The sequence below is a fragment of the Sabethes cyaneus genome, chromosome 2 (genome assembly GCF_943734655.1).
Source record: "Sabethes cyaneus chromosome 2, idSabCyanKW18_F2, whole genome shotgun sequence".
NCBI classification, from domain to species: domain Eukaryota; kingdom Metazoa; phylum Arthropoda; class Insecta; order Diptera; family Culicidae; genus Sabethes; species Sabethes cyaneus.
In genome coordinates, this window is record NC_071354.1 from 31843284 (window position 1) to 31987462 (window position 144179).

Below are 144179 nucleotides of genomic sequence, written 5' to 3' on the forward strand. Positions count from 1 at the left end.
GAAGTGGGACATCAAATTTATACTAGTTATCGGATAAAAGTTTTGATTCGGGTAATGTATTCCAATCCATCGATTCACGGTGCTAGGCTTTGTCCAAATCTAGTTTGCGCTAAGAATGACTAAACGATGTCAAACTGATGGCCAACAGTATAATCTCGGTACAATCGACCCCGCAGAACAGTATGAAAAAAAAAACGCCAACCGAAACTGGCACCGTATTATCAATCAGATTGGTATGTTCTGCTACTCTGATGTGAATCAGCAGTAGAGCGAACGGCAGACCAAAAATTTCTGTGCGTTTCTAACCAAACACGGTCGCATCTCGATGGCGGGTGTTGCATCCGAAAACTGAAGCCATCCACGCGGTGACCATATGCAGTCACTACGCTTGTTGCTGATTTTGACAAAGGCCTTAATTAAACTGAGATGCTCCTATAACCAATAGTTTAAACGTTGTTCATGTCATCTCTTGCCTTTATCAGATTATGCTAACTAAAGAACGTCTTTCTCAAAATCCAGAAACCGGAAAATGAGCTGTAAACTCAGAACATGTTTTAGGTCGCGATTGCCAAGCCATTTCCTGACTTTGCAACTTTTGACTTTTTGACACACTATCACATGAACGTGAAGGTAAACAAAAAGTTTTCCGTGACATTTCAAGACACACTATGGTTTCTTTTTATAATTCGTGTTGTCTAGACACCGCTTGACACAACCATGCACAACTATAGTTTGTCTATATAAGGTTGCCCAAATGTTTATTTTTTGTTCAAAATTTCACAAAATTAAAAAAAAAGGTTTTTAACGGCAATAGCCTAAAAATATAAAATTGAATATCAAAATATGTGTTCCTAACCCTAACCTCATCGATTCAAGCTAAAAACGACATAGGGCTTTAGGACCCAATTAGAAATGAAAAAGACAAAAAATTATTAACAATATTCAAATACGATTTATTCTAATGGGTTACCATCATTGTAAAACTTTTTTACTGCCAATTTATTCCGGCTAATATTCCTTTCCAGTACAAAATTTTATTTTTGTAGTACATGAAATATATTGTTTACTTGACGGTCAGATAGATTTACGTATATTTAGTTCAGTCAATTTAGTGTGTAAAACACTTGTAAACATGCGCCTAACGTAGAAAGTTTCCAGTTTTGGTTAGTTTCATTAATTTGATAAATTAGCTCTAGGCAGTTAGGCTATTGATAAACTGAACCCATAACACATACAACGTTTATTATTTTCTAATTTTGCAAGTTCATAAAATCGTTTATTAGCAAGAATAAGATTTCGTTTGAATATAATCATTTTGACAATCAATTACAGCGAACGGAAGTAGGTGTTATCTAAAGCTATCGAGTTTGCTTTTACAACAAACAAATCGACAGCCGGTTTAACTGTTGAGTCCTAAGAACTGAAAAATTAACATTTTCGACATGTTTCCAATCAATATTCGGCAATAATCATTAGGATTTTGGTAAGATTACCATTTCTAACTAATGGTTTAGCACTGTTATAACGAACAGAACAGAACAATTCACCGTTCAATCAAAGTTACCTTCATCAACGTGTTTGTTTGCCCAGCAACGTCGCGACGCTGCTTCATTACGATGATACGGTGAACATGGTAGCTTGTGGATCATTTGTGTCTAGTTTAAAAGTAGCTTTATTGTGTGAAAACAAGTGCTATTAGTGATCTGTTGCAGTGATCTGACGGCAATTTTAGTGATATTAACCAAGGATGGTTCGATCAATTTGACTCAATTTTGATTCATTTGACAGTACCGTCTCAGCTGAGCAAAATTTGACAATGTGATGTATGGGACATTTGTAGAACTAGTTTTTACCTACATTTTTACTGAATCAAGTTTTGCTGTATCTTTTGTATTTACGGTGCTACAATGCTAGTACCTCTTTATTAACTAAATGAATGTTCATTTAGTCACTAAAGAGTTACTAGCATTCTAGCGCCGTAACTACAAAAGATACAGCAAAACTTTATTCAGCAAAATTGTAGATCATAACTTGTTCTATAAATGTGTCATACATATCTCTGTCAAATTTTGTTCGGCTGAAACGGTACTCTCAAATGAATCAAAATTAAGTCAAAGTGATCGAACCATCCCTGATATTAACAGATAAGTAAAAGTTTCTTTGCATACTTTTGATTTATTCTGTTTATCAACGGTTTAATTCTAAACCAGCGCCGTACATAGTGCCTATGAAAGTAGACGCTACGGCCGGCGGCTGCTTGAAATTTCATTGTTGTGTTTTTTTCATTGTTCACTGCCTTGAGTATCTGCCGTTGCTGCTGGACGAGTCCAGCCGGCGTGCGTGTGTATGCAAGTCGGGATGGATTGTGCAGCATGTGGTAATGTAATTCGGGCCAGCGACGATCCAGTTGTTTGCGTAGGTAAATGCAAATCTGTATTTTGCAGAGTTTGTACGCCCCTAACAAAAATTGCTGCGAAAATCGTAAATGATAATGAAAATGTTGTCTTTAAGTGTGCATCATGTTTATCAGCCCAAGATAACGGTGGCAAAAATGACGCTGTCTGTAGTGAGCTGACTGAGATGATAGGTAAATTATCATCTGTCTCTCAGTCGCTTGCACACAGCCAAAGCGAAATTGAAAGCCAGATAAATAGTGCAATTTCTAATGGTATCGATAGTATTTTGAAATCTATCAGTGAATCTCTTCGTGAGAGTATGGTAAACATTGAAGCCAGTGTTGCCAAAAAGCTGGATGATTTCAAAAAAACTATTATTGATAACATGAGTCGGGATATTAGTGTAGCCGCAATGAGTAGGAAAAGAACGCGAAATGAGCGAACGGTTCACTCTGAATCGGACTCAAATCCCAGTAAGAAAATTTTAATTATTCGTGATAAGCCGATTATTGACAATTATAGATCTGATGACGAGGTTTTTTCTAGTAATAATAAAACTTACGCGAGTGTGTTAGCGAGTTCATCCGGGAATACGGTAAATAAAGTCCAGCAAAAAGAGAAGCGTAAGGCTCGACCAGTCATTGTAATTAAACCGGTTGAGTCTTCTCAATCTAATGAAGATACTAGATCTTTTTTAAAAAGAACATTAGATCCAAAAAAACACAAAATTAGTAACTTTAGAAACGGGAAAAATGGTTCGATTATTGCTGAGTGTGCAATAGGGGATGACATTGAAGTCGTGAAAAATGACATTCAAAGCAATCTGGGTGAACAATTTAACGCTGTTATTCCTACAATTGCTAAACCGAAGGTTAAAATTGTAGGAATGAGTGATCAGTATTCCCCCGATGTTTTCGTTGACTTGCTTAAGAGTCAAAACGAGAACATCGGCATTAATGAAGTAAAAATAATTGCGCAATATGAAAATCCACGCTTCAAATATAATGTAGTAATTGAAGTTGACAAAGACACTTATAAAAGTTTGATGAATGCTGGTAAAGTAGGCATCGGGTGGGATAAGTGTCCTGTTAAAGAGGCCGTTAATGTTTTGCGTTGCTTTAAATGTGGAGAATTTGGCCACAAAAGCACGGAGTGTGTTAATACTGAAACATGTTCTAAGTGTAGTGGAAATCATAAAACATCCGATTGCTCTTCAACTGAATTTAATTGCGTCAATTGTATAAAATCAAATAAAGAACTTAATATGAATTTGGACGTAAAACATCCAGCATCTAGCTCACAGTGTCCGGTTTATCGGAGACTGTATGAAAAAAGAAAGAGCAACATATTGTCAAGTAAATAGCAACAAAAGGAATTGCAATGCGATGGGAAATTAGAAATAGTCTATCTGAATATTGCTGGTTTATCTACAAATTATGTTGCTTTGCGACATCTTGTAGAAATAAAACGTCCAATGTTGGTAGCACTAGCTGAAACTCATATAGTGGACGCTAATGCCTTTAACCAATATAGTATACCGGGTTATAAAGTTGCTTTTTGCCTTTCGCATTCCAGGCATACTGGTGGTGTTGCTATTTACGCCAGGGAATCAATTAAATTCAACATTCGTACAAACGAATCTGTTGAGAATAATTGGTTTCTAGGGATTTCAGTTGAAAGAGGCATGACGATTGGAAATTATGGAATAATATATCATTCCCCTAGCTCAAGTGACCAGCGCTTTTTAGAAATTTTAGACAACTGGTGGGATAATTTTATAGACTTAAATAAACTAAATATTATTGCTGGTGATTTTAATATTGATTGGCTTAGTGGACAAAATTCGAATCAATTAAAGCAGTTAGCAGATTTTTACAACTTTAGACAAACAGTTTGCCAATTTACAAGAATTTCCAGACACAGTCGAACGTTAATTGATCACGTGTTTTCGAACTTTGACATGGTACATTCTGTTACAGAGGCCGATTACAAAATTTCAGATCATGAGACAATTTTTATTTTGATCAAGAATGACCAAACCCGTGATGATAAAGTAAAGATAAAGTGCTGGAATAGATATTCGAAGCAGGCAGTGTCTCAGCTTGTTTCGAGAAGCTTGGATTTTCTTCCAATAACTGGTGATGTGGACCACAAGGCAGCTGTTCTTACCAACACGCTGAAAGAGTGTACCAATAAGCTTGTTATTGAAAAATATGTGGAACTACATAATACGAACAACTGGTACTCTTTAGATCTGACACGTTTGAAACGGGAAAGAGATAAAAAGTACAAGAAGTTTCGTAGAAGTAATAGTAGTGATGATTGGAGTAGATACACAGTCGCGCGTAACGTATATTCACGAGCCTTGAAAAAGGCTCGATGTGATTATATACAACGGAAGATTAATCACCATCAAAACAACAGCAAAGAGTTATGGAAAATTTTAAAACAGTTAATAAAATGTAAAGATAACTCCCCGCGCTCCATAACTTTCAATGGCACTGAAGAACAATCGAGTCGAGTAATAGCGAATAAATTTAACAGTTATTTCGTTGATAGTGTTCAGCTGATCAATCAAAGTATTGATTTGGTCAGTGAACCTCACGAAATAATACAGCCGATTTCTAATATCAGATTTGATGGATTTCGCCCTATTACTTTTGCAGAGTTGAAGGATATTTGTTTTTCTTTAGAGAAATCGGCTGGTATCGACAATGTCAACGCAAAAGTAATACAAGATTGCTTTCATGTCATCGGACGCGACTTGCTGGATCTTGTTAATGAATCGTTGCAAACTGGGCACGTGCCTAAAGTTTGGAAAGAATCGCTTGTGATTCCTATTCCCAAAGTTAATGGAACGGATAAAGCCGAAGAGTACCGTCCTATTAACATATTGCACACATTAGAGAAAATCCTAGAACTTGTTGTCAAAGGCCAGCTAATGAATTATTTAAACAGTCATCATTTGTTAATTCCAGAGCAATCAGGGTATCGAGAGGGACACTCTTGCGAAACTGCATTAAATCTGGTACTAGCAAAATGGAAAGAAAAAATCGAAGCTAAAGAAACTATTCTTGCTGTATTTTTGGATCTAAAACGCGCGTTTGAGACAATCTCCAGGCCCTTATTGTTACAAACCTTGAAGCGATTTGGTATTGGAGGGCTAGCATATAAATGGTTTGAAAGCTATTTATGTGATAGAACTCAGAAGACTCGCTTTGATAATTTTAATTCTGAGTCCATAGCTAATACACTTGGTGTACCGCAAGGGAGTGTATTAGGGCCGCTTTTGTTCATAATTTATATAAATGACATGAAACGAGTTTTACGGTTCTGCGACATGAATTTATTTGCTGACGACACTGTTTTATTCATTGCGGCTAAGGATCCCAATGAAATTGTAACACTTCTGAACCAAGATTTACATTATCTTTCGGATTGGTTAAAGTTTAAACAGCTTAAACTCAACATTACCAAGACAAAATATATGATTATTTCAGCCAACTCCAGACCAGACGTAAACGTTGTAATTGATGGTGAGGCAATTGATCGCGTAAATGAACTAAAGTATCTTGGAGTAATCATTGATGACAAGTTAAATTTTAAGTCTCACATCGATAATGTCATCAAGAAAATGGCGAAAAAGTACGGTGTTTTGTGCCGCTTAAAAAATGAATTGACAATTAGTAGTAAAATTCTTTTATATAAGTCAATCATTTCACCGCATATAGATTTTTGTTCATCCATCTTGTTCCTTGCAAACGAAACACAAATATTGAAGTTGCAGCGTTTACAAAATAAAGTTATGCGATTAATTTTAAGATGTAATAGATACACTTCCTCACGTATTATGCTGGACGCATTGCAATGGCTTTCTGTGAAGCAAAGAGTTTATTTTTTGACAATGGTGTTTCTTTATAAAATTCTTAATGGAATGCTGCCTCGATATTTGTGTGATCGAATTGAAAGGGGAAGTGATTTGCATACGTACAACACTAGAAACGCGGAAGATGCGAGAACACCAAATTTTTTGTTTGGAAGATCACAGAACTCTCTGTTGTACAAAGGAATTAACTTTTTTAATTCGATGCCGCGACAAATAAAACGTGCAGCAACAATGGCAGAATTCAAAAGGCTATGTATTTTACACATTAAAGCTACTTTATAGACGTAATTTGATTTATTTTTTGTATTGATTCAAGAAGATTGTATATTTTTTTTAATTTTTGTATATTTTTTGGATATATTAAGTTATCATGTTCACTGATGATGATGGATTTAAAATTGTTATTAATTTAAAAAGTATAGAGAAGACTACACATGTTTGAGCCACGCGCGCGAGAACAGACATAGATAATCTTGAAATTGAATGATCAGGTTAAAGTCCTGAACAAAGGGTTCAGAGCAGCAGCTGGACAGGCTTGGGTTCGCTTGTGGACTTTGGAACTCGTATACCATCGCTTACGGCGGTACCGAGTACCAAAAGACTGCAGGATCTCCCTCGTAGTTCTAGATCGTTATCTAGAACCAATTCTGACCAGCTGTAGCTCAAAATATTAGGTTCGATTCCTAATCAAGTCCAGATAATTTTCGGGTTGGAAACGTTTTGGACTAGCCTTGGACATTTTTTGAAATTTTGATATTCACTTGAAAGTTTGATATGTCTGTATTAGAAGCCAGTTCGCTATTTGTTTTTATCACCTGGCTACATTGTTATATCATAAATATCTTAATTAGATAAATCGTCCCGCTCAAACCGTTGTAGGGGTATGAGGTGGGACCATCATCATCATCATCATCATATTAAATGCGGGTCGGCTGATTTGCACCGATAATAATCAAAGCAATCTAAAATATTGTCTATACAATGGATGGCGGGAAAAGTAAAATATCGGTTTTGTACTATTTTCCTGCTTTTCGCGTGAAATTTTATGACTTTTTTTTACGTATTAACCTGACGCAGACTAAAACATAACAACTGAAAAAAGAACCATGCAATTCCGTTAAGCCGTTCTTGAGTTTATCCCTTACAAACAAACAAACCAACTTGGTTTTATTATATAGATGTCTGTTGATCATAGAATAATCTGTGCGTGCGGCAACACTGACAGACGCAGCTGCATTGTTGCTAGATTATTTGTTTCAGATGGCGACTCTCTAAGGCTCTCTAATCAGAGTAAACACGACAACGACGCGACACGACTTCGCTCTCATGTTGCTAAATGCACAGTCCTGCTTCGGGCGAAAAAGGGCTGCGCGTATAACTACAGCAGGAAATATCGCGTCGCGCCGCATGTCGCTTGCACTCTGGTAGTACCCTTATGCATGCCCCATAAAAAGTGTGACAGATACCCGCTTAGGCGCGTCCGGCAGAAATCGAACAAAAATCTGGCAGCGAAAAACTTTTTCTGCCAGACATTCTGCCGGATTTCTGGCCGCCGTCACCCGTGAAAACTAGCAGAAATGCCACATCCGATTCGGGCAGAAACTTCGCCTCGGTTTTTCTGCCGGATTTCTGTTCGATTTCTGCCAGAGCTTTCGAATAAAAACCGGTTTTGTACCAATAAAGCTTTCCCTCCTTTTTTGGAGGGTAGCAGCACGAAGCGTGCAATAAACAGGTTAACAATTAAATTATACCTGCTTTGTCATGTTCCATATTATTCTCTTACATTTTGCCCGAAACTGCAAAACTGATGAACCGCTTTTCTCCTGCCTCATTTGTCACATTTGACATAAAGAGAATCGGGCGAAAAATGAAGACTGGTTCTGTTCGATTTCTGCCATACATCCGAAATTTTCGTAAGCGGGTAGCATTTTACGCGTCTACCGACGAAATAAGGTGCTTAAGACATCAACCTACTAATCAACCTACATCGTCGGGTTTCGTAGGTAGATTCATTTCGTCACCCAACTTATTGGCGAATTTAATCTGTTTTCGTATGGTATCAATTAAATCGGTCAAAGTGTCGGTACGAGGGTGACCACGTTAAACAAATGGGCGTCTCGAACCAAAGTCACTCGAAACTAGAATCGCAATGTCACCCCCAGGTTGCAAGTATTACTTTGCCAATTAAGTGGACCGATCAATCATCCAACGGGATCAGTTTTCGTCATCCGGGCCGTTACCCGATTTATTGGGGAATTTAATACTGAGGGAAATAAATAGAGGTCAGTAGATATAGGAAAATAAATAAACCTACTGTGGGGGTTGAATGCCCCGGATACAGAATATCGCTTATCACAGCATCAGAAGATGCCTCGCGCAATATACCATCTCGGCAGCGACACATTGTGCGACCGATGCAACGAACTGTCTAAACAGTTCGGTTTCGCGAAATGGATCACAACCTTAAAAAGCTATTCAAATTTAACATAGATAGAAACTTTTTTTGCACTTTTAAATGCCAATTTGCGCAACGCTGTCAATTCTATTTTTAGAACGAGAAATAGTTTTGCAATCTACTTTTCCAGTCGCTTAATCAACGCTTCATCAACCTTTATGCAGCCAAAAAAATCTATTTTTAAATTTAAAAAAATGGAATGCGTTATTTTTATTTCACCGTCAAACGCGATATTTTTAGTTTCAAATAACTTTAATTCGCACAAGTAAGCTAGCTAATTCTAAATGCATGTCTTTTTTCCGGGAATTGAACCCGCCATCTTTTGATCCATAAGCACTCACTGTATGATCCGCCACATTTGCATCTGCAGAACAGACAGTGAGAATATCTTTACACCTGAAGGCTAGCCCGTCTAGCGTGAAACAGTCGATAATGTCGATAACTGACAAACTTTTGCTGTCAGCCGAATTGCGACATTCTATGATCTGACAGTATGTGTGCTGTGAGCCGAAAAAAACTTGGTAGAAGTTTGTAAAGCCACTTTAACACCCTTAAGCAGACTTAAAGTAGTTTGAAAGCTGTGAGCCTAATGAAAGCTTCCCCTCTACATTTTAACACCTTTAAGCAGCCGTAAAACGGTTTGATTTTTATGGCTTTTTAGAAGCAGATTGTTTAGCAGAAAAATCCGCTATTAAGCTTTTTTATCAGCTTTTGGGAGAGAACTGGTTTGAAAAACTTAAAGTAGCTTAAACATCGCTTATTTAAACACCATTTGAGTGCTTACTTTATGTAGCTTTGATCGCCCTTAACCAACCCGTAAACAGCCATTGCTCTTGCAATTCAGCTACCGTTGTTACTCAGGCAAGTATGAAAATTACATGTGTTTATTTAGGGTAACCAACCTATATTGGACCCAATCAGCGGTTGTACATAATTTGGACACTTTTATTTGATTTTGCTGTAAGCACAGACAAACAGACATAACTCTTGGAAGTAAAATCAACAAAAATATCGTACCTCACATTTAGCCTGAATACTAGCACCATCTATGATCGACATTCCCAAATATCAAATAGCAACAGGAGTATCCCTCGAAGTAGCAAGCCCCTCCTTTCTTCAAAAAGCGCCACTTTGACCAAAACAGAGACATTCTAAACTAAGCCCAAATTTGAAATGACTGTTTAATCGGTACTAAGAATGAAAAACGAGTGTAATGTCTGTTTATCTGTGCTGTGTGCAAGTGTCCAAATTATGTACGGCTGCTGATGGAGTCCAAAATACGTTGGTTACCCCACACTGAAACAAGAATCATGGTAATTGTTACCATAATAGAGGGTAAAATTAAGAGGACACACCAGTGAATTTTTGCAGAAAAGATTTCTGTTTAGCTTAAGCAGTGTTCTGGTCAAAATTACCATGCGTTACTTTCGGCGTTACCCCGATACATAACAAAAATAACAGAATCGTAGTCAAAATTACTAGACATGACCATGAAAGGTGGTAAAATTATCTGAGAACATATTACTTGTACAAGAATCATGGTAAATTTGAATAGGTTTTTTATGGTACTTACAAAAAGCATGCGTTTTCTGCAAAATTGTGCGAGATACCATGGTTTTTGTTTCAGAGTATTGCGCTCTTCACACTCAATTGGACTGCACAGTTATTAAGTGCAACCTTCAAAACTGTGATGAAAAGTGTGCTACTGATAATATCGCTAGTAATCTTATATCGATAATACCATCAAACTTTATCGTCATGGAAGAATTTCGAAAATTGGAGGGTTTAAAGTGAAATCTTCTTCTTGGTTTGTTATTATTTTAACATTTTTGTTCTATTTCTTACGTATTTTTGCTTATATTGCCATATTATCGTTATTAATTATTAACGATAACAAAACTTTATTAATAATCGTTATAGATTTTGACCGACATTTCCCATCATTACATTTGATTTAGCAGTGGCGCCAGTACCAGTTGTAGGGAAAGCAAATAGTATTTAATTTTTCATTTATTTCATATATGCTGCATATTTATTCAAGTTATGAATTATGCGTGGAATTATGTATTTAGAAACTATTTTTATATTATTCTTTGCGTCGATAACAACTCTACGTAAGCACTAGAATTTAAATAGAAATCAACCAAGATTCATGGTTTTTTCCCACGAAATTTTGGCAACTTTTCTCACCTACAAAATGTGTGACTGGACAAGTGTGTTCAAAATCCAACTTTCAATGCAAAGAGCAATAATATCTCGCTGATGTGCGACAAACTTTACTCTACAAAGCGACTTTTCCTGCTAGGGGTGCAGAAAGTTGAACCAACGAGCAGAACCCGCACGCACAGCGCCATCCAGTCGGACTCGTAGCGGAGCCCCTACACGCGTCACTTTCAGTTCAGCGGATGCGAAATAAACAAAAAAAAATCGTCCGATCTGATTTGCTGGCTGTCAATTTACTATTCGACACTCAACTCAACAGCGACCAGCGACCGAGCGTTGTGCTGTGCAATTCGTTCGCAAATGAATAGAAAATTCGCCCGTGGATAAACGCGCTGCTCTTTTGTTCCGGAATCTTTCCGTACAAAGGCTAATCCGACAGTAGTAATTTATCGCTGATTGCGATTGTGGAAAATTGTTGAATTTTGTTACGTGATACAAAAAATTGAATAAAGGAATTTATAGTTTCCAACAAATCGTAGGTGAATCATAGATTAAGTGGTGCTCCTGTGCTCGTGGTTGTGCTCGGGAAGCAAAAAGCAGGAAGCGCGTACATTTTGTGGCTTGCCTCAGAGCTTCTCCGATTGATGTTATGAATAGTTTCATTCGATAAGTGTGTACGTATAGTGCAACAACGCAGAGTATTCAAAGTGTGTTAACAAAAAATAGAAAAGAATAGGCAAATATTAGTTTTAATATCGCGCAATAACTAGGAAGAAGCCCTTTCGTTGCGCAAAACAGGAAACCGGAAGCAAAAACGCAATGTATTTCTACAAAAACAAGCTGCTGGTGCCGGCGCAGCTGAAAAAGCTGGGCGAGCACAAGTATTCCTGCACCAACGTTAGCATGCTGGACCCGTTCCTGCAGCCCTGGTGGTGCTGGCTGGTCGCCAGGGTCCCGCTCTGGCTTGCCCCGAATCTAATCACAATCGTCGGTCTGGTTGTCAACATCATTACCACCCTTATTCTAATCTAGTAAGTATTAGCCTGCCCGTTTTTTCAGTGCGTATCGTGAAAAGATGGAGAAAATAGACGATTTTTTTGGTCATGATACAATACGTAATGGACCACCTGATGCCCGATGAAATGTGGGCTACTGTCGAGATGGAAAATTTTGTTCAAGCGCACAGAGATGGACAATAATGATTGATGTACGTAATTACATAACTCGCGAAAGTACATAACTGAGAGTATATTTTTATGTGTGCAATTTTCTTGGGCTGGCACACACGGCTGCTCGCTCGCTTCGCTCGGAGCCAGAGTGGCTGCTGCCCTCTAGGTGCGGTTCATGCACTGAACTTACGGAGCAGCGGTTTCACGCACCACCGTGCAGACATGGTTTGGTATACATTGTTTGTCTCGTCGTTGCTGTTGGCCGGCATGGCGGCGAGTGCCTCCTGGCTGGTTTTGTTTTGTGTTATCATGACGGCTGAAGCTCCCCTATGTAAATGGTAAATAGAGAACATTGCTTCGCCGCTGAACCTATTTTTACCGCATGCGGTAACAAAGTTACAAGTTGGCACAAAGTGGATGTCTGTGGCACCAAGCTCGGTTAACTTAACAGGTGAAAGACTAGTATCGATCACTATTGGAATTTAGTTATCAAATGCAGCATGCGTGATCGCGTGCACGACTTGGTTTCTATTCACTCTGAGTGAGGTCTGAATAAGCCGTCTCAATACTACACGCAATAGTAATAATATGTTTTGCTAACATTGTAACTGATCATCCTCATCAAGGCATTGTTGCAAGTAGGACGAAAGACAGAAGCTACGTAATTTTACTCTTTCACAACACATGCTGCAGTACGATTATTCTCTTTATTATTGAACTCGTTGGACCACATTGTGTTGCTAGTCTATATAAGCATGAGTCAGAGACCATAGAAAGTGGTCCTTCTTTCTTGCTGTGTCATCGATGGTACAAAGTGTTTTCTCAAATTGGGCAGTACAATGTTTAATTTTGTTTGCGAATATCCTTACTCCACGAACTTCTAGTGGTTAAGTGGTTAATTTAATCAAAAGATTAGATTTCACAAGTGCGTACATTGAAATTCGCAAACACGGAAAGAGAGCGCTGATCATGCATGCTTTCAAGTGTGTATCACAGAAGGCGTAGGCGTAAGCAAGTTCATATAAAACGTGACAGAAAATATGTTCATATATTCATCGTTGCTCAGCAACCGTTGATCTCACTCATTATTTTTTCCATGTCGAAAAAAGTAAAAGGTATTTTTGCAAAAAGTTACCAGGTAGGTACCTACGGGAGATTGGTAATTTAAAAAAAAATGTTCATTGGACAGTGAAAATGATAAAATTCTTTGAAAATTATGCGAATTACATGTTGTGGAAGGAGTGATTTGAAAGCAGAATAAATTTCTTATCAAAAGATCGAAGGTTTCAATCGCTGCGCGGATACTGAATTGCTTCGTAGGCTCTTGCGGTCGTGGGTGTCGTATACTATTTGAGTTCAAGCTGAATCAGCAGATGGCGAAACAATACGCTCGTCTCATGGCCATGATGGGCCGTGGCGAGCAGCCCCGAGTTCATCATCGAATCGTTGGCGTCCAATTACCGTTAGTTTTGCTACAACCACGAGAATGGCTGTGTGCTCGACCGACGGCTCTAGAAATACGAAGCCCTTTTCATGAAGTACAGCACTAAACTGGACAATCCAGCTAAGGTTCATCTCCTACTACTAAGCCTCAGCGTTTCGCCATGCCGACGCATACCCAAGAATTTTCAGTCGAGGATACCGTGAAGAAGTTGAAGCAGCTGTTCGGAATAAGGACCACCTTGTTCAGCACTGTTGGGACCAAACGGTACCGGTGTTTTCAACTTTTGAAGCGCACTGAGGAGAACTACGTAATGTATGCAATGGCAGTGAACAAGCAATGTGAGGATTTCGGGTTGAACCATATCACAGCTGATCAATCAATTCAAATCTCTCCATATCTTCAAATCAATCCATATCTTCATCTATGGGCTGCGTTCATCTGAAGAAGCTGACGTCCGGACCAGACAGTTTGCCAAGCTGAAATCTGAAGGAGAAGGTGAATGCAAATTGGTAACCTTCATCAACGTTTGCAGAATCTGAAACATGCAGTGCCCTTATAGAATAGAAATTGTCGACAACCGCATTAGTCTGTTCCATTAAGCAGAAGAAACAGGTATCGAATCCAGCTGTTGCACAGTCAAAGGATAGCAAGCAGTGCTGACAATGCGGTGGCATACACTACGTTCGTGAACGTCCATAACTGTAAATCCTATAACAAAGTTGGTACAAAAAAGGTTACTACAATTGTAACTCTGTAAAGCCCAACAATTGAGGAAACAAAAACAGGAAGAAGAAGTCCACTGTGGTCGCCGTTTTTACAGTCAATCAGGGGAGCACCGACCGCCGAAGTTCCTGAATGGCGTCATCGATGGAGTTGCAAAATTCGGTTGCAGTTCGATACAGCATCCGACAAAACCGTCATTTCAAGACTGTCCTGGGAGAGCTGCAACCAGCCCCCAATCAAGACAAAATGGCATCTGGCAAACCTTTGCATCTTATCGGAGAACTGATCTGCTCCATCACTGTGGAAGGAGTCATCAAAGAGCTATCCAGAGCCACACATCTAGACCTCAATTTATTCGGTGTAGAGCTGGATTGAACAGCCGGAGTTGCCCAGGAATATGCGCGGCAGCTGGAAGCAGCGCTACCAACGGAAGAGCAACTTGGCGCAGCAACTGTTGAAGATGGTTGGAAAGGCATTAAGACCGCCATCGGTAGTACTGCTCTAGCGGCACTAGGTACAATGAATCCGATCCGAAAAAGCGATTGGTTCGACGGCGAATGCAAGCAATTAGTGCAGGAGAAGAATGCAGCTCGTGCGAGAATTACTCAACACCGTACGAGGGCGAATGTGGATCGATATAAACAAGCATGGAACAGGTAAAACTCGGTCTTCCGGAGGAAACAGCGCCAACAGGAAGATCGAGATCGCGAGGCGATGGAAGAACTATACCGTGCTAACGATAAACGGAGGTTCTACGAGAAGTTAAGCCGTTTGCGCAAAGGCTATGTGCCGCAGGCCGATATGTGTCGAGACTCAGACGGTAATCTCACGAACGAATGTTGAAGCAGTATTATGACGAGCACCTTAACAGCGATGTAGCTGAACATGGAGGTGACGATATGGCAATAGATCTTGGAGCACGTGCAGAAGACGGCAGAATACTAGCCCCTGACCTCCAGGAGGTAGCAGAAGAGACCGGTCGGCTGAAGAACAATAAAGCGGCTGGGGCTGATCAGCTACCCAGTGAGCTGCTGAAATACGGTGGTGACGCACTGGCTAGAGCGCTGCACTGGGTCATTGTCAAGATTTGGAAGGAGGAGCTACTACCGGAGGAGTGGACGGAAGGCATCGTGTGTCCGATCTACAAAAAGGGTGACAAGTTGAATTGTTGCAATTACCGCGCAATCACACTTTTGAACGCCGCCTGCAAGGTACTCTCCCAACTTTTATGTCGTCGATTATCACCATTTGCAAAGGAGTTCGTGGGGCAATATCAAGCGGAATTCATGGGTGCATGTGCCACCACGGACCAGATTTTCGTGCTTCGGCAAGTGTTGCAGAAATGTCGCGAATACAACGTGCCCACGCATCATTTATTCATCGACTTCAAATCGGCGTACGACACGATCGATCGAGATCAGCTATGGCAGATTATACACTACTACGGATTTCCGGATAAACTAACGCGATTGGTCAAGGCGATGATGAATCGAGTAATGTGTGTTGTTCAAGTATCAGGGGCAGTCTCGAGTCCCTTTGAATCTCGAAGAGGATTACGGCAAGGTGAAGGCTTTCATGTTTGTTGTTCAACATCGCTTTGGAGGGTGTGATAAGAAGAGCGGGTATAGACACGAGTGGCACGATATTCACGAAGTCCGTCCAGTTTCTTGGTTTCGCTGACGACGTTGACATCATTACACGTACCTTTGAGAGGATGGCGGAAACGTACATCGGACTGAAAGCTGCAGCCAAACGGATTGGACTTGTCATTAATGTATCGAAAACAAAATACATGAAAGGAACAGGTTCTAGAGAAGTGAATGCTGACCTCCCTCCCCGGATTCATTTAGACGGTGATGAAAACGAGGTGGTAGAAGAGTTCGCGTATCTGGACTCACTGGTTACCGGAGACAACGACACCAGCAGAGAAATACAAAGACGCATTATGGTAGGAAATCGTGCCTACTTTGGACTCCGTAGGATGCTGTGATCGAACAAAATTCGCCACCGCACGAAGTTAACAATCTACAAGACGCTGATTAGACCGGTAGTCCTTTACGGCCATGAGACATGGACTATGCTCGTGGAGGACCAACGCGCCCTTAGTGTTTTCGAACAGAAGGTGTTGCGCACCATCTACGGCAGAGTGCAGATGGAAGACGGAACGTGGAGGAGGCGAATGAACCATGAATTGCATGAGCTGATTAGGGAACCACCCATCGCTCACACCGCAAAAATCGGTCGCCTGCGATGGGCTGGGCAAGTCGCGAGGATGTCGGACGACTGCCCGGTTAAAAAAGTTCTCAATAACGATCCGACTGGAACGAGACGGCGGGGCGCGCAGCGACCAAGATGGATCGATCAAGTGGAAGGCGACCTGCGGGCCCTACGTAGGCTACGTGGCTGGCGAATTGCGGCCATGGACCGAGTGGAATGGAGACGACTTCTTCGTACAGCAGAGGAAACCACGGCCTGGAGCTGATTAAGTAAGTAAGTAAGTGGATTGAACTCTTCGAGCTGAGGTTGCAACCTTTCTCAGCGTCCAGCAACCAGGTTCGTTCAATTTCCATTCAACCTCCGATTGAGCAGTACAAGGCGGCGTTTCCGAATGTGTTCAAAAAGTCATTCGGGCTTTGCAAAAAGACGATAGTCAAGCCGTTTCTCAAGCAACACGCACGTTCCATGTTCAAGCTAAAGCGTCTAGTACCGTTCACATCTGTAGCGATGCACTATGGGCAAAAACGAGAGAAAAAACGGAGGCAATTAAGATATGACCTGCAGGCTGATAAAATATACGTGATCCTAAGTAAAATTTTCCGGAGAATCGCGTGGTGCCGACCCCTTTCCTGTTTTTCATCGGGAAGTGCTCATTTTCCCCTATTTTTAATATTTTTCAACATTATTGGACTGTTCCAAGAAACAAAAGTTAAAAACCTAATAATTTTGTGTAAAAAAGTCCGCAGAATCGAATAGCGCTTATCTCATTTAGTTTAGAGCACATTTTTTGGTTGAGCTCCCGTTATCAAACCGACCATACCAAACGGGAATTCAACCAAAAAAATTAATGTGCTCTAAAATAAATGAGATAAATCCTATTCGATTCTGCGGAATTTTTTACACGAATTTAGTAGATTTTTCTCGAAACCTTGCTTGGAATAATCCAATAAGGGTGAAAAATGTTAAAAATAGAGGAAAATGTGCAAAATGGGGCGCTTCCCAATGACAAACAGGAAAGGGGTGGGCACCACGTGATTCTCCAGAAAATTTTACATAAGATCACCTATATTTTATAAGCCTGCAGGCCGTATCTTAGTTGCGTCCATTTTTTCTTTCGTTTTTGCCCATAGTGCGATGGTCAATGCTGAAATTGATCGAATGGACCGTCACAGCTATCGATTTTTCTCAATGGGCCGCTCCTACCGTTAATGTGAAGAAGGCAAAAGAAAAAATTCGTATCTGTGCCGACTATTTCACTACCTGTTATCGGTTCCGGATGACATCTTCATCAAGCTCATCGAATCTTCAAGTTGAAGTAGACGACGAATCGAAGCAGCTGCTAACAATTATTATTTCCAAGAATTGGGAGGTGAAGAGGCTTCCGCAGGAATGGATCGAAGGAGTAGTTTGTCCTATCTTGATCGGCTCGATTGCTGTACCTATCGCGGCATAACGCTGGTGAATGCCGCTTACAAGCTACTCTCCCAGATACTGTTATGCCGACTGTCACCGATAGCACAAGATTTCGTAGGGAATTACCAGGTGGGCTCCATGGAGGCTCGCGCAATTGCGGATCAATCTTTTACCATCCGACAGATCTGGCAGAAATGTTGGGAGTACAACGTGCCCATGCATCACGCCTTTATTGATTTCAAAGCAGCATACACTGTTCAGCGCAACTTGATACCATACTAGCCAAAGCAGCATACGAACCAGCTATGGCAGATAATGCACGAACACGGTTTGTCGGATACACTGACGCGGCTGATCAGAGCTACACTAGATTGATTGCTTGATTGTTCCTTGCGCATCTTCGGGACACTCTCGAGTCTCTTCGAGACGTGGTGAGGTATGATAAAAGGTGACGGCTTATCCTGCATGCTATTCAACATCGCTCTTGAGGGTGTGACCCGACGGCGGCCGCCGAAACGAGAGGCACAATTTTCACCAATGGTAGCCAATTCCTAGGCTTTGCAGATGAATTGATACCATAGCTAGGGACTTTGCGACGGCGGAGGCAATCTACGCCAAACTGAAAGCGGAATCTAGGAGGATTGACCTAAACATAAATGCATCGAAGACCAAATACATGAACGGAAGAGTCTCAAAGGAAACTAACGGGCCTACTTTGCCTTGTGCCTAACGCTACGATCAAGATGTACAAAATCCTTATTAGATCGGGTTATGAACTTGATGCCATGACGTTGCTCACAGAGGACATACGCGCGATTGTCGTATTCGTATGGAAAGTGCTGCGGACGATGTTTGGCGCAATACAGACTGAAAGCGGAGTGTGGCGGAGGCGTATGAATCACGAGCTACAGCTTTTTTCCCTTTTCATTACTTGTTGGCATTCCCCGTCCAATCAATCATTTCGTGCACCCGAGGTTTCTTCACCTAGGACCGCAGTTGCGGCCCCGTCGAGGGCCGAGCGTTTCTTGCTCCATCCGTCTTCGAGAATGGAAGCATTTAGTCCCACAGAGGAAGATGGAGGCCCACCCAGTTAGCTCCAGGGTACGATGCTGGTCTAACAAGCCAGTCGTCGTAGGTTTGAATCTCGACAGAGCGGAGGAAGATGAAGCTCCATCCACAACGCGCTCGTAGTCCTCGGCAACTTGTGAGTTGCCAAGTTGCCGAATGTTCAACTGAGGAGGGCGGCTTTGTCGCGAAGTATATACCGTCAATAGGTTTGAGCGCACATGTACTGCCACTAGGAAATGATCAGAGGCAATATAGGCACCTCGGCAATATAGGCACCACCTATAGGCAATATAGGGAGCGTGCGTTGGTGAAAGTGCTTCTGATTACCAGGTCTCGCGAAGCTGTATGATGATGCATCGCTGGTCGTTATCATTCGTGTCGCCGTTCAAGCGATGAGGCCCAATTACCAGTCTATACATCGCTGTTCTGCCGATCTGGCTGTTCACATCCCCGATGTCGATCTTGATGTCCTGTGGAATAGCTATCGTATGTTGATTATTTGTTTATTTGTTTGATTAGAATTCAACCAACAAAAATGTCTTATCTTATTGAATATCTGAGTCATGTTCATAAAAATTTTACACTATTTAATTTTTGTGCAAACTTATACGACGGTTCGTTGAACTCAAAAAGGCTTTCAACGGTGTAAAAAGTTCGAATGCAGGAAGTTGTTGGTTCGTAAGATCCAAAGGTGGTCCGGTGGAATCGCGGCTGCAGTAATCCGGTCGATCGGAGAGAACGTTGCGACGCACGAAAGTTTAAGACAGACAGGATTGTCGGTGAATCCGTCTCGCCATTTAATATCTTCACCACACACGCTGCTTGCTGAGCCTTCCTACGATGCTCGAGTGTCTGGAGACGCAGAAGACATCTATCGGGGTACGGCGGTAGATTTGCTGGATCACGCCAAAGTAAATCTCTCAACGCAAGCCTCACAAAACGTTTTTGAACTTGTTCAATGCGTAGATTCCATGCCAGCTGGTAGGGACACCATACCAAGCAAGCATTTTCAATTAGTGGACGTACTAAGGAACAATATAGTGCCTTCAGACAGTGAGGATCATTGAAATCACAAGCAATTTTAGCGAAGAAACCTAATTGTCGAGAAGCTTTTGCTATTGCAGTGGTGCGATGCAAGTTGAAGGTGAGTTTGGCGTCAAGCAGTACCCTAAGGTCGATAACTTCATCAACTCTAGTGCGTACATGCTCATTTATTTGATAGTTGTGGGCGATTGGACTGGCGATGCGGTGGAAAGTCATTACTTGACATTTCGGGATGCTGATCACAAGCCAGTTTTTCCTGCACCAATCTACAAACAAATCTAAAAGCCTCTTCAGCCGGGCACAGTCATCTATAGAACGAATCACCGAATATAATTTCAGATCATCTGCATACATCAGTTTACATCCCACTCCAAGCAGTGTCGCAATAACGTTGAAAAACAACACAAACAAGAGAGGTCCCATGTTGCTGCCTTGAGGGACACCCGAGCAGTTGGTAAACTGGGAAGAGATACAGGAGTCGAGCTGTACACGAAGAATTCTGCCGCACAAATAGAAACTGAGCCATTTCGTAAAATTCCAAGATGCGCCAAGCCGTGAAATTTTCTGCAGCAGTATTTTATGGTCAATACGATCGAACGCGGCTTTCAGATCAGTATAAATCACGTCAATCTGTGATTTTTGTTCCATGTAGGTTATACAGGTGGACGTGAAATCCATTAGGTTCGTGCTTACGGATCGATCAGGCATAAATCCGTGTTGGTCGGAAGAGATATAGCATTTTGTTCAAGTGAGGATGAAATTATTCACTACTATTTCAAACAGCTTGGATGCAGCAGAAAGGCTAGTAATACCACGATAGTTCCAAACATTCCGACGATCGCCACACAGGAAATATGAATGACTCCTTCCAGATATCCGAAAATTTTCCATGCTCGAATCATTTATTGAAGATAAGGCACATAGGCTCCACTAGCGCCACTGCACGACGGGTGAAAACTGCAGCTGGAATACCATCAGGTCCAGGACTGCACGAACATTTGAGTTTTTTAGTAGCTGACAAAATCATAACTGGAGTTATCTCGAACGTACTTATGTCTACTAAATCAACAGGAACACCAGCAGAAGCGATGACAGCCTTAGAATCAGATGCGGATTTGTCAGCAAAAACGGAAACGAAAAACTTCGCATACAGGTCGCATTATTCCTTAGTGGTTTCAGCTTTGGCTGTCATATCTTAGGTGTATTGCCGAGACACCACATTTGTTATTCCAGTCGCCAGCTCCGGATCAGACGATGTCGTGAGCCGCTCCTAACCTGAAGTACAACCGCTGACACTAGTGCCTCCTTCCCTGCCGGTATACGATTTTAGTTTCCACCGGCGCTGGTTACTCGATCTTCGCTAAGGTTGTTCGTATTCCGTCTGGTACAATGAGGATGTAGGAGTAGGAGTTGCTGGATAAGAGGCTGAGTACCACTATGGGGCTATGTTATACATCATCTAGCCGTTCACCAACCAACATTGGTCCGTTGATTATTTAGGAGCTGATAGAGTTTCCTTTAAAATTTCAAGAGATTCGGCAACAACCAGTTTTCAAGTATTAACAGAAGTAGTGGAATGTTCTTCCACAAAAATGTACTCGACTGCTTTGAATTTGAAATGGTAAAATTTTTTCTCCTGTAATTCTTTCCATGTTTTTGTTATTTCTCAAAGAACTATCGAAGAAATAATTATATCATTTGCCATTCTTTTTACCAAGAGTTTCATTTCGGATGTTCTACAAAGATAACGAAAGAGATGCTTGACGGTGCTGCAATGCTGCGTTCCTGGGTTTGAATTGTATCAGCAGAGTTGGTTTACGGCGTAGAGAATGTCTGATGGGGTAGCAAAGCCAAGCAAAGCCTAGGTGCTACATTTCGTTATCGAAACTTGACCTTCTGTTTTCATACGGCAGACTTCGCAGCCAGCTGTTAGAGTACAGGACAATTGCAGGGCGAGTTGCTTCGACCCTATTGACTCTAACAGCCTCTCCCAACCGAGATTCGAACACACGACGACTGGCTCATTAGGCCAGCATCATACCTCGACGCCAACTGGGATGCGATGGGGAGGGTCAGGTGGGGTACACTGAACTACATACAACAAGCTGCCTGTTGCATCCTGGTACGAAATATTGACCATCTGGTTCGTTTCTCCGAGGACTTTTAGTTCGGCTGATCCGTATGCCCAAGCAGCTTCTTTGCTTTGCCCAAGTCATTCATGTAAAAATCATCATTCAGGAACCCCTTGGCACGCTCGCTCCAATCGTTATCATTATTTGAAAATATAAGGAATTATGCTTTCGACTGCTTCGCCGCAACATCACTGGCCCATACGGATATGAAACTTGGCGCGGTGGAAGCACGGCCATATCGGTCACGGTATCTGTCGAACTGCTGCTAACGTTGCTCCGAGCTTTCTCGGAATCGTCATCCTCGCAGTCACTTTCAGGAATCGAATAATCTTGCAGAAATGTCGAGAGTGCAACGTGCCCACGCATCACATTTTTATTGATTTCAAATCAGCATTCGATACAGTCGATCGAATTATGGCAGATAATGTACGAACACGGTTTTCCGGCTAAACTGATGCGATTGGTTAGAGCTGCATTGGATCGAGTGATGTATTTCGTGCGCATTTCCTGGTCTTCAGGTCAAATAATCGGTAACCGTTTACGTCTTCATCGAGTTCAACTAGAACGCAATCTTTAGATTTTGCATCCCATTTGCGTCGTTTTGGTTTTGGTGTACCATTGCTTGCATTCCGAAGATCTTAACATGCAACAAGTCTGGTTGCTTTACGCTCCAAAGCTCATCCGGTATGACATCATGTTCACAAGTTGGTAAGCGATTCAAAAGATAGAATGCAATCGACACAACTTCTGCCCAGAAAGACTTTTGTTTTTGAGATTTCGGTAGCCGCATCGGACGAAGATAACTGCATCTTCTGCAGTAGCTTGGTTTAAACAGCAACTCCAGTTACGCAGAGTCCAGAGTTTCCAAGAGATAATCATTGGTTTGTACTCATGCGGAAGACCGCACTGCACCAACGCTCCAATACATTCTTCCGATATCTTGACACCGATCCTGCTCAATTGTTGAAGTTGATAAGTTCCAAGGTCTGTGTTTACTAGCCTCGTTGGATCTAGGCGGAGACGGAGGAAAAAGCAGAAGAAATAAAGCGCATCAGGTACAGTTAGGTGAGAAATTGACAAATTTGTTGTTTGAAAGCTTGTTTTGTCAAAAGTTAGATTTGTTTAGGCTTTTGGTTCTTTTGGTAGTAGTTGGCAGAGGGAAATGTCTTATGAACAACAAGAGCAATACAGGCCCTTATTTACTGCCTTGTGGTACTTCGGTAGATATTTGACGCAGTTCACGGTGTTCGCCAATTAAACATGCTGCTGGTGGCGGTTATTAAGGTAATTGTTCAGTAACGCTTTTGCTATCCCTCGTATTCTAACCAGTTCTAATTTTTGACTAATAACCTTTAGTCTATTGTGTCGAAGGCTTTTTTAAGATCTATGAGGGATGGCGTGTAGAAGGAGTGAAATCAGAGATATCCACTGGCGACGGTTACCTACCATGGGTTTTAAATGTCGCCAGGACAGGTTTTCGTCAACAGCCTGGATGGCGTTGGCTAAGCTGCGTCGTCATTTCAATGGTTCTTTGTGCAATTTTAGCTGATCTGGATCAATCGCTGGCAGTACAGAACAGAAGCCACAGAAGTCAAATTATGCTATGCCATGCTATGCTGCCATCAGCAAATAAAATTAACACCACGAACAGTAGATCCTGTTATTCACCGACGAGGCATTTAAGTATCCGATATCAGTTTGTTTATAAAATTCGTCACACATCTGTCACACACCCGGCGACGCTTAAAACGCATGACAAAGAACAATCCGAACGTTATTTACGTAGCAACCGACGACTCGACCATCAAAATAATAACATTCGTTTTCATTCTCAGATTTTCATTTCTTTTCTGCTGCTTAGGTACCTACTAGGAACATAGTTCACTATGATTTCGTGAAAAGAAAATAATTAATTCTCAAATTCACTTGAACTCATTTAGCTATAGCAAATGGGATGGGATTTCGCCGTTTCTTGTGAATCTTTGTTTATGTGTTTCTCGGAAACAAAAAGTGAGTAGGTGGAGATAAAAAAATGTGCGCGTGATTAAAACGAGTTCGCCTTCAACGATAGACGATTAAATGTTGATTTCCAAAGGCAGCTCAATATCGCCCTTTTCATAAACAGTTATTGCTTACTATTCAAACACGTTGCTTACTATCGTTTTGTGTTTTGTTTTCCCTTCTCTCCACTTCACAGCTTCAGTCCGAATGGTCGAGAGGAACCGCCCCGGTGGGCGTGTGCCCTGTGCGGCCTGGGGCTCTTCATCTACCAGAGCCTGGACGCCATCGACGGGAAGCAGGCCCGTCGAACGAACTCATCGTCGCCGCTGGGCGAACTGTTCGATCACGGTTGCGACTCGATATCGACCGTGTTCGTTGCCCTGTCGGCGTGCATATCCGTCCAGCTTGGCTACTACCCGCGGTGGATGTTTTTCCAGTGTTTCTGCGCGATGACACTGTTCTACTGTGCCCACTGGCAGACGTACGTTTCCGGAACGCTTCGGTTCGGCAAGATCGACGTCACCGAGGCGCAGTGCACCATCATCGGAATCCATCTGATATCGGCCGTGTTTGGTCCATCGATCTGGATGACTAAAGTAAGTTGAGTTTCAGTTGTGATTTTGGGGAAGATTTGCTTTTGAAATTGCGATGAACCAAACCGTGCAGGGCTTAAAGTGTCGTGACAATCCGGACTGCGTAGGTACTCCATTATACGGTGGAAATAACAGTACTTGCTAAGTGATTCAGCGCTTGGTTTATGTACTATACATATGCGGAAAATGGAAGCAAACGTAACACACGTCATGAATAAACCACTCGATTGATAATCGGCTGCTTCATCACGCCATTTCATTATTTACACTTCCCAGCAAAAAGTGTACAATCTAGCTAGGTGGCGAAGTTTGTGCCTGCCTGTACTATGACCGCCTATATCAGAGCAAATAAAAGTAAACAAAGTGATGCAAATTGACCGAGATGATATCGTTTCATTGTGGTCGTGCTTGACTGGTCATTTTTTTGAAACGTATTTCGTCTGAGTGGCGCGGCGGAGTCGCGTTTTTTCAGCTGATAACAAAGCTATTTTCGTAGCAGACCAGCATCGAAACATTGTGCCCCAATTCAAACATGAACACTCCGTGGTTCCGTTGAAATGATATTTAGATCGTTCTTGACCTTACCCAATGCCATGAACCTGCTTGCATCCGTACCTACGTACATGGTGTGGTGTGGAGGCTGTGCACAGCCGAGAGACGCGGAAATGCATTTACCGTTTCAGCTAGTTTAGTAGCTGGCTGTTTGTACCTACTAGTGCAGTTGTCGCTAGTCTCGGTTAGATTTGGAATGATTGTTTATTGATTTGACCTTGTTCATTTGGAATGTGGGCTTTGATTGAGTGCAGAACGACTATGGTAATCGTTTCTGAACTCTCACTAAAGTGTGAACACGTCAAAGTAACCACCTTGGTTGTTGTGTTTCGTTGTATCAATCCCATCGTTATCGAGTGAGTGTAATCGTCAGCATTTTTGACGCGAGTAACTCCATTCCGCTGGCCATGATCCGACCAGTCGGTGGCGTGATTCTCTCGCGCTATTTTTATTCACTCACTATAATAATGATGTATCATGGCGCATGGCGGTCATATGTGTAGAGTATGCAACCACCTAGTTGTAATAGGTAGGTAGTTACGGGTCAAGAGTCAATTTAATTTCGCTTTCGATTGAATATTGCCACCTCTGTGCCAAGCACCGAATGGTCTTATCAGCAAACCGCGCGAATCACTGGGAATTAGTTTGCTGGGTTTAGCAACCGATAAGCGTTGCGAACGTTTTGTCCTAAATTGCAACCATCAAAACGTTTTAGGTTAATTTTAGCGTTCGGTCATTAACATTGCTTGGCTTAGTTAGATTAGTAAGTTCTACCGCTTGGTATAGTATTAATTGAATGTCTGTCACCAAGCTATCAGAAAGCGACCATGCAACGGAATGCATTTAACTACCACCTCCATGTGTACGAAAACATTCCCATTCGAATGCCCGCATATGTCACAACCTTTGTCCCTCTCGTCATCTATTCCGCATCTAGATAGTGGGAAGCTTTGAACTGTGGAACTCGATGTCCTTGATGACCGTTGTCTGCGGTACCTGGTCGCTGATGCACTTCTTCGCAGTGATACGGGCCGGCGGAGTCGGCAAAAACGGATCCACCGTAGCCGTAAGTGTTGTCTCCACTTGCATCATACTTTGTCTTCCTAACTAGTCCTCCATAACCATAATCTCTCCGCCTTGTCCTTGGTGTCCCTTCCTTTCTCCGTAAATGGCGCTCATTCCAACAGTTGCGCGTTGGTGGGTTCACGAAAGGAGCCGGAACATCACCGGCCACTTGTTGCTAACGTCAACCGGGGTTGTACTATCACTCCTTCATCCGATGAGCCTAACGAATTCAATGTGTTCCGTATGGGAGGACCGTTACTTACAGCTGAAGGTGCATAATGGATCCAAACCGAGTAGATAACCGATAGAAAATAACAACCAGCTCAGTTTATTATTAGTTTATTAGTAGTATTATTAGAACTTTCTTGATTCAATTCTTTAATAAATAAAATTTTAAACGGTATGGTCTTCGATCGTTTTGCTTACAAATATTTGATACCAGTTTACAGGCATGCCAACTTTCATTCTTTTTGTGATGTTATGTCAGAAAAAATCCTTCCAGTAAATGTTTCAATTGAATTCTCCATTTCTTGTTTCTTCGTTCCCTTTCGTTGTCTCCATTGCGAAGGTGTTAAAAACATTTAATAGTGAAATCATAATATAATAGAAGTAAGAAGATAAACATAGAAAATAAAATTAAAGGCAGTCAAATATAGAACATAAATAAGGACTAAAATTCAAGAGTATTTAGTCAGTCGAATTGGTCGATAAATGTTGATAGTCGGAATACTGAAATTAAAAATTAAAAGTTAAGGGCATAGTTAAAAACGAAGATTTCAAAGTTTAAATATCGGACCAAACCGCGAACTTCTAGCGCATGAGAAGGAAATGCAACGAGAACGTTCGTGGTATCTGCCAATTTTTCCCGTGTTCAATCCCAACAAACCCTTTCTATTGAAAGGCCCGGATCTAGTTACACCTCTTCCGCAAGTACTTCATAGGTTTCGTGTACACCGAGTGACGGTCTCCGATGATGTGCGTGAAATGTTTCATCAGCTCTTGATGAACCGTGACGATCAGCATTGTCTAAGGTTTTTCTGCAATGAAGGTTTCCCCGGTAAGGCTCCTACTGTATATGTTATGCAGGTGATGACGTTTGGTGCAAGCTGTTCACCAAACAGCGCACAATACGTTAAGAATCTAAATGCAGAACGTTTCAGAAACCAGTTTCCGTAAGCAGTGGTTGCGACCTGTAAAGGAACTTATGTGGATGACATGTTATACAGTGTCGAAACGGAAGAAGAAGCAGTTAAGCTTGCTCAGAACGTACGCTTCATCTATGCTGAAGGAGGATTTGAAATCAGTGGATGGTTGTCGAATTCTAAGAAGGTGGTGAAGCCCATGGGCGAACACGGAATTGCCGCGAAAAGTCTTGACCAAAATGCGGAATTGGCAACCGAAAAGGTCTTGGGAATGTAGTGGGGCACAATCAGTGACACCTTTACTTTCAGAACTCCACAACGGTGCAAGCCTGAATTGTTGTCTGGATGGGATGGGTATGCAGCGGTCGCATACTTTCGATATGAAGAAGGAGGCGTTATTGAGTGTGCCTTCGTAACGGCCAAGGCCCGTGTTGCTCCCCTAAAACACGTCTCGGTTCCACGACTAGAGCTTCAAGGGATGTACTGTGCTGGCTACGATCAGATCATAGAAGATACAGAAAATTTGTCGGGCCAAAGGTTGGCGAAATCCTGGAGAAGACCGAGCTAACGGAGTGGTTTTGGGTACCGACCAAGTTGAATGTAGCTGGTGAAGGAACGAAGTGGCAGAAGACTCCTGATCTCTCGCCATTAAGTCGATGGTTTAGAGGACCTGATTTTTTGCGGCAGCAGCGAAGTGCATGGCCAGCCCAGCCATTGGATCATGGTTCAACCACTAACAAGATGAAGCTATCAATAAACGTACACGTTGCCCGTGATACTCTCATCGATTTTTCTAAATTCCCTAAGTGGCGAAAGCTCGTTCGAACCATTGCCTGGGTGCTGCGGTTTCCGAGAAATATTGGAGCTAAACCTCAGCACAGCCAACCTATGATCGGTATCCTCGAGCAGATGGAGCTCTTCGAAGCAGAGAACTTTATTTATCGACAAGCGCAGTTGGAGGAATTCAGCGAAGAAATGTCGTTACTGCATTCTGGAGCATCTGTCCCAAAAGATATCCCAATTTACAAACTGTCGCCCTTCCTTGATGAGAACGGTGTACTGCGTATGCGTGGAAGAACAATTGGTTGCGAATCCATTGAACCAACTAATGGTCATACGATCCTGCTGCCAAGGAAGCATCCGGTTACTACTTGCGTCGTACAATCGGTTCACGAACAGTACCATCATCTCAACCACGAAACCGTAGTTAACGAGTTACGACAAAAATATCGCATCCCTAGGCTGCGTAGTGTTGGTACAAAATTCGGCAAGACTGTCGGGCTTGCAAGAATGCTAGAGCTAGTCCGCAACCGCCCCTAATGGCAGATCTTCCGCCAGGAAGGCTTACTGGATACACCAGACCCTTTGCCTATATCGGGATCGACTACTTCGGCCCGATCCAAGTAGTTGTTGGTAGACGCACAGAGAAGAGATGGGGGGTACTCTTTACCTGCTTGGTGATGCGCGCCATTCACATCGAAATCGTACCCTACAAAATTTCATAACCAGGAGAGGAACTCCGATAGAAGTATATAGCGATCGTGGAACGAATTTTGTTGGAGCAGAACGTGAGCTGCTAAATGGACTTTCTTGCCTCCAAACAGTCCCCACATGGGTGGAAGCTGGGAGAGATTGGTCAAATCGGTAAAGAAGATATTGTACCAGATAAAACTTCCCAGGCTGCCCACAGACAAAGTACTCAGGAACAAATTGCTAGAGATTGAGAAGACCATCAACTCACGCCCCCTCACGTACATACCTGTCGAAGATGGCGAGAAAGAAGCACTAACGCCCAATCATTTTTGTTGTTTTTATTTGGGATCATCCAGCGGTTCCAAACCTCTTGTGCCGTACAACGACAGCCTCGCTACGCTAACCAATAGCTGGAGAACTTCGCATATCTACGCCAACCTCTTTTGGTAAAGATGGCTGCAGGAGTACTTGCCATCGATAAGTCACACAACGCACAAAGTGGCATTACCCGGTAAAGCCAATCCAGATTGGCGACGTAGTGATAGTCACCGATCTGGATTGACCAAGGAACTCATGGCCCAAGGGACGAGTTATAGATGTCAAACGCGGTAAAGACGGTCAAGTACGTAGCGCTACAGTGAAAACTGCAGTCAATGTGTATGAACGACCTGCGGTAAAGCTGGCAGTTTTGGACGTCGGCGCAACACTTAGTAAGCAGGACCCAGGCCCCTGCGTACTGGGGGGGGGGGATGTTACGCGATATGCGAAACACGCCTCCGATGTACAGAAACTATCCTCGAGAGTCGGCACTATCGGCAGCACTGGTAAGGTTGACTAGGATCGAGATCTGTCACGTCATAATTGTAAACAAACGAACAAGAATCATTATCGAACTGAACGGACGTTGATAAAAACTCTTATTTCTTTATCTTAAATTTTAAAACATATCTAATTATACTAAATTATTGGCTAAAGTGCATACAGTAATACGTTAAAGTGGTTGAAGGCTTAAACTAGTAGTACGGATTAACTAAGAAAGGTAAAAGTTAACGTAATAGTATAGTTAGTTAGTATTGAACATGGAAATCTAACCTAAAGCTTTAAACTTATATCACAGAATGAATTTGCTGTAAGATTGTTACTTTTATTTAAATATATACAAAAGTATCCAGAACATAGAAATTCATTATGTTAATTCTACGTTGAAAATACATCTTTTTCATCAAATTAAAAATACATTATTTAGTCATGGAGATGTCCGGAAGCTTCAGGTAGACGTGTTTAAACATACTTTCACTAACAATTCAGATAGAATTACACATGTCCCAGCTATTTAATACGCCATATCTCCCAAACTGCCAATATTGTTTTTTCTAGTTAAGTGATTCTTATTTAGAATTTTCTGGCGAACATTTTAAGCATATTTATTTGAAAATAAAATTAGGAGTGTTTTGAGATATTCGCATTTTTCGTTTTAAATTGCAAAAAAATGTATGATGTTGACAAATTATATAAAACCTGCACCTGCAGAATCCATCAGCGTCGGCTCGGGAGCTGGCGGGACTGACGGATTATTCTAAAAGAGCAGTGGTGTGAGTAATTGAGGGGTGCAAGGATACTCTCAGGGCTCTGCAAGGCACAGGTCAGACGTTGGTGTTGAACTCTTGATCGTCAACTGCGGTTGAGGGTCATTCGGAAAGTCAAGGCTGATCTCAGCATCACGGAATGTGCTTTGGCGAAAAAACTGAATACAGACCGCTACGGTGAATCCGTTTCGGAAGTGCTTCAAGTGTTCCAGAGCAAGTGGGGAGCCCAATAGAAGCCTCAAACAATAAACAAAGGCTGTGCGGCCGGTGTGACGAAACGCGATGCATGTGTCTGATTCGACGATGAATAAGCTTCAGAAAAGGCCGATTTCAGCCAAATCCAACGGTTAAATTCTTCATGCTCAGGTTTGCGGTAGGGTTTGTAGTAGATTCGAGATTGGTTTTGGGGATGGATTCGTGATAAAAGGTCATGACTTGGCGAGGGATCTGTGTCATTGGCATCCGTGTGAAAACCAGTGTTTTTGATGGATAAGAATTCGGAGATACACAGGGTGCCTAACCAGGCGGACTTTGCCCTTCGTTAAGCCCCATAATAGCCTAACGCAGTTTCAGCTTGCATGCTACAATGAACAACGGACTTCATTTCATCTATTTATTCAGAGCTTAGTGCACCAGATTGTCCCCGGGTTCGTCCAGTATTAAATTACTGGCGGATAATGAAGAGAAAGCTAAAAATGAAAAAAACAATCACCAACGACATTGATCGGATGAGGAGTTCGAGGGTCCGGCTGGTCGGGGTCGTGACTGGGGACCCAGCTAGCACCAACTCGTATATCAATTTACGAACACTATCGTAAATATCTCCTAACAAACTCGAAATCGTAACTAAAGCTGGATAAAGTGGGATCAAGTTGATTTGTTGTCGTATATAATGATAATGACTGACATACATACGATTTTCAGCACAAAATCGTAGAGTAGTACGGAGCGACTCGCGCTTAATCGGATATTATCGTGTATAAATACTTATATAGTCGTAACGCTCAAAATTATTCGTAATCACGTATATCGCCTCCAAAATAGTACGGATATGCCAATTTTGCGCATGAAATACGATTTATTTAGCATGTATATCTGTACGTAATGCTGATTTTTACCTTTTTTATACATATGAAAATGTTAGCTGGGGAGGGTGTGTACCGGCTGACGAGCTGTGTCAGCAGTAGGTTTTTTCATGCAATGTGACATAATTCCTATGTTTCATCCTCAGAAACTGTTTCGATTCAAAAACTAATCAATGCGGGACACTTTCCGGGACGCTTTGTCATTCGGGACAAGCCATCCAGTTTCGGGACTGTCCCGCATAATCCGGGACGTCTGGTCAGCCTATACTAAGTACAACCGAGCATTATTTTAGCTGTTTTTGAATGCTGATTTTTCATAATACCTCACAAATTCGTGAAAGTAGTAACTGTATCTACAAATTCTACAAGTTTTTTTTAACTTCAAGCTTAAATTGCATCAAGTTTTGATTAATCCTCTGCTGCTCGAATAAACTGTTCGACTGGACTACTCGACTCAACTGCTCGACTCGACTGCTCGAATGAACAGCTCGACTCAACTTTTCAACTAAACCACTTGACCCGACTACTTGACTAAACCATTCGATTCGACTGCTCGACTAGACTACTCGACTTAACTGCTCGACTGGATTGCTCGATTTAACTGCTCGACTCGACTGCTTGACTCGACCACTCGATTCAACTGCTCGACCGGACTGCTTGACTGAACAGCTTGATTTAAGTGTTCGACTAGACTGCTCGACTTGACTGTTCGACCCGACTGCTCGACCCAACTGTTTGACTCGATTGCTTGATTTGACTGCTCGACTCGCGTGCTCAACTCGAGTGCTTGTCGCGATATCATATGGTCGGTGTTAAAGCAGACCGGACAAAGTCGCAAAATTTTAAAAAATGAGTTAATGATAGCAAACGATCAAGAATTTTCTAAGCAACATTTTATTCTAGTCAGACTACATAAATGTTGTAAACAACCAGAGTTAGAATAGAAGATGATTTCGAAAGCAGCAAACTTTGAATGCGTTATTCTCGAAGTCCGAATTTCGCCACTCGGTTCTGTCTGACTTAACACCGACCACATGAATCGGTCTGCGGCAGACAATAGACGGCTCAGAGCCACTCACACAAAAAAGCCATATTACCCGCCTATAGAATCAGCACAGTGGAGATAATGTTTTTATTTAGTTAATACGATCATAAACACTATTTGTTTCAGTTTTCGGCTATGACTTTTATGTACAAGATCTTAGAACTATATTATGAAATATAAGAACTCAAAGTACTAGGTAATACAAAGATTAAACATCTTCGCAAACACTGGCCAATGGAATGTATTCGCAGTTTTCTGAATTCTGAACAGACATTTATATTTTCCGGATCGTAAGATTCGGGGTCAACTAGTATTGAACTAGCTTTAAAGCAAGGTGGGTCACTGAATTCACCAGCGAACCTAAATATGAACCCAAGGCTACGATTGGACTTGTCCAATATGGCAGAAATGTGGGACTTCATAGTGAGTTTCTCGTCAAATATTACTTCAAGATCCTCTACCTGTTCCACCCTATTCAGATTTGCTCCAGAAATTTCGTAATTAAACTTTATTGCACTTCTAAGTGCGGTGAAAGCTAATGACGCAACAATTGATTCCTCATGTACCAGTCACCAAACAAATCCAGCAGCTCCTGTAACATTCTGCAGTCCTCAATTCGTTTGACTAGAAGAGAGATTTTTAAGTCATCAGCGAAGAAAAGCCTTTCACCTTCACTGAGAAGTAACGCTGCCTCGTTTATGTAGATACAGAATAGCAGTGGTCCGACATTGCTACCTTGTGGTACACCAGAATGATTTGTAAAAACGGTAGATCAGCAATTGCCAAGTGGTACGAAGAGTTGCTTATCCATAAGACACGCTTCCAACCATCTACGTCTTGTGGTATTCAAATTTATTAGTATAAGCTCATACTATTTACGGAGAACGATCCTTGCTCACAAAATTTGTTTCTCTGGATCGTCCGGGAAATGTTGCAGTGAAAAAAAAGTATTTAATAGTAGTCAATAGTAAAATCAAAAATCAAAAAACCGATGGGAAAAAGATCAGTCAGTTTATAATACAAATGCCGAGATGCAGTTAGTCTAAAGGAGGAGTCAAAAATCAATGAGATAAGTTTGATATCGACAGCAAAAAGGTATTAAAAATCAAGCACTAAAATTGTCCAATTCATCGTCCCTGAAAAGCATCCGGTTTTTAGTTTATGTTGACCAAATTATAATAATTAAGATAATTATCCTAAGGACTAAACTTGCATAGAAAAGATCGTATTTTCTATATTGCGTTGTTTTTATAGGTAAAGGTCAAGCACGTGGATGGACGATTTCAAGGTGTCTATTTGATCTCCGTCAGTGTCCAACGTCCCTGCATTTCCCAAGATAATGCAACAGTTTCCTGCCATTTTTTGGCACATCATTCACATTTCCATCCCTAAAACATACACTATGTAAATAAGCTACGGTCTTTGCGCTTCGCCGAAATTTAAATTTTAGAAACCGTGGAAATAGGACACAGTTTGTTTTCCTACCCACCGCGTCTCGGTTTGGATCCAGTGTGCGCCGGTTTATTCCGATCGTATCGTTACTAATATTATTCGTTACACCAGCAAAACAACAGAGCATCTCCTGCATGGGAATAAATGTACTTCACTGTTTAGTTTTTCTCTGATCTCTTAGAACTACTCTTTTTTATTAAAACAGTTGGCTGTGATAGGACCGAATGAGTTTTGTGTTGGTGATAATGATCTATTTAAATTACGCTTCCGGAATATTTGCATGATAATGTAATGCATGTTTGTGACTCAAAATAAACGCTTTTGCGAAAATGAAAATGCATCCCTAGATTAGTTATGCGCAAAGCTTTCTCGACTATGTTGTATCGTTCTGAGTTGGAAAGGTGGGATCCGAAAAATATTCTTTAGAAAGTCGGAAGGGACAGTAAAAAAACAAAAGCCTTGACCGTTCAAAATTCACAAAAATCCGAGAGCAGAATAAGTACACCTACTAAATTTGTGATTGACTACATTCTCTTCATCCTTCTACTCCTGTGACTCGACAAAATCAAAATCGGTTGACGAATGATGTTGATGATGATGATGGTGATGATGATTTGATGGTGGCGACTACCTGACAGATACCTCTAATTGGCGGCACGTGGAACTACGCGGTGTGTGCGATCTTCTCGCTCGGCTATCTGCAAGTGTTTATCACCTTCTGCCGGGCGTTTCAAGAAGGTGGCATCGGCAAAAACGGGTCGACCGTTGCTGTAAGGATTAGTACACTCACATTGGTTTCTAATTAGTTTTTTTTATAGTAACTTTTCCCAAAATCTACCTCTAAATGCAATTTATGATTTCGGGGAAAAGAACCATTCATAGAGCCGTAGCGTTTGATCGCGACTAATCGGCTGCTAATACGTACACGAACAGCTGCGCGCACTAGTGCTTACCGCCTATTGACTAACGAGTGGGTTTGGGGTTTACCAGCACGCACATACCGCCGGTGTTCAATTAAGGATTAGCTAACGCGGAACCTCATGTGCACACTGGGTTATAAGCAATACACGCCTCATTTGGGGATAACCAAAAAGTTACACCAAACTGTTTTCATTTTGATTTCATTTTTAATAATTTATTTTTTAATCCCCACGTATCTAACATGGCCTCATCTATAACAACTGCTCTATTGCGAATACTACCAACACGAACAATAAAACATAACCACCAATGCTACTACTACTACTACTACCACCACCAACGCTACTACTACCACCGCCATTGACAAAAAGCTTCCGTTACTGGGTGGCATCGACATTAGGATAGTACCACTTTACTTTGCCGTGTTTGTGTTTGGGATGCTCGCGTACCAAAACGCAACCGTGATCTTCACGGGAGGCGTCGGCAAGAATGGATCAACTGTGGCCGTAAGGATCTCCGTGGCTAATGGGTACCTTAAAAAAAGGGCTAATTGGCCACGGGATGAGTGTTGTTTATTATTTTCGTTTTGTGCTTAGTGTGTTTTGGATTGTTGTTTAACTTGTACAACTGTGCTAACCTGTAGGATGTGAAAGTGTGCTTGTTTGTTTGTAATTTTTTGTAGGTACAGTATATTTTGTCGTAACAGCGTGAAAAAGAGTAGGAAAAAAATATTTCAAACTTTCATACATATTGAAACGTAACGTCATTTCTCCAAACATCAACAGCGACCAATCATCTAATTGACGCCTCGGGTTGTTTGATTGAATTACTCTCATTCTCAGTCAGCGAATTTGTCGTTCAATTGAAATAAAACCTGACGAAACGATTGCTGGAAATGTGGGATATGAAGAAAGGTCGACAAAGGCTGTGAGAAAAGAACAAAATTGTCCTTAATTGTCGCACCTGTCCGCTGTTGATCAGTTATGTTGTGGACAGTAGTGTGAATTTGTATATAACTTTGCTTTAAATCATATTCCAGCTAGAATACATTTTTCGCTCCTGAAGTGGTTAAAACACGTGGAAAATATAGTTCTGGGTAATTTGTTATAAGCAAACGAAAAGAAGGCCGATGGAAAATCACCTTTAGCTTTTTCTATGTGAACTTCTGATTGCAAACATTTAGTCATTTAGTTTAATCATTTTCAGATTTTAAATTATTTTTGTTATCAATACAGTGGTTTGTTTTGTAACTGAGGTTGTCGTCATTGTTTCATGTTGCCAGGGAATAAGAAGGGCCTCCATCATTCTCTCGGCAGACTGTGAACTAACCTGGCATTGAGGACGTCGGACGGGTTTGATATTACAATCTAAATGTAGCTTTCTAAATCCATAATGGTATTGTAGGTAATCCGGACAAACTGACGCGACTGATCAGAGCTACATTGGATCGAGTGATGTGTTTCGTACTGGGACACTCTCGAGCCCCTTCGAGACGCGGCGAGGGTTGAGACAAGGTGACGTTTTATCCTGCGTGTTGTTCAACATCGCTCTTGAGGGGGTGATCCGACGAGCGAGCATCGAAACGAGAGGCACGATTTTTACCAAAGGTAGCCAACTTCGCGACGGCGGAGGCAATCTACGCCAGACTGAAAGCGGAGTCTAGGAGAATTGGGCTAAAAATAAATGCGTCGAAGACAAATACATGAAAGGAAGAGGCTCAAAGGAAACAAACGCACGTCTCCCATGGACGGTAACCGTTGACGGCGACGCACTAGAAGTGGTAGAGGAGTTCGTGTATTTGGGATCGCTGGTGACCGCGGACAACAACACTAGTAAGGAGATCCAGCGGCGCATCCAAGCGGGAAATAGGGCCTACTTTGCCCTTCGTAAAACGCTACGATCAGGAAGCATATGCCGCCGTACTAAGCTAACAATGTACAAAACCCCTTATAGTCTTTTATGGACTTGAAGCCGTGACACTGCTCACGGATTACATACGCGTCCGTGCCATGTTCGAGTAGAAAGTGTTGCGGACAATATTTGTCGGAGTACAAACTGAAAGCGGAGAGTGGCGGAGGTGTATGAATCACGAGCTACAGGCACTGCTTGGGGAGATTCCCATCGTACATCTAGCGAAAGTTCGCAGGCTATTGTGGACCGGACACGTCGTAAGGATGCCGGACGACAGGGCGACGTAAATGGTCCTTTTCAGGGGGGTCCAACGTGCACGATGACTCGACCACGTCGAAAGCGATTTGCGACTTCTGAGACGACTAGGAAATTGGCGACGAGTGGTCCAAGACCGAGTTGAATGGAGACGAGTGCTTGAAACAGCACGTGCCACCCCGGCTTTATGCTGAAGAAGAAGAAGAAGAAGAACGCACTTGCAGTTGGTGTTTTTTGTAGTACTACTGGTTGAGGAATTTTCTACGGACCTATGGATCAAGTGTTCGTACCTACGGATTTTTATAAACTTCACGGAAAAAGTTGGAAATCTCTTTCAGATACAAAACTTACAAGTACGCTACATACATGTGAATAGTAACCCAAAATGCACAACTTCATTCTTTATGTTGAAGGATGTTGAAAAGTGTCAAAAAGGCGTTAAAATAAAAGAGACGATAAAACCGACAAAAGACGCCAGAAAATGCCTAAAGCAGATGTCAAATAACGACGAACAGACGGCGAAACGCATTAAAATGATGGTAAAAAGATCATGAAAGGCGGCAGAAATATGGCAGAGAGATGACAAAAAGATGGCGAGAAAGTACCGAAAAGACAGCAATTAGATGACGAAAAGATGACGGAAGACGATGAAAACAGAAAAGAGTTGTGAAAAATTACTATGGAGAGACAATTAATTAAGACACCGAAAAAATCGCCGGAACAGTAATAAAGAATGTCAAAAAAAGACTATAGAAAACGATAAAAAGACTGTAAATAGTGTAAAAAAGGCAAAAAGAAGACGACAAAAAGGCGGTAAAATAGCGATAAAAAAGAACATGACAAAAAAAAACAAGTAAAATGCCTCAAAAAGGGGCCAAACAAACGAAAAAGACGGCGAATATACGATAGAAAGACCATGAAAAAAGTTGTTCTTGTCATGACAACAGACAGGACGACGAAAAAATGGCAAAAAAGTAACTAAAAGTCAGCAAGGAAAAAAACGGCGAAACGACGACAAAAAACGATGAAAAGATTTGACCAAACCTCGTGATTTTAGTCATGACCTTGAAATGCGGTCAGGCATATATCAATATTTTTTGAAACGATGGTTCTACAAATGATGAAGGGACGGTAAGGGAAAGTAATGAAGAAGGATTTTTTGGGAATGGAGGGGAAAGAGTGGAAAAGAAGGGGGGGGGGGTAATAGGTAGCTACGCTTAACAAGTTGTCGTTGTGACTTCTACTTTTTTGTCCAATGCAGGAAGGTGCATTATAGTTTGGTTCGACCCATGCACCTTCCAGCATTGGACAAAAAGGCAGGTATCACAACGACAACTTGTTAGGCGTAGCTACCTATTACCCCCCCCCCCCCTTCCTTTCCACTCTTTCCCCTCCATTCCCAAAAAAATCCTTCTTCATTACTTTCCCTTACCGTCCCTTCATCAATTGTAGAACCATCGTTTAAAAAAATATTGATGAAAAGATTCCAAATATGGAAAAGAAAAACCACAAATTGAGAACGAAAAGCCGCCAAAGCCAGGATTTCGACCGATTCTTTTTTTCTACCGCAGTCACACCAACGCGCATTCAAGTTTACACCGTCCGTTTAGTGGTGGAATACGAACGCTATGCATAACAGAACTAGCAGTTTGCTCAGTCAAACGCCGATTGAACGCAGTAGAACGAACGCATTCCAAACCTTTTTAACATTTTCGTTTCGATCAAGTTGCCTTTACCGTTTGGAGCAGCGAATGACTGCAAAACAGTCTAATGACTGGCAGTCACCATGCTAACAAAAAGCAACCGCACTATCGTATGATTCAATACTACAAAAAACAACCACTACATGCGCATGGAAGAAGTCGGTTTGACTCCGTCCAATACAAACGAATATTTTGCTTGTGTCGGACCGACGTCCGGGTGACAAACTATTACTGTAAGCAGCCGATTTGGAGACAAAAAGAGAAACGAAAAAATACGTCACCGTATGGTTCTAGTCAGTTCTCGTGCAGTTTATATTCTCAAACGCAAAGCAAAACGGCAGATCGACTGTTTGCTTTTGCTGAAAGGCCGCATGAATTGTAAGACGGTAGCAGCGCAAGCGGCAGATTGGATTCAAAAAACAGTCAAATGATCGTTCAAAAAGCGCAGGTTGAATGCGGATAGCATGCGCATTCAAGGCAGTCACATTCAACTTGCGATCTCTTTTCAAGCCCTGACCAAAACACGATCAAAAAGACGACAAAATCGGCAAAAGGCAGCCGGAAAAGCAACAAAAATATGCCAAACATAGACGTCGAAAAACGATGAACGGATGACAAAAATACGACGGAAAGGTGGCCAAAAAACTATGAAAAGACGACAAAAATAAGATACAGAGAGATAACAAATACGAATAAAGACAACAAAGAGATACTTAAAAGACAACGAAAAAAATATCGACGAAAGAAAGACGGAACGAGAGCATATTGATGATAAAGAGATGGCATAAATACGACAGAAGTACGATGAAAATAAAAGTATAAGATACCACATGTGATATTGCTAAAAAAAAGGCAATGAAAAAAATCATGAAAAAGTAAAAGTGAAACGATAGCGAAACAATGGCAAAACAGCAATAAAACATGAAAACGAAAAACAGGACGAACAGGAATAAATGACTAATTTGCGGCAGTAAACCGACAAAATAATGACAAAAAAAAACAATAATAACATGATGAAAGCGGCGAAGAACCACCGAAAAAAGCGTTGAAACAGACGTTAAAAACGACGAACAGACGATGAAAATAGGATGAAAAGGTGACAAAAAGACTACGAAAAGACGATGAAAATATGACTGAGAGATGACAGAAAGACGACGAATATGAAAACAGGACAATAAACAGATAACAAAAAGGCGGTAAAAAGGAGTAGAAAAGACAATAAGAGGACGAAAGGATAACAAACAGACGACAAAAAAACGATGAAGAGGCGGCGAAAAGAGGAGAGACGATAAAAATATGCCTAAGAAATGACAAAGAATGTCAAAAATGATAGCAAACGACGAAAAGAATAAAAAGATGCAGAAACGGAGATGAAGAGAAGACATAAACATGGCCAACAACGATTACAAATGACGACAAAACGCCACCAAAAACGATAAAGATTCACAACAACTCGCTGAACGGTAGTATCCCAGATCACTGTCGGCATATGGGTTGAAGAACTAATACCGGAGGAGTGGTTGGATGCAATGTTGTGAATCGCGCGAGAAGTCAACCATGCCATGCTCACACGCGAAGGAGTATTACGCTTATGCCGCACACGCAGGTGTGAAAGAAACAATCGCCGGGGCTGTGTGCAGTCATTCTACTACCCACACACTCGCGCACGCACTTCCTAACATCGTCTTCCTGCATAGCTTAGCATAGAGATAGTTAAAAGACAACAAAAAAAATATCGACGAAAAAAAGACGAAAAGAGAGCATATAGATGACAAAGAGATGGCATAAATACGACAGAAAAATGATGAAAATATAAGTATAAAATACCACATGTGATATTGCTAAATAAGGCGTTGAAAAAGTGAAAGTGAAAAGATAGCGAAACAATGCCAAAACAGCAACAAAAAATGAATAACGAAAAACAGGACGAACAGGAATAAGTGACTAATTTACGACTGAAGAACGACGAAATGACGACAAAAACATGATGAAAGCGGCGAAGAACCACCGAAAAAAGCATTGAAACAGACAATGAAAATGGGATGAAAAGGTGACAAAAAGACTACGAGAAGACGATGGAAATATGACTGAGAGATGACAGAAAGACGACGAATATGAAGACAAGACAATAAACAGATAACAAAAAGGCGGTAAAAAGGTGTCGAAAAGACAATAATTGCACGAAAAGATAACAAAAAGACGACGAAGAGGCGGCGAAAAGAGGAGAGACGATGAAAATATGCCAAAGAAATGACAAAGAATGTCAAAAATGATAGCAAACGACGAAAAGAATAAAAAGATGCAGGAATGGAGATGAAGAGACGACATAAACACGGCCACATAGCGCCAAAAACGATTACAAATGAGGATAAAACACCACCAAAAGACGATAAAGAATAACAACTCGCTGAACGGTATCCCAGATCATTGTCGGCATCTGGATGGAAGAACTAATACCGGATGCCTACTCACACGCGAAAGAGTATGAGAAACATAGCATTCAACGCTTACGCCGCACGCGCAGGTGTGAAAGAAACAGCCGCCGGGGCCGTGTGCAACCATTCTGCTACCCACACACTCGCGCACGCACATCCTCACATCGTCTTCCTGCATAGCTTATTCCGGAGTCAAAAAACCCGTGGGGAATCAGCTGCCCGTTTCTACTCACGGGCGGAAGTACGAGCCGTGAGTAATCGGTATCAGCACATCGGACTGCAACGATGAACGACGAGCGATGACTGTAGCTGTTAGCTAAACACACTCTCGCAAAAATCCGTAGCAGTGCTCAGTGCAAGAAGAAATAAGTGCGGGAGTTTTAAAGGGGTACTTATGCCGGCGTGTTCGTTAGAATGAGTACGTGTGTGTGAGAAAATTAGACCACACGAGTGTGGGCTTCGCAGCACTGGTTAGATGGCCTCATTTGCGCTATTTTTTAAAAAGGACATCAACTCGAATGGAAAAATTATCGAGGCATAACATTGCTCAACTCGACCTATAAAGGGCTCTTCGGCTCTTCCGTATCCTGTTCTGGTTAGCGGAGTCCTTCGTCGGCGAGTACCAAGCTGGTTTTCGTGAGAGTCGCTCCCCAACGGATCAAATTTTAATGTGCGTTAGCTACGGGAGTGCAACTCTCGTCACAGACGCATCTGTTTTTGGATTTCAAGGCGGCGTACGATGCATTTAACCGAAATGAGATGTGGCAGATATTGATAGAACATGATTTTCCGATTAAACTAATTAAGCTGATTCGTGCGATGCTGGAAGGGTCAAAATCATGTGTCAGTCACGTCAGCCATGCATCATGTGTATAGAACTAGGGGAATGCACTGAAGCAAGAAGATGCACTCGTTAGCCTGTTTTTCAACATTACCGTGGTACATGCTTCTTGGTTCTGCGAAACCGTAGAGCAGTGAAAGAAGGCTTTAGATCTTTTACTTTGTAAGCAGCAAGGTTGGGACTTACTTGGGAACATGGGAGTCTAAATGGTGTTGGTGCCGAAATGGAGCTGGATGGATGGAGAACAATATGAAGTACTGGAGGAATGCATATACTTTGGAAGTCCCGAAGTTTGCAAATTTGCTCAAAGCAGGTGCTCTACAGATTAGATTCTCCAAGTGGCCCTTTATGGACCTGACTCATGACGGGTTTTTGCGCGTAAAATCCTTCTATCAATACTTGGTGGCAAAACGGAAAATTGAGTGTGAACCGAGAGCTGTGTCGAGTGTACAAATATGCTGATAAAGTGAAGACAGTACAATATAGGAGGCTGCGGTTTATTAAGCACGTGGCCGTGACCGACAATACTAGATGATCATAATGCGTTGTTCAGCACAGGATCGACGACGGACCGTCGCCACTAAAGTGAAGTAAGTAAGTTGCTTCCAAAAGTGCTCGAAACTGCTTGGAAAAATTGAAGACTTGGAGGGAAAGGAAGATATTTTCTTTTCCTAACCTCTAGCAGGACCAAAGTGTCGTCGAATGGATCGTCAGTTTATGGCTCGTCAAAGGACGAAGCCTCTTGAAGATTGCGACCTTAGCAGTGACTTCTTTAAGTATTTATGGAAGGTGCGTTTGAAGTTCCAAAGTCCAGAAGGTCCTTGACGGTCAGACTAGGGTCACTGATTACACCGTCAATATCCACTTCAGAGTACGCGTAACGCACTGTGGATGAATCACCCTAAGTCACAGACTGAATGAAGCAAATACTCCAATCAGCAGCAAAGTCCCCAAAAAAGACTCAGACGACATTCTCGCAAATTTTAAAATTTTCCTTTTCACTTGTTAAAAAGTGAGAACTGTTCTGTTTATCAACTGGCATGCGTGTGTTTATCATACATAACATATTAATTTATTTCAATGTTTTAATGCTTTCTAAGGTAGTGACAGTCAAAAAATTACGATTTGCTTTCACTCACAATTTGTTTTTTTTTAACTAAAAATAATGAGTTTCCGTCATGTAAATATTTAGTTCGACTGTAGTGTGTGCTGCATCCATGCCTAGTTTGCACGGCCTCAGAAAAGGTGTATGGAAAGAGCAGATTTTTCCGTTATTTTTTATTTTAATTTAGCATTCAGGTTCAAATAGTCATCATTCGATTTTTGGATTTCGAGAGCGTTTTTATTTTTTAAATATCTGCTGGGTATAGTTGATTTTTTTAAAGAAATTTGGAACCTCTGCGCGATCATTTTGATCTGTTATAGTAGTCCTAAGGCTTGTTTAGTCAGTTCTTTGATCTGGCGATTTCGATATTGGTTTAGACAGAAAAGTTGAAGTTTTGGTGTGGGTTTATTTTGGTTTGCAATTGTAAGGTACCCGTTATTCACTAATCAAAATACTTCTAAAATTAAATTTATATTGGTAAAACAGGTCTTGTTTGCGAAGTATTGCTTTCATGTGTGTGCGTTTGTGTGTGATAATTTAAGTGCCTGTGATGTTGCTGATATTGCTTGCAAGGTAGTAGTTGTAATCGGTCCCCACAGGGAAGTTAACAAAACTAGAGTAAATCCACCGAAAAAAAAAGTATTTCTGTCACATAACAAATATCGGAACACTAATAAAGCAGATAAATTTTTTCACCACAACAACACTAACCGTCTAGCGTTCTGTGTCCTCTACTGTCTCCTATATCCAACCTTCACACACACTAATTTCACCCTACCATTTTCTCTTTGTTGTTAAGTCAGACGAAAGCGGATTCCTGAACGCACATGAAACCAACTTCCACGAATGCTTCAGGCATCCGTTTCCGATTTACCAATGCAAATTGCCGCGAAACCGAATGTTACTGACAGTTGCTTCTCTTTTGCTACCTTGGTCCTTGGGGCTCAATATACCACGGCTGAACGATAGGGAACCAGCGTCCTATCGCCCATCATACCGTTCCTGTTTGTGGTGGTGCCCGCCTACGTTATCTCGCAAAAGTCCACCGATCACATCTACGAGAACTATCCGTCGTTGTACATTATGGCCTTTGGAATGATCACGGCTAAGGTGACTAACCGGTTAGTGGTAAGTAAAGATTCGAGTGGAATAAGTGGAGAGTTCATCAATTAATAATGACTGATTTCCGTTTAAGGTTGCCCATATGACCAAAAGTGAGATGGAGTACCTGGATTGGGGTCTTATAGGACCCCTGTGTCTGTTCCTGAACCAGTACTTCAACAGTTTCCTTCCAGAGTATTATCTTTTGTGGTTCGCACTGCTCTGGTGTTCTGTTGATCTAGTCCGGTATTGTGGTCAGGTACGGGGTGGTGGTCGTTAAAATGAAGTCAAATTTCGTAGTTCTAATGTCTTGCCTTTTTTCTAGGTGTGTTTGGAAATCTGTGCCTACCTGAAGATCGAGCTGTTCCGTATCCAGTTCCCAGCGAGACCGCAGATGACATCACAAGGTACGAACATGCCGCATCATCATCACGAAGGTAAAAACGGTACGCATAACACCCACATACAGCAGCCGGCGCTGTCCCAGCCGGCAAATAGAAAACATCAGACGCGCGCTAGCAGTAGGAAGCATAACTCCCATCAATAACCATCAGGGGGTGGTTGTTGTTGTTTGCAGAGCGTTTTCCTTTTTTGGTTTTTCGCAAAAGCGTAGAATATTGTACTACTTATTATTATAGAACAATGCGCCAGTCTTCTCTGCGGGTGCTCCCTTGATGGACTCCCAAAGAGATTGTGATTTTCGATTTTTGGGTAGGGAATTTGCCAATAGGGTAACGAGGGACAGCTAAAGAGCGAAAACGGTACAGTCTTTTTACAGGGTGGAGAGGTTCGATCGTCAAAGCCTAAACTTTTCTTTTTCACAATATTTGAAATTTGCGTTTATGAGTGACAGCAGTTCTTCATCCCATTTCTCATAAGCAAAATTTCAATTTATAAATGTTTTTCATTTCACGTGAATTTTCAATTAGGGAATTTACATCCCCCAATCCGGTTGAAAATTGATTAATTTATTCAGTAAGACCAAATATGTCATTCCACGCTGTTAAATCTAAATAGGGTCAGTCACCCTTCATTGTTTGAAAGACATAGTTTGTCGTTGAATCTCAACGCGAATATCTTTTCATCCTGTCACGAAATTCTAAAAGCAAAGAAAAATGTTATCCTTCCTATGGTCATGTTTTTCGTAAAGGTCAGGTGAGAGTCGCGTAGGTCTTGGTCGTTGGTCCATTCCAATCGTCCAATAAAGTTGCTGAAAGTGGACACAGGGGTTATTAGCAAATCAGATGCGCAGGTGTTTGATTGTCCCACAAATGGAAATGCAATGGTAAAATCATTGAACACTGGTGGATCTATGTACATAGGTTGTGCACTGGTATTTGGATCGATTGATCCAGCTAATGTTTTCTGAACGAATCCAGGGCCAGGCACAAAGCAAACTATATTAAACGAAGAGCAACTTTTCAATAGGCAAGTCGCTGTCACTAAGTGGTCATAATTTGGTTGGTCAAATGGCAAAATATTGAAAGTAGAAAACAAGAAATATTCTAAGCGGTACAGCGCAGCCTTGAGGGCAACATGTCGTGCATGTGGTGTTACTTTTTCAAAAATGCATGTGAAGACAGTTATCATTCTATAACATTGATAGTGGCTACAGTCGTGTAAATATCAGGAAATATAAACGACGGATACACTGCCCGTAACTTATTTTGAAAATGTATCTACGGGTTCGGCCATAATAAGAGAAGCGGAAGTTTTGATAATGCATAATGTGAATATGTTGACAATGTGGATAATTTTGGACATTTTTGCTTGGAAACACGTAAGGCTAAGGCGTCGCGGTTAGAAAAACCAATAAAATGAAGCTTCTTGGTAGATAGAAGGCGAACGAGGGGCTTAGACTGGTAGAGTGGTTACCAATTTTCTTTGACTCAAGGATTTTACCTTGGCTCGAACCACGGAATTTCCAGTTTGGTAAAAAGGAGCAAACTACGAACCTAGTAAGTGGTGCTAGCTGCTACAATGACAACCACCTTTTCTAATTTTCCGCTCTTGTTCCTTCACATCTTATTCCGATTTGGGCAAAAAAAACTATCGTTATGAACAAATAAAATATTGATTTGATGTCATATATTCGGTCTTCGGCAATGTTGTTCAAATAGTCGAGACAAATTTTCATTTACATGGTGTTTCTAATACATCTAAACCGCAAATGCGCAATGAGATATAACAATTTAGATTTTGGGGTCAAACTGACCCCAAGGTATAAACAACGAAAGTTTTCTTTGTACAGATTAAGAGGCCTGACATCTTATGACAAGGTCTGCCTAACCCTAATTGTTCCATCTATCTCGGTCTATGTTGCTGCCACAAAGACAATCATTAAGACTGTCGCATATAGAGTAAAGCATCTAATGTCTTCGATGGTGTACTTTACATTCCACCTGGTTTTGAAAAAGTGGCTAGCCTTTGAAGTTTTTCTAGCTTTTTTTGGGTAGGTTTCTCTTTCATTTTTGGTCTTCAGACCAACGAGGCATAGGTAATTCTGGGTCTCACAATAGCCAAATTGATCCAATGAATCATCTTCGGTTTCAATTTCCAATGTTGATCAAAAGTATGTAAAAGAATATCCATAGAGTATTTGTAGCTTTGTTTACTGCCTGTTCTAGATGTGTTCCAATTATGTTTTCTGTCAAGAAATACCCCACTTTACTTCAGTGGCTTGCCGTCCTAAGACAAAGCTTGTTGAACAAGCTTTCTCCAGTTAGCTCGATTGTGAACTACCGCTCTTCAATTCCACGGACACCGAGTACTCTCTGCCAGATCTCGCTCCACCATCTTGCTCGCTGCTTTCGTGGTCTTCTTGTCCCTACCGGATTTGAGGTAAACACCATCTTTGCAGGGTAGTTGTCCGGCATTCTTGCAACATGCCCTGGCCATCGTATCTGTCCAGCTTTAGTCACCTTTTGCTGGATATTGGGTTCGCCATAGACCTGGGCGAGATCCTGATTTATCCTCCGCCTCCATACTCCGTTCTCGTGTACGCCGCCGAAGATCGTACTTTAGCACTCGTCTTTCGAAATCAAACTTGTGTTATTCAACGTAAGTCTTTTCCTTCCGGTGAATGGTATGATAGTAATTTTATTGGTATTAATGTTGATCGCACTCGCACCATGATGAATTCAAATTTAAAGCAATTTGCATTCAGTCAGCGATGAGTTTGTAATTCGATTGATAAAGCTTTGCCATAGCTTACAGTTCTGAACAGATCGTATATAGAGGAATATCTTTAGATCATCAGCGTATAGTAAAGGGTGTCCCACATCAAATTGCATCACGGATTTCTGGCTGCAGCTTCTTCTGTACGGAAACCCACTTTTTCTTCGTGTCTTCCTCAGATTTGACCTCCTTGGGATGTTTTGCCCAGTATTTTTCGATGGGCCTTAGTTCCGGTGCGTTTATGTCCTTGGGAACGAAAGTAACCCTGTTGGCTTCGTACCACTCCAGGACATCCTTTGAATAGTGGCATGAAGCCAGATCCGGCCAGAAGATCGCAGGGCCCTCGTATTGCTTCAATGGAGGAAGCAGACGCTTTACAGAACTCCTCCACTCCTTGAGGTGGATCTGCCCGTTTACAGTTCCGGTAGTCACGAACGGCGCACTCCGTTTGCCACATGATATATTTTTTGGCCAAAATATGTATTTCTTGGCAAATTCTAAAGGTTTCTACTTCCTTACTTCCTCCGGAAGATCAAACTTGTGCTGGGTGATGAAGTACAGCAGCCTAGTAAATCTCATCATCTATGATGAGAGAATTAAGGATTTTCCAGATGCTTGCGCAAAATAAATTCGCCACGTTGGTTTTCGGCCATTTATCCCAATTTTTGAAAAACTGACCGCGATAAAAATACAGTGTAAACAATACACTTTATTTCTACCCAAATTTTTAAGAGAAAATATTCGACGGATAATTTTCTACAGCGTTCCTTCCGTGGTGCAATTTTATGTGGGACACCCTTTAACTTGCAACCATATCGGGTTGGGCAGAAAGCAAACGTCATTTAAATATATCATGAACAGTAATGGTCGCAGGTTGCTTTCCTGCGGAACGCTAGATTCAGTGTAAAAACAGTACGATTCAGTTGAGCCTAATTTAACTGAGAGTAGCCAATTTGTTAGGTAAGCTAACAGGTGCTCCTACGCGACTCAGTTTCCAGAGCAGATTTGGTGTTCATGTGGTCACAACCAGCTTCGAATTCTGTGAACGTGATCCGCACTTGCCGCCATGCTGCTGGTACGTGGCCTAGTAGCAGGTTTAATTGAAAAAGGTTAGTTAGAATTGGTGTTAAAAACGCCTGGCTTTTCTTTATTTGCTTTATTTTGCCTGGTACAGTAAGAAACCAAATTTACAACCAACGGGTGAAGTACTTCTCGCACGTCTTCTAGAAAATATACAGACGCTATGCCAATTTCAGTCTTGCCGCGGGTCGTTGGAACCTCCATCATAAATTATTGCTCCAATATCTTTTGTATTCAACTCAGTAATTGGAAATTCTCTTATTTTTTTGCCTGTCAAAATGACCGTTCTTGGCAAAAGCTGAGCCTCGGCGTAAATTAATTTACACGAATTTGTAGGAATTTCTTGTATCCTATCTATACACGGTGAGTAGTAATAACTGTCAGTAAAGTAAATGGCCATCAAACTAAGACGCTTGCATAAATGTTGATTTTAAGTATATTTTGTGTAAAGTACATCCATAACATTTGTCTTAAATTAGTCCAATTCAAACCTTTCTACCTTTGCTATAATGATCAGTTGCTATCGCTGTTGAAAAACGCTCCAGTTGGTACGCACGATATTCTGAGGCATTTCGTCCCAAATCTTCTCCAAACGTTGCTTGAAAGTGTCCGCAGTCAATCCTTTGGTGCTCCCCGGTTTGTAACCTAGCATGTAACCTCATGTCGAGAGGATTCCTACCAGGTGAAGAGACAGGCCACCTTTTCGAAGAAATGAAATCCGTAAAATTGTCCTCACCAAACCTGCGTAGCTTTCGCCTGATGAGACGGCACAGAATCTTGTTAGAAGCAGTATGTTTCATTGTCGTAGTGTTTTTGACGCTTCCCATCGTTTGGCCCATCAAATGGTTTTTCAAAACATAATTGATGGAATATTTAGTGTTGATTCGAACACAAGGTTCAATGGGCAGCAATAGAACCTTCAATTTTTCAGAGAAACATTCCCATACCATCATCCTGGAAAGCCTGGGAACATTCTGGAACCTTTGGACTGGCTGTTTATTCCGAGGAATATTAGAACGATGTGCTGCATGCATCCGATCATTTTCCTGGTTGTGGCGAGCAGGAGCAGGAACATTTTTTCGTCCGAAAACAGAATTTCACAGTCACCGTGCCTGCTTGAGCAGTTACCGACATCTTTCGACTCTTACAAACTTCTGCGTTTCAGTCAAACCGCGCATCCGTTGCACAATGGGCAAAAACGAGCTCGTAATGCCAAGAATTAGAAGCCGCTGGTTTTGAATCTTACAAGATACCTATTCCTATGTAAAAAATGCAGGAAATCGACTGGTGATGGTTTCATCCTGCGCAGACTTCGAGAAGTGTTTCATTTTGCCCTATTATCCCCAGAAATCGTGAAAAGCTAATTAAACAGTATAAAAACTTATTTCAAAACATCAGAAGAAACAAATTCCATTCATTCCACACTGTGCGAAATGCAAGAATAGTCCATTTTGCCCAATTCACCCCTGAATGCATAGTAAAACCTAATTAAAGCGATTAAAACTAGTTCTAAGACAGAGAAATAAACTCGAATAGCTCCAGTACATTTGAAAGACATCAGGGTAGTTGAATGTCATCGATTTAGTACCGTGATGAATTTACAATCGGTCCGTTTTGCCTGATTCTCTCCTAAATCTACAAAAAAACACGTTAATTTGCTATTGCGTAAAAATACGTAATTTTTCAACGATGGTGTCTTTAGAGAAGTTTATCAATAAAGTACGGTGCATCTTTTTAAACTATTAGAATGATCTTATAGTCATCTATCAGGGTGATACAAACTTTCGTTTTTTTTAATCCGTTCAAAAAAATTTTTTTTCTTCAGAAAATTTGTACAATACACTCAAATGAGCAGCTTTGCTGAATATAGTAACTATGTATCTTTTACTAGTTGTGAGATATGATTTGCTTAAAACACACACTTAAAAATCAATTCTGCACAATAACTTTGCATCCAATTTATTTACTGCTTTCAACTGTTCCTCAAAGTTATTCAGTATGAAAAATTACACATTTTTTCTGAAGACTGTTTTTGCCTTTGAGTTAGTTTTAATCGCTTTAATTAGGTTATCTATGATATGGGGGTGAATTGGGCAAAATGGACTATTCTTGCATTTCGCACAGGATTAAATCGATGGGATTTGATTCTTTTGATGTTTTGACAACATTTGGAAGCAATTTGAGTTCATTTTACGGGCGGCAAAGAAGTTTCTGTATTATTCAATTAGCTTTTATCATGATTTTTGGGGATAATAGGGCAAAATGGACCACTTCTCGAAGTCTGCGCAGAATGAAACCATCACCAATCGATTTCCTGCATTTTTTACATAGGAATAGGTATCTTGTGAGATTCCAAACTAGCGGCTTCTAATTCTTGGGATTCCGAGCTCGTTTTAGCCCATTGTGCGTTGGTTTCTTCGTGGTGGATTGCGAAATTCCCAGTTCTTTGGCCATCTTACGTCCAGACTGATCCGGTTTCAGTCGAATTCGCTCGCTTAATCGTTTGATGGCATTACAGTGCGATTACATTACAGTGCGTTTGCGGCCAGGTTTGGGGTGTATTTTCCAAGAATCAATTGTATCGCTTTGTGTAACTATAAATCTTTCGTTTATTTCAAGTGGCTTCAGTTTTTTTTTAAATATTACACGGTCGAAAATTATTAAAAAACAGACTTATCACAAGTTCCCTTTTTGTGTCCATGATTACCACGAATCTTAAACGAATGAAAATTCTAAACAAACTTGCAAGCTGTTTTATGCAGACAAATCTGTGATTAATCTATTTTTAATTAAACAGTTACTACTCACCTTGTTTGTAACGGTTCATGGCTTCTGGACCCGTGCTATATCCAGTTTACTTTCTGTGAATCTTCTGCAAAGTAGCGGAGTCGCTTCTTTTGCATGGTGATCATTCACTTGAACAAATTTAATTTTTTTTACTATTGGATAGTTTAAATCAAGTTTGTGGTATGGTCAGGTTGTGCTGAGCTAGTACTGCACCGTCCTGGACGATGCTCCGTTCGACTTTACGAAACTTAATTAGACGCCCTCAAACATTCATCCTTAGGCTTTGGCCGCATTATAGTCATCCGGCGCTGTGGCTGTGTGTCGAAAGCCAATCTCAATCAACAACCCTCCTTTATCGTCGCATGCGAAAGACAGCTCGGATCCCTTACTGGCGGAGTTAAAAGTTAAGATAGCTTTCCCCTCAGGATATAGAGAAAACAGATGGTCAAATGAAATTGGTGTCATCCCATGTATGATCAGAATTTAGAATTGAGATTTAGGTCGTATTGGGTTTAAACAAAATATGGTATCGAGGCGAATAGTAGGGGATGTAATATTTGGTCACAGTGAATAGATATTGTCCGGATTGGGAGATATTTTTTTGGTCATTTAACATTGTTCTATATACATGATGGAAACGATCGATAAAGTCATTCGTTCATTCAATCAATTTGATGGAGTTAGCAGAATTTTGGAAATATTTTTATTAAATTGTTTAAAATTTTGACGTAGAGCTACGTCGAACAAGAAAACCATGCCTTGCTAGGCCATCTCAGTGCCATGCCAAAAAATCTAGAAAGGTGAGTCACGAAAAGTTGTTAGTTGAGCGCTACTGATTCAGCGATTTCCTGACAATACTCTTTAATCGAACGTACATCAATCAACCGGAACCGGATCTTATACGCATCGACTCCAATGTGAGTGATTTCTGAGTGCGCGCAATTAAAAAATGACCAAATGTCATGCCATGCTATTTTCAGTACATTTGCTAAGAATATAAGGTGTTTTACTAGCACAGACATCAATTTTCATTGCCTAGAAAAATTAAGTTGAAGTCTTCTTTGGAGTCCACTTTTTTCCACGAGCACGGACGAGTAAACTGACATAGTCTGACTAATTTATCATTACCACTCCACCAATATTTTATTGTCAAAAGTTCAATTTTCTAAAAAAAAATTTCTGCGAAATAGTCTGATGACTAAAATTTCTTCAATTAACTCAGTTTTGAGCTGCCACTTTTCGCCTCACCACCACGTTCATATGCCGCAAGGCACGCGTAAGAAGCATTTTAATTAGGGTTTGTTCCATTTTCACCTTCTTTGCGCGCACCCTTGGATAAACTGGGCCGCGCATTCTTAGGATATTTTATTATTTTATGCCTCCACCGATGGGCTCTTTTCTGACCAACGCGGCCACTTTTTTCTTGCCGTGAATTGACCGGAATTTGGTTCCTCGGGGCCAGGCTTGGTTCAAAGATTGATTGATGCAAACGTATTTAAAATCGACCAGGAAATCGCTTGAGTTATTAGTTCTCAATTGGCGGGGCTCGCATTTGACTGACTCGAGTCGAGTTACTGGACATGACCTGCGTAATAGGACCTTTATCTGAAACATAGACATTCCCATTTTAAGAAGAAGGTAAAAAACCTCGCTTCTGTTTAATTCTACCAGTTTTAGGTATTTGCAGTGCATCTATTCGTCACAATTAACACACAAGTAGTAGAATTAAACGGAAGTGAGTCTTTTTCAACTCTTTCTCTACTGTTACAGTGCGATCAATATTGCGAAAGATTAACGAAAGACATTAAGACGAAAGACTTAACTGAAATCATAATGGCCAATGGGCAGGCACGTTCAGGCATACAAAGTGGATTTTGGTTCGGAATTGTTAAGTTATCGAGCGTCACAGGGGCAAATTAAAACCTACACAATGCTATACAAAAGCTCCTTCTAAGGCTACGGCGAACAGTGAATTAAATGATTATTTCCAATCACACGCATCGAATTCGAATTTATAAGCATCTTTAAGTTGTATCTAACTGGTAGAAAATAGGTTGGGGTCGAAGGTTTTTAGAGTTTCCGGATTTATCAAGGAATATTTTTCCTGATTTCCCGCGGATGTTAACCACGTGAAAAATTATTAAATATTTTAAAATTCTGAAACCATTCGGCCCAGGCTTCTAATCGTATTAAGATAATTGTAAAACTGTTAACGAAAACGATTGTAATTTCTTTTCTTTACTTTTATTAAAATTTAAAAAGTTTTGTAAGCTTAAAAATGAAATGTAATACTGTGTCATCACTAGATCACAGGCATTTCGTTAGTTCTGTTTAATATTTTATAAATGTTTTCGTGTTAGTAATGATTATTATCAAATATTGTGTTATTATTTTTATTCTCTTGATATCAGGTTCCAAGGATGATTCTGTCATCCTTGGAACGGAACTCCTCCATTGTAAAAAGACTGTTCCGTCGTCGTCGTCGTTTGGTACAACCAAAACAGTGTAAAACACACATCCGGGCACATCCGCTTGTTGCAAAGGCTTTTCCCTTACGTTTACACGCTAATTCTTTGTTCCTTCTATTGTTTTGTATTAAAAATACTTATCATTTGCATTAAAGTCATTCGTTTTTTTTTTCTCTATTCACCTGTTGTACTAAGTGGTGTCCGTGCATAATAATGTCCGAGCAAAAGTACTGCGTAATGTAATTGAGCCAATCAATCTAGACGAAGGGTGTAGAAGGCGGTTTGATAAAGTTTTATTTATCAATTCGATTTCGCATAAAGGTGGGCGTTACTAACAAAACAACCAAGCCAATCGCTAGCTAGAGAAAAAAAACATGGTGAAAAAACTCGAAATGCCAACCGATGTGCATTTAAGGAATTTCGCATGGTTTAGGATGTTTTTTAATAAAAAAAATCTGGATTGACTAATAATTTTTTTTCAACCCAAATAAATGCTTTGGTACCCGGAACTCTTTCAAGAATTAAAAAAAAAACAAAATCGTGCTATGAGATAAGATGAAGATGCAAACAGGAATTTCGGTTATTAATTAATCTATAGAAAGTGCGTATTAGACTCATACCACTGTTGCCAGTATGTTAATTGTTTCGATAAATAGAGAGTGATGTTCAATTGATGATGAAGATGATGACGATAAGATTCGGTGTTTCATTCGTTCTTTGTGCTTGTGTTTGTCTGTCACTGATGAGATCGAATGGATTCATCGGAACTGTACTATTTTCTGTAACTGTCCGATAATTCCTTTTGTGACTAAAACTAAATCGGCGAGAAATTAAGGGCTAGCAACAGCTTCCTCAGCTTCGTTAGGTCAGCACAACGTGCGTGCGTGCGTGCGGGCGGGCATGTAGAAGGTTAGTAGTTTTCATTTGCTGCTTTTAAGACGCTTTTAACGAGCTCAATATGTTTAATTTTAAGTTGAGCATTACTGTGGTTAGGTTCCTATTTACACGTGTGTTTTTGTCTAGTTTTTTTGTGTGTGTTTATCCCCTTTCACTTTTATTTGTTCTGTGTTTGTTTGTAACTTTGATGCCCTCTTTTCACGTTATCGTGTACGATTTAGCTGTAATTATTTGTTTTCTAAATATTAAATAAATTGTTTGTTTGGTCTTATTTAATTTAATATATAACTATTATTATTATTGCTTTCATTTTATTTAAGTTACCGCATTCTGCAGCTTTTAAAATTGTTTACAGATCAAGAAGAAATTGGCTTGTATATTTCTATATTTTTTTATTGTGTGTCTGCTTCAGCCACTTCACTATTATCTTTTACAAACTGTTCGTACTTTTCCAAAATACCCCGAACTGATTTCAATTCATGTGCTGCGTTTCATTCAATCAGTCTATCTGCACACAGACTGTTGGGATAATTTCAACTCTATAATAGTTAAGCTCACCTAATTTCATTAAACTGTCACTGTAGATTTTATTTTGTTTGATGGCTTTCCCATAAAACCAAACTTATAACCTATTCCGTGCTTCAAAACCAAACCTTATTCTAATTCTATTTGTCTACTGCATTTTTCAAAATCCGGGCAAAATCTTCGCAGGATCGCCGTCCTCGGAGGTGGACACGGATCTGCGGTTCGGTTTGAATAACAACGACAGCAGCAGCCGCAGTGGCAGCAAATCGCCACCGATCAGCCCCAGCCGCACCGGTCTGCACGTTCCACCCACCTTCCGGCGGACACAGTCCGAAAGCAGCACCGGATCGCCGCGCATTACGCCCAGTTCGTCCCCGAGGAAGGTGCTGTAGTAAGAGGGCTTTGCTCGATGGGGGCGCCGCCGCGCCGCGCCGGTCCGTGTCGTCGTGGCCTGTTAGTAAAATTGTTAGTGAAGTAACAACAAACAATACCGCAAAATCTATCTATGGAAGTGTAGAATTTAGTCGTAAGTCTGTGCGACGCCTGATGCTTGCCTTTTAGACGGTTTTTATTTTCGATCGAAAAATGGCGGCATTCGATACTGTTCGTCAAAAATTTCGGAAGTCAATTTTTATTCCCAATAATGGGTCTGCGTGCGTTACTCAATCGAGTATTGGTCCTTAGATTTTGGCACTGGGCACTGGAGATCATAGCACTTCGAAGGTGCCTGAAGTAATATAGGTAAAATAGGGATATTTATTTATTAAATAATTACGAGTAACATTGAACCTTCGTTGTATTGCTTATTAATCCGAAACACATGAGAAAGCATTATACCTAATTGTCAATATAGGTACTTCGCAGCAAAATGTTCATCACCGGACCATGATAGTTGCGGACATAGTTGGCTATGATTTGATATCCATGATTAGACAGAAGAACAAACTTGAACTCTAACCACCAAGGCAGGGAAGATGAAATAAAATAGGTTTTAAGCTTGAAATTAATTTTTCCTTGGAGTAAGGACATTAACATTTTTGTCGACAACGAAAAGTAAGTTTTTAGTGTTCCTAGATATGTAACAGCTTCAAACTAGACGGAGATATATGAAACACGTGTGGTTCGAAAGGTAGATTCAGCAAGAATGTATTATGTCTTTTATAGGTTTTATAACTAATGCGCATAGCCTACTATGATGGTCAATGTAAATGCGAATGAAGTTATTTGTATTACAGAATTACGATACTACATTTACTATCTATTTTTTTTTTTTTATTATTAATCCTAAGCATCATTGGGATCAGTCAATACTGATTGTACATAGTCTTGCATATAAGCTGGTTTACGGATAATTCGTTTACATCTATCAGATTGCTTCTCATTGCTTGATTTAGTAGATAATCCTAGTTCATTAGTTTCTGAAAGTGATTCTCGAGAAAAGTTAGGTGATGCACAATTATAGTTACCATAGTAACTATGGTTACTTTGATGATGCGAGAAAATCAGAATAATGCAGTTCGAACAAGAACCGTTTGGCGATAAACAAAAAATGGTTACCTTAGTAACAATGGTTACTACGGTAACTATGGGTTGAGTTATGAAAGCAGAACGAAACTTGCAGAGACAAAGTAGTTACGAGCCGAGCAAAGTAGAACATATTTGTCAAGACATACAAGATATTTTTGTTATGTCAAGTAATCGGTTAGTTGTTTAAAAGTAATAGATATACGTTGAAGAATTGTATTATAGTGAGACGCATTTATAGTTAAATCAAGTTAAAAAAAATTGAACTGAGGAGTCGAGTGACTGATGTGCTGATTGATTTGATGTTTTACAGAAACAATGCGATCACTTGGACTGCAGCTAAGAGTGTTTGAATACGCGTCGTATACTAATGATGTTGGCATAGAGTGGCGTAAGTGGCTAAGATCTTTTGAGGCCATGATTCGTGCAAGCCGGATTGATGATGACGAATGGAAGCGAGATTTATTACTGCACTATGCGGGACCGAGCGTTCAGGAACTCTTCGATACATTACCCGAGGTACCAGGAATTAACGAACGTGGACCGTTGCTGAATGTTGAGCATTATACACCGAATATGACTGCTTACGATGAAGCTAAAAGTAAGTTGAATGACTTTTTCTTGCCAAAGGAAAATTCTACCTATGAACGACACTTGCTACGTCAAATGAAGCCACGAACTGGGGAAAATATTGACGCCTTCACTATTAGATTACGCGTTCAAGCAGAACGTTGTGGGTTCGGTGATGGAGCGGAAGAAAATATAAAAGATCAAATTATTGAGAAGTGTGAATCAACTAAACTACGTCGCGAATTACTAAAACAAGGGGATGTCAATCTCGACCAGGTGTTAGGAATAGCAAAAATTTTCGAAACCGTCTCTCAACAAGAAAAATCGTTTGCCGGTGTAGGTGAACTGAAATCACAGGATGTTAATAAGATTGAAACAACATATGGAAAAAGGAAGAAATTCGACGCGCCGAAACAGTTTGAATGTCATCGTTGCGGTTACTTTGGACATGTTGCTAAAGATGATAGTTGTCCAGCAAAAGGGAAGCTATGCAATAAGTGCGGTGGAAAGGACCATTTTCAAAAGAAATGCCGTAGCAAGCAATCAAGGAATGAGTCGAGGAAAACAAATAGTAATCCAAGATTTGAAAGCCGAGTAAATATTAATAATACTGATATGGGCCATAAGAACGACCAAATGAACGTTGTAAAGCACATAGCTGATGAACAAACTGAATACGTTTTCAACATTACAACATTGGATGGCAATGTAGAAATTCGGTGTGAAATAGGTGGCGTTACTGTTTCAGCAGTGATAGATTCCGGTTCTAAGTATAACTTGCTTAGTGAATCAAATTGGGAAAGATTAAAAGAAAAAAAAATAAATGTGTCAAACCAACGTCGAGAAGCGTCAATGGTGTTCAAAGCTTATGGAGGACAATCGTTACAGCTAATTGGTGTGTTTACAGCTACGGTCAAGTTGAGTGATGCTAGCTTATCGACTGAGTTCTATGTTATAAAAGGAAATGGTAAAATTTTGATTGGACGAGATACAGCAATGGCTATGGGTGTCCTAAAGATAGGAATGCCTGTTAATAAAGTAGAAGTTAATGCTGAAAGTAAGAAGCTAGGAACAATCAGAGATATAATCGTAGATATTCCGATTAAAGCAGATGCTGTACCAGTTGTTCAACCGTATCGACGAATACCGGTGGCTTTAGAGAAGGTAGTGGATAATAAACTGGACAACTTGCTTGAGCAAGGTGTTATCGAAGCGGTGAACGAACCAGCGAAATGGATATCTCCTATAGTAGTGGTACCCAAAGGAAATGATGGCGACGTGCGCATATGTGTAGATATGCGTCGAGCAAATGAAGCTGTAGAAAGAGAAAATCATCCTTTACCAACTCTTGAAGATTTTTTGCCACATTTGGCAAAGGCAAAGGTTTTCTCTCGTTTAGACGTAAAAAATGCTTTTCACCAGGTAGGTGATGTGTCTGACGATATTTAGTATATATAACATATATATTGCATCAGTTTTGATTTTGATTGTTGAATTAAATCAAATAAATTTTCAAGTTTCGGAAGCTAAGATCTTAATGTTTTATTTTAGGTTGAAATATCAAAGAAATCCCGCGAAATTACTACGTTCATTACGCGTAAAGGCTTGTTTCGTTATACCCGACTAATGTTTGGTATAAACTGCGCGCCTGAACTCTTCCAAAAAACAATGGAACAGATTCTGAGCGGGTGCGAAGGGTGTTTGATTTATATCGACGATATAATTATTCATGGATCTGATCAGAGTCAGCATAATATAAGATTGGAAAAAGTCATTCAAAGATTACATGAATGGAATGTGATCCTAAACGAAGAAAAATGTATCTATGGAGTATCTGAAATGAGAGTTTTGGGACATATCTTGTCAGCAAATGGGATCAAGCCAGACATTGATAAATTAGACTCCATCCGTCGTTTCCGAGAACCAAAATCTGCAGAAGAGGTAAGAAGTTTCTTGGGCTTAGTTAATTACCTTGGCAGGTTTATTCCCGATCTGGCAACTTTGACGCATCCATTACGACAATTAACGGTTCAAAAACAAAGTTTCGTTTGGAGACTCGAGCAACAAGTAGCATTTGCTAAGTTAAAGGAGCTTATGACTTGTCCTACTACATTAGGATATTTCGATGAATCTGATCGTACGCAGCTGGTTGCTGATGCCAGCCCGGTTGGGTTGGGCGCAGTCCTGCTTCAAATTAATGAACAAGGTCCAAGGATTATTGCTTACGCAAGTAAAAGCTTATCCGATGTTGAAAAGAGGTACGCTCAGATCGAAAAGGAGGCACTTGCTCTTGTTTGGGCAGTTGAGCGATTTCACTTCTATCTATATGGTCGGTCATTCGAATTAATAACGGATCATAAACCGTTGGAGGCACTTTTCGGTCCAAGATCCAAACCATGTGCCAGGATTGAAAGATGGGTTGTTCGATTACAATCATACAAAGCAACAGTTGTCTACCGCCCGGGCAAATCAAATATAGCAGATCCATTATCACGGTTGTCCGTTACAGATAATGTGACTGGAAAATCTTTTGACGAATATACAGAACATTACATAGCTTGGGTAGTTTCTAATGCATCGCCGGTTGCTCTGAAAATCACAGAGATTGAAACAGCATCTGAAATTGACAATATTATTCAGTCAGTCCGTCTTGGCATAGAAGAAGATATTTGGTCAGAAAGTGCATTACCGTTTAAGGTATTTGCTACAGAATTGTGTTTTGCTGGAAAGATTCTGTTACGAGGAACTAGAATGGTAATTCCAGAATCACTGAGAAAACAGACATTGGACTTAGCTCACGAGGGTCACCCTGGTATGACTATTATGAAACAGCGATTGAGAGCAAAGGTTTGGTGGCCAAAGTTAGATACGCAAGTTGAACAATACGTCAGAAATTGTCGAGGATGCATGCTGGTCGGAGCACCATCTGCACCAGAACCGATTAAGCGAAGGGAATTACCCTCAGGACCATGGCAGCATGTAGCTATCGATTTCCTTGGACCACTGCCGTCCGCTCATTTTTTATTCGTGATAGTTGACTATTTCAGCCGTTATATAGAGGTAGAAATCATGACAAAAACAGATACAACTGAAACTATTAAACGTTTAAATGCAATATTCGCTCGTTTTGGTCTGCCGCTTTCCATCACCGCTGATAATGGGCCTCAATTTATAAGTGATGAATTCCGAGAGTTTTGTAGTTCCAACAATATAAAACTAATTAACACAACTCCGTATTGGCCCCAACAAAACGGCGAAGTCGAGCGACAAAACCGATCTCTTTTAAAGAGACTGATAATTAGTCAAGAAACAAATTCTGACTGGATTGCAGAATTAAATAAATATTTACTAATGTATCGTTCATCTCCACACTCAACTACAAAAAAAACTCCATCTGAAATGCTTCTTGGCTTCAACATACGTGATCGGCTTCCGTCAATTTATCAGCCAGCAGATGAAGATGAGGAAGTGGTAGATCGTGATAAGGAGGCTAAAGAACGAGGAAAGTTATATGCAGACATAAGACGAAATGCTAAACCAAATAATATTGCTGAGGGAGACGATGTTCTGGTAAAGAAAATGACAAGAACAAATAAACTATCCCCATATTACGAACCGCAGGTTTACAAGGTCCTGAAAAGAAAAGGAGGAGAAGTTATAGTATCTTCAAAAGACTCAGGCGTAAAGTACCGTAGACACGTTTCTCATTTAAAACCAATTTCTACAAAACAAAATTCACTTACTGCATTTAAGCAACGAGTCTCTTTTTCACAAATCACAATTCTGTCTACTGCATTTAAGCAACGAGTATCAGCTTGTTTCGCTTTGTCACAAATTAAATTTTCTGTCTACTGCATTCAAGCAAGGTATCTCAAACCAAACAGTCCTTTTTTTATTTTATAATTTGATCGTGCTAGAATCATTCACATCAATATATCTGCATTTAAGCAATCTACTCGCGATTTGTTATTTTCCTAAGTATTTTATACATACCAAACGAATTTGCCGATCCCATCCTCGTCGCCAAAATGTAACAGCTTCAAACTAGACGGAGATATATGAAACACGTGTGGTTCGAAAGGTAGATTCAGTAAGAATGTATTATGTCTTTTATAGGTTTTATAACTAATGCGCATAGCCTACTATGATGGTCAATGTAAATGCGAATGAAGTTATTTGTATTACAGAATTACGATACTACAAGATACAAGATCCAAGCCTAGATACAGGATACCGATATTATTCTAGTTCTAATCTGAAAACTTCAACCGTTCGTGTATTCAAAACTTACTTATCTGGATCATCACAAACCAACAATTGGGAGGTTGCGAAGGCGTCGAAATCGTGGGTAAGTTCAAAGCCTAAAGCCATAATCCAAGAAGTGTCGAGAGGAGACCGCCTTTTCGTCAGCGGTCTTCAATTCTTTGGACATCGCATACTCTCCGCCTGATCCTGCACCACCTAGTCTAACCATGTTGCTCGCTGTGCCCCTGGTTGGTTTGTACCTACCGGATTTGAAGCGAACATCATCTTTGCATGGCAGCTGTCAATCGTACTCGTCCAGCTTTAACCACCTTTTGAAAACTGGGTTCCCCATTGAGCTGTGCGAGTTCATAGTTCATTCTCCGCCTTCATTCTCCGATCGCCTGATACGCCACGGAAGATCGATCTTAACACTCGTGTTTCGAAAACTTCGACCACTCGCAGGAACAGCGGGCATGAGAGTCCATCACCTTGACGAAACTTTCTGTGTGATTCGAATGTACTCAACAATCCACCCGAAATTCACACATAGCAATGTGTACCATCCATCGTACATTAAATCAGTTTGATGAGCTTCCTGGGGAAGCTGTTCTCGTTCATGGTTTTCTATGGTATCGTTCATGGGTCTATGGTATCATATGTGGCTTTGAAGTCAACGGACAAGTGGTGCGTGGCAACTCTTTATTCACGACCCTTTTAGAGGATCTGCCGCAGCGTAAATATTTGATCCTTCAACGAAGCCTGCCAGATAAATTCTCACAAATCTTTTCGCAATTGGTGATAGACGGCGAAAAATGATTTAGGATTGGGACAGCAGCGGCATTGAGAACGGCGATCATTCGATAGTTTTCACAGTCCAACTGGACACCCTTCTTGTAGATCGATCAGATAACCCCATTATTTTACTGCTCCGGTAGCTGTTCTGTCTCCCAAATCCTAACAATTTGTCGGTGTACACAAATGGCCAGCTTTTCTCTTCGAGTGGTTAAAATCAGTTCAGAACAGGGATGCCAGTTGATTTTTTGAAAAGTCTTCACGAATCAAGGAAAAATGTCTTCATTTGTCTTCCTTCGGCTTTCCGCCCATTCAAATTGCATGGTGAAGACATGTCTTCACATGTCTTCAAGCGAAGACATTTCACTTTTTTGTAACAGAAATGTCTTCAAAATGAAGACATGTCTTCACTTCTGGCATCTCTGGTTCAGAATGCGAACCATATCATATTTGACAGATTGATAGTTGTTTTACTCAATGAGAGCATATATAAGGTGAGGATGAAGATATGTTTCTGTAACAGCGAATTTATTTATTCAGTCCAAGTTGGAATTGGATGAATTTTTGGTGTTCATTTGCTCCGCTTTGATAGATAAAATTTATCTCATTTCATTTCGGGTTGAATACACAAATTTGTTATATGTTAGGCGACATCCATTTAGTACGTCACGTCAATTTTGACCAAAATCAACCCCCCCCCCCTCCCCCCTTGTCACATTTTGTCACACATTCGTGACCCCCCCTGAGAAAGTACGTCACGTCACGCCAACCCCGCCCCCCCTCCTTCACAACAAAAAAATTAAATATTCATTCCAACTTTTTATTTAAAGCTATCAAATGAATTTCAGCAAATAAAAAAAGGAACATTTTCGAACTTATAAGTCATCGATTCACGGATTTTGAAAATGATCTCCAATTGCTGCAATCGGATACGCTTCGGAAGTCGCTAATGTGTCGTCCACATCCATCCACACAAATTCGTCTGACCTAGTTGAAAGAATCAGGACTTCCTGCTGACGTCTTGCAGCAACACGCCTTGGAAGAACTTTTCTGACGGATTTTGTCATTTTGTGTATTCATTCAATCGTGCAATCATTCAACACTACCTTAGATGCGAAATTTAATCCGCAAGTGGCTTAAACTCTATCCTTCAGAGAGCTTTTGAGTGAGGGGCAGTATAAATTATACCGAGAAACCATAAAAGCAGCCGTGGAACTTCGGTATGAGTTTTTGTTCATCGATTGAGTTCAGCACGAATATCAAGGGAAAACATTTCCATGGGTCTCTAGTAGCATCCCGTAACCCTTCAGGAGTTTGTGCGACTGCTATTTGCGCTTGCAAAAATCTTTTAGGCAGGACGGTACTCAAGCAGCTCTTCAGCGGTGTACTGCATATTCTTTAAAGCTTCAATGGAGAGTGCATACTACATAGAATAAATGAGTCCTGTTCACACATATATGTTAAAAAGGAGTATTCATTCAAAAAATTTAACTATTTGTTTTAAAATCCATCAGTACGTCAATTTTATAGAAGCCTTCAATAGTTGTATCTTAAAACGAAGGCTAAATTATAATTTCCCGAATAAATTTTCCATTTGATTTTTTTTTCATGTGACGTCACATAACTTCATACCCCCTCCCCCTTTACGTCACAAATCGTCACGATTAGGTCAACCCCCCATCTCCCCTATAAACGTGACGTACTTTATGGATACCTCTTAATCAGCGTCTTGTAGATTATTAACTTCGTGCGGTGGCGAATTTGTTCGATCGCAGCGTCCTTCGGAGTCCAAAGTAGGCACGATTTCCTGCCATAATGCGTCTTTGTATTTCTCTGCTGGGGTCGTTGTCTGCGGTAATCAGTGAGCATAGATACACGAACTCTTCTACCACCTCGATTTCATCACTGTCTAAATGAATTCGGAAAGAGAGGTCAGCATTCACTTCTCTAGAAGCTCTTCCTTTCATGTATTTTGTTTTCGATTCATTAATGACAGGTCCAATCCGTTTGGCTTCAGCTTTCAGTCCGATGTACGGTTTCGCCATTCTCTCAAAGGTACGTGTAATGACCCAAGTAACAATTTCAGGCTGATCAAACGCTTTTATAGCTGATTTTATTCAACTTGTGGCTGATCTATGGTTTAGGTTTAGAAATAAAAACCTTTTTTCAGCTCTTAAACATCTAAATCTGGTGATTTTATCAAGCTTCAGGCTAATTAATAGCTGCTTCCGAAGCTGCAATGAAGCTTAACAGGAACTTTTTTGCGCTTTTAAATAGCCAATTTGCACAATGCTGTCAGTTCTATTTTTAGAACGAGAAATAGTTTTGCAATCTGCTTTTCCATTCGCTTAATAAACGCTTCATCAACCTTTATGCAGCCACAAAAATCTATTTTTAAATTTTAAAAAATGGAACGCGTCTTTTTATTTTGCCGTGAACACGATATTTTTAATTTCAAATAACTTTAATTCGTCTAAGTAAGCTAGCTAATTAAAAATGCATGTCTTTTTTCCGGGAATTGAATCCATCTTTTGATCCATAAGCACTCACCGTATGATCCGCCCCATTTGCATCTGCAGAACAGACTGTGAGAATATCTTTACACCTGAAGCCTAGCCCACCTAGCGTGAACCAGTCGATAATGTCGATAACTGATAAACATTTGCTGTAAGCTGAATTGCGAAATTCTATGATCTGACAGTATGTGTGCTGTGAGCCGAACGAAAACTTGGTAGAAGTTTGTTAAGCCACTTTAACACCCTTAAGCAGCCTTAAAGTAGTTTGAAAGCTGTAGTAGTTTGAAAGCTGTTGGTTTAGCCTAAACCTAAACCATAGATCAGCCACAAGTTGAATAAAATCAGCTATAAAAGCGTTTGATCAGCCTGAAATTGTTACTTGGGTGTGAACCTAATGAAAGCTTCCACTCTACACTTTAACACCTTTAAGCAGCCGTAAAACGGTTTGATGTTTATGGCTGTTTAGAAGCAGATTTTTTAGTAGAAAAATCCGCTATTAAGCTTGTTTATCAGCTTTTGGGAGAGAACTGGTTTAAAAAAAACTTAAAGTAGCTTAAACATCGCTTATTTAAACATCATTTAGTGCATAGTACTGCAGCTTTGATCGCCCTAAACCTACCCGTAAACAGCCATTGCTTTTACAATTCAGCTACCGTTGTTACTTGGGGATGTCAACGTCATCAGCGAAACCAAGAAGCTAGACGAACTTCGTGAATATCGTGCCATTCGTGTCTATCCCCGCTCTTCTTATCACACCTTTCAAAGCGATGTTGAACAGCAAACATGAAAGCCCATCACCTTGCCGTAATCCTCTTCGAGATTCAAAGGGACTCGAGACTGCCCCTGATACTCGAACAACACACATTACTCGATCCATCGTCGCCTTGATCAATCGCGTTAGTTTATCCGGAAATCCGTAGTAGTGCATAATCTGCCATAGCTGATCTCGATCGATCGTGTGGTACGCCGATTTGAAGTCGATGAATAAATGATGCGTGGGCACGTTGTATTCGCGACATTTCTGCAACACTTGCCTAAGCGCGAAAATCTGATCCGTGGTGGCACAGGAACCCATGAATCCCGGTTGATATTGCCCCACGAACTTTTTTGCAAATGGTGATAATCGACGACATAAAAGTTGGGAGAGTACCTTGTATACAGGTAGCGTTCAACAGTGTGATTGCGCGGTTCTATAATTAGAAGAATCCAACTTGTCGCCCTTTTTGTAGATTGGACACACGATGACTTCCGTCCACTCCTCCGGTAGTGGCTCCTCCTCGTAAATCGTGACAATGACCCAGTGCAGCGCTCTAGCCGGTACGTCACCACCGTATTTCAGTAGCTCGCCGGGTAGCTGATCAGCCCCAGCTGCTTTATTGTTCTTCAGCCGACCGATCTCTTCTGCTACCTCCCGGAGGTCGGGGGCTTGTATTCTGTCGTCTTCTGCATGCACTTCAAGATCTATTCCCATATCGTCACCTTCATGTTCAGCTACATCGCTTTTAAGGTGCTCGTCATAATACTCCTTCCACGTCTCGATCACCCCACGTTCGTTCGTGAGAAGATTACCGTCTGAGTCCCGACACATATCGGCCTGCTGCACATAGCCTTTGCGCGAACGGTTTAACTTCTCGTAGAACTTTCGTTTATCGTTAGTACGGTACAGCTCTTCCATCGCCTCGCGATCTCGTTTTTCCTGTTGGCGCTTTTTCCTCCGGAAGACCGAGTTTTGCCTGTTCCGTGCTTGTTTATATCGCTCCACATTCGCCCTCGTACGGTGTTGCTAATTGCTCGCATTCACCGTCGAACCAATCGTTTTTTCGGTTCGGATTCATTGTACCTAGTGCCGCTAGAGCAGTACGACCGATGGCGGTCTTAATGCCTTTCCAACCATCTTCAAGAGTTGCTATGCCAAGTTGCTCTTCCGTTGGTAGCGCTGCTTCCAGCTGCCGCGCGTATTCCTGGGCGTCTCGTAACTGCTCGATGTTGGGTCGCGGCGTACGACTTCGACGCGTGTTATACACCGTCGAGAGCTTTGAGCGCATGCAGACTGCAACTAGGAAGTGGTCCGAATCTATATTCGCACTGCGGTAACTGCCAACGTTTATAACATCAGAGAAGAATTTACCGTCGATTAGAATATGGTCAATTTGGTTTTCTATTCGTTGGTCTGGTGATCTCCAGGTGGCCTTGTGGATATCTTTGCGGGGGAAGAAGGTTCTTCGGACTACCATACCGCGGGAAGCATCAAAATTTACGCATCGTTGGCCGTTGTCGTTCATTGCGGCATGCAGGCTGTTTGGCCCGATTACCGGTCTATATATAGCTTCCCGTCCTACTTGCGCGTTCATGTCACCGATGACGATTTTCACGTCCCGTCGTGGACAGCCATCATACACCTGCTCCAGCTGCGCGTAGAACGCCTCCTTCTTGTCATCGGGTCTCCCTTCGTGTGGGCAATGCACATTGATGATACTGTAATTGAAGAAACGGCCGTTAATCCTCGACTTGCACATCCTTGCGTTGATCGGTTGCCAACCAATCACACGCTGGCGCATCTTTCCCAGTACTATAAAGCCGGTTCCCAACTCGTTAGTGGTGCCACAGCTCTGGAAGAAAGTAGCCGCTCGATGGCCGCTTTTCCATACCTTCTGTCCTGTCCAGCAAAGTTCCTGCAGTGCTACGACTTCGAAGTATCGGGGATGTAGTTCATCATATATTATATCCTATCGCAACCCGGGAAGCCGAGCGATTTGCAATTCCATTTCCCGAGTTTCCAATCGTAGTCCTTATTTCGTCGCGTAAGCTCCTTCCAGGTTGTCAACTCCCCATTTGAAGCCCAAACCTGGTGACCTTTAGGTGTACTTGTGTAAGAATCTGTGCTGGAAGGAGGTACTACGTGCAGGCATGTTCTTGGAGGCGGCAAAGTCGATAAGCATTAGACCCATTTCATTGGTAAGCGGGTGTACGCTGAACGCTCCAATTTCCGGTTTGTGTTCTTCCTTCTGGCCGACCTGAGCATTGAAATCCCCGATGACGATCTTGATATCACGTTTTGAGTAGCAGTCGTATTCATGTTCTAACTGCGCGTGAAATTCCTCTTTGTGGTCATCGGTGCTTCTGAGGAGCGGGCTGTGCACGTTGATGATGATTATATTGAAGAACCGGCCCTTGATCACAATCACTCGTTTCCGCATCTCCCTATGAAAGCTATACCCAACTCGTGTGTGTTGCCGCAGCTTTGGTAGATCCATCTCTGAAAGCACGTACCGTTGAATTCTTCCAGTACACTTCCTGCAGCGCGACGACGTCGAACTTGCGGCTTTTCAATACATCAGAGAGCACTCGAGGACTCCCTTCGAAGCTGAGAGATCGACAGTTTCACGTCCCGAGTTTCCAATCCATAGTCCTCTGTCGTCGTCTATTCCGATTGTTCGGAGCCGAATTTTTTTTGTTCCTCGTCTATTGCTTATCGTGGTGGCAGTTTGCAATGCCTGTTTCACCGGAGGGCCAACGAAGCATACCATCTTGACTTCCACCAGGGTACCCCGCTGGTACCATGAGTAAGTAGGGATAGGAGTTACTGGATAAGAGACAATAGACTATTGTTGGGTCTATTTTATGTCTACAGTTGCGCAAGGTACCGATAGTACGCATTATTCAGCCATTTACAAGCCGGAAAATGTCAAGATACATAAATGGTAGAAAATATGACAAGAATTAATACAAAAATTAATACAAGAATTAATAAATAAAATAAAACAATAATGATATATTCTAAAAATCAGCATAAAAAGGCACAAAAAAGTAAAACAAAATTAACGTGATACTAAAAAATGATACTAAAATTACCTAGAAAGGTAGAAAAATAACAGGAAAATTATACAAACCTGGCATAATACATAAAATATAATAGAAAAATAATGCATAAAAACATAAAGAAAAAACACAAAAACACGAAAGCAAAAAAAAAATGACAAAAATGATAATTGGTAAAAAATTGATACAAAAACGGCCCCGTAGAGCCGGACTGTATCAAGAATTTCTTTCCATTGTACTGGGTCCTGGGCTACTCATCGCCAATTCGTTGAGCGTCTCGACACACGCTAGTCGGCTTCACGCTGGTCGAGCCATCTAGCACGTTGGGTCCTTCTATGCCTGGTAGGTACCGGTAGCGTTCTTGAAGAGAACGGATTTCACTGCACAATCAGTGGTCCGGTATCTACACGATGTGGCAGACCCACCGTAGTCTCCCGGCTATCGCCAGGTGTACGAAAGGTATCTTTCCAAGTAGTGCTGGCAGCTCGTGATTCATATGCTTCCGCCACTCTTCGCTTACGATTTGTCCTTTTCCAAAAATAGGCCGCAACGCCTTTGGTTCAAAAACAGTCTCAACAACAGTTACGGTCTACAGACCTCCGGTTTAAATGCGTCGTTCAATCTCCTTACTCGTATTGTCGGCGGTGAATAGAGATCGCAAATATATGAACTCTGGAGCCTCTTCTAACCATATGTTTGGTTTTCGATGTATTGATTTGAAATATAATCCTCCCAGCGTCTGGCGTAGATTGCCTCCGCCGTTCCAAGGTTGTTGGTAATGATGTCGAGGTCGTCTGAGAAGGCTAGGAGTGGCTACTTTTGCTAAGGATCGTTCCTCTCGTTTCGATGCCCGCTCGCAGGATCACACCTTCAATAGCGATGTTGAATTATACAGGACAGCCCTCCCGTTGTCGCAACACTCTGCACGATTCGAAAGGACTCGAGAGTGTCCCCGAAACGCTCACGTAGCACATCACTCGCTCTAAGGTAGCATTGATCAGCTGCGTCAGTTTGTCCGGAAAACCATTCTCGTGGATTATCTACCATACCATCTACCTGTTCACTGCCCTGAAATCCACGAAAATACGATGCGTGGGTATGTTGTACTCCCAACATTTCTGGAGGATTATATCTAGGAGTCAAAAATTGATCCATAGTAGCATTGGGACCCAAAAACCCGTCTGGTACTATTTTACGAATTCTCTCGCTATTGGAGATAGATGACCTGACAAAATCTGGGAGAGTACCTAGTAGGCAACATTGTTAAGCGTAATTTCGCAGTTCTTGGTCATTTTTGTAGAATTATGCCGGGAGTTAATCCTTTCCGGCGGCTCTATTATTCTTCCACTGACCGCCGGATCTCTTCGATTGTTTGTAGGCACTCCTAGGTCAATTTTCATTTCATGTTCTTCTGTTATATCGTCATTGAGAGGCTCATTGAAGCATTGGTTCCAGGTTTCCCTCCTCGTCCCTACAAATATCAGGCTTCGGCACAGGCACTTTGCTTAGAAGTTGTTATTGTTCGCAAAACGCATTTTTACCGTAGCTTAGAAAAATATGGAAACGAAGTGATGGGTTAAATTACAGAAAGCCTCCGACTCAGTGACTCTCCCATAAATACCACGGACTTGGGAAAGGGTGGATTCCCTTCAAGTAATCCAAATTGACAGATCTGTCTTTTAGACAAAACATTGAAAACAGCACAATGGCGCAATTCATATTAACATATTTATTGAAAACATGAGGATATGAGCCTTTGGCTCTTAACTTCTTAGCCTAAATTATTTAAATAGCAAATAGCGTATAACAGGTTGATGGCTGTACACAGTGTACATGGTTGATGGCAACGGAATGAACTCAGGTTTATAGAAATAACGAACAAATTTACTCAGAACTTCCTTCTTCTTCGGTGCCAGATTGAACGGGCAAAACGATGTTGGCACGCAGCTGGGCTTTTATTTCCATCATATGGGTTACGTACAGCATCTGCCGGTACATGTGCAGTGCAGACAGGAAATCGTCCTCCGGATGACGAGCGGCATGTCGCTTGACAAACTGCTGTATGGCATTCATTTTGGCTGCCTCGGGTATATCGTCTTTCCGCAACGTTTTTCGCAGAACGTCAATGTGTTTCCTTGGTATTGGTGGACAAAGCATACTTGACGCTAGCCACGCATCAATTTTGGTAATATCACAGGCCGAACAATTGCAGACGAAGTAGAAAATTTCCATCATTTCTTCGCGCTCATCTTCTTCGTGTTTTCCGAACAGTGGGCCATACGAGACAAAAACTTGTTCACCTTTGGTAATCGGACGTATCACAACGAACTTTAGCTGGCCGGAAAAATACGTGACCATAGTGTTTGGGTCGCACGAATGATTGCACACCGACGCGAGCGACTGCAATTGGATCGTCCATTGCTCCGGAGTGCCGATAATTAGAAAGCCGACAATTCTCATGTAATCCAAAAAGTATTTCAGCATGAAATTTTTCTTTGACCGATTTGTTAAAATTGACTTTACTAGAGGATGCTTTATGTAGATAGAATAGTAGATTGCTGAGTAGAAACGGAACAAATTTTCGTAGCGAAATTTCTTGACAGGCAATTTAACCTGGTGAAAAATTTTGAACTCCTCCAGTGCATCGTAGTTTTTATAGTCCAGAGACAGCGGATTAGCATTGCCCGAGTCGGACTGTTGTGAGGCAAATGCCATCATCTCATCCAAATCGTCATTGAACAGAGACAAACCATAGAAAAACATCCTTGGCCCCATATAGAACCGGCTGGTGCCGTGCGAAATATGCAACAGTTTTTCCGCGATGCCACATTCAAAGCGATGACCCGCCTTTCGCGCCTTCTGCCTGCACTGTTCACTACAGTACATAACGGATACGCAATCCGGGCAAGGAAGAAGACTGTGGAAGTTTTCAATCGAACAATAGTTGCAATTCAGATACTTTAGTTCCGTACTGATGGAGGCCATCATCGACTTCTCCTGCAGGATAACGTCGCCAGCTTTAAAGTCACGCTCGACGACCAAGCTTCTTCCGTAAGTCGGGAGAACCTCCATACGGATGCCTTTTGCAAGGTGAGGAATTTTTCGGTTAACATCGACATTGAACGCAAGTCGCACCTGCGGAACAGTATCTAGACCTTCAGAGTTGTTTATTTTAACCAGACATTTCGTCCTACGGTCCAGCAACTTTGGCATAAACCGTTGCGGATAATTGTTCTCTTTAGCGAGGGCTATATTCGCTAAAGCGTACTGATATTCTTCTTGTTCGAAGTAGACAGCCGACCTAATTAAAAAAAAAGACAGTTTAGGTCCCTATACATTTTGATAAAAGGCGCAACTTATTTACCGATTGGCATAACACATGGCCAGCTCCTCCGAATTGTTCTCAGCCCAACAAATGCTCTCATTGTACTTTTCTAGAGCTTTTTTGAATTGCTGATTCAGGTACAGGCGATTGCCTGCATTTCGTACTTCAGCGGCCTTTCGATTGCATTTAGGTAAATCCGGAATGTCGATGGCGGGTCCTTTAGACAGTACGTAATCCCGGTATTTTGTAACGTTGGCTTTTTTTAGAGGCTTACTATGTTCGAGAAATTGCATTGTATACCTCGCTAAAGGGTTTTGATAAATCCGATTCATATCTTCGGCATCTATAAAGCCTGGGTCAACCTCAGAATCGGCCAGTATACTTCGAACGATGAAGTCCATGTTTTCTATATAATAAAAAGCTTTACAGTCATAAAGAACGAGCTAAAAGCGCTAGTTTAGCATTACTTACAGGTTGGAAGTAATTATGCAACTATCCACAATTAAACAACAAACTTTTGCGATTAACGGTCGTCGATCTTTGTCAGCACAGCACAGACCAACACACTTCGTGTTTGTTCCGTTTGTTCATTTGTGCGAAAAATGAATGCAATTTTCGCGCTTCACAACGGCTAGGGGTTCATCAAGTGAAAAAATTACTATACATTCGTAACCGCACACAAAGATGCCAGACGGACAAAAATCTGCTTTGATTTTAAGTCCAACTTGAAGAATTTTTAATTTTGGTCGCGTAGCTAAGCACAATGTAATTTCTTTCTTCTTGTTTATTGAGCCATATGCTTCAATTAATTTTTGTGGAATATAAATATATCAAACACAAGGCATTTGTCGCAAGGCAAGACAATTGCATTCGTTGTACGAGAAGCCTTACCCAAGTAACAATTCCAGGCTGATCAAACGCTTTTATAGCTGATTTTATTCAACCTGTGGCTGATCTATGGTTTAGGTTTAGAAATGAAAACCTTTTTTCAGCTCTTGAACATCTAAATCTGGTGATTTTATCAAGCTTCATGCTAATTAATAGCTGCTTTCGAAGCTGCAATGAAGCTTAATAGAAACTTTTTTGCACTTTTAAATAGCAAATTTGCGCAATGCTGTCAATTCTATTTTTAGAACGAGAAATAGTTTTGCAATCTACTTTTCCAGTTGCTTAATCAACGCTTCATCAACCTTTATGCAGCCAAAAAAAAAATCTATTTTTAAATTTAAAAATATGAAACGCGTCATTTTTATTTCGCCGTCAACGCGATATTTTTAGTTTCGGATAACTTTAATTCGTACAAGTAAGCTAGCTAATTAAAAATGCATATCTTTTTTCCGGGAATTGAACCCGCCATCTTTTGATCCATAAGCACTCACCGTATGATCCGCCCCATTTGCATCTGCAGAACAGACAGCGAGAATATCTTTACACCTGAAGCCTAGCCCGTCTAGCGTGAAGCAGTCGATAATGTCGATAACTTACAAACTTTTGCTGTCAGCCGAATTGCGAAATTCTATGATCTGACAGTATGTGTGCTGTGAGCCGAAAGAAAACTTGGTAGAAGTTTGTAAAGCCACTTTAACACCCTTAAGCAGACTTAAAGTAGTTTGAGAGCTGTGAGCCTAATGAAAGCTTCCACTCTACATTTTAACACCTTTAAGCAGCCGTAAAACGGTTTGATGTTTACGGCTGTTTAGAAGCAGATTGTTTAGCAAAAAAAATCAGTTATTAAGCTTTATTATCAGCTTTTGGGAGAGAACTGGTTAGAAAAACTTAAAGTAGCTTATACATCGCTTATTTAAACACCATTTGAGCGCTTACTTTATGCAGCTTTGATCGCCTTAAACCAACCCGTAAACAACCATTGCTCTTGCAATTCAGCTTCCATTGTTACTTGGGTACCTATAACGAAAAAAATGAATTTTCAATTATATTGTACCAACAGTTGCGCTAATTTTCCCTTAATTAAATTTGGTGTTCCTTTAATTGTGTTATTCCGTATATATTGCTAGGTTGCCAGGTGAAAAAACATTGTAGCGCAACTATAGAAATGAGCGCCTATAGTTGTGCGCTTCAACTACGCCTATCCAGCTTTCCACGAGCGATAATGGCGGTTATTGAGCACAAGTGGGCCCAATCTTTTGACATTCATTGCAGGAGCGTCGAGTTCGCCCTGACGGAGTTACTATGGAAACATCCATGATTGTTTGTTGTTCGAGCGTAAAAATGTAAACATTGTTTCGCATTTTGCAGTTCAACTGAAGTGGAACATAACTGGACGGATGGGGGCTCCATAGCCGAAAGGTTATCGAGTCTGCTTTGACAAGCGAGTGGTCGTGGGTTCGAATCTTAGTAGAATCAAGCCATTCCTTGTCAAGTGACTTTAGCATGGGTTCATTTTCAGGCCCTCCATTTACCCTTCCTTCATGCTGAATTCTATACCCAAGTAACCAGTGAGCACTTAAAGAAGCAGAAATCTTGCTTTTTATTAGCCTATGGTGCACACCATATCGTGCAGCATAGTTCAATATGCCTATAAAAAGCTGCTAGAAAGCCGGTTTTGGCGAAATATCCGGCTACATTAGTGCTTGGAGCTTTACAAAAGTCATAAAACGTAACGCCTGTTGCGTAACGGTAAAACGTCAAACATAAAAAAATGCGAAAAATGTATTGTACATCCTTTTTTATCTTCCCTCTCTGTTATGCTTATATGGCGTACTTTGTTGACGTTTCAAGATTGCTTTTTGTTATTTTCTTTTTCGGTTAGAATTGAACCGCCAGCCAATCTGTCGATAGGAATAGGAATAGAGGAGTAGGGCAACGCCTTTACCAGTTGATCTGTAAACGGTAGTTGCGAGTCAGCTGCCAATAGCTCTACTTAAATTACCGAAATTCTTAACTCGGATGTTTGATTTGCTTATCAAGGCGGAATGAAGGAAAAGATTTTGTTTTTCACATATCTTCCATAAGTTGCGCTTTGGGAGAATTACCTACCTTTTATTTTCTTTTTATGTGATGGCATACATGTATAGAAATATTTCTTGCATATTATCCGTATGCATATGCCCTATAGATTCGTGTTGATGTTTATTCAATCGGCGGTGCAGGATTTTGCGTAAGACAAAAAGAGAGGGAAGCATTTTTTCTGTTATCACGCGTACGTTCGCAAGGAGATTTCCTGCAAGTGTGAGCAGTGTTCAAAATCTCTTTTGATGCCGGTAACGGCAATAAAGCTTGCTTAGAGCATCTTATCAGCTTTTCATAGTGCTTCAAGTAAATATTAATTCAGCATTGAGAATGCCATTTTAAAGCTGCTATGCTTTGACAATGCTGAATTATATCTGGCAGCATGTAACTTGCAAATTTAGAGCAGCTTTCAAGCTTAATTCAGTGCTTAGCGGTTACCTGGGTATTTACCCTCTGAAGCCTCTTGACAGTGCAAATATCCCTCTGATAGTTAAGTGTACAGTCAACTTTCGTTCATTGGGCTATCTTTAGGTGGGCTATACGTTTTAATCGGGCTCCCGTTATTTGGGCTATAGCCCATCTAAAACGAAGTCAAACGTCATTTCTGACAGTGTATTTTTTCTTGCGTGGGGCTGTTGAATGAACTATTTCAAATGCACAAAATAATTTATATAGAAAATATTAAAATTAATAAATTAATTATTAATAAAATTAATAAAATTAATGGTATACAAATGCATAATATCGTTTTCTGATCATTTTTGAACTTGACTCTCCCTTTTTTAGCATCACGGCGAAACAGCTAAAAATGCCAATATATGTTAACATTATTGTATAAAATTCTACTCTTTACTTGTTAAACAATCTAGAAATAATTTTCAGCAGCGAAAAGATTAAGTCACACTTTGATTCCATATCCACTTTAGGTATATTTTTTTTATAAACCTTTCTGCGACGATTTCGATAAAAACAATCGATGAATCCCTCGGTTTTGACAGCTCAGCCCACCCCATCGACATCTCTATATCGAGCTGCAGTGAACGTCAGCGACAGCATGTCCTGGGCTCAAAATTTGACAGCGGGCCCAAATCAGACTGCTGGCAGTTGAGTGAAACGCAGTGCTGACATGCTATCTCATTTTCGCACACACGAGATGTTGGCGGCGAAAACATGGTTGTCTGCCGATGGGTTGGCTCAGCCCAATTAACGAAAGTCTTTCATTAAGTGGGCTAAGAGCTTGGTGCAATTAGCGAAAGTTGACTGTACTGGTCAGAGGTACGAATGAGTCCTCGCCAGGGACGGCTATATATGGGATAGCGCTGGCAGCGAGGAATAAGTGGGTCAAGTAGATCAAGCTTTGAAGGAAGGGTAAACCCCAATACACACTAGCGCGCATAAAATTTAATAAGTATATCGCTCATTCAATAGCGATTATGGCAAAAAAGAAATGCAGTGCAGGTTATCCAGCTTTTTACAAGCCATAATGGTGGACGTGTTCGTAATATTTGAACAGCATTTTTGACATTTCCCTAATACATACGTTTTCTTTCCGTACATTCCTTTAGTTTTACCGTGAACGCGCGGAAAGAAAACGTGCGATGTATTAGGGAAATGTCAAAAATGCTGTTCAAATATTACGAACACGTCCGCCATTATGGCTCGTAAAAAGCTGGATACAGTAAACACCTGGGTGATATCACAATAGATCAACTATGCTGGTCGCAGTGATGAGTCCACACATGGAAAAAAAATAACTGGACGGATTCAAACTTTTGTAGTTGTTTGCGGCCATACCCAAGTAACAATGGTAGCTGAATTGCAAGAGCAATGGCTGTTTACGAGTTGGTTTAAAGTGATTAAAGCTGCATAAAGTAAGCGCTCAAATGGTGTTTAAATAAGCGATGTGCAAGCTACTTTAAGTTTTTCAAACCAGTTCTCTCCCAAAAGCTGATAAAAAAGCTTATTAGCGGATTTTTTTTTTGCTAAACAATCTGCTTCTAAACAGCCATAAACATCAAACCGTTTTACGGCTGCTTAAAAGTGTTAAAGTGTAGAGTGGGAGCTTTCATTAGACTCACAGCTTTCAAACTACTTTAAGGCTGCTTAAGGGCGTTAAAGTGGCTTTACAAACTTCTACCAAGTTTTCTTTCGGCTCACAGCACACATACTGCCAGAGCATAGAATTTCGCAATTCGGCTGACAGCAAAAGTTTGTCAGTTATCGACATTATCGACTGCTTCACGCTAGACGGGCTAGCCTTCAGATGTAAAGATATTCTCACTGTCTGTTCTGCAGATGCAAATGTGGCGGATCACACGGTGAGTGCTTTATGGATCAAAAGATGGCGGATTCAATTCCCGAAAAAAAGACATGCATTTTTAATTAGCTAGCTTACTACGAATTAAAGTTATTCGAAACTAAAAATATATATCGCGTTGACGGCGAAATAAAAATGACGCGTTCCATTTTTTTAAATTTAAAAATAGATTTTTTTGGCTGCATAAAGCTTGATGAAGCGTTGATTAAACGACTGGAAAAGTAGATTGCAAAACTATTATTTCTCGTTCTAAAAATAGAATTGACAGCATTGCGCAAATTGGCTATTTCAAAGTGCAAAAAAGTTTCTATTAAGCTTCATTGTAGCTTCGAAAGTAGCTATTAATTAGCCTGAAGCTTGATAAAATCACCAGATTTAGATGTTTAAGAGCTGAGAAAAGGTTTTAATTTCTAAATCTAAACCATAGATCAGCCACAGGTTGAATAAAATCAGCTATAAAAGCGTTAGATCAGCCTGACCCAAGTAACCTGTAAGCACTAAACACTAGTCCTTGGACAACATTGTATAAGCATACAGAACTATGATTAAAAGCATATTTTTCTTTATATACTTCTGTAGAACTCGCATAATGCTAAAAAGGCGAAATAGCGGGTTGTTAAAATGCTACGCCACAAGCATCCAATAAGCATTATCAGTGTTTGTTTGAGGCTTAAACGAAACGTCATTTTGTCTACATTATCGACGTATCGAAAAAGTATCGATGGCATATCATTTGCTTGGTATGGTAAATAGAAATAGATTCGGTCGGGATTTAAAAAACTAAAAAAGCTAGCGATTTTTTTTTGCTGCATCTTAAGGGGAGCAGGATAAACAGAACCATTTTTGGAAATGCTGAATAATCTTTCCACCTAGACAAGGCTCGAACCGGGAGTTAGTCATGCAACCTCATTCGTTTCCTTGCACCTTTGCTATCTAAACCATAGCGGATGTGATTGAGATGAAATTAGTCGTATTTAAATCTTGGTGATATTCCCTCTCATATCATAGCTACTTGTCCTGCATTACCAATAGGGTAGAAAAAGACGGCAACCGCCAGATGGAAGAGGGCACAAATAGTGGCCGCAGAATAGCAAAATAACAAGTCAAGTACAAGCCGTTCATCAACACTTACGGCTCGTTTTAATGCAATTGACTAAATGCATTATATTGTTACGTTATATGCGCATATACACTCAACCCCCGCTAATATGAAAAACCAACCCATCGACATCTCTATATCGAACTGCAGTAAACGTCAGCGACAGCATGTCCGGGGCTCAAAATTTGACAGCGGGTCCAAATCAGACTGCTGGCAGTTGAGTGAAACGCAGTGCTGACATGCTATCTCATTTTCGCACACGCGAGATGTTGGCGGCAAAAACATGGTTGTCTGCCGATGGGGTGTGATAAACAGCTCGTTCATATTGGGCGAGTTCATTTTTAATCTGAATATTTGGTAACTCTATTCATTTTCACATACGCGCAAGACGCGCACCCTATGAGCTTGTTGTTTTGATTTGACGAAAACAAACGTTTTGAAAACATTTCAAACATGCGTGAATTCTAAACGTTCGGTTTGTAGAAGACGAAATTGGTTCGGCGGTTTCGACTAAAATGGTCTATTTTGAGTGCTGGAGAGAGGTAAGTTGCATATGAGCTTTATTGCCAAAGCTCCTGAGCAAGAGGAAACGCATTTAGATTTTTTGCTTTTTTTTGATTTACCGGTCAACTTTAACGTCAATTGTGTGTGACGCTTGATCGGTTTTTAATGTGAATGCATTCATACCACCGGGGTACAGATTAAAAATGTTCAGATTAAAGTAAGTTATACCAACGGGGGTACACGGTAATGCTTTCTTTAATGCTGATTTACGTTAATGCTTCTATGCATCAACAATGTTAATATACGTTTTATAAGCATTAAGATTGCTAATATACAAAAGTTTGGCACTTGGGATGCAGAATTATTTCCAATATACGGTTTTGGATTAATGCTTATGGTTACTTGGGGAAATTGTTACTTGGATAGGCATAGGAGCATCACGGCAAATACATCAGTTCCAGTCTGCGGATTGCATAAAGCAATTTGGTGTTTTTAAGTGGTGTATTGAAAATCACATTGACACTATTTTGGTTCAGTGTATTTTTTCCTCCGGTGTGGTGAGTCGTGAGTGACCGTGAGTTGATGCAAAAAATGACGTTTCGCGTGCGCATCATCATTCATGCACGTCAGTCTGCTTCTCGCTTTTCAAAACAAGAAAGAAACTGAAGGAACCAAAACAAACGTTTTACTAAAATTGTAAATCGGCTAACTAAACGAGTGTTTTCTAATTTGTACAGCAAAAGTAAGCTTGAATACAGTGACAAACCGGTTACGCTGTATCCTATATGTTCGGAACTAGTCTTGCCGGTTGAAGTGTGGCATTTTTGTTTTATTTCACCTTGAACGTCGAACATCGCCACGGGCTGTTCCTGTTGTCTACTAAAGAGCCGCGAGCCGACCCAGGATGGCAAATGATAGGGAAATTTTGCGTGAAATTTGGGAGGGTAAAATTCCGATTCACTTTCAACTGTCGTCGGACGAAACGGACGTGACGCCGGAGGAGTATTTTCTGCTGATTCCCAGACTAAGTTACTTTCCGCTGGTGACTGATAAGGTGAGTTAGCACGTGCGGTGATTCGAGACCGGTCAGAGCAAATGTTTGATAATATTTTTAGGTGCGGAAGCATTTTTTGAAGTTTGTATCCAATGAGTTGCAGGATGGAGAGATGTGGCTGGACAGTAACGGAACTCCACTTAAGTGGCACTACCCAATAGGTAGTTCTCGAAAATTGAAAATATTTAGTGGTTCATTTACATAGAATTTGCTTTGCTTTGCTACAGGAGTGCTGTTTGATCTTCTAGTCGGCAATGAAGCCATCCTGCCTTGGCACATCACAGTCCACTTTTCCAAGTTTCCCGAAGATGTCCTATTTCGGTGTCCAAATAAGTAGGACGGTTATTACCAAGAATCAAGTGAATGTTTTGCCCTAAATTAACTGTGTTTTCAGAGACATTGTCGAATCACATTTTATGTCTAGTCTGAAGGAAGCGGACGTGCTGAAACACCGCGGCCAGGTGGTTTCAGCGATGCAGAAAAAGGACCACAACCAGCTCTGGTTGGGATTGGTAAACGGTTGGTTTGCATTGGTTTGTTGAAGGTCGAGCGTTCGAACTGAATATTTTTCATTCGTAGACAAGTTCGATCAATTTTGGGCCGTCAATCGCAGACTGATGGAACCTATTCCGGATCAGGACGGTTTCAAGCACATTCCAGTTCGATGTTATGCCGAGGTTAGTGTTCTATTTCTCAGTTTTATTTCTGTCAATTTATTGCTCAGCATGTTTCCAATAAGATTCTGGCCTAGCGTTTTATTAGGCGGTTGCCTACTTTAAGGGGTTATTGCTAGGTAACTGGTCTTATTAGTCTTTAGAGGTGTTCAAAATATCGATAGCAATTGAAAATTAAAAAATTAGAAACTGATAAACAAAGTATGTTATTCAAAACATTTTAGTTAGTCAATTAGGCCATTACAAATATTTAAAAAAGTTTTTGTCCCTCCGGTGTTGGGCCATTGAAAGGGGGGAATGGTGGAGGGTTGAAAAAAAAAACAGAATTTTTTAATCGAACAAAAAAAATATGGATTTTAGGCATTTTTACTTAAAGTTTAAACGTGAAAACCAAATCTATTCTTGCTTTTAATAAGTACGTTATTATTTTTCATGCAAAAATCTACGAACAAAAAGACAAAAACGAAAGAAAATTTTTTTTGCCGAGTTTCGGAAATTCCACGGTTTGAACTTCCATTTCTATTTCGTGCTAGAAGCGTTAGCTCAACTCGTACACTCATTTTTCAAGTTTTTCAGGCTATAGAGCCCACAGACAATTGATTCTAAAAAAAAATTTAACTCCTATTCTACAAATTATTTTTTTGCCCCCCGATTTTTCAGGCCAATTTCCAAAGGGGGGGTGACAAAAACTTTGAAAATGATTTGCAGTGGCCTTACTTTACTAACTTGTCATTAGAATTTTGCAATAAATTTGTCAACGCTAAGGAAGGACAGCGTATTGCTATAATCTTTATAATTCACTTAAAAACGTGAACTTGGAAAAATTTACCATTGTTTGTGGTTGTCAATTTTGATCTTTTCCCGAGCCTGAGTCGTGAGATCGTCTCAAATCAAATTTTTCATTCAGAAAAACGATTCAACTCGCATAATTTCCGACTTTTCCTTTCACAGGACGGCACTTACCAGCAAAAGCTAGTCGCGCCCAGCACCGAAACGGGCCAGAAACGCACCCTGCAGGACTTACTGGAAGACTTCTCGACACCTGTCCGGAAAGCAGGTAGGTGGTGTTCGCTTGCTCTATGCTCATATGGTTGCAAATATTTATTTCCTTGACACCTTATCCGGGCCGAATATGTTTGCCTGCGAGAGGTTCAATTACACTTTGACCGACAGCACCGAACGCCGGGTTGTGCTCTCTCTAGGTACCTGAGCGCACAGATGCGTACAAAAAATTTGCCTTTTTCCGAAACGAAACAAAGCGACCTCGACCTCGACGACGCACTGGAAAGAAACGTGCGAACTGTACATTAATTCCCATGGTGCACGTTTAGAATATCACAAATTTGCTCGGCGAAGAAGCCCAGTTGGTTCTTGTTTGTTCGTAAATTAAACGGAACTAGTGGGACTAAAGCTTGACACCTCTTGTTATGCGGCTCACAGCTAGGGGCTCTCCGTTCAGGTTGTTTAATTTTCAAAGACAAATAAATAGAAAACTTAAAAGGTGAGATTCCGAGAAGCATACGGGAACTGTTGATTGACGTATCATTATGAAATTCAAACCCATTTCAGTACTATTATCTGACTTGAAAGTAAAAATTTGGGAGAAAAAGTCATCGAATGGTGCTTGTTAATACTGAATTGATATTTTTATTGGTGTTTTTAGGGAAAATAGGAAAAGTCGAGCTTATAAAAAATCATTTATAGGTCCATTCATCACGAGTAATCACCCAAAAATGAAATGGAATACATCACATCACGTCAAAAAAGAAGCATAATCACGAGTGCGATCCAATACATTTTTAACATATGAAATTCAGAACCAGCCTAAAAAAGAGCAATAGAGGATCAATCCATACTATCGAAAACAGTTCAAGTTTCGTCATCATTTCTCAGACTCTGTACAACAACAGCTTTTCCTAAATGCTCAACGCAAAATAGTAAAACGTGCACGTGCTGATATTATCCAGACTTACTATAAAGAGCTAGAAGTTTTGGAGGGGTTCGTTGTGCCCCAAGAGCTGTCGACAACGATGAGTGACGATAGATTCCTGTTGGTCGATACTAGTGAGGACAAGGATAGAGAACTCATATTTGTGATTAAAGAAGGTTTAAAACAATTATCAGCTCTCAAATTATGGGTAATATAATGTACATTTGATAATAGTGTACCAGGTTTGTTCCATCAACTATTTACCATTCACGGTAGCTGTGCACCGTCCATTGAACATATTTTTTCTATGGATCATGCTTTTATCATATCCAAGGTTGAGGTATTGTATTGTTAAGTATATGCTATGATTGTAGAAACAGTCGAAAATATTGGCATCGATTTGAATCCTGAGGTATTATTATCGGATTACAAAAAGGCAATCATCAACTCAATAGCATCAACTTCGTCGTCCCGCCAGTAAAACGAGTTAGATTAAACTTTTAATTAGTAAAGAGTAAAATTCAAGTTTTATTTAAAAAGTTAGACATTGAAAGAATATTGAAACAGTCAACAAAGTTCAAACAAGTTCATTAAAACCGAAGTTCAAACAAATTCATAAAAAAACAAACAATATCAATTATCTGTTGTAAATTCCTTTATGACTCACTAAACAACAGAACGTATTTCAGCATTGAGGTTGTCATTATATGTTGGTGTATACTCAGAAACTCACTAACTTTCACTTAATTCGCATTGATCCACTCGTCTGAACACGTGTCCTCGTCAAGTAGCGTACAAAGAACTATGGGAAAATCTTACGTAAGAAATGATTAAACCCCCCTCCCCCCCAAATAAAATTTTGAAAGATTTCGCGGAGCCCCCTCTCCCCCCATTATGCCCTACGTAATTAGTTCACGGCCCCCAACAGTACGTTGTGTACTTACAATCCAGCGCCGAACAAATTATGGTCCTCCAGTACTGTCGGTCCTGGGCTGCCGTTGTACTTCGTTTTAGTGGTGTTAATGATAAGCCCCAATCTCGCCACTTCCCTTTTAAAAAGCCTGAAGGCCTCTTCCACTGGTCTACGGTTGATTCCAAAGATATTGACGTCATCCACTAAACCAAGAAGCATGTGAGATTTCGTGATGATAGTTCCATTCATTTCCATGTTTGCTCTTCGTATTGCACCTTCCAAGGCAATGTTGAATAGCCGGTTAGAGAGTGCATCCCCTTGATTCAGTCTATCCAACTTCACGAAAGCGGCTGAAGTCTCACCCGCTATTCTAACGTATGGTTTGGAACCTTCCAGCGTCGTACGAATCAGCATAACTAGTTTCGTCGAAAACCCGTGTGCATTATCTGCCACAGCTCATTTAGTTTGACTTAATCGTACGCCACCTTAAAGTCCACAAACAGATGATGTGTCTGCAAGTTGTACTCCCGGAACTTGTCTAGCAACTGGCGCAGGGTAAACATCTGATCCGTCGTGGAGCGACCCTTACGAAAACCAACTTGGTACTCGCCGACGAAGGACTCCGCTATCGGTCTCAGTCTGCAGAACAGGATACGGGAGTGCACTTTATAAGCAGAATTGAGCGCAGTGTAATTCCTCGATAGTTTTTACACTCGAGTCGATGCGCCTTCTTAACAATTGGGCAAATGATGCCATCCAACCACTCCTCCGGCATCCGAGCAAACCACAAATCGTATAATAATGTGTGAAAACCATCTTAAATATCGCTAAACAAACTCGAAATGGTACATAAAGCTTAATAAAGCGCACCCTAGTTTACATTTATTCGTACAAAATGATAGTAACTGATTCACATACGATTTTCGTCACAGAATTGTATAGCATTATGGAACTAATCATGTTGAGTCGGATTTCATCGTAAACAAATTCTTATGAATGTGAAATGTTTTCATATAATTTACAGTACGTGTATCGCCTCCAAAACAGTACGCATATGCTGGTTTCGTGCATCGAATGCGATTTTTCTAGATATATATTGGTACATATATCATAATTGTTACTTTGATATACGTACGAAAATGTTTGCTGGGATTTGTTCTTCCTCCCAGATCCTGACAATGATCCCCGCTTCCAGAAGTTCAAGGCGGGATACCGTCCTACCCTGCAGCCTTACCGTTTTTCAGCTCACTAATTGCCTTCTTAACCTCCTCCTGTGTTGATGGCTCCACAGTTTGGCCATCGCTTGCAATTCTTATCCTGTCCCTGCTGATCTTCGCGTTTACCTCTTCATTCAACAGTGTCTGAAAGTGCTCCTTCCACCTGGCGGCTACCGCCGTTTAGTTAGCAAGCAGATTGCCAGCACTATCATTGTACATCACAGGTATGGCAAATTTCCTGCATTTGGACTTTGTAGAAACTCCGTGTGTCGTACTTGCTGCTCTGCGATTTGTTGATCAAGCTTCCTCGCGTACTCCACTACAGCGCCATCTACTGTCAATCGCTGGATGCTGAAACGCAGCGTCCTCTCAGTGCGAGCCTTCGCCGTATTCGACAGCCTTGCGCGAATCTTACTCACTACGAGATAGTGGTCAGAGTCAATATTTGGTCCTCGAAAAGACCGGACATCGATGACATTCGAATAGTGTCGACCGTCAATCAAGACATGATCGATCTGAGAATTAGTCTCCATTCGGATGCCTCCAGGTGTGTTTTCGAATATTCAAACGTGGAAAGTAGGTGCTACAGATGGTCATTCCTCTGGTCGTGGCAAAAGTTATGAGCCTCAGACCGTTATCATTGGTCGACAGATGAAGACTATGTCTTCCAATGACTGCACTATGGTCCAGAAAGCCAAATTAGGTGTAAAAAATTGTTTACTCAGTAGTCGTTGATTTTAGACTATTTACGTCTTAGCAACAAAATCTTAATTTAGGATGCCGCTTTTTTGGCATGAGCTATTTTAGGGTGACCCTTAAATTAACCAAGATCCAGAAATTATCTTCAAAACAAAACAATATAGAGCGATATTCACTTCAGCAATTTTATAGCTTGAAGTATTTTGAGTAATATTGCAGAAGACGAAATCCTTCTATCTCGAACCGTTTCCATATTAGGGCGATTTTCCTGAGTCAAGTTAGGGTGACCCTGCTATTTTGCGATTTTTCTCCATAACTTTTTTATTTTGCATTTCTCGCAAAACACTTTTTAGATGACTTTTGAGGCTCAATAAGACGCAACTTTTGGTGAAAAAAGAAATTGGCTATCTACTTTACTTCTTCACTTATATTAAATGTTATGATAAAAATAGGCCGTTTTCAAATGTTAGTTTCTCAGAAAGGTGCAAGCAGAATTAAAATCGATTGATTGCGTTTGAAAGATCGTGATTTTTTGTGCATAATATCAAAAAATTGGAGAGTAGATTTTTGTCTATCTCAAATAAATCAACTATGAATATGTCTGGTTTTAACATATTTAAGTATTAGGGATGCTATACCGGTATTACCGGTATTACCGTGCTATTTTCCATTACCGAAATACCGGTTTTCTCACGACCAAAAACCGGTATTTTCGGTATTTGTTTTTTACATGATCAATTTTCAAATAACAACTGCAGAAACCTACATTGCTGTTAAAAATTTTAAGCATAAAGGGAGAATTCAGTTTTAAGATTTATATTTAATTTTTCCATAGGAGAAACCTCGGAATACCTATGGTATCCAATTTGATAAAAATGCAATTAAGAATATTGTGCGACAATCGGCGACTATGAAGTTGAAGATATATGTTTTTTGTTTTTTGCGAGAAAAAATCAGAAGGAAGTTATTTTGCTTGACTAAAAGATCTCTTTTAGTTTCGTAGTCACGAATAAAACTGTGTGATATACAGTGAAGCTCTTCCGAAAATCTTCAGTAAAAACGGAGTGCTCTTGATAAATGTCAGAACACACCTCGGAAGAGGAATTTCTTCGATTACTAGTACAAATTGAAATAGCAGTGCTACGCCAATTCTACGAGCTCTAATCTACAGTTCACACGTCTTTGACCGATCTTAAAAGCAAGCATGCGCTTAACTTAACCGATGAGAAATTCATGAAAAATTTTGGCTGCTGTCGAATTACTGTACCGGAAAAATTGCAAACTCTACTAAACTGACTCTACGACTCTAGAGCTGCTTTCCGAACACACTTCATCTATCGCACAACTACTGTTCTATTCACTGTATTGGTCTAATTTCACGAAGAGTTCGTATATTTAACTTTATTCGTTTTATAATTAACTGCACCCTTAGTGATTTAATTTAATAACAAATGGCTGCAGTATTTATTAAGACATCAAGGATGTTTTGATAAGGTAAGCGAAGTTCTGTGATGCTTTACTAACATGAAATGTAATGTAATAAATACAGAAGCCGAACATACAGAGGAACCAAATCAACTGGACTTTTAATATTAGTTTAACTTAAATGTCCTAAGCGGTTTAAAAGTTCTTGAACACGGTTTTCCTACCATATAGATAATTTAACGCTCGGTCTGTACGTCTTTTCCGGTGGACGCCGATTAAAGATTCTTTAAATCCGGAAGCTTATTCAGTAAAATTTGTTCTTGTTTAAGAGATGACATGATAAACAACACTCTTTGCGGTAGCAGATATTTTTTTAAATAAACCTGTCAACTAGTTATATCAAAAGAAATTAAATTATTGAAATCATACAGTTTTTAAATTTTTTAAATTAATTTCTAATGTGTTCACTTTTACCGGTTTTACCGGTATTGAGTTTATCAATACCGAAAAACCGGTTTTCGAAATACCGCCCGGTATTAGCATCTCTATTAAGTATACAAAAGTAAATGAGTTGCGCCATAATTCCGGAAGTCCTTGACTGTTCTTGATTAAACTTGGCGTACATGTTTCTTGACATAAGTAAATCAGCACAGGGGGTTGACAAAAGCGGGCTGGTCGCTAAAAAAGGGAGGGGGAGGTAGGGGAATGTCTCCGGTTATGAAACAGGTTTTGTTTTTTGGTCATACATTTTGATCGAATCATCCAATTTTGAATCTGTTCAAAGCATTGGAAAGTTTAGACGTATACTTATCTTTTTGCCAAAGGAAGTATGTGGTTTTTGTTTAAAACACAAAAGTTATAGCAAAATTTCAAAACATGGTTTTTTGTGGCCAAAAAAGTGTCCCCGGTTGTGAAACACCTCGAGAAATCGTTAGAAAAGAAAAGAAAATATAGAAATATCAAAGGAATATCAAAAATTAGAATAATTTATTCATGGAAAATACTAAAAATACAAAATCATTGATCAATTTCTTCGTTTAATCGTCTAAATCTGAATCGCAAAAAATGCATGTAAAAAAGCAAGCAGTCATATTGGCGCATTTGAAATGCGGTTTCCTATTATACACACTTAGATTTTTTCACCGAGCACGGTAAAATAAATTGCCGAGATCCCAACAGCTGAGATCTCGGTGAAAATCTCGGTAAAACATTGAAACACCGAGATCTTGGAAATCCAAAACATCAAACAACTGTCAAACTTTACCGACAATCTCGGTATTATTTTTCCAAGATATCCGGTAATCAATACTGAAACTCGGCTAAAATTGCCGAATATTCGTAAAGCGTAAGCGACCCAAACTGTCAAATTTTAACGAGATTTTCTGTAAAACACTAACCGAAAATGCCGAACTACGGTATTAATATGCTGAAAACTCGGTATTTTTAATAAGCTTATGAAAATCAATAAAATTTTGAATAAAACCATAAAACTATCATAATTAACCAATATGCGCATTTTTTTATTTTAAAGAATTATTGTTTAACAGTTTAACAGTGTAATAGTATAGTTAATAGTATAAATTATTGAAATATAAAGGCAAAGTTAATAGGTAGAACGAGCAAATTTTTCACCTGTAGTGGTTGATTTACCTACTGAAAAAATTGTTTCTCTGATAAACACAAAGAATTGCTTGTCGTTGGTCATGCAGTTGGTGGCAAATACATCGTAGCATTCGCATAGTCTAAGAAAGCCTACTACTGCATGGCAGCCAACGGGAGTGTTGTATTCTTTCCATGAGATGACGCATTGGCCTCCACACTGCAACATCTCACCCCGAATTATGAGCACTGGATTCACGTTATGGGTTGGGAGGGAATCGTCAACCTAGAGAAATGTTTTTCATATTTTATCTTCCAAAATTCAGTACAGTAATTAAAAAAGCTTACTCCAATCCATTGCACCAACCCGTTTAAAGGATTTTCCTGTATTGCGGCTGCACCACGCGTGCGCTTACTTAAACCGAATGATAGCCAGGGATCGAAAAAAATCTGCAAGAATTTATGCGTTAAGTTAAAACATTCACACATTTATAAACATTCCATTTACCATCCGAAATTTCTTTGAAGAGATGCCGATACGCGTTTAGAATTTTCACAATTTCAACTTCACCGGTAACGAAACTGCTATCGATCGCGCACAGTTAATTTTTGACATTGCTTTCTGAAATCACGGTAAAACAGTTTGTGGCTTTTTTCAGTAGCATTTAACGAAATTTCGTTAAAACGATATTGAAGTACAGTGGACCCCCGTTCGTTTGAACGATTCCTCATGCAAACTAACGGGGTTACTTTTTAATTTGAACAACTGGTAACCTGAAATATGCTGAAACCTGTGTGAACTGGCCGCCCTGATCTTTGTTATTGTTTTGGTGGTTTGTTTTAGTTGGCAGTTACAAGTGCGAATATTGCATTTTCCGATCGGATTTCTCTCTTAATCGTTAGGAAAACGAAATGTGAACACGCTAGGTCAGTACAAACGAATCGTGTTTATGTGCATTGTCTGCATAAACAAATTATGTCATGTTGAGAATGACATTTGAACCATTTTTAATTTGCACGTCGTGCAAACCAACGGGGTTCGAATTAAAAAGTGTTCAGATTAAAAATGGTCAAACGAACGGGGGTCCACGGTACCTAGATTCGGCACTTTATTTTACTGAGCTCGGGGATTTACTGTTTTACTGATCTTCTCGGCAAAGAAGATTGCAATATCTCGGTAAATAAGCTTCATTTCCGATATCTCAGTAAAATAATATTCCAAGTTACGGTAAAACGAGAAATGTTTACCGATATTACGGGAAAACAGACCTATTTTTGTGTAGTTCGGTATTTTACTTTACCGAGACTTTATTTTGGAATTAAGTGTGTATGTGTTACAAGGAATTGAGGTTTTGCTAAACCTAAATGAATCCTACTGCCATAAAGACTCATAATGCCACAATTAAAGTAATGTATGATCAATGAAGTATAAAATAATTGATTTTCTAGATGTTTCACAACCGGGGAACTCGACTGTTTCATAACCGGGGCGGTGGGCATATTGCAAAAAAAATATATAATAATTTTTGAGTCAATTATTTTACCTAAAATTTGTCTGTGTGATGAAATAGAGGTCCAAAATTAAGCTTATATGCCTTTACCTGACCTTTTTTATTCCATTTGGTACACAAAATAATCAATTGCAAAACATGCGAAGAAACTTTTTTGGGTGTTTTTTCAAATACGTTTCCTACAAAGCATAGTAAATGTTGAAGTTTGAACGGTGTTTACTCAAAAGTTATATTACTATGAGACTAGACGTTGGTAGTAACTTGACAGCACTAGGACAATAAAAACGTAAAAAAACTATGGGTGTTTCACAATCGGGGCCGTTTGCGTTTCCCACCAAGGGACAAATAAGTAAAATTGGCTGTTTCGAAATTACTTCGAACTTTCAAATAATGTCAGGATTGAAATACCACATTAGTCGACATAATAATGCATTATATCGCTCAAATAACTAGGACACTTAAATAATAAAACTATAAAAATTTGTACGAATTTGTTACTTTTATTTAAATATATACAAAAGAATCCAGAACATCCAAATTTATTATGCTGATTCTATGTTGAAAATGCATATTTTTCATTAAAATACATTATTAAGCCTTGAAAATGTCCGGAAGTTTCAGGTAGACGTGTTTAAACATACTTTCGTTAACAATTCAGTTAAAATTACGCATGCCCCAGATATTCAAAACGCCATATCTCCCAAACTACCAATATTGTTTTTTCTAGTTGAGTGATTCTTATGTAGAATTTTCTGGTGAACATTTTGATATTTATTTGAAAATAAAATCGGGGGTGTTTTGAGATATTCGCATTTTTCGTTTTAAATTGCAAAAAATGTATGATGTTGATAAATTAAATAAAAACTGATAACATCATTCGATTGCGTGGCCAAAAATCCATAGAAAAGGTATATTGGCATGTCTTCATATCAAACTGTTTCAGAGATATTTGAACCCGAAAATTGACTTTTTTGAAAATTTGTAAAAAAGGAAATAGCGCCACTGCTAGGGGGATTAATTAATCGGCATAATATCTTGGGAAATTGGTTGTGGGGTCGGAATGAACAATTATGCCAACTTTGGTTGAAATCGCTGATGGTCGGATCCAATTTTTCCGATTTTTGTGTACGTTTGAGATGAAATGACCCATACATAAGACGAGCGAGATATTTTAGAATCGAGCGAAACAAAAATAAATTTGATCAAGTCGGATAGAGGAAAATTCTGCCGTAAATTAAGGCTGAGGTGAATTATTTCAGCTAATCAATCTGGTTTGAGAGTGGAAGATACATTCTTATCATAATAATTCAAATTGACTATGAACTAGTCAATTGACTTGACTAGTAGGTGCCTGCCAGAAAAATGTCATTTCATGGTCTAATGCTGACGTTTTCTACCATATTTTTCGTCACCGTTTCTGGATTTATTATTATTTGAGTCTTCGGAAGCTAGTGGAAGTTTTGATTTTTTTTAAGATTGATCATTCATTGTGAGATTTTTTTGTTGGATTTCACCCAATATAAATTAAATACCGCCAACAAGCAATGGAAACATCAATTTTTACTTTCGAACAGACCTAAGACATCTGATCAGCTCAGACGCTGATCTTTACATGTAATTTAACTAAAAAAACAGCAGCAATTTTTATCGCACTTCTAATTTTCCTTAGCCCACGTTACGAAAGACGAAACAGCATCGCTTTTGTAGGCAAATAAAGACGAAAATTACCATCTTCTATAGCGCACTATTGAAATAAATAAAAAAAGAAAGAATCAGCAAAAGACAAGGACCTCAAAGCGAGCGGTACACTTTTTCGGTTCCTTCCTCCCGCTTGCTTTCCCCTGCTAGTCCCCTAATGTCACACATTTTGCCGCTGTTGTTTTTTTTTCTCTTTTGAAAGGTGTGAATATTTTATTGCCTTCACAAATGAATAAATTACCGAAGCGTCGTCGTCGTTAAGGATGAAGAACAAAAAAAAAAGAAAAGAAAATCGGGCACCTTCTTTTGTAAGTTCCTCTTCGCCCTTAGGGGTGTGTAGTAGAGGATGATAGGACCTTTGTGCGCCCCGGGCTCTAGCGAGAAGCAGTGCAATTGAAGCGTTCAATTGTTATGGAAAAGATCGCCGCACACTGTAATAATAACAGCAGTAATAATAATAGAGTCCCGGAATCATTGCTAAAGCGGATTTCAGTGCTGAGCCCTCTGCGACACTGCACTGCACTGACTTATTCTGTACAGGCGGGTGTAATTTTCTGAACCCGAAGGGGGAGTTGCCAAATCGTAATTGTTATTTGGGATCGTCGCTGCAGGTCCTACCGATCGACCGGGAAACGGAGAGGTTAGGTTGCAGGTTATCTGGGAAAAAACGATACACCTTATGGGACAGAAGGCAAGTGTCTTCGACAAAGGTGGATTAATATAGGAAAAATATGCTAATTTTTTGGGTACGTATCCTGTCGAAGCTCTCTAGTTTAAGGATTCCCATATGTACCTGCCGGCAAGTAAGTAAGCAAGCAACTGCTACTTCGGTGCACTTTTCACGTTTTTCTTCGGTTGAGAAGATAATAAAAAATTTACATAAATTATGATTTCCAAAACATGTGCTTCGATTTTCATGGTAAAGTGTGGGAATGGCTGGATCGGTGCGGCTGAGGGGTTTCTGAAATTCGTCACAGGTACCGAATTAGTGCAACTTACAGTCGCGTTGAGAACAGGCAGCATCAAAGTAGATTGCTGGGGCTTAACATTGATTTTATAATGAAATTGTCAAATTCGTCAGAAGTTGAATAGCAAACCGCGGTCTTGATCAAATCCGTGATCATGGTTGGGGGAATTTTAATGTCGATTTTTGCTACATTATGCAAATCCAAGAATAGAAGTAGCAGAAAAAGATACCTATTGTGCTCTACTAAATATTTGCATTAAAAATTAGAAGTTATTCAAGCCATAGAAGGATTCGAGAATTGGCTCGAAATGACATACAAAATGAATTACAATTTGATAATCTTTTCAAATCGAAAATTGCGTACATTGACTTCGACGATTTTTTATGCTGATTGGTGGAACGTGATTTGATTTTGGCACCGCCAATGTTTGTTGGCCTACGTACCCCCTCCCCCCTCAATACAGAGACTCAACCACAACCAGTAGCAACCAATTTCGTGGCAGAAGGCGTTAGATATAAATTTTGCGTGTCTGTCTTTTTCGTCGTTTTTTTTGCTTTCCTAAATCACGCCACGCCCAATTACTGCCTCATCATGTGGTGTACCTGCTACCACCTATATGCTCATTTGCATTTGACGATTTTTGCTCGCAACGGTTTCGCCAATTGCAAATTTGGTGAACCACCGCTTCTGCCCATTTCGGGTTTCCGCGATCCGACACCGCGTATGTGTGGCGGCATGTACCTCTACGTGTCTGCGCTACTGTTCGGTGTTGTTGGTGAGCTGAGTTAATTGATTGAACTGAGCTTATTTTTTCCTCCCAGCAGCGGTAAATCACCTCGCAACGTGCTCACATGATCATAAATTAGCGGAGCGAACCACCACCAGCCACCACCCGTACTCTGTTTCCGTTGAATGAGAGATTTGCGGTACGGAAACATTGCACGGGGGTGGTTCCGCGAAAAGTGATTCAGCATCGTGAGATATTGGATGTTTGATCGCGCTGCTAACTACTTTTGGTGCTTTTCTAGTTAGTAACTGGTTAATATTTTCCAATACAATTCACCAGAAATAAAGTAAACAACGTTGCAAAATATTGATAGCTTATTTATAAAGCCCAACCCGTATTGTGCTTCCCAGCAATTTTACGAGTTTTACGCAAATTGATATTTGAACATTAATTATCCTGTACTCAACAATACAATGAAGATATGCTAGCCAAACAAAGGGGTGTACAGAGGAATCAAATTGAAGATAAACAGAGACGTCAAATTGCTAAATCGCAAATGTGTGTGTGTGAGATGCAAAAAAAACTACGTTAATAATTTTCGTATGGGATTCTAAGTAGGTGGATTTTCCGCAATACGAATTTATCAATAATAAGCTGAACACCGACTTTAAACCGGGGCCGCTTCAGTTACATGAAGCTGTCCTCTTTAATGCCCCGGGTGAGGCCACTGGGGCATATGTCTTTGGGTATGTTGCTGCTTCGTCGTAATTGCTTATTCCCGTCATATCCAGCACAAATTATTAAAAATATCAGCATTTTTATGACACACAATGCAAAACTAGTCATTCCCTAATATTTGAGTTTGTGGTCTATCATAGGCGATCAATCAAAGTGAACTGAGATCTATTTAAATGCTTTTTATCATTAAAGAAGTCCTGCCAGCCAAATTTCCTACGTTTTTCCGTGCGACGGAGAAGAAAAATTAAAACGATTATTAATTTCCCTCATTCATAAATGAAAGGGCCAGGAAAACTTGCCTGAACTGCAGAAATTTTGCAGAATAACATTTGCCATGCCGTCCTACACAAATACATGCGCGTTAGCTTCGTAAACATTGTTGTGATTTTTGGTTCGGACGATGAAAAATTGTGATGGACGGATTTTAAAACGGTACGACGAATTTAAGAAATAAAGTCAGTTGCGTAATTTCAATAATATGCTTTAATAATCGCTTTTCGGTGATTTCAAAGTTCACGGATCGGAAGGTAAGTGTGTTTTAGTCAAATCAGCACAAGAACTTTTGGAGTATTCATTAAAAACATCCAACAAATGATGAAAATTAGAATTGCTTTACTTACTATGACGGGAATAAATCCTACCACTTATTTTTAGTGTTTGGGTACAAATGGGATCGAATGAGTATTCAGAATCGATAGTGTTTTTTGGCGTAATGCGATGATGCTTTATCCGGCCAAAACACGTAGTATTGTCCGTCTACATATATGATGTTTTTGTTGAAACGGGATGAAAATTTTCTTCAAACAACACTCACGGAATCCTTGTTGTTGAAGGCATGAGAAAGAAAACGAAGTCGTTCTGCGTCCCTAATTTTGGCTGTTCTACACTACCTTGCTTGCGCGTAGTTGTGAGGGATTCTAGGATATGGTAAATAGTCGAAGCCGCAACATTTTCGCTCTTAAAATGTTGTACCTTATATTTTTTGCCGAGATCTTTGTTCAATTTGTAGAAGTGTGCAACGCGCTCGCGAAATGCTTCTTGTTTTTACGCCATTTTGAGCTAAACTGGGCAAGCATAAACAAAACAAAAAATCAGAGGGGTTGTGCACAAGACACGACCGCATAGGTGACGTAGGACCACGTAAGTCTCTTTGTAGCGATAGTAGGATGTATCCATGTATATAATAATACGATTCTTCATGTATACAAGCTACATCCGTAACGGTCATCAAAGTAGAAACATTGTATACATTCAATCCTCAACCGATTTTGGAGTTATATCCATGAATTGATTGAATCTATTTTATTTGAAACGAAACCAAGTTAGTAACTAAACCAAACAGTAAATAAATTTGTATGATATGTTTCTACGTTGAATAGTGCTTTTCCTTTGGTAATCGGTAGACGGTACGCGCGAGTTTTCAAAAAGTTGAAAATTTTGCGCAACTTTTCTGCGGCTTACAAAAGGACACGGATAAAGCATTTACAACCTGCAGACGTATTGGAAGTCGCAGAAAATGTCACCTGTGACCAGAAAACTTATTACCATCATTGGTTGGTCGTCCGCAATGGCGAAAAATTCAACTTTTCCCTCGTTGGCTGTGTTAATTATGGTATTAACTGGGCAAGAAAATATAATAAACTCTTCAATCGTTGTGTGGTCCTTAAAAGAACCGATTGATTATCATAACTCCTGCTTGCAATAAACTTGCACTAACGCATTTAATGTAATTCTCTGTTCGGTAAATTGGAGTACCGATAACCGCTAACCAGGCACGGCTTGTTGCAACGGACCAACCGGAAAGCCTCAGCAGCTATGAGATCAACGAAACCGTCCGTGTATGGTCCTGAATCACGATGAAATACCACTCCAAGTGGCCAGCTGCAAGTGACGTGGGATGCTTCATGCTTCTGGTCGTTTTATTGTCGCGAGCAGCATATGTCGTTCCAATTCCAGAACTCCTGTCGCCAGATATTCCATCACGGCAGCGAAATGGAACTTCAGCTCCAACACACGGTCACACGGTCAGCCGCCGATGAACACGTGCACGAGTCGAACGTGACTCCCGTTTGCCCTGGCAAACGATGTTGGCACTAGCTCAGCTAGCGTTTGAATAATGCTGTTCGCCGGCTTACCACGTATTATGTACCAGAGCATTGCGACAAGCAACGCCCATTTTTCTTGGTTCTTCATTCTATTATCTACGTGAAATAAAAAATCGAGCATTTCAATTTCAGTCTGAACAAAAGAGCGAAGCTACCAGTGAGCCGTTCGCCTTTTGCTGCCAAAGAAAAATTACGCTACGTATTATTACTGTATGGATAAATTTGTGTTGCTAAGATGCAAAAGATGTTACTAAAACTCTTTCATTTGATTAAATCCAATTTCATTTATTTTGACGCTTGACCGAACACATTTACTTGGAGCTAGTACATTTGTTGGCTGCAACCAGCGTCCAGCAGCAACAAGCGAACAGCAGCGCGAGGTGATCGGTTAAAATTATTGCAAAGAAGCGAATAATCAGATCAATCTAAGTTAAATAGAATTTAAATCTGTGAGTGAAAATTCCTCAAATCTTCATGAACAAATGTTTCATTCTTAAAAGAACGGTTTTTCAACGTGATATGCTGGAAACTTAAGCCTTCTTTTCCGTCTTCTTGGGCAGCAACAAAACAGTTTGAATGTTCGAAAAGACACTTCTCATAGCAGCGGTGACACGGGACAGCAATTTGTTCAACTCTTCGTTGTTGCGGATGGCCAGCTGCAAGTGACGATAATTCTGATCGTTTCGTTGTCGCGAGCAGCATTTGTCCTCCCAATTCCAGAACTCCTGTTGCCAGATATTCCATCACGGCAGCGATCATTGAGTGCTCCAGCTCCAACACATCGCTTGGTGAATTTGCATGTCTTCGTTGCCTTATCCGTGGGAAGCAGCAACAGCTGAAGCTCAACAATTTTCGATCGGATTCTATAGGGCGTAAATTAAATACAATCATAAGGAAGCTTAACCCATAGCTTATATCGTATATATTTCTGTCATCCGTGCTAGGGAAGCACTGACGAGGGAAGGCAAAAATATGAAAATAATTCAAATTTTCAAAATCAATTCAAAAACAACAATTTTTCAAATTCGTTTTCAAAAACAAAATCAATAGTTTTCTATATTTTCAATATTTTCAATCGATTTCCCGATCAATTGGTGTAAATATCTTGGAAATCTATTGAAAATTGACTGAATTATAAGCCGAAGCGTGAAAACGCGTTTCTACTTTGATGACGTCATTTCCAACAACCAATCACGAAGCGAGAATTCTGGTAAAACATAGGTTCATTATTTTCAATTTTTCAATAGTACAACATCAAGAATCCACACTTTTCTTTATTTGGGTCAATTCTTAGAAGATTTTCCAATCGATTGGTGTAAGAATATTGAAAATCGATGGGAAAACCGCTGAGCTATTAGCGCTCAAAACCTTTCATTTTTCGTGACGCTCGCATTTTTCGATTTTTTGGAATGACACCCTATCTCAAAACTTGCCGTAAGACGTAGTCCTACGTCAAAAATATTGGCAGCAAGAGGAGAGAGAGAGAAAGCTAATGCATACACACTGTCATTTCTTGCTGAGCTTGTTTGTTGTTATGCATAGGAGCATAGAAATAAATCCAAAATTTTATTTGCCACCCGTTAAAATAGACCCCATACTGGTCATCAGCTTGAACCCCGCAAACTCGGCATCGTAGCTCTGCAGGAAATCTGTCACAAAGGAGAGAAGGTATGGAAGATCCGTGGCGGAAAGTCTCAGTTTGACCAGAGCGGTGGCAATACCAACGAACTGGGAACGGGCTTTGTAGTGTTGGGCGGAATACAGGATCCCGTGATAGATTGGAAGGCGATCAACGAGAGAATGTGTGTATTGAGGATAAAGGGCTGTTTCTTCAATTATAGCATCATTAACGTGTACTGCCCGCACGAAGGTAAACCTGACGATGAGAAAGAAGCGTTTTACGCGAGGCTGGAGGCAACGTACGACGACAGCTGCTCGTCATGGGACATCAAGATCGTCATCGGGGATATGAACGCCCAGGTTGGTAGGGAAGAAATGTATAGACCGGTGGTAGGACACCATAGCCTGCACACCGACACCAACGATAACGACCAACGATGTCTAAACTTCGCAGCTTCCCGAGGCCTGGTGATCCGAAGCACCTTTTTCCCGCGCAAGGATATCCACAAAGCCACCAGGAGATCACCTGACCAACGTACAATGAACCAAATTGACTACGTTCTCATAGAGGGCCGGTTTTTCACATCACGAACGTACGCTCCCGACGGGGTGCGGATATTGATTCAGGCCATTACCACAGACAAACAGACATAACACTCGTTTTCCATTCTTCGTACCGATTAAACCGTCTTTTCAAATTTGTTCTTAGTTGGGAATGTCTCCGTTTTGGTCAAAGTGGCGCTTATTGACGAAAGAAGGGGAGTACTCTATAAAAAGTACTTGCTACTTCGAGGGATACCCATGTTGCTATTGGATATTTGGGAATGTCGATCATAGATGGTGCTAGTGTTCAGGCTAAATGTGAGGTACGATAATTTTTGTTGATTTGTCTTCCAAGAGTTATGTCTGTTTATCTGTGCCATTACCTTGTAGCAGTACATGTGCGCTCAAAGCTGTCCACCGTATACCGGACACGTCAAAGCCGCCCTCCTCGGTTGAACATCAGGCAGCTAGATAACCCACAAGCTGCCGAGAACTACGCGCCAGTACTTAACGAGGTACTGCCTTCTTCCGAGGAGTTAGGTGCTTCAAACCTCGAAGACGGTTGGGGCAGAATACGCTCGGCCATCGGAGAGGCCGCTACCGCACTAGGTATTGAGCCTCGGAGTACACAAAATGATTGGTTTGATGGAGAATGCCAACAAGCGCTGGCCAATAAATCCGCTGGGAAGGAAGGCCTACCGGCAGAGCTTCATAAACATGGTGGAGAAACGCTAGCAAAGGCTCTACACTGGGTTATTTCGAGGATTTGGGAGGAGGAAAAGCTACCGGAGGAATGGATGGAAGCAGTGGTTTGTCCCATCTACAAAAAGGGTGATCGGTTAGACTGCTGCAACTATCGCGGTATTACGCTGGTAAACGCCGCCTACAATGTCCGGTTACGCCGGTTGTCACCGATAGCACAAGGTTGCGTAGGGAATTATCAGGCGGGTTTCATGGGGGCTCGCGCAACTACGGACCATATTTTTACTATCCGACAGATCTTGCAGAAATGTCGGGAGTACAACGTGCCCACGCATCACATCTTTATTGATTTCAAAGCAGTATATGATGCAGTCGATCGAGACAAGATATAGCAGATAATGCACGAACACGGTTTTCCGGACAAACTGATGCGACTGGTTGGTGTTTCGTACGCATCTCTGGGACACTCTCGAGTCCCTTCGAGATGCGGCGAGAGTTGAGACAAGGTGACGGTTTATCCTACATGCTGTTCAACATCGCTCTTGGGGTTGATCCGACGAGCGGGCAACGAAACGAGAGACCAAGGGTAGCCAACTTCCAACAACTAAAAATAAATGCGTCGAAGACCAAATACATGAAAGGAAGCGGCTCAAAGGAAACAAACGCGCGCCTCCCACGGACGGTAACCGTTGACGGCGACGAACTAGAAGTGGTAGAGGAGTTCGTGTATTTGGGATCGCTGGTGACCGCGGACAACAACACTAGTAAGGAGATCGAGCGGCGCATCCGAGCGGGAAATCGGGCCTACTTTGCCCTTCGTAAAACGCTACGATCAGGAAGCATACGCCGCCATACGAAGCTAACAATGTACAAAACCCTTATTAGACCGGTAGTTATTTATGGACTTGAAGCCGTGACGCTGCTTATGGATGACATACGCACCCTTGCCGTGTTCGAGCGGAAAGTGTTGCGCACGATATTTGGCGGAGTACAAACTGAAAGCGGAGAGTGGCGGATGTGTATGAATCACGAGCTACAGGCACTGCTTGGGGAGACTCCCATCGTACATCTAGCGAAAGCTAGCAGGCTACGGTGGGCCGGACACGTCGTAAGGATGCCGAACGACAGTGCGACGAAAATAGTCCTCTTCAACAACCCCACCGGCACCAGGAACAGGGGGGTCCAACGTGCACGATGGCTCGACCAGGTCGAAAGCGATTTGCGACTTGTGAGACGACTAGGAAATTGGCGACGAGTGGTCCATGACCGAGTTGAATGGAGACGAGTGCTTGAAACAGCACGAGCCACCCCGGCTCTATGCTGAAGAAGAAGACAAAAGAACTGGTCCTCAGCGTTTTATCCAGCAACTCCCATACCTACCTCCTCGTGGTACCAGCCGGGAACCTTAGGAACCGGTGGAAACTTGACTTTCTGTTTTTTATATGACAGACTTCGCAGCTAGCTGTGAGAGTACAGGATAATGTCGGGGCTAGTGTTACGATTCTATTTACTCTTACAGGCTCTCCCAGTCGAGATTCGAACATGCGACGACTGGCTTGTTAGACCAGCATCGAACCTCGAGGTTAACTGGAAGGCTTAAAACTAGAACATCTATTCCGGGTTAATTTCGAAGTGGTCGATAGGTGGAAACAATTCTTCGATGGACATCTCAATGGCGATATTTATAACAAAAGGGAACCGGGCTAGAAGTTAACCTGGGAGTGCTTACAAACGATAATAATGTCTCCACTCGCAATTTCGGAGAGGTCCGGCGACAAATGGGACACCTTAAGACTCCGGCAGAACTCGACAAAAATGGCAATGAACCACTAGGAACGGCATTTCATTAGATAATTTTAGGGATTTGGGTAGAGGTAAAAGAACCGAAGGAGTGGATGAAAGTTGTGGTTTTTTTTGTGAATTTTGGGCAACGTACGATAGAGTCGATCGCTATGGCAGATAATACACGAGAACGGTTTTCCGAACAAGCTAATCAGCTGATCTAATCTAATCTAAACCAATCTAATTCTACTATGTATATTTATTCCTGACAGATACGTATTTCGCCTACGACTGGCAGGTTTCCTCGGTGTCTGTTTTCGAAAACACTGTCAAGAATAAATATACATAGTCGAATTAAATTGGATTAGTTAACTTTGTTTACGGACTGTTTTTGGCGAAATACAAATAGAAATCGGAGAGTGGTGCAGGAACCACGAGCTCCACGCACTACTTGGAGAGATTCATTCCCATCGCGCATATAGCGAAATTCGATAGACTCCGGTGGGCCGCCCACGTCATACAGATGTCGAAGAACTGTAGAGCGAAATGCGTTCTCTACAAGAACCCCACTGGCACCTGCAATAGAGGAGCCCAATGTGCAACATGACTCGACCTGCTTGAAGCCGATTTGCAGATGTCGAGACGCTTAGCGAATTGGCGACTAGCATTCTTAGACCGAGTATAATGGAGACAAGTTCTTGACACATCGTTGTATGTTACATAACCGCCCAGTTAGCTTCGAGTCTGTCTGGGTGGTCTACCTAACCAGTCGTCGTATAATCGAATTTAGGCTAGGCTATGCTGCTAGATAGAGTCAGTAGCATTGTTGCACTAGCCCCGTAACTGTTCTGGTACTCTACAGTCGGTTGCGAAGTCTGTCGATAAAGAAGGGTCAAGTCTTAGAAAGACGTTTAAGCCCAAGGCAATGCCTTACGATCATAAATTTTGTGGATTCGCTTTAGCGCCCACGCTTCATGTCTGTAAAGGTTCACCAGCACGTTCAGAATGCTGACTCCAAAACTAATTTTGCGCGAGATTGCCAACTACGAGTTTTCAGCTACGTAGTCAGCTGGGAACCTACCGTTGCCATATGTTAGAAGCGGTTCATGTATCAACTACTGCAAATCGTTCTCCGTGCGATTCAGCACTAACAACATTTCCACCGTTTTAGACCGTTTCCTGTGTTCTACCTTACGCTATGTTTTGTCAGAATTGGTGATGAGCTTCTCCCTCCAAAGCCCTCGATCGATCCTGATAATATCGACATCATCCATATAACCGATTTCGGGCTAAGGCCATCTTTATTGCATGTTGGGTATGAAATGGGGAAGGCAAATGAGGTAGCGTCCAACATAGCTCCAGCCATCCCAAGCCCCTACCTAGCGCCTCCACGTGGCCTTACCCGGTAATGCGCTATTGAGTAGCCAAGCTAGGAGGCGCGATGATGGGTGATTCCCGGCTGCCTGATCTTAAAACTGCGGGTTTGGATGAAGGCTGAGCCACACGACCTTGTTAGTAGGTAAGCTTAACATAAGTTATTTTAATGATTTGTTTCGTTTTAGCTCATGAAGCAAGCACCTCCTACTGTACAGTGAAAACTCGGGCCGAAGAAAGTTTAAATAATGCTCATGGATACCAGAAGAAAAAATTAAATTAATAATGGAAGCACTCATGTAAACTCAAATGATGCAACTCTATTCCATTCGAAGGACTGCTGGTGAGATTGTTCTGTTTTTGTCTATATATCTTCATATAATGTATATTCATATAACACATATTTTATTACATTGCCATATACCATCATTATCGTAAAGGGGAAGGAGCATCAAGGTATCGAATGAATCGAACACTGGATGAGGGATGTGGTAACCAGCCCAAGTCATATAACGTCGGAGAGGATTTTGACGCACACAAATCATCACGCAAGATAAGTTTGCACGGCGAAGTTATGTATCTAAAAACCGAAAGTCTATGCTGGAAGGAGTGTCTTATACTTCCGTGGAATCATCTAAGCGACATTGCTTATAGGTCCACCCAACCCCTTTTGGTCCTTCACGAACAGCATTGACATGAAAGTTGTTAGGTAGATAAATTCGATTCTGCAGTAGTTCTACTTGCATACAATGGGAAACCCTTGAGGTGATGGTGGCTACCCCCATACATACATACATACATACAAGGCCATCTTTATTGCATGATCGCTCTTCGTATGTCACTTTTAAGAGGAAAGCTATAAGGTCTCGTCTGCCACGTGCGCGTGGTTTAGATCTCTCCAGCCCATCGCCATTTGAATCAGTTTAATCAGCTTCTGCTACAGCTCATTTTCTCTGACTGAATCGTACGCTGCCTTGAAATCTGATCATCAGATGAGAGTCATCATGGCTCTAGTCGTACTAGAGTTTTAATGGTCAAATTTGATATGGACTGGATAATAAAGTTTTTGATCCTCCAACATGCTGAACAACAAGAAAATCCCTTTTGGTATTATTTTAACCAAGTTTTTTGAAATTCAAAAATGCTTGCAAGTTTTGAAGTTGCCAGTTTGAGCTCATCAATACTGTTATTGTTTTGCTGGTTTTTTGTGGCTGTAGCTAATGGGAATGGACACGTGACTTTGACTTATCTGCAACGAACACATGATCACAGTCACCCATGGGAAGCATGTGTAATGCTAAACAGAGGTATATTGGTTATGTACTTTGATCGCAACGCCATGTAAAATCGCAAAAATTCCGCCCGTTTCAAACAATGAAAATCACAAAAAATAGCGTGACTAAGTAAACATGAATTTCTTATGCAATTAAGGAAGACAATTGGAAAGACGTGACTAGGAACAGGCACAAATTTTGAAATGGTCGTTTATCAGCGGGCAAATTAAAATTATTGAAATTGAAATTCTTCATAGTAATAACAAGCTTGAAAAAAAAAAACAAAAAGGATTCATAATACAGTTTGAACCACTCAATCATTCCTGTCGCCAAAAAGTCTCATTTAGCGCAAAAGCCACGTAGTAATGGTAGCTTCAGATCGTAGGGTGACAGTAAAAATGGTCACTTGGAACTTTGAAAAAGAAATGTTCGTGATCGTTAACCTTAAAAATAGTCTACTATTCGGCGCTTTATAGGGGGTGTTTCATTGTAATTAAAGTTTGAGTCGAAATTTTAATGTTTGGACCAACAAATTTTGTTTGAGACAAAATTTAACTTTTACTTGTTAGGGCTCAAATTTGCTGTTTTCAAAATCAACGTCAATTGAATGTGATTCCCCCCGTTTTCAACTGTTTGTCACCAAAGAACCAGACCAGACAAATTGACAGGATTTTTCTGACAAAAAATTCTAAGAACAAATCGGCTATGCTAGTCCAGCAGAAAATAACCTTCACTCGGTTTGTTTACATTTTGCAGATTGGTCCATTTAAAAAGTTGGTGCCAAAATCTTTAGCTAAATAATTTGCTTTGTCCCATACAAACCTTATCGCCCTACAGCGGAGGTATTTGCCCGATATAAAAATAAAAGCGAATTTGGCGCAGTCTTCACACATTACAAAAGCCCGGTCGTCAAGCGCTTCAAAGCGGTAAACATCAGTCGCATTAGGTCATCCTGATGAAAAGACAAAAAAATAAGCTACTATGTACATAGTAGATAGGTGATGTGTGAACCTTAATTCAAGATGTCCGTTAGGTCATCGACTAATGGCAGCAGACGCGCCTCAATCACTTATCGCAGAATGGCTTTGACACGGTGAATCGTGTTTCAAGGCTTAAAATTATCGTCCTAACCTAAAGAAAGGCGTGTTTTTTTTGCGGTGTTGTTAAAAAAAGAACCAAAATACCAATCAATCCATGTATTCTAGTAGTCCGTGAACACAGCAAGCGAAGCAGCGCAGCGAGCGAGTGACGCACGACGGCTTAGCCGTCGCAGCTCGCGCGAGAGCAATGGCGCCCCCATATCAATCATCGCCCGCACTTGACACATGCGACCTAAGCGATAAACTTTACGACGTTCCTCCACAGCACATCGCGCGTCGTCTTCTGCTGCTGCAGCAGCAGTCAGAGTCAGTATCCGGGGGGGTCAGCAGCCGGGGCGCGGAGGCGACAGAGAGACAACGACAGCGATTCACCGCACCGATTCCGAATGCCGTGCCGACTTTATACTGCTGCTGCAGGCGAGTGTTATTTGTTGTTCTACGAATTGGATTGCATTTGTTTTTCTTTTTTTTTTTTCCTGTGGATGAAGATGAAGTCAGGGTCGGGGAAGGAGGTTGTATGCGCTTCGGATCGGATTTGTTGAGGCGCTAAGTAGGCCGTATTTTTGTGATCGATGACGACGGATGGGGGTACGCTGGGTAATGAGCTACAGTACATAGTTGGAAGAACATTCTCATTGCGGGACGCGAGAGGGTACTAAAAATAAATCTGAGGATACTGAATTCTGTTTTCGAAACCTTTGAATTGATTAAAAAAAGTCGACAGCCAGTGGGCATAACAAAGAAGCCCCGTTTCTATAATTAGCTAAATACCTAATTTGAGCAAATATAGCGGAATGACAGCGCCGAAAAAATGCGGCTACGCACGAATGAACCGCACATCACAATCGCAACGGCCTGCTAAGACAACGTCAGCGTAAACAGCAGAAAGTAGCAAAACAGTACCTATCCTACTGTCGTCGGCTGCTGGGGCTGGCAAATCGGGACCGTAACCGGTCGGTCTTTTTCTTGGCAACAGCAAGTTTTGGCAATTGACACCACATCGCGCGAGCCGCGGAATTTGTGTGCGCTAGTTGACTTGACAGTTGAAATCCCGTACGTCTTTACTCGATTTGCGCTAACGCTGGTTGGTGACTCAATGTCTGAAAATATCCGACCAAGGAAAAAGGCACGAAAAACAAAACAAGAACACAGCATGCAGGCCGCGAGCAACTTTGCAGGTTCGGCGCAAGGCGCACCTGAAGATATCTAGCATTTTGATGTTTTAAAACAGTATTGTAGAGCGACACTTTTAATGATAACGAGTCGTCCGGATTCTTTTCTACAAAACAAAAAACTTTTGGACTGATTCAGAATGCACTATCAAGAAGTTTGGACAACAATTTTCGCTATTTCAATCCGGTTCCGGTTTATGTTCCACTAGTAGGCACTGCCGGCTGCATTGTTTGTCAATAAAAACTGTGCAGCCAGGAACGGTGGAGTTCCCCGCATCTCTCTAGGTATTTATTATTATTTATTTCATAAAATTTTGAAAGCATTTTAAGGCGCAGAAGATAAAACCTAAAAACAGCTCACTTCGCGTCGAAGGTGGTGTCACCCGAACATTCCTCCCACTCCGTGCAACCACGGGGCCGCCGCCCCTGGCCGGGCCGGGTAGCCAAAACTCAATCATCATTTCACGGATTCTGTGAAACGCGTTGCAAAGACGACGACGACGACCGTCGAGAAGCAGCAGCAGCAGCAGCAAAACATCAAAAAGATCTGTCCGACTGTCGTTTTTATGGGCCGAATTTCAGACATAAAATTATGAATAATTATCTCCGCGCGTCAACTAGCGAGAGCAGCACACGGTGGTGGTGCCCTCCCGGGTGAAGCAGAGGCAAGCAAAGACCCGACCAAACCCGGGGACATGGGCAGCAGTGGTGGTGGTTCGCGGTGCTTCTAGAGCACTCGAGCGAAGTGGTCTTTTCGAAGCTTCGAAACCCGGCTGCTGCAAAACTGTTGCCACGCAGTCTGCACCGATTCGAGAATGGTTTCGTCGCTATCGTCATCATCATCGCGTTCGTCATCGGACAGGAGAAAGACACTAAAATCGGACAAGTTAACGACCTCGGGCCCACGAGGAAAGATTGAGTATGACCTACGCGCTGCTGCCGGGCCGGTTGGATGGTCGTCGTTACGAGTGGACGACAATGATTGATTTCGACTAAATGGTTTCAGAGTGATTGATCGGAGCAAAGCGTAGCAATTTTGTCGTAAATTTTGCGAAATGATTCTTCTTTTATTACCTACAGCTCTCAAGGGGTCCGGTTTTCTCACACCTTGTCACCACCATCCGGCGGAACGAATTGTTAATGGTTGTTAATATGATTTGACACCTCAAGCTGCAGTCAAATCGGCAACTAAAAGCCCTGCCATTATGAGTCACCTTGCACTTTCAATCATTATTCCGACAAAAAAAAAAAAAAACCAAATCAAGCAACACTGCATCGGCACGCAAACCGAGAGGCTCGTCGAGCTATCGTCCAATGACGGGCGAAGGGTGGATTTTTCGCTTCGGTTGAACTAAAAACTAGCTATTTCGGTGCCCAACCTCTAAGCCCGCTCCACTCGTGTGGTCATTCTTCCCCGCTGGGGAAACTAGCTAACATGATTGATCACTAAAATAGATCAGCTTAGGTAAGCCAATTGGATCACGTCAATTACTTTGCTGGCGGGGCGTCACATGACCGCAACCGGATCAAGGCGGACCTTGTTTGGCTTTCGGGTGCAGGTGAAGTTAGTGGACCGTTCGTCCGTCGTCCGTCCGCTTGGTCGGCGATAGTCCTTCTCGAAGGTTTTGCTTGTGGGAGAACACCTGATGACAGACTGTCGGCCGTACGAGAATGTGCAAACCGATCGGACACGAGACGGGTTGATTCGATTGAGAAATTTGCGAATCTTCCGCTTATAAAAATGATGGAACTTGGGAGAAGCATTGATGAGGGCTGATCAAACTGATGAAAAGATTGTCAAAAATAAATTTCAAACAAATATTGGGATAAAAATACAGCGAAGGTTATGTAAACTAACAACTTTGTAAAGACCTCCGCCGGAGGAAAACTCGGGTAAAAAAAATTACCTGTAAAAATGGTAAAAGTTTTGCCACAGTATAACAGACGTAACACTGCAGCCTCATTCCATCGCCAATAAAAACGATCATTTCAAATGTTCACTTAAGCCAAGACTCAAACAACAGTCGTTGCGGAAGAACGCTGGCGCTGTTGTCAGATAATATACTAGGCGATTATTGAAGGACTCAAAATACACGTTTTTGTAAAAGATTGCAAATCTCTAGTACCTTTCCTTACAAAGTTAATGCTTTTGGCTCGTGAAGTTTAGCAAAAATAAAGCTTAAATAAGCGATAACTTTGTAAGGAAACATCCTAGAGATTTGCAATCTTCTGCAAAAACATATATTTTGAGTCCTTGAATAATCGCCTAGAACCCTATATTCTTGTAAAATGCAACCAGCATAAGCTAAGTATGAAAAACTATTTTTTAAAGAATTTCCAAGGAAAATGCTTTAAAGCTCTGCACTCGATAGAGATAGAAATGTCATTTCTTTAGCAAAGTTGTTTGCCTTTCTATTTTCTATAACTTTGCCGAAGAAATCATGTGTCTATCTACTAACACAAAAAAATAGACGTGTATCGAGCCTTTAGCGAGCGCGAAACACACAAAACGTATGCTTGCCGTACTCTCGTTTGGGTGGTTGGGGACAAGCGGAACATGTACAAGTTTATATTACTCGAGTTAAGCTTTAAGATGGAAGTGCTGATTTCATAAATCCGCTTGCCTCATTTTACCCAATGGGCTCGTTAAGCTATGGAAATTTAAAGCTTGAATATGCGATAACTTAGCAAGTAAAGGCCCAAGAGATTTGCGGGTTTCTGCGAAAACGTGTATTTCAAGTGCTTCGATAATTGCCTAGAACATTATATTCTTGTAAAATGCAACTAAGAAAAGCTAAGTATGAAAAACCAATTTTTAAAGAAGTTTTAAAGAATATGCCCTATAGCTCAGAGCTTGATAAAGATAGAAATTTCATTTCTTCAACAAAGTTGCTTGCTTTTATATTGTTTACAACTTTGCCACAGAAACTATGTCCATATTTCCTAACACGAAAAAGTTATTTTTTTATTTTCATTTTAGTAGGCGGTGCCTACCTTTTGACAGTTTCAGATTAAGGGGGATTTTCATACGATTAAAAGTGCTGAAGACCATAAATGATAAAATGAAAGCAAGACACTAGAAAAAAAGTTCCGCTTTTCGCTCTTTTGGACCACTGTGCGTCGCTCAAAGCTGATGATGAATTCTGAAATTACCAACAATGAAGCCTCTGGCCAGGGCATATCATAAAATGGTGCTGACTCGAGGTACGTAATGAAGCCTCGTGTCCAAGAACAAATTATAACAAGTCTCCACATTCCCGGGGTCTAGCAATAAGATTGGTTGAAAAGTAGTAAAAATTGCAAAAGGAAAAAAAAGGTGAAAGCACCAACACTCAAGCACGGATAATAAGCGCTTCGCTCACTCTATAACGATGCTGCAAAAAGAACGAAGTGCGGAATACTGAAAAATCGCCTGGACGATATTAAAATAGACCAAATTATTGTCCGCATTAAGGGGAATGAAACCATACTTAACCGTAAATATTGTCATCTAACTTTCAACCTAGAACCATTTATGAATTGGTACCGTACCGTATCCAAAACTGTTGCCTGGTGCAATCGTCGTCGTCAGTAATATAGAGCCGGGGTTGCTCGTGCTTTTTCAAGGTCGATCTTGGGTCACTCTTGGGTCAACAATTTCCCAGTTGTCTCAGAAGTTGCAAATCACTTTTGACCTGGTCAAGCCATCTTGCACATTGAGCCCCTCTGTTTCTGGTGTCGGTGGGTTAAAGTTGTTAAAGAGAACTGTTCTCGTCGCACTGTCGACCGGTATCCTTAAGACGTGTCCGGCCCACCGGACCAACTTTCGCCATATGTACAATGCAGCACGCTCTTCACTATCGAGTGGAAGATTCGTGCCTTTCATTTCTTGTTATACCAGAATGGTAAGGAAACACAAAAAAGGTGGACGACATTTAGAATGCTTAATTCTTTTAGTTGAGTGCGGCAGGTGATTGTGGTATTGCCACAAATTAACCTGTGTTGTACATAAATCATGAATCTCGGATGATCTTTGTCACAATCTCGAGTTTTGCAAGTTTCTGAGGAGTTCAACCTTAGATGATTCAGTTACGTTACTATGAAGGCATCCCAGGTAACCAATAAGCATCACTAACGCCATTCAAATGTAGGCCAATAAGCATTTAAGTCGCCTTAAATGCTACTTAAATGCTATTTTGGCAAAATATACAGCTACTTTACTGATAACCTTCTTATAGTGCTGACAATGCTAATTTACAGCTAATTACCGACACGAAGAATTTGAATAGAATTTTGGATGCCAATTTACGACACCTATGCAGTCAAAAATCTAATATATAACAACGTGCAGTATAAAATGCCAGATACGCTGATTTGCTGCTTATGTTAATGCTTATTAGTTACCAGGAATGGGTAGTTTAATATACAAATTTGCAATTTTTCCTCGCAGTAAAGTAGAAAACAACTCCCCTGCCCCCTCATTGCATAGTCAGAAAGCGGATAGTAATATTCGCCATGAGTGAACAACATTTCGCCGAATATCATTTTGCGAAAAACCTTAAGCGGAATGTACCATTTCACGGAAAACTTTTTTGTGGAAAGTACCATTTCGCGATATTCTCCTTACTCGCTGTCGTTCGTTCCAGGAAATCCAGGTAGACCTAGGAAAACAAATAAACCTAGACAGTAGTGATTTCTGCGGGGAGTTGCCTTCCCCCAGTGGGCGGCGCTTCCGACGGCGGGTCACCGGCAACACTCGCGGCCGTCTCGTCCTGAATGATCTCGTGTTACTATAAATAGTTTTTGTGGTCTTGTTATTGATTAATGTTTTATGGAAGAGTCTCGAATTTCTCGAGCTCGATTAGTTTTTGAGTTTCGCAAAAATTTCTGTTTTATTTGTATGAGAGTCCATATCCCCCTACCACAGGGGTGAGTGGTCTTTAACTATCATAAAATAAATTCAAGACTCAAAAATCTCCCGCATGTCAAATTTGGTTCCATTTGCTTGATTAGTACTCAAATTATAAGGAAATTTATATTTCATTTATATGGGAGCCCCCCACCCCCCCTCTTAAAGTGGGGAGGAGTCCTAATTCGCCATAGAAAATATTCTTGCCCTCGAAAACTTTCACATGCCAAATTTTGTTCCATTTGCTTGATTAGTTCTCGAGTTATGAGGAAATTTGAATTTCATTTGTATAGGAGCCTCCCCCTCCTAAAGTGAGGAGGGGTCCCAATTCACCATAGAAAATATTCTTGCCTACAAAAACACCCACATGCTAAATTTGGTTCCATTTGCCTGATTAGTTCTAGAGTTATGAGGAAATTTGTATTTCGTTTGTATGGGAGCCTCCCCTCCTAAAAAGGTAAGGGGTCCTAATTCATCATAGGAAAAATGGTTGCCTCCAAAAACCTCTACATGCCAAATTTGGTTCTATTTGCTTGATTAGTTCTCGAGTTATGAGGAAATTTGTATTTCATTTGTATGGAAGCCCCCATTCTTAAAGGGGAGAAGAGTCATAATTCTCCTTCTAAAGAGGGGAGGGGTCCCAATTTACCATAGAATGAATTCTTGTCACCAAAAACACCCATATGCCAAATTTTGTTCTATTTGCTTGATTAGTTCTCGAGTTATGCAGAAATATATGTTTCATTTGTATGGGAGCTCCCCCTCTTAGTGGGAGCCCCTTTCCTGGCCCCTAAAACCTCTACATGCAAATTTTCACGCCGATCGGTTCAGTAGTTTTCGATTCTATAAGGAACATACGGACAGACAGTCAGACAGAAATCCTTTTTTATAGGTATAGATTTCTTACCACATTTGAAAATCGGAATCAGACAGGAGGGACAGGAGAGACAGGAGAGACAGGAGAGACAGGAGAGACAGGAGAGACAGGAGAGACAGGAGAGACAGGAGAGACAGGAGAGACAGGAGAGACAGGAGAGACAGGAGAGACAGGAGAGACAGGAGAGACAGGAGAGACAGGAGAGACAGGAGAGACAGGAGAGACAGGAGAGACAGGAGAGACAGGAGAGACAGGAGAGACAGGAGAGACAGGAGAGACAGGAGAGACAGGAGAGACAGGAGAGACAGGAGAGACAGGAGAGACAGGAGAGACAGGAGAGACAGGAGAGACAGGAGAGACAGGAGAGACAGGAGAGACAGGAGAGACAGGAGAGACAGGAGAGACAGGAGAGACAGGAGAGACAGGAGAGACAGGAGAGACAGGAGAGACAGGAGAGACAGGAGAGACAGGAGAGACAGGAGAGACTGGAGAGACTGGAGAGACTGGAGAGACAGGAGAGACTGGAGAGACAGGAGAGACAGGAGAGAGAGAGAGAGAGAGAGAGAGAGAGAGAGAGAGAGAGAGAGAGAGAGAGACGTTTATTAGGAATTAGGACTTTTTAAACACAAGGCGTTCATTCGAGTACAGAAAGAGAGGAGGAGATAAAGTGTACTATTTTTACAATGAATTCGGATTTCTAGGCTCTATTATTTGCTCAATTTTTTTCTTGGAAGATGAGGTGTCATCACTCTTTTAGAGTTAGATTGAACTTCTAGAATTCGGTAGTTTGACTACAATAGACACAAGGGCACAATTTGTGTCTAAAAATAATTCAACCCGCCAGTGTTGGTAGAGTTTGAAATACGTCGCACGCTGCTGGAACTGGAAGATTAATTTTTTGCTTTATAAAGTTCTTTCCTACTACGTACGTTATCGTCTTGCCCAGTGACAAGTGCTTTGTGTTTGTTGAATAAATAAATTATCCTTGTGGAAAAAGATAATTTCGGGTCTAGCGCAATGATCCTACAGCACCGCCCAGCCGATATACAAACATACGACGTATTTTGAAGTTAACTGGGAGGTTTAGTTACGGTACATAATTTAATGGGGGGTTACATAGGAAAAGGAGGGTTAAAAAACCGAAATTTGTGCTTGGTTACTTTATGTACCACGCCATATGAGCAAAGTTTTTCACTCCCAACCCCATTCATTGGTTCCATTGTGGCAATTTCACTGATTCGAGTTCAAGCTAAGCTAACCTAAGTACCCCACACGAGTACAGTTTATTAATGAAAACAATACATGTTTGAAAAATTTGAGGTATTCTATTTTCCAAGAATATTGGATTTTCTCGGCCATTGTCATTTTAAAAGTTCATAACTCTTATTTTTATGATAATGCAATAAAATTTTTCAATACAACTAGGCCTTCTACTCAGGGGGGCTCCGTAGCCGCAAGGTTACCGAGTCTGCTTTGACAAGCGAGTGGTCGTGGGTTCGAATCTTAGTAGAATCAAGCCATTCGATGTCAAGTGACTTTAGCATGAGTTTATTCTCAGGCCCCTCCATTTACCCTTCCTTCGTGCTGAATTCTATATTTACCCTCTGAAGCCTCTTGACAGTGCAAATGTCCCTCCTATAGTTAAGTGTACTGGTCAGAGGTACGAATGAGTCCTCGCCAGGGACGGCTATAATATGGGATAGTGCTGGCAGCGAGGAACAAGTGGGTAAAGTAGATCAAGCTTTGAAGGAAGGGTAAACCCCAATACACGCAAGCACGCATACAATTTAAAATAAGCATATCGCTCACTCAATAGCGATTATAGCAAAAAGAAATGCAGTGCAGGTCATACAGCAAACACCCGGGCGATATTACAATAGATCAACTATACTGGTCGCAGTAATGAGTCCACACATGGAAAAAAAGGCCCTCTACTCACTTCATATTTCATTACATATTTCATTACAAATTTTTTCTAGGAAATAAAGATTTTTACAAAACATCAAAAATGAGATGCATATTTTTTTGGTTTTGAGATACAAATTACAAACAAATCTAGTTGAGATAATGCACAGGAGACGCATGGTGTTTTGATGTTATCTTAAGGAACGAATGGATTCCACACCATTAGGTTCCAATGACATTGCAACATTGAAATCGCATCTAATTCGAACTAGAGTTCTACGTAAATGGAACGGAAAATAAAGCTTTTAAGTCATGTCGGCTCACTGGCTCAATTAAGCTTTTTCCGTTTTTTTTGTTCAATTGTCAACCTAATATATGTTTATAAATGCATGCAGTTCAATATCAATGTCAATACTCTGAAACAACCCAGTACGAGAATACCTCTGACAAACAAAATAGAAAGAATTTCAACTTTGTCATGACCCAGCTATTCCTTGTTTTTTATTTTTCGACGAACGTTGAACTCTGTAGTTGCACACCAAAAAAGATGTTTGAAATAAATTTTAAATATTTTTTGGGTTGTGCACAAAACCTGATATTGTCTCTAAATCCTACTGCAATAAACTAAATTAAGCAATCTCTACCTTAGATTGCTTAATCAACAACCGTGAACTACCATTACCCTCAGTTCAGTAACACAATCACCGGTACGAACTGCCCGCCGCCCATCAATTAATCGGTTGTTTGGCGATTCTGATGTCATGCGGGGATGTGCGCTAAAAATAAATGATTTTTCCGAGAAAAACTGTCACCTCACTTAGCCAGCAGCAGCAGCGAGCGCGCAGCGGGTCACATTGTCTGATGATGGTAGCGCGAATGACACGAGTCGAGTCGAGCAACTTACCGTTGCTGCAGGTGGCGTCATGTGCCGCCCCGTCAAGTCATTGTGACTTTCACCCGTCGTCGTGTTGTTTCCACTCCATCGATCCCACCGCGGATGGCGGTGGGTAGGTGCTTAGGTGGGCACTTCATTAAAGGGACGTTTGTCGTTTGGGTTGTGATCGATGCTTAAGTGTATTTTTTTTTCTGTGGCATTCGACTTACGTCAAACGAATGTGCCTGGGGGCACGTCTTCAGGTTGGTTGGAAATAGAACTATTGCAGCAAGTGGCTGCACCACAATGGTGTCAGTGCGGTAATGATTTCGTTTGATTTATTCTTTTTTCTTACTATCACTGACTTACTTTTCGGGGTACTTAAGTCTGGATCCTGCTGATCCAGCAAGACGCGCGAATAACAACGATCAGCGCTGCAAGTCGTAAAATCGAAATAACTAATTAGTTATTTCCCAGAACCCATCCTCTTTCGTTCTGATCCCATCAAGCCGGTACGATCGGATCGGACGGAGCTTTAACGTGGATTCAGGAAATTTTTGCTGACGATCCCTTCCTCGGTATTTGGTTTGTGGCGCGTGATTCTTCAGGCTGAGTTGAGCCATAACGACGACGGACGACGATGACGGGAGGGATGGATAACGCCACACTTAGAACGCTTAGCCACGCTGCGCTGTTATTGTTTGCCTCGCAGCGCAGAAAGTTTTGATTGGTTTTGAAGGTTAGCTGCGCATTCCTCCGGCTGGCTGGCTGGCAGTTTCCAGGAAATTTCATTCTCAGCACATTCCTCAACTCAACCGTAAAGCCGGACCGGAATGGGTGAAGGCAAATTTGAAGTCGTTTGATTGTTTTCGGCATAAGTTTTTTTTTATGTTTTCTTTGTGTTTTAATGTTTCGCCAAAGGTATTTCGGATGGATTTTGAAGGTTCATATTTGTTTTTCTCTTCTGTTTTTTTTTTGTTTCAGTGGAAGCACGGACACACGGGGTCACCGTTCCGGAAAATACTCCTCTCCAGTGGCTTTCGGAACACCTTAGCTATCCGGATAATTTCCTACATCTTTGCTTGATCATGGCTTAGACAAGCTCCTCGCATTTTTTTTCCTGAATTTCAGAACTGTGACAGCGACGACGACGGCGGCGGGTAAGTCTCAGGAATCGAACACTCAGCAACGATTTAGAACTGTATTGGGGATCATCGAAAATTGACAGCAAATTCGATTAGTCGCTTCACACTCTCGGCTACAAATCGCTCTTGTACCGAGTACGAATATTTCACACAGCACAGCATAGACTTTCTTATTGGACATTTAATCATTTGTATGTATCTGTATGTATATGTATTAATAGTCATAGTTGGGACTCACAGCGGATATTTAGTCTGTAAGCATATAATAAAATACTGTAAAAGTCATCTAAACTAAATTATGGCTTGCTTTTGTACGTGGTGCTGATCCCGTAATCTCACTCTCGCCGTTATGCTTTTGTGATAGACAGAGACGAGAAGGAAGAAAAAGAAGAAGAAACTAACCGAAATGAGTAATAAACTGAAACCATCACCATGGCATCAACAACTGACCATCTGTGAAAGCTTCTGACTGTCGTCGCCGTGGCTATGCTGCGGTTGTCATAATGAATGAAGAAAAGAAACAAGTCCTAGCGATTACGATCTTGAAATTCGGGACCACCTACGACCGGCGCAGTGGCGGAAGCGGACGACTGGCTGGCATTTTGAGCTTTAATTGATTTTAATCTTAGCGTATTAAATCTGTGGGCTGCGCCGAGAATCCGCTCGAGTTTTTAATTTTCTTCTTATGGAGTTTGACATTGTATAAATTCTATCATTATGGTCATTTTAAACCGAAATGACGACGACAGTAAAACCAACGAGTCAAGCGGTTGGTACGAAATACATGATCGGGTTCTCAAACTAAGCCAAGCTAGAATTCCGCATAGAATTCGTGATTCAATATCTCATCCCTTCTAGCACGGTTGTTACAGAATTGTTGTGGTAATCGAAATATGACTAATTTCAGTCGCTATCCGGTTGCTGCAACTAATGAACCTACATTAGTTGAACCTACAGTGTGCTACTTGGGATGTTAAAGAAGTACATGTGTTTTACAGACTGGAGGGAAAACTAGCTTAGAAAGCCTGCACGGAGAAAAAAAGTGGTTTCAATAATATTTATGGTTGTCCTGCGCACAGTTACAATTATTACAATTACAAGTGGTGGAGAGAAAAAAAATTGCTTGGAAAAATTATCTGAGCATTGCCACTAGGATGAACTTGGTCAAATACCGACGAACAAGAAACCAGTTGACCACAATCCTGAGGAGTAAAAAGACGTCGTGCAGAATTAGAACAACTAATCTGAGCTAATGACACACACAAGTTTTACAAGCAGGTGAACCAATCTGGTAAAGGCTACACATCGAAACCTGATATGTGAAGGGACGAGGGAGGAAATCTAATCACAAACAAGCGCGAGGTGCTCAACAGGTGGAAGCAGTTCTTCGATGAATACCTCAATGGCAAAGTGGCAGAAGGAGATGGAACGGAAGTCGACCTAGGAGTGTCCATGGAAGATAGAATGTCCCAGCCTCTGATCTCCAAGGAGTCAAAGGAGAAATCTAGATTGTTGAAGACCAACAAAGCCGCTGTCAATGTCTCTACACTGGGTTATTTCCAAGATTTAGGAGAAGAAGAAGTTACCGGAGGAATGGATGAAAGGAGTGGTTTGTCCTATCTACAAAAAGAGTGATCGGCTCGAGCACAGGGTTTCGTAGGGAGTTATCAGGCGCGCTTCTTGGGGGCTCGCGTAACTGCGGACCAAATTTTTACCATCCGACAGACTTTGCAGAAATATCGCGAGTACAATGTGCCCATGCATTACATCTTTACTGTTTTTAAAGTAGCATACGATACAGTCGATCGAGATATGGCAGATAATGTACGAACACGGGTTTCCGGATAACCTGCCGCGACTGATCAGAGCGACATTGGTTCGAGTCATGTGCTTCGTGCGCTTTTCGGGGACATTCTTGACTCCCTTTGAGACGCAGTTAGAGTTGAGAGGGGGTTCGCGAACCCCCAGGGCTTCGCCAATAGTTTTAGGGGGTTCGCGAAAAAATTGGCAGTAATGGCGGACGATTCGATGGGATGTGTCTGACTTTCGCATGTCATCGATCATCCCGAATGTTTTATCTGAAATTCTGCTGGTGAATGCAACAATGATTCCAAACTGATTGGTATCTTACTTGCACTGGTTTGGCATCTCTCATCGTCCGCCATTACTGCCAAATTTTCGCGAACTCCCAAAAACTTTTGGCGAACCCCCTTTTGGGAACCGCTGCTTTAGTATATAACAAAGGGTACTCGAAAATCGGGTTCACTTTTATCAGTTTGTTTGCCGTTTCAAACGTGTTGCCTGACATCCATCTGGCAAAGCGGAATGGAAAAGTGCCGCTGGTCTGCAGTTTGCTAGAAAGTGCGCCCGTGAACCAGCAGGAGTGATTAGGCTGTTGAAATTTTGGATTTATCCGCACGCAGGCGTGGTGACGAGAAGACCTGTATCTTCTGTAGCTGGGAGAAATGAACAAACTTTTCTTCGGAGTTACTAGAGGTGTTTTGCTAAACATTCAAGCTGTTATATTGCCCAAGATAAGTGAGAAGAATGCCGATATTTCTAACAGTTGTATCAATTACCAGACACCATCCTTTTAAGGATGAAAACATGATTATATGAAGATATAAAAGATTGTTGTTCTCCGCTGATTAAAATAAAGTTTATTGGGCCAGCAATAATTATTAAAACAAAACATTGGGTTTGGTTTTAATTTATTTTCTTGCGCATTATTGTGGTGATTTAGTGTTTTATTTGGTGTTAACTTGGTATTAAGCGCTATCACATGTTCACGGCAGGCAATGTTTCAAAGTGACGATTATTGAAATTAAAATATCTGCGGCACCGCTCGTGTTGCCATTGGTGGTGCAGCAGAATAAGGAATTATCAAAGTAAATAGCAATCAACGAGAAAGGGTAGGATTCCAGTTAGTTCTCTTGTAACTTTGTTATAGTAGAATTAAATGGAATTTTCCATCGACTTTCTCGTTGATTCCTGAATTAAACCAAGACTTGTTCGAAAATAATTGGAAATTATTTCAACCAATCACGAAGCGACAATTTCTAGTTAGACCGAGTTAGAGTTATTTTGAATTTTTCAATGACGCGCATTGAAAATCAATAGTTTTCTATATTCTCCAATTCGATTTTCCGATCGATTGGTGTAAATATTTTGGAAATCTATTGAAAATTAACTGAATTATAAGCCGAAGTGTGAAAACGTGTTAGTGTTACCACTTTTGATGACGTTATTTCCAACAACCAATTACGAAGCGAGGATTTCTAGGATTTCCATTATATCCGATTTTTCAATAGGGCGCACTTAAAAATTAACAGTTTTCTTTCTTGGTGTGGATGCGTAGAAGATTTTTCGATCGGTTGGTGCAAAAATATTGAAAATCGATCGGAAAACCGTTGAGCTATTAGCGCTCAAAACCTATCAGTTTTCGTGACGCTCGCATTTTTCGATTTTTTGGAATGACACTGACACCCTATCTCAAAACTTGCCGTAAAACATAGTCCTACGTAAAAATAATGGTGACTAACCTTGGTAGGCACTACATCGTAGGGATGGGAAAACTATCATTAACTACAGATAGTTATCAGTAAGCGATAATATCTCTAAGTATCAGTAAGGTTTCGCTGTTATTGATATTTACTGTTATAGTTATATATGTTACTCTTGTTGACTTTTTCGGTGAGAAATAAGAACTAAAATGTTTTTAGCGGACGTTTCCATGCTTCAGTCGTTTACTACGCGTTGAAGTTATGTTGCCCCACTAGAAAAATTAGTTAGATCAAACTTATTGGACGGTAGTTGCGTACAATAAACGTGGCTCGTGCTGATTTAAGTCGTCTCCATTTAAATCGAACTTGGGCCACTCGTCGCCAATTTTCTAGTTGTCTCAAAAATTTACAAATCACTTTCGACCTGGTCGAACCATCTTGTACGTTAAGCCCCCTATTCCTGGTGCCGGTGGGGTTGTTGAAGAGAACTGTTTTCGTCGCACTGTCTGTCGTCCGGCATCGTTACGACGTGTTCGGCCCACCGTAGCCTGCTAACTTTCGGCAAATGTACGATGGGATTCCCTCCAAGCAATGCACTATGGGCAAAAACGAGAGAAAAAACGGACGCAATTAAGATACGGCCTGCAGGCTTATGAAATATAGGTGATCTTATGTAAAATTTTCCGGAGAATCGCATGGTGCCCAACCCTTTCCTGTTCGTCATCGGGAAGTGCCCCATTTTGCACATTTTCCCCAATTTTTTACATTTTTCACCCTTATTGCATTATTCCAAGCAAGGTTTTGAGAAAACAAACCGCAAAAATCCACTAATTTTGTGTAAAAAGTCTGCAGAATCGAATAGGGCTTATCTCATTTATTTTAGAGAACATTAATTTTTTTGGTTGAATTCCCCTTTGGTATAGTCGGTTTGATAACGGGAGCTCGACCAAAAAAAAATGTGCTCTAAACTAAATGAGATAAGCCCTATTCGATTCTGCGGACTTTTTTACACAAAATTAATAGGTTTTTAGCTTTTGTTTTCTCAAAGCCTTGCTGGGAACATTCCAATAAGGGTGAAAAATATTTAAAATAGGGGAAAATGAGCAAAATGAGGCACTTCCCGATGATAAACAGGAAAGGGGTCGGCCCCACGCGATTCTCCGAAAAATTTTACATAATATCACCTATATATTAAAGGCCTGCAGGCCGTATCTTAATTGCGTCCGTTTTTTCTCTCGTTTTTGCCCATAGTGCATTGCTTGGAGGGAATCCCATCGTACATTTGCCGAAAGTTAGCAGGCTACGGTGGGCCGAACACGTCGTAAGGATGCCGGACGACAGTGCGACGAAAACAGTTCTCTTCAACAACCCCACCGGCACCAGGAACAGGAGGCTCAACGTACAAGATGGTTCGACCAGGTTGAAAGTGATTTGTAACTTTTAAGACAACTAGAAAATTGGCGGCGAGTGGCCCAAGTTCGATTTAAATGGAGACGAATGTAATTCGTGATTCATACGGCTCCGCCACTCTTCGCTTTCAGTTTGTACTCCGCCAAATATCCGCAATACCTTTTGGTCGAACACGCAAGGGCGCGAATATCCTTCGTGAGGAACCTCACGACTTCAAGTCCATAAAGAACTACTACTACTCACCTAATAAAAATTTTGTACATTGTCAGCTTCGTACGGTAGCGTATGCCTCTTGATCGTAACGTTTTGTGTAGCGTCAGTTTATCTGGGAAACCGTGTTCGTCCATTATGTGCCATTGCTGGTCTCGATCAACTGTATCGTGTGGGCACTATGTGCTCTCAACACATCTGCTGGGTGGTAAAAATCTAGTCCGCAGTTGCGCGAGCCTCCGTGAAGCCCGCTTGGTAAATTTCAGTTATCAGTAACGATTTTTAATGATAGTTCCCATCCTTACTACATCGGGTATTGTCCATCGCTAGCTATTGCGTTGTCCCATCATCCTTGCAGCAAATGAATTCCGGATCGGAAAAGGTCTCGCGCTTAGGAGCAGGAATGAATAAAACTTTTCTTTGATAGGGTTTATTTCTAATTCCCGTCGTAGTAAGGAAAGCCACTTCAATTTGCATCATTTCTTGGATGAATGTAACGAATAATCCAAAAGTTCTTATGCTGATTGTACCCAAACACACTTACCTTCCGATCCTTGCACTTTGAATTTACTAAAAAGCGATTATTAAAGCATTTTATTGAAATTAAGCAATTGACTTTATTTCTTAAATTCGTCGTACCGTTTTGAAATCCGTCCATCAAAATTTTTCATCGTCCGAACTAAAAATCACAACAGTGTTTACGAAATTAGCACGCATGTATTTGGGTAAGATGGCATGACAAATGTTATGCTGCAAAAATTTCTGCTGATCGTGCAAGTTTTCCCAGCTGCAGAATAACGACAATGCGTTGCGTGAGCTATTTTCATTTTATAAATGACGGAAATTGAAACGATTAGTTGACATTTTCTTCTTCGTCGCACGAAAAAACGTTTGAAATTTGGCTGCTAGGAACTCTTTAATGAAAAAAAGCGTTTAAATAGATCTCAGCTCACTTTGATTGATCGCGTATGATGGTCAACAAACTAAAATATTAAGGAATAACTAATTTTGCATTGTGTGTCATAAAAACGCTGATATTTTTAATAATATGTGTTCGGTAGGACGGGAATAGGTAATTACGACGAAGCAGCAATACACCCTACCGTGCTCAGAAGTGAAGGCGTTTTACTTCGACAGTAGCTATATGTGGTTAGGTTATATATCGATCATGTCAACACCTAGTTATATCTAGGTATATAACAGGTGCTCGAGCATTGTTATGATAGAAAATTACTCCTGTCTAGTTGTTTATCTCCGCAATTTTTCTGCCAATACGTTCACTTGTTGTGGGTACAGCTGTCCCATAAGGATTTGACCCGATTTTAGAAGCTCAGGATAGATCGACTGCTTCTGATCGCACCAAATGTTGCTCTTTGAATCGCTACTGTGGGTCCATTTCGTATTGTCAGTTGCCGATTGAAGGAAAACTGTTTGTTTGCAATTTGGAAACTATTTTAGACTAGCTAGGAATAGATCCAAGATAATGCCTGAAAAGTCATCAAATTTGTTTGCAGCAAAACCCTGCAGCTACGAATCGAAGTTTTTTTTTTATAAGAAACTGCGAATGGGACTGGACAAAGACGACTGTCGTCTACAAAAACTCTTTCAAAACCATAAAATTATAACAACGACTTCCAATTGTAATTACTGCCGTAAGATGCATTTTCACTGGTGGAAGAAAAAAAACCAGCCAAGTTCGATAAAATTAACTTCGAAAGATCTCCAATCAAAGCCCGGGTCGTACCTATGTGGGCTCGGTCGCGGAGCTGCTGCACTGCACAAATGCAACACCCTACCTACCTACCTACCTACATCTCGGTTTGCCTTTTCCGGCGTGCGTTCGTTTCGTTCGAAGTCAGGCCAGACTTCTTGACGCTGCTGCCTGCAGCCGCGGCGGAGTCTGCTTCTTACCGCTCATTGACGGCGCAGTTTTCTTCTTCTTCGCAGGTTTCCCTTCACTACTGTTTACATCTTATGCTCTCGATATATGCACTGCACTGCGCTCGGTTCTTATTAAAACTCGGTGTTATGTCGTTCTGTTTTATCATCGTGTGTCGTTCGTTTACTCGTCTTTTTCCGCCTTCTGCCAGTGCCATGCCAGCCAGCGCGACTTTTTCTCATATTTATTTACACTCCAACTCGGTGTATGTTTGTATGTCGCCCCGTACCGGGTACTACCGTGTACTGCGGTGCAGTGCAGCGTGCAAGCTGGAATAAATGCGAAAGAAGCTTAACCTCTGCGCCGTTTAATCCCTTCTTGCCACAGCTCATTCACCCCCACCCGCTCCTTCGCTCGTTGGCCCCACCAGGCAACGATCCAGTAAACCTTTCCCAAATATGGTTTGTTGTATGTGCTTCCCCGGTCGGTGTTGCTTGCTGGGTCCTCCAAATTACACGCTTGAGATATTATTAGAATTTTCTGGTTAACATTTCTTCTTACTTGCTGGAGCTGCTTCTTTTTTCGTCACATATTTAGCTCGAAAACTGTTTTGATCGGTCTTCCTCAACAACGATGACGACGACGATGTCGGCCCTGGTAACACGCAGTCTGGGTTGACCAGGAAAATCTTACCGTGGACCACCAGTGATTTTGACTTGATACCCCGCTCCGCTCCCCTGCGTCATGACATTCGGTCGGTTGAAAATCGGCCTCCCCAAGCCGGACCCGGACCGGGTGGTGTTCAATCGGCCCACTCGCTCGTAGCATTTTCGATTAATGATGATGAAGCAGCGAGGATGATGCCCGGTGAAGGAAGTGTGTATTACGTTGTTTTAACTCACTTACCTTCCCGCCGCCCGTGGCCATTCGTCGTGGTGCAGTTCTTCATTTCAAAGATAGGTACAACAAACATGAAAATAGATCGTTAACTTCGGACCGAACCCCGTTGACGTTGTGTTGACCCGCGCCGCGGTGTTGTCGTCGTGGTGGTGTTGTGATTATGGGTCGTAAATTCGCCACGGTTGACAAACCGCTCGGCACGGCCTGCACGTTGTCATTAGGCGTTGATTTAAAAGCTGCTAAACGCTTGCCGCCACCGCACCGCGGTAGTTAGTTCATTTAACTAAAAGCGATACGAGATAAATGGAGGTTTTCAGATCATGGACGTCGAGGCTGAGTAGCAACTCTGAACTTGCCGTCATGTTGCAACTACAGACAACTTACAATAATATCCGCAATATTGTGACCAATTTCATTAATTTTTCAGTTACTTATTTCATTTCTAAAAACTTCTTGCTAAGAAATTTCAACATCCAGCATTATGAATTAACCACCAGTTTGGTTTACAAGCTATAAGTTGATGTTCAGAATATTGCAAATAGATCACCGCGGCTAAACCGCTTAGTCCAATTAAAGTTTTTTTTTTGTCGTTCACCATCCAGTTTCCTTGCATGGTCAGCGCGGCCCGAACAACTATGGTTGTTGTTTGTGAGGTGATAAAGTGCTCCCCATAAGAACGTAGGATTTAGCTTGCCGCCGCACATGTTAGGTTAGACCTCTCAGGCGGACGGATACTAATCCGTCCGAATCGCGCCGATTGGCAATAAAGTTCAATATTTAATGACACTCAACGCCGTTGACACGCTCGCCGTCGTCCTAGAGCCGGGATCCCGCTGGTTGCTGCTGCTGCTGCTGCTGCTGGTCGATTCGACGACTTTTTTTCCTCTTCATTGCCACTTTTCAGCAGGTTGGCGCTAAGCTGTACAAATGATGATCGTACACGATGTTTTTTTTATCTAATGATTCAGAGAAGCAGAGCTTTCGTAAGAGCACTTCAGAAAAAATAAGCGTCACAGCGTCATTCGAAAGTTATGCTAATTAGCCGTTGTTGTTACGGTGCCGGTGCCTGGCAACCCAAACACACGAAAGAAAGATATCCGACTCGTTATTTACGACCGATCATAAACATTTTTAACAGTCTTATCGTAGACAATTTATTGGAGGACTGGATTGCGCGGTAAAACAAAAACCGTCACAATTCATGGGATGTCGTTTATCTTACCGTACTATGATGAAATGGTTGAATTAAGCAATTACATACCAACTTTGATTCAATGATGTTCGTCTTAAATGTCGGAGGTCTACGATGACCGAGAAAACATCTCCAGATTGACCTGTCGAATGTCGAAAACAAACAAAACACCGTTGCCTTAGAAACAGTTTTTCTCGGTTCGATTTGGTAGGTAGATACTTAATATAACATTTATGTAACCACAATTTACTACTTACCGTAGGGGCATTAGGGGCATAATGAGCACCCAAACTTGTTGGCTGATTTAAGCACCCAAAATGACAGAATTTTTAAAGTGCTGTCATTGCAAAACATACATTCACTATCGATAATTAAAGGCATACTGTTAACAAATTGAAAAATAATTGATATGATGACGAAAATTGCAATTTAAACTTATGCTTCAAAAACTAAAAATCGGTCAGTGTGTGGGGCACAATGAGCACCCCCTGGGGCATAATGAGCACCCTTATAAACACATGCTTGAAGGGTGTATATAAGAACAACAACCACACACACATACACACACACTCACATACATGCATATACACATACATAAACACATACATACTCATATACACATACACATACACACCCATACAAACAGAAGCATAAAACGTGTCAAAACGCCGATAAAACTATTGACCGCAAGCCACTTAAAGGCAATTAAGCCGTGGTGGTTGCTCCTGGAGCACACAAGGAAAGTTTCGGATGACGCTTAAGCTAGCTGTGTTTTAGTGTTGAAGACATATGATTTTCCGTTTCCCTCTACCAGCTGGTATACGAGGGTTCTGATTTCGCGGGTAGTAATATCGTAGCATCGAACCTCCATATACAAAATATGGACCACCAGTTCTTGTTCTGCAGTGGGAGCGAAAACAGTTTTGAAGGAATCAATTTGGTCCACCTCCTGCCCCGAGATTGCCCTTTCGTATGGCCTCATATACCGAGCTAACGTCTGCCGCAGAATGCCGTGGTACCTGGCGGCTTGTTTTGTAAGTATTCCGTCTTGCCTTGGATTGGTCAAGGCCACTTGCAAAGCCTTTTTTGACCAATTATGTCTTCCGGATTCTCTTGGCATATTCATACCACCACTGTAAACAAGCATTGATGCGATAAACAAAGAAACTGACAGTTTAGTTAATGTGACATAGTGCTCATTTCACCCCACCTAAGGGTGCCCATTTCGCCCCCAGTCAATTAGTTAAAGTAAAAATGGGTTTTTACACTAATTATAGTATAAAATCAAAACTTCAATGAAGGTGAAATTTGAGATACAATGTATACATCATGTTGCAGTGTGCACTTGATAGTTTAAGATATTTAAATTGTCGTAAAAGCTTATTTGGTAGTGCACCAAAATTATAATTTTTTCAGCGTCTGAGAACCAAGTTGAGTTTTTTAATATAACTCCGTGTTTTAAAAGTAGAGATCACTCATTTTTTGATAAATAGATACTGTAGTACCTACAGCAGTGTTTCGCATGCCATAGAATGTTACAAAATGCGTACTTCCGTAGAAAAGAGGGGTGCCCATTTCGCCCCGTGTGCTCATTATGCCCCTAATCCCCCTATAATATTTAGGTGTTTACATGTAAAATTGTATGTTTGTTCAGCTTGATAGAACTACCGTACTACACACATTGCCATCGTCGTCAGCCACCAACGTCAATATCCGCCTACGCCTGGTACCTACGGTCGGTACTACGCCTCGATGCTGCCAGAATGTCTGCCACGATCGCTGGTCGCATGCAGCTGAACCTTGCCAACAAAACCCACGACATGTAAGTATGATTGGACAGAGTAGGTACCTACAGTGTGAGGAATAATTATTATTCTTTTTCCAAGCCCTGCTGTGATCCGAAAAGTGAGGTGAGTAGGTCTGACGGAACGGAACGAATTTGGACTGCGAAACATTATTGAACTGGAATTATGGTTTCATGACAGATCTGCTGGCTGGCGCATTGCTTTACCTTTATGTGGAAGTGACTTCCGTCTTACCTTACTGGTTGTCGTTATTATTTCATTTCTAGATTTTACAACTGATTTCCATCCTCGTCGTTACACAACGAGAAAGGCCAGGTTTGATTCCAGAGCGGGCGCGAAAAGATCAAACTTTGGCACCTTTGCTATCTCCAAGTAGCACATACTACCAGCGTTTGCGGTTATTGCAACCTATTTATGACCATTGGATGGTAAATGGTTGAATAATGCGCTCCAGAACTACCACGAAGTTCCACAGCCTCTTATTCAGCAACTCCTATCTCTATCTCCTCGTGGTACCATCCGGGATATGTTCCTTAGTGGAAATCGGACAACTGGTGGAAACTAGGGTCGTATGCGGACAGAGAAGAGTGTAAACTCTCCGCCTGCAAATGTCGGATCTCGGTAGAAGCATGTTCGATGAACCTGGAAATACTGAGAACCTGAGCAGAGGGTTCAAAGCCCCCAAAGGTGGATGGTTTTAATAGCTGTTATCCATGGCTATTTTACGTAAAGATCTAAATGGATAAACCCGTAATTCAAGGAGTCATGCGACCCGTGCCGAGAAATGAATGATGGAGGGGGTTCTAGAAATACTCAGCCGCTAACGGAGCCTGTGGAGTACCAGGGCACCCTCCACAGTATTTTTGTCCTTGCTGCATTAAGCCGGTCACTGATGCAGTGGACCATCTTTTAACGAGCGACTCGTGGGATTCACATGGAGAGTCCTAATTTAAATAAAACAGGGTTCCAGGAGTCTCTCTCTGCCGGGGACGAAGGAAGAGTAGATGAGCATAGCGGAGGATCAGGAATTGAACGATACGTTAACCGTCGAAGTTAACGAATAACCATCATAATCAGATCTGGACCTAAAGTAGAAGGTCCAGCTGTTAATGATATTCCGTGGAAACGAAACCTGACTAAAGCTCAGAAAAAGAAGTTAAAGGGTTTGCTTGCCTCTGGGCTTCCTGCAAAGGAGGCACGGGAGCAAGTGTTAACACAATCCGATTCTGTGTCAGGTAAAAGGCAACGAGGATCGGAGCTGCGTAGCAGCGGAGAAAAGCCGATTCCCAAAAAACAGAAGCGAATTCTATGCCCTAGAGAGCGAGTGGGACAGGTCGTGCGAAAGCAAACTACCCATCCCGCTCGAAGGGGAGGGACAAGAGTGATGTCTTCGGGAGAAGCCCCTAAGCTTCCCACGGACTCCACTACTGGTGTCTCCTACAGGGAGGCCGCAGGTCAGTTCAGAGATGGGATCCTCTCTGAGGACTATCCCAGCACTGAATTGAGTACGGCACAACTAGATTCGATACAAGATGCTCTACTAATAGCCATAGAGCAGCAACGTAACGAGCCGGTTAAACCTAAGTTCTTTAACTGCTCGTACAAGTCCGGGAACCCGGTTCTTTCTTGTAAAGACCAGGAAACCTCGGAGTGGTTAAAGGAAGTGGTTCCTGGCTTATCACTATGGGAAGGAGCAAGGCTCGTTGCTTTGGATGCAAAGAAAATTCCGTGTCCAGAAATTCGATAACGAGAGAATTAGAAGACTCATAGAGAGTCAAAAGGAGAATCTAGTTACTGATAAATGGCGAATCCGCATATTTCCCATTCGGATTGGTCGCTAACAATTGATGAAGCTTCTATGCGTCAACTCGTGAATAGGAACTTCATCATAAACTTTCGGTTTGTCGAAACTCAGCTGAGGAGAACTACTCCTAGGCAACGTCAAATCACTAGTCAGCCTATGGAGGCAAAAGTTTCTGAGGCCAGTACTAGCGAAGTCAAAGTGAATCAAGGGTCCACTGGCGCTGAGTCTCAAAACTCCAAAAATCCTGACAACCAGGGGATCCATGGAGCTAGTGGAACCAAACAGGAGGTTCCACAGCACGCTCAAATGGCTTCCAACAGTGATTCTGGTAAAGAGAAGACTCATCAAGGTGAGTCTCCCATGTCTATGGATCTTGACAGTCTGGCGGTGCCAGGGCCGAGAGGAACCAAAACAGTGGTTTCCACAAGTGGCCCAAGAAACTCCGGTAAGATACGTGGGAAAGGCGAAGCCACTCGAAGCCAGCTCCCCCTCGTTCCAAACCAAGTTCGGGTACTGGTAGTAAGAAAACTACTGCCACCTCCAGGGATTCCGTCTCTCCAAAATACTAGTGAGCGGAAAATTCACAAAAATGCAGAACACGGATTTTGCAGATAAACCTCCATCATGCGAATGCTGCATCGGGTATACTTTCCAGGAGGTTTATCAAAGATGCTGTGGACCTGATCTTGATTCAAGACCCCTGGGTCTACAAAGGAAGAATGCAAGGTATTCAAACAAGAACATGTAAGTTATACTATGATGATAAGCATCACTCTCCGAGAGCTGCTGTCTTGGTTAATGCAAATATTAATTGTTTTCCCATTACAGAGTTCATCAAACGAGACATCGTCGCGATCAGAGTTGAGGTACCAACCTACCAACCGCCAGGGGAAAATCCGATATTATCATAAGCTCGGCCTACTTTCCTGGTGATTGTCCTGAGGCTCCCACTCAAGAGGATGCGGCATTTGTAAAATACTGCAGAGAAGTCAACAGAGACTTTACCATCGGCTGTGATGCCAACGTTCATCACACTCTGTGGGGAAGCACTGACATCAACAATCGAGGTGAGTGCCTTTTAGAATTTCTCTCGTCAAACAATATCGATATTGCTAATAGTGCCAATGAATCAACATTCATAAATGCTATCAGGCTAACAGTAATTTCGGAGAAAATACAGAACTGGCACGTGTCGGACGAAGCATCGCTGTCTGATCACAGGCACATTATATTCGAATGGGTGGATGGACTAGTGTCACAGGTCGCATATCGAGGTCCTAGGAAAACCAACTGGGATCAGTATGCGGTTGAACTTGAAACGAAAAGCCTCACTACAAGAATTAGGTCGGTTCAACAACTTGAGTCGGCCTCAAAGGTCTTAAACCAAACGATAGTCTCTGCTTATAACAGTAATTGTCCACTTAAAAGAGTTACTTCAACTAGGAATGTTCTTTGGTGGAACAGAAGGCCCGAACGGCTTCGCAAAATGGCGCGAAAACTGTTCAATAGAGCAAAGATTACTTCGAACTGGACTCAATATAGGAGAGCTCTAACCGAACATATCAAAGAACTAAGACGATCAAAAAGGAAATCTTGGGCGCACAATTGTGAAAGCATTGAAAGTACTCCAATTGTGGCAAGACTTAACAAGACTCTTGCTAAGGATCATTCGAACGGACTCGGTATCGGTACTCTCAAGAAAGATGACGGTTCGTTCACAAAATCTCCGGCTGTAGTACTAGACTTGATGATGGGGACTCACTTTTCGGGATCTTCCTTAGTTCATGCTGCTGCCAGCTCGGACTCTGATTGTGACATAGGATGTTCTCGAAAAAACTCTTCGGGATCTAAGAGGACAAAAGAGATCGCAACCAGAGTCGGAGGGATGGCTTTCCCTAGGGCTAGGGTGGAAAACGCAGTGAGATCTTTTCAACCTTATAAATCGACAGGTGCCGATGGGATTTTCCCAGCGCAGATTCAAAATGGAGAATCTGCGCTAATTCCATCTTTCATCGAGATTTTTGATGCAAGTCTGATACTAAATCATATTCCGTATACGTGGAGATTGGTAAAAGTTGTATTTGTACCAAAACCAGGAAAACGTGACAAATCACGTCCAAAAGCCTTCAGACCAATTAGTTTATCATCAGTATTGTTGAAAACCTCACACTATCTTGGTGTAGTAAAGAAGGCCTGGGCATTAATCCTGCAAAAACAACAATTGTTCCTTTCACTAGGAGGCGGACACTGAAGTTACAGTCTCTACACCTTAGGGAAGAAGAAATTAAATGTAGTGTCTCAGTTAAATATCTGGAAGTAGTCTTAGACACATCTTGGAGCGCATACTTAGATTTAATTTAATTTGTTAATTACAAGGCAAACACTGTCCTATGGGTATGCTCAAAAATGGTAGGAAAAACATGGGGCCTCAAACCAAAAATAGTGTTGTGGGTCTACACCGCCATTGTGAGACCTAGGATAGCTTATCCTTTGTTGGTATGATGGCCAAAAACTAAAGAAGCCACGGCTATTAAAAAGTTGAACAAACTTGAACGATTAGCATGCATGGTCATAACCGCAGCAATGAAAAGCACACCTTCGAAGGCTCTAGAAGCTATCCTCCATTTGCTACCTCTGAATCAACACGTTCAGTTAGAGGCTAAGAAAAGCGCCCTAACACTTAAACGATTAATATTTTTTGAAGCGATGGTTTTACAATTGATGGAGGGACGATAGGGGAAATGAAAATTTTTTGCAAAAGGAGGGGAAAGTGCGGAAAGGAAGGGGGGGGGGGGGTAATAGGTAGTTACGCTTAACAAGTTGTCGTTGTGACTCCTATCTTTTGTCCAATGCTGGAAGGTGCATGGGTCGAATCAAGCTATAATCTGAGATTATAATCGGTTTCGAACCCACAACACCCGCCAGGGCATGTGGTTCGCTGGTAGTAATGTATCTTTGAACCATAGAGGCGCTGGACACCTCCCTTATTAAGACTGCACAGTGCACAACTCCCTTATTAAGCGCGCGACGTATCTTCAAACTCTACCATCTGGTGGGTTTGGTTATTTATAGACACAAATTGTGCCTCTTTCTCGATCTACTATATTGTGATCAGGGATGCCAAATATAATTCTGCGTTTTTTGTTCGAAAAATCTGGCCATCTGTACAGCGAGAAAAAATATCTGTGCAAAAATCTGTCCATACAAAACAATGAGAGTGAAAAACACAGAGAGTGATTTTGCTGACTATTTCCGTCTCTTTCACTCTCATGTAAAAGCTCAAAAATCTGTTTAATCTGTGTAATTGGCGAAAATCTGTATTCTATGCATACAGATTCTGTACAGGCGATTTCTTTCAAATATCTGTTAAACACAGAATAATCTGTGTATGTGGCAACCCTGATTGTAATCGAACCACCGAATTGAGAAGTTTTAATCTAACTCGTTTTACTCACCGGACGACAAAACTGTACAGCCACTTGCGACTTGCAAGGCACTGCACGTGACGTTGTTCGCCCGTTAGCTTGTTAGCCGTGATTCTTAACGCGGGTCTTCGGGTTGAAGGCTTCGTTCCTATGGGATAGATCAACCTCGTGTTTTAGTCACTTGACCTTGAAATGAGAAATATTTAACGTAGTAAATATAGTAAACAATATGATGAAAATACCTGTGCAACTGTATATATGAAACTCAAATGTACCAAAAAATGCTGAGAAAGAAGATTGTCTGTGCTGTTTGAAATTCGGTGATAATTTAGGGCCTGCCTTCAGAGGTATGCAAGGTACCGATGATGGACGATGAATTAGATTTGAAATTAAAGTTGAAATTTGGCTTTCCGTTTTTTCTTCGTTTTCTGTTCTGTTTTCCCTCATGCATTTCACTGCTTTTTTGTTATTTTCTTTCCCGTTTTAAGTCTTTTCTTTTTTTTCTTTTCCTGTTTTCGTATTTTTCTTACTCTTTTTATCTCCTTTCCTTTTCGTTTTTCGTGTTCGTCTGTGCCGTTTTCATCTTTGTGATGCTCCGTTTTTCCACCGATTATGTCTTTGTATTTTGTTTATGCCTGTCGTTTTTCTATTTTCTCTCTAGTTTTTCTTTTGTATCTCACATTTTTCGTCGTTTTCTTTTTTTACCTTTTTCTTTAGTCCACTTTTCCGGTTTTTTTTCTGTCCGATTTCTTCCGTTTTTTGTCCCATTCCTCCTTTTTTATCTCGTTTGATCTTTTTTTCCAGTTTTTCTTGTTTCCTCTATAGGAGTGATCGTTTAAACGGGGCCACTACTGACACGAGGTGTTCAAATATTAGAACTTTTGTACTTGATTGGTTGAAAATGGTAAAAAATAAGAATTACACTTTTAATAGCTGGACCAACGAGAATTAATCATAGGTTTTCTCTCTCTCTCTCTCTCTCTCTCTCTCTTGGTTTTCAGCTTTTCCCTATTGGTTTCTTTTGTTTTTGGTTCCATATTCTCTCTCTTGTTTCGTTTTCCTTCTGTTATCTCTTTCGTACTTCCCATTTTTGCTGCCCACTGTTTTCTCTTCCTTTTCTTGTCCCGTTTTTCGTCATCTCCCTGAGTCCTAAGTTTCCTCTGTTCCTCTTTTCATCTTTTATTTTAATTTCCCTCGTTTTCAGAACCGTTTCTCCTCTTTTCCTGTCTCGTTCTTTGTCATTTTCTACCGCTCATAGACTTTTTCCTTTTTTTTCGGTTCCGGTTTCCGTCAATTTTTAACTCCTTTTGTATGCCATTTTTCATTCGTCCGTCGTTCGTTTTTCTTCGTTCATCTGTTCGATTTAGTTGTTGTTTTCAACTTTTCCTCCTTTTCTGCCATGTATTTTTTTTTCGTTTTATTCCTACTATTTTCTGTCTTCATGTTTACTTCCTGGTTTATTTTCTTTTCTGTCCGGTTTTTCTTCTGTTCTCGTTTATTCATTCTCCTGCTCCCGTAATTTATCGTTTTCTTTTCATATTTTTCTATCTCATTTTTCTCCAAAAAAAGATGGTTTTAAGGTTTCTTCTTTCTTTTCTCCCATTTTTCTTCTTTTCCCTTTCCTTTTTCATCTATTTTTTAGTCTGATCTCGTTTTTTGGCTCTGTTTCTTTCCCATTTTCTTTTTTACCACTTTTTTCCTTATTTTTATGTTCCGTTTTCCTTCCCGTTCCGTTACGTTTTTTTGGTTTTCTTTTTCATAAACCAGTGAAACCTTATAATAAACTAGTTGAGCCCGAACTTTACGATCCGGAAAATATCAAGAATACTGCGGATAAATTCCATTTGCCAGTGTTTGCGAAGATGTTTAATCTTTTTATTAGTTCTTTGAGCTTTATATTAAATTTATAGCCGAGCAGCTGACTCGAGCAGTTGATTTAAATAGTCGAATCGAGCAGTTGAGTCGAGTAGTTCAGTCGAGCAGTTGAGTCGAGTTGCTGAATCGAGCAGATGAGTCGAGTAGTCGAATCGAACAGCTTAGTCAAACCAAGTCAAACAGTAGTAGAGCAGTTGAGTCGGACAGTCGACTTGAGTGGTTAAGTCAAGCAGTGAAATCGAGCAGTCTAGTCGAACAGTTGAATCAAGCTGTCCAGTCGAGGTGTTAAGTCGAGCAATCGAATCGAACAGTTCAGTCGAGCAGTTGGATTGAGTAAGTTAAATCGAGCTGTTCAGTCAAGCACTCAAGTCGATTTGTCCAATCGTGCAGTCGAGCAGTCTAATCGACCAGTTGAGCAATCAAGCAGTCCAGCAATCGACCAGTGAGGTGCTTGAAAATAGAACTCATTACTGTGAACGTACCATATTCTGCGCAGTTAAGACATTTTTGTGATTCTTCCGCTATTCTAAGTATTCTAGATTTAAATTAACAACGTGGATAGCCTCGACGTGTAGTACTACGGTCTATAATATCTGGTAAAAAATATGGGAATTATAAGTCGACCAACAATTGAGTATATTTTGCGTTTTGTAAACTTATCCACGGTGCCTAATTCTGCGCACTTTCTTGCCCATGTTCCTAATTCTGCGCATGTTTGCTCCTAATTCTGCGCACCCAAAAAGTGAAAATAAATACTCCTGCCATGCTGTTTATGTCTTTATACGCTGAAAGTACAGCAAAAAATGCGGCATGAGCCATTACCATAATTAAATTCATGCTCCGGCCTCCTTGTGCTGTCCGGGTGGCAAAGGAATATTGTTATCATTTTGATTGCTTAATTTTAAATATTTTATTCTCGATAACGTGAAGGGAGAATTGATTCGGGTTTTCTGCATACTGAACATTACACTTTAGACTAATACTAAAAATTGTGTTTTCATATAGAAACCACTGCCCTACTCTCTGACGGCCCCATGAGGTTGAACATTAAAAAAAATAGAAGACATGGTTTCATGAATTCGCGCTCGTGGGTTCGGACTCCGAGACACAGCACATCAGGATTTGGGTGTGGTTGCGTATTCTTTCGCGCTTTCTTCGTAGGATACATTACTGCGCAGAATTTGGGACATGAATAAAAAATCTGTGCCTAAATTTGCGCATTATTGCATCGTATTTTTCTAAGGAAAGCAATGCATGCAATCACTCTTTTTATCTCAAACATGACTAAAACTAATTATTCTTTCTAATTGTGCTGGGTAATTTGATCATTGCAAAGAATTTCGATAATAAATTTGTTAATTTTCTAGAAGGACAATCTTAGCGTTGGTGCTAACGACGATGTTTTCTGCCATATAAAATACTTTCAGATTCACGTTAAATTATTTCGCTCTCAAATATTATGGCCCATTGGTGAATAATGGCGTAATATTCAACAGACATTTATTAAAAAATAACGCAATGATCATAGTTATGCACAATGTTAAAAAATACTTACATAAAGAAAAATGCGCAGAATTAGGAGCTGCGTAGAATTAGGGGCGGTCACGGTACTACGAAAGCATGACGTCCTGTCAGGGACCTGTTTTTAATTATCAATAAACCTCTTATGATGTCCTGTCAGAGACCTGATTTTGGCTACAGACAAGCCTCTTATATATATTGATAGGAATTACAGCTAACTTTGAAATAGGCCTAGACCCATGGTCGAAACGTCGGGCAGTATGAAATTGCCTTTTTCGATAAATAATCGACTGTACAGCCGAAAATCCACATTAAAATACATCTCACTAGTTAGAAACGTTTTTAGAAATGCTTAAAGTCAATTTTTTCGACTAAAAAAGTGAGTATGTTTGAATAGATATAGGACACTGTGACGAACACGGTGGTATAATAAGCATAATATTTTATCATATTACGATACTAACTAGCATTTTATTCTGAAGTGTTCGAAATTTGAGAATATTGTAAATTTGAATCAAAACGGTATGCGTTTTTCAGCCACTCCACGTGCATAAAATGTATAAATCGACTGACTGAGTGACTGCTGACAGAGTCAGCCATTCCCGTTCATGGGAAGCTCGATGCAATCTAGAAATTTGACAGTGACCCCGTGGAAAAACTGTATAATCAAAAGTTAAAAAAAAAGTGTTTCGACCTTTACTTTGCAAACGTACATCGTTTTGAGAAGCAAAAAATTAAAATACTATCAAGTTAGTTGCTTTAATTACTCTCTCTGGTGATCATTCTCGGAGGCTATGGGAAAAAATGAATTAAATGAGCAAAAGTTTTGAAGGAAAAAAATCGTATGCCCATACCATGCTCGCTGCCCCATTAGTGGCCTCTGGCGGTGTCCTCGTTAAACTTGAATTTTCAGTAATTGTACCAGTCCAGGTTTTCACGAGCGAGAACGACGGACAGTGGCTGCATTATTTGAGCCAATTTTTATGTTTTTCTCAGGTGCTATTATTGTTACGAAAACAGGGAAGGAAGAACGTTTAGCAGCAAAAATAAAATAAATTTTAATGAAAGGTAAAATGATGGTTACACGCATCTTGTTTTCAATAAACAACCTATAAATTTGTCATTCTCGCTTCGGTGCTTTGTCAATGCTTGTGAAACACATTTTCGAACAAAACATTTTATATCATACTTTTTCTTAAATTGGTTTAATTGCACGTCAATTCAGAATAGTGGTTTTCTGGTGAAAATAAACTTTGAAATCAAACATTTACGTAGATTTTGTAGATCTAGTACGTTCTGCCAAAATAGGTCGGATTCATCGCAGTTTAACGTTTTGAAATCCCTAGAAGACAGTACGTTTGCGACAAATTAAACAAAAATCCAGCAAAAAACAAACGAAACAAAGGACATCTTTGCCCCGAAATACGAAGTACCGGAGAAGCATTTAACCAAAATCATTATATCACATCCACTTTCGACTTGTGCCATTTGTTCTTCGCGTTCTTCGCAGTAGTAGTTTTCTCGAATGTGCTCGCAGTCTATCTTCTTCTGCGGTCTTCTTCGCACTAGCACACAGCATTTTCCCTTTCAGTCATTTCCACCGGCTACAGGCCTGAAATGTTTCCTTTTGCGCCGCCAGGCTAACCTGTGTGGTTGCCTCCGGGGGTGGCACGGCAGGGACCAGCAACCAGCAACCAGCAACCAGCATGCCCCGACCCGTCGCGTCGGATCGTCGTCAACCGGTTGAAAAAGGAAGGCAACAAACGAGCGTGCATTAACTCCATGTACACATATGTGTGGACTGACTGTACGATCGGGATGGGATGATCGCGGCTGATGGTGGCGGCGGGGGTGAGATGACGTTGGGTTGGGAAGCAAAGAGCGGCGCTTCTATGCTGCGAGCCGAGAGTGTTATAAACACAGACCACGCCAGACAACCAGTCGCCAGCCAGGGAAGGCGACTTTCGACGGTGCACATTTGGTCCGGCCGGAACCGGCCGATCGTGGAACTGATCAAAACAGTTCGATGATGGCAAACAGTAGTGCGATCGTATGATGGAATACGTAATATAATTTCTAAAATAGTAGAGTTTCATCTAAAAATAACGCCAAAATTAAGAGACGGCCATCTTCGCCGAAAAAGGTACTTTTGCGGGATGACTTTTCTGACCTGCGCTAGGAGGGCTTATATTTTCTCGATTCAACCCAGCCTGAATTCGACGTCTAATGAATTACAGTATCATAAAAAATGAATCAACATAATATAATCCAACCTTCTTTGAAACCGAATCCGCCAAGGCATCTTTTGATCTTGTGTGTTTGCTCCATATCCCATGATACGAGCGCGTCCCCTTCTCGCTAGCATTCCCATTCGGGAACGCGGGCGGACGTTTCACGATCAGCGAACTGAAACCTAAAAGAATTCCTTCTTTTGAAGACGCGAGCCTCCTTCAGAAGGTTTCTCCTAAATCATGTTTTGATGTGGTACCTATAGCTCTCGGGAGTTTTTGTTCCCCGTGTTCTGCGCGCCATCAACTTGAAGCTTTTCTCGTTCGTTTCCAGCTTCTTGGCGTTTTCCTTTCCTGCCGCCTCCTTTCAAGCAACCGATCGGTGGTATTGAAGGTTCTTTCGAATCCTACTCGCTGTAACTCGCTTATTCGGTTATTCTTTTCAACAGAACAACTTATCCTTCTTCTTAATCAGATTATTATGTCTGATTTCCCCGAACAAACCCGCCTCTTTCATCGGTCTCCGTACGTGGCTCGCCCAGGAGCATTCGTTCCAAGTATTCCCGGTTCGGACAGAGCATCAAGCCATCCAGAAGAAAACTTTACCAGTCAAACTGTCGGTTTGGTTTCGGTGTGATTCCTTCTCCGTTTCTCGTGTACAAACATACGAAGAAAAAAAAAACGCCATGATGACAATGAAGGAAACGAAAACGATGCCACTTTGAACTTCACTGACGACGGACGGCCGGTGAGACTTTTGACTTTCAAGGTTTGGCAGCATCGTTTGCAAACAAAATAAGTATCGCCGAATGAATGGCCGAACAGGTTTATCGGAACATGTTGAAATGTTATGAAATCTACATCAGAATCAAATTTCAATTGATTACCCGAAAAGTCAAGCGTTAGAATTGCAATAGGAGTTTAATTAAATTGCTTTGCGAAATTAATTAATTTGAATGGCGGTTTACAGAAGCCGCCTCAGCATCGATGTCATTAGCATTTGAAAAAAATTACATTTGAGACGAGGTCTACCGTTTTGGGTTTCGTGTTTCTTGTAGGCTGCGGCGCCGTCAGTTGCTACGCAAACTAGGCATTTGTTCAAATCTTATGCAAAATAATTCCTTCCAAATTATTCATTCGTCATACAGTGGCAACAAACTGCAAAGATATTACACTTAAAAAAATTAAATCAAAGAAAAGTAGTCTACAATTCAGCAACGCTGACCAATGCGTTGACGCACGATCTGTTGCTTGGATCTCAAATCTTTTTATCTTTCAGCTCTAAACCAACAGAATTTGAAATCAACCTCATTGAGTGCGTTGCTGTTTTGCGTGACATTTGATCCCGAGTTTAAAGAATTCCATCTAGATTGATTTAGAAGACTGGCATACAAATTTCACATTGCATAGTGGCCCAGAAACGAAAACTAAGTGGAAATTTACTTTCGCGGCTAAAGGCCCAAACAGAATACTGCGTCAACGCGTCCGTCGGCGTCATTCTGACAGTTTTCCCATGGGTTTACTGTCAAATTGACGCTGACGGATGCGTTGACGCAGCATTCTGTTTGGGCCTTAAGTGATTCACAATAGCTCCCTGCAATGTTCAGCAAATTTCTTCAACTCTAAAAGACAACTAATGTGAAATCAACGACTAAGTTCCAGTTTGGCTTGTAAACACATAACACATAATAACTTTTTTTAGAAAAGAGCTGGAAGGATAATTTCTTCGAAAAAGTTGTAGCTAAAGATTATATAAGTAACTTTTACAGTTACAGTTTTTACAGTTTCTATCTCACAGGGTGTTTTGTATAAAGACCTCTCAAAAGTCACTTTTTCGCTAATCAAATTTAGTGGTTTTATAGCATCATAATGTTTTACAAAGTTGTTTTTCTTATCAAAAGACATATTTTTGTAGAACATTGTATGTTGAAAACTCGTCCTTATAACGAGTTCTAACGTTTTTCCTGTGTGTTTACCTTTGTTATTTTTAAGTCTTTTTCAGAATAGAATATCTAAAAAAGGGGCAAACGGAAAAAATCAAACTTGGTCGTTTCTAAAAGCTTGAATTTTTATTTCAAACATACGTGAAAGTAAAAAACTGTTTTTTCTCTAACTCGAGTAATTTTAGTTTAATTATTCGATGTTTGGCCATTTTCTACTATGCAGCATTTTCTTCTTGAATCTTCTTAAAGACGATTAGAGCCAAGCCAATAGTACAAAAGGACAAAAAGGTCGTACAATGACATAATTTCTTCTGATTGTCACGTAAAATAGTCTTCGAATTTCGGATATAACATCAGTTTTCTATCTGCACCAGCTGTTTTAGATAAATATCAAACTTTCAATTTTCATTACTTTGCAAATGTGGTTGATCTCCCGATTAGATGATTCTAACAAAAATATTACAGAATTGTAGCACCAGTTGATATTTCCAGCAGAGTGTGTTATAAATATGATAGAAAAACTTGTGACACAGGAAATGTTTTACAAAGAATCTATCTCGTTTTGCTTTTTTTTGTATGCCAGAAGGGTTCTGCTACTTATAACACCGTTTGTTACATTTTGGTTATAAAGCAGGACAGAATGCTAGTTTTTGTAACTCATCTTGAAATAAACTTGATCAAATTATATCATAATTTGTTTTAACTGTGATATGCCTAGAACGGACTTTGTTACAATTTATCTTATTTTAACACTAACGAGACCAAGTTTATAACAAAACGCAAAGGAGGTTTTGTTATAAAAAACTTGTTGTTCAGAACTCATCCTGTTATAAATTTGTTATTTTTATTTGACCAGGCTACCATTAATAATGTCTTTTTGAGAAAATTTTCAATCAATAATAAAAGCAAAACAAGTTTTCGTTGGTTATTCCACACGTAGGGTTTATTTCTAATTCCCGTTGTAGTAAGGAAAGCCACACTAATTTTTATCATTTTTAGGTGAATTTATTGAATACTCCAAAAGCTCTGCTGCTGATTTGACTCAAACACACTTACCTTCCGATCCGTGCCCTTTGAATTAACTAAAAAGCAATTATTAAAGCATATTGTTGAAATTACACAGCAGACTCTATTTCTTAAATTCGTCGTACCGTTTTAAAATCCGTCCATCAAAATTTTTCATCGTCCGAACTGAAAATCACAACAATGTTTACGAAGCTAACGCGCATGTATTTGTGTAGGACGGCATGACAAATGTTATTCTGCAAAATTTCTGCAGGTTTGGCAAGTTTTCCTGGCTGTTTAATAACGACAATGCCTTGCGGGAGTTATTTTCATTTATCAATGACGGAAATTAAAACGATTAGTCGACATTTTCTTCTTCGTCGCACGAAAAAACGTAGGAAATTTGGCTGATAGGACTTCTTTAATGATAAAAAGCATTTAAATAGATTTCAGCTCACTCTGATTGATCGCGTATGATAGACAACTAACAAAAATATTAAGGAATAACTAGTTTTGCATTATGTGTCATAAAAATGCTGATATTTTTAACAATTTGTGTTGGATAGGACGGGAATAGGCAATTACGACGATGTAGCAACATACCCTATCTATTAAAAAACCAAAAAAAAAACAGATGGTGTAGTAGATCTAAAGGCCGAATGGCCGAAACGCACATGGCCGAATCATGAAAGGCCGAATGTCATAGAAAATATTCGTGGCCTACGACCTGTTCAAATGTTGGGCATACACTGTTCACGTTTATGCCGATGTTTTTTATGGTAAACGACGTTATGCCAAGCAGCACTATGCCAAATGAATTTATGTTAAATGGGCGGCTCAGGTTCTCATTGATTGTGACGCAGCGATGATTGACACAAGTGACGGATTTCACGCCAACTCGACCAAAGGTTGGCACGACCCTCTCAGTATTCAATGAAACTTTGTGTGTGTAAAGAGTTCATGTAAATAAGCAACTTTGCATACTTACCCAGCAAACCACAAATCGTATAATAATGTGTGAAAATCATCTTAAATATCGCTCAACAAACTCGAAATCGTTTAATAAGTTTAATACGTTTAATAAAGCGCACCCTAGTTTACATTTATTCGTACAAAATGATAGTAACTGATTCACGTACGATTTTCGTCACAGAATTGTATAGCATTATGGAACTAATCATGTTGAGTCGAATTTCATCGTATACAAATACTTATGAATGTGAATTGGTTTCATATAATTTGCCGTACGTATATCGCCTCCAAAACAGTACGCATATGCTGGTTTCGTGCATCGAATGCGATTTTTCTAGATATATATCGGTACATATATCATATTTGTTACTTTGATATAGGGTAGCACGGGGCAAGATGCCCACCTTAAGCTCACTATCAATATATCCGAAGAAATCTACAGCAAATGGCTCAAAACCCTCGCTACGTTATCTTTTACAGTCTTTTCTATACCATGTATGCATATTGGGTGCTAAAAGTTATAACGCAAATCAAATATTCACGAGCAAAAATTCATCGATTTTTGGGAATTTTTCCAACCTGCGGGGCAAGATGACCACCCTTGCGGGGCAAGATGACCATCCTTTCTAAAAGCTATAAAACCTTCATTGTATTTCATGTATAATCTAAATAATAAATATTATGGATTCAAGCTGGTCATAAACTATTTTAAACATTATTTGAATAATTTGGAGTGTTTAGTTAACCATAAAAAAGTTATTCATTGAATGTACGTATTCCTCTGTGGTCATTATTGGACAGAAATATGTTAAACAATGTATTTTTATCGAAAACAAATAAATATGCATGTTTATTCCGTTACAAATATTTTATGCAGCGATTGTTGCTGATTTAAGGTTATGGTTATGCAATTCAAGGTAGCAATCTTGGTCTATAAAGCGGTGCGCATTTTGTCCCGCAAGTAGATATATTTTTTAAAAGCAATTTGTGGTAAATACATTATCTGCATAATTGCGGCAATATCAACATCTGATTCATTACTAAAATCAATGCCACGATAACTCTTTCGTTAGATGATAATTTTTTTAAATCATGATTAAAACCTTATTTTATACCTGCGCAATCTTATAAAAAATGCAGTATTTTTAATCATCGATCTATTTTTTGTGTTATCGAAGAGTTCAATGATTTTATTTCTGTAATTGTTTGAATTATTGTTAGATGTAGTGTTTATTTACGCGTACGGTTACTTATTATGTACCTTTATAGCGTATATAACGATTGTTGGAAGGGTGGTCATCTTGCCCCGGGTGGGCATCTTGCCCCTTCCTACCCTACGTACGAAATTGTTTGCTGGGTAGTTTTCCCAAAATTGCTCTAGATTAACTTTTGGAAAGGGCACAATTTTTTCACCTTTTTACCTTTGTTATACTATAACAAAGGTTTAAAAATTGGTCGAAAAACACGAAATTGATCCGAGGCCCGGAGGACCAAGTCACATATACCAATCGATAGGGTTCGACGATTTGAGCAATGTCTGTGTGTGTGTGTGTGTGTGTGTGTGTGTGTGTGTGTGTGTGTGTGTGTGTGTGTGTGTGTGTGTGTGTGTGTGTGTGTGTGTGTGTGTGTGTGTGTGTGTGTGTGTGTGTGTGTGTGTGTGTGTGTGTGTGTGTGTGTGTGTGTGTGTGTGTGTGTGTGTGTGTGTGTGTGTGTGTGTGTATGTATGTAACGATTTTTTCTATCGCCTGTTTCTCAGCGATGGCTGAACCGAATGGTTCGCTATTACTTTTGTTTGAAAGGTGTTATTGTCTAGTAGATCACTATTGAGTTGTTTCGTGATACGACGTTTCGTTTAAAAGTTATAAGCAAAAATGTGAAAAATACGTGACACGGGTTTCTTCGGAACTACATGACCGATTTCAACGATCTTAGTATCAAATGAAAGCCCTTATTTAAGCTAAATTGTTCAGGAATTTTTAATTGAAAACAAACAAGTAGTTTAAAAGTTATGCTTGAAAAACCTGTTTTGACAAGGTAATAATTATCGCCTGTTTCTTAGAGATGGCCAAACCGATTTATGCGCTATTAGTCTCATTTGAAAGATAATATATCCTAATAGATCACTATTGAATGGTTTTTTGATTGGACGTTTAATTTGAAAATTATGAGCAACCGTATACACCACACCAAAATTAACAATAATTTATAATGATTTTAACCAAGATAATTTACCTAATTTCAATTATTTTAATATCAAACGAGAGGTTTTGACACTACGAATATATATGCAAAATTGCATAAGAATTGGTTTTACCGGTCAATAGATATTAACCCTCGAACAATCGCGCCAACTTTTGTAACACGGTTACTCGCGCGCACAATAGCCCCGAACCAAAGAAAACATGCGCACTAGAGTTTTGATTGAGAAAACTTGGTTTTAGGTTTATCGAACCTTTGGAAGAGTTTCTTGAAATTGAAAGCTCTATCGTCTGGTGGAATTTAAATTTTGATTAATCCCCCTAAAAGTGAAATAAAAAAATTATTTTTCTTCAGTGTCAATATAACACATTGATGTGTTCTGCAATTTTGCTAAAGACAGTAGCCTTCTATCTCTGCAGCGAAGATAGAAATATCTTATTTATTGTATATGAATTTGTAAATTCAGTTTTTCTATTTTTGCTCTTTTTGTAATTGTTGTATGACTTTTTCATGTACTACAAAATTGTACAAATAGTAAAAATACACAACTTTGCTGAAAATACTATACCTCTATGTTTGCTTGTTTAGGATCTGTGGAACTTTGATTATACAAAATACCTTAATTTTGACTCCGCATTACTCGACTACCAGCAGACGGATACATTTTAAACATTTTACATTTGCTGATAGTTTTACTGCATAAATTTTCCCAACAATTTAAAGTATTAATGCATTGAATAATTCTGATATTTTGCTCACAATAAGTTTGTTGAAGAATATACGTTAGTTAAACAACGACTTGT

The 144179-nt window shown here is 40.8% G+C and overlaps 4 protein-coding genes across 7 annotated transcripts; 3 read left to right on the forward strand and 1 right to left on the reverse strand.

Annotated features, from left to right (window-relative positions):
- Positions 1–11212: 11212 nt before the first annotated feature.
- Positions 11213–56082, forward strand: LOC128737397 (cholinephosphotransferase 1). Of its 4 annotated transcripts, none has more exons than XM_053832026.1 (7): positions 11213–11931; positions 24308–24707; positions 26194–26322; positions 44245–44403; positions 44471–44635; positions 44702–44822; positions 55497–56082. In XM_053832026.1, the coding sequence occupies exons 1-7, from the start codon at positions 11720–11722 to the stop codon at positions 55700–55702; spliced, it is 1392 nt and encodes a 463-aa protein (XP_053688001.1). In that variant the 5' UTR covers positions 11213–11719; the 3' UTR covers positions 55703–56082. The 4 variants fall into 4 exon arrangements, with proteins under 4 accessions (XP_053688001.1, XP_053688000.1, XP_053687999.1 ...); XM_053832025.1 differs by lacking the exon at positions 26194–26322 and adding an exon at positions 34743–34874; XM_053832024.1 differs by lacking the exon at positions 26194–26322 and adding an exon at positions 35397–35531.
- Positions 56083–57251: 1169 nt separating this feature from the next.
- Positions 57252–58853, forward strand: LOC128735235 (uncharacterized protein K02A2.6-like). Its single transcript, XM_053829730.1, has one exon. It carries the CDS (start codon positions 57252–57254, stop codon positions 58851–58853), a length of 1602 nt encoding a protein of 533 aa, XP_053685705.1.
- Positions 58854–59973: 1120 nt separating this feature from the next.
- LOC128735236 (uncharacterized) lies at positions 59974–72502 on the reverse strand. The gene is made up of 4 exons (XM_053829731.1): positions 72141–72502; positions 70665–72077; positions 69742–69908; positions 59974–59993 (listed from the first exon to the last, which is right to left on the reverse strand). The coding sequence occupies exons 1-4, from the start codon at positions 72500–72502 to the stop codon at positions 59974–59976; spliced, it is 1962 nt and encodes a 653-aa protein (XP_053685706.1).
- A 7161-nt stretch (positions 72503–79663) lies between these two features.
- LOC128733707 (autophagy protein 5) lies at positions 79664–115939 on the forward strand. The gene is made up of 7 exons (XM_053827475.1): positions 79664–80045; positions 80107–80206; positions 80273–80378; positions 80440–80564; positions 80625–80722; positions 81671–81776; positions 115345–115939. The coding sequence occupies exons 1-7, from the start codon at positions 79896–79898 to the stop codon at positions 115455–115457; spliced, it is 798 nt and encodes a 265-aa protein (XP_053683450.1). The 5' UTR covers positions 79664–79895; the 3' UTR covers positions 115458–115939.
- Positions 115940–144179: the final 28240 nt, after the last annotated feature.

Coding starts and splice junctions, on each gene's coding strand:
- LOC128737397 (XM_053832024.1), top strand. CDS start 11,720: ATGTATTTCTACAAAAACAAGCTGCTGGTGCCGGCGCAGCTGAAAAAG. Junction 44,404..44,470: donor AGGTGACTAACCGGTTAGTG/GTAAGTAAAGAT, acceptor TTTCCGTTTAAG/GTTGCCCATATGACCAAAAG. Junction 44,823..55,496: donor TCATCACGAAGGTAAAAACG/GTACGCATAACA, acceptor AAATCTTCGCAG/GATCGCCGTCCTCGGAGGTG.
- LOC128735236 (XM_053829731.1), bottom strand. CDS start 72,502: ATGGACTTCATCGTTCGAAGTATACTGGCCGATTCTGAGGTTGACCCA. Junction 69,909..70,664: donor GAAGAAGAAGGAAGTTCTGA/GTAAATTTGTTC, acceptor TTTGACTCCTAG/ATATAATCCTCCAGAAATGT. Junction 59,994..69,741: donor TAGAGCGAGTGATGTGCTAC/GTGAGCGTTTCG, acceptor TGTGATTTTCAG/AGCAACCGGCGATGCATTAG.
- LOC128733707 (XM_053827475.1), top strand. CDS start 79,896: ATGGCAAATGATAGGGAAATTTTGCGTGAAATTTGGGAGGGTAAAATT. Junction 80,565..80,624: donor CTGGTTGGGATTGGTAAACG/GTTGGTTTGCAT, acceptor TTTCATTCGTAG/ACAAGTTCGATCAATTTTGG. Junction 80,723..81,670: donor CAGTTCGATGTTATGCCGAG/GTTAGTGTTCTA, acceptor TTCCTTTCACAG/GACGGCACTTACCAGCAAAA.
- LOC128735235 (XM_053829730.1), top strand. CDS start 57,252: ATGATTCGTGCAAGCCGGATTGATGATGACGAATGGAAGCGAGATTTA.